The 102,825-nt window shown below is 44.3% G+C and overlaps 3 protein-coding genes and 1 long non-coding RNA gene across 10 annotated transcripts; 3 read left to right on the plus strand and 1 right to left on the minus strand.

Moving 5' to 3' along the window:
• Window positions 1-43,944: 43,944 nt before the first annotated feature.
• On the plus strand, window positions 43,945-58,758 carry LOC109459510 (membrane-spanning 4-domains subfamily A member 8). Of its 2 annotated transcripts, none has more exons than XM_074336444.1 (7): window positions 43,945-44,126; window positions 44,886-45,105; window positions 47,057-47,182; window positions 50,661-50,720; window positions 51,763-51,891; window positions 57,288-57,401; window positions 57,585-58,758. In XM_074336444.1, exons 2-7 carry the CDS (start codon window positions 44,890-44,892, stop codon window positions 57,690-57,692), a joined length of 753 nt encoding a protein of 250 aa, XP_074192545.1. In that variant the 5' UTR covers window positions 43,945-44,126; window positions 44,886-44,889; the 3' UTR covers window positions 57,693-58,758. The 2 variants fall into 2 exon arrangements, with proteins under 2 accessions (XP_074192545.1, XP_074192544.1); XM_074336443.1 differs by having other exon boundaries at window positions 44,889-45,105; window positions 57,217-57,401.
• A 10,675-nt stretch (window positions 58,759-69,433) lies between these two features.
• LOC109459505 (membrane-spanning 4-domains subfamily A member 15) lies at window positions 69,434-82,194 on the plus strand. 3 transcript variants are annotated; one of them, XM_074336445.1, is made up of 7 exons: window positions 69,434-69,592; window positions 74,305-74,557; window positions 76,438-76,560; window positions 78,873-78,929; window positions 79,632-79,724; window positions 80,079-80,192; window positions 81,178-82,194. In XM_074336445.1, exons 2-7 carry the CDS (start codon window positions 74,333-74,335, stop codon window positions 81,292-81,294), a joined length of 729 nt encoding a protein of 242 aa, XP_074192546.1. In that variant the 5' UTR covers window positions 69,434-69,592; window positions 74,305-74,332; the 3' UTR covers window positions 81,295-82,194. The 3 variants fall into 3 exon arrangements, with proteins under 3 accessions (XP_074192546.1, XP_019609565.2, XP_019609567.2); XM_019754006.2 differs by lacking the exon at window positions 69,434-69,592 and having other exon boundaries at window positions 73,325-74,557; XM_019754008.2 differs by lacking the exons at window positions 69,434-69,592; window positions 79,632-79,724 and having other exon boundaries at window positions 74,153-74,557; window positions 81,178-81,443.
• Window positions 82,195-84,753: 2,559 nt separating this feature from the next.
• Window positions 84,754-91,821, minus strand: LOC141572274 (uncharacterized). Its single transcript, XR_012497599.1, has 2 exons — window positions 91,579-91,821; window positions 84,754-88,333 (listed from the first exon to the last, which is right to left on the minus strand). It is a non-coding gene; the product is annotated as an uncharacterized LOC141572274 (long non-coding RNA).
• MS4A10 (membrane spanning 4-domains A10) lies at window positions 85,903-101,912 on the plus strand. 4 transcript variants are annotated; one of them, XM_074336446.1, is made up of 8 exons: window positions 85,903-88,315; window positions 92,090-92,169; window positions 92,520-92,702; window positions 93,172-93,291; window positions 94,342-94,398; window positions 96,046-96,177; window positions 97,232-97,342; window positions 99,578-101,905. In XM_074336446.1, exons 3-8 carry the CDS (start codon window positions 92,541-92,543, stop codon window positions 99,683-99,685), a joined length of 690 nt encoding a protein of 229 aa, XP_074192547.1. In that variant the 5' UTR covers window positions 85,903-88,315; window positions 92,090-92,169; window positions 92,520-92,540; the 3' UTR covers window positions 99,686-101,905. The 4 variants fall into 4 exon arrangements, with proteins under 4 accessions (XP_074192547.1, XP_019609650.2, XP_019609652.2 ...); XM_019754091.2 differs by lacking the exon at window positions 92,090-92,169 and having other exon boundaries at window positions 99,578-101,886; XM_019754093.2 differs by lacking the exons at window positions 92,090-92,169; window positions 93,172-93,291 and having other exon boundaries at window positions 99,578-101,912.
• Window positions 101,913-102,825: the final 913 nt, after the last annotated feature.

Consider the following 102,825-nt stretch of genomic DNA (forward strand, 5'->3'; position numbering starts at 1 on the left):
GGTCCTGGAGAAACACACTGTTCCCCAATAAAATTAAAAATTAAATCAAAACAAAAAGAATATCAGATGGCAGTAAATGAATGTAGTTCCTGCTGACTGCATTCTGAACTCCAGCCAGAAGCTGCCCAGGAGCTACTGGGAAAACTTCACCAGAGGATCCCCCAACCTGGCCTGCAGGTACCCCAGCACCTGAAGTGCTAAACCCACACTTATCCCACTCTGAGGCCTGTTCCTTGTGTGCCCAAGGGTAGTGAGAGATTGAGCTCCAGCAGACAGGGAATGCCAACAGAAAACAGGCCAGGATTTACAGCAAGGGAGAAACCACAAACCTGAGATGTAGTTTTGGTTAAAAGAAAAGAAAAGTTTCCAGCAGCTGGCCTGGAGAGTTGTAAGACCAAGAGAAGACATATAAGCTAAAGAATTCTGCTGCAAGAGAGAGCAAAAAGTATGGAATAACTGTATCCATACAAGGTAGGAGAAAACCCCAATGAAAAGAACCAATTAAATGTAAGCAGAACCAACGAAACGGATCTCCCACCTGAAGAAAACTAAAGATTGGAGAGGTGACTACTATTTCAAATGTGAAAACAGCAACAAAAAACTTCAAGGAATATGAAGAATCAAGGAAATATGACATCATTAAAAGATCACAATAACCTTCCAGCAACCTAACCAAAAGACATGGAATTCTGTGATTTACCTGATAAACAATTCAAAATAATTGTTTTAAGGAAACTTAATGAGCTACAAGAAAATACAGAAAGATAACTCAACAAAATCAGGAATATAATACTTGAACAAGATGAGAAATATAACAAATAAATAGAAATCAAATTAATTCAAAATGGATCAAAGACTTAAGCATACGACCTGAAACAATAAACTGCATAGAAGAAAACATAGGTACTAAACTTATGGACCTTGGGTTCAAAGAGCATTTTATGAATTTGACTCCAAAGGCAAGGGAAGTAAAAGCTTAAATAAATTATTGGGACTATATCAAACTTAAAAGCTTCTGCACAGCAAAAGAAACCAACAAAATAAAGAAGCAACCAACTGAATGGGAGAAGATTTTTGCGAACAGTGCCTCCGATAAGGAGCTAATATCCAAAATATACAAGGAACTCATGAAACTCAACAACAAAAAAACAAACAACCCAATTGAAAAATGGGCAGATGACCTGAAGAGACATTTCTCCAAAGAGGACATACAAATGGCAAATAGACACATGAAAAAATGCTCAACATCACTAATCATCAAAGAAATGCAAATAAAAACCACAATGAGATATCACCTCACACCAGTTAGAATGGCTATCATCAACAAGACAAATAGTAACAAGTGTTGGAGAGGCTGTGGAGAAAAAGGAACTCTCATACACTGTTGGTGGGAATGCAGACTGGTGCAGCCGCTATGGAAGGCAGTGTGGAGTTTCCTCAAAAAATTACAAATAGAACTACCATACGACCCAGCAATCCCTATCCTGGGTATCTACCTACAAAATCTGAAAACATTTATCCATAAAGACACGTGTGCTCCAATGTTCATTGCAGCTTTATTTACGATGGCCAAGACATGGAAACGACCAAAATGCCCTTCAATAGATGAATGGATAAAGAAGTTATGGTATATATACACAATGGAATGCTATTCGGCAGTAAGAAAAGATGAAATAGGAGCATTTGTGACAACATGGATGGATCTTGAGATTATAATGCTAAGCAAAATAAGTCAGACAGAAAAAGCAGGGAACCATATGATTTCATTGATATGTGGTATACAAACCAAAAACAACAAAAGAACAAGACAAACAATTGAGAAACAAAAACTCATAGACACAGACAATAGTTTAGTGGTTGCCAGAGGGTAAGGGGGGTGGGGGGTGGGGGTGGGAGATGAGGGTAAGGGGGATTGAATATATGGTGATGGAAGGAGAACTGACTCTGGGTGATGAACACACAATGGGATTTATAGATGATGTAATACAGAATTGTACACCTGAAATCTATGTAATTTTACTAACAATTGTCACCCCAATAAATTTAATAAAATAAAATAAAATAAAAATCTGAAAAAAAAAAAAATAGTTTAGTGGTTACCAGAGGGTAAGGGGGGAGAAGAGTGGTAGATGAGGGTAAAGGGGATCAAATATATGGTGATGGAAGGAGAACTGACTCTGGGTGGTGAACACACAATGAGATTTATAGATGATGTAATACAGAATTGTACACCTGAAATCTATGTAACTCTACTAACAATTGTCACCCCAGTAAACTTTAATTTAAAAAAATAATAAAAATAAAATATAATAGAAGAGTTATTGGGAGGACGAAATGAGCTAATGTAATCAAAATGCTTAGCACAATGTCTGGCAAGTCAATTTTCAATAAACAATAGCTATTGTTACTATTTTAAAAAAAGTCTGGAGCTGAAGAATTCACACAATGAAATGAAAAATACAATAGAGAGCATCAACAGCAGAATATACAAAACAGAAGATAGAATCAGTGAGTTAGATGATAGGAATTTTGAAATACCCAAGTCAGAAGAGAAAAAAGAAGAAAAGAATTAAAAAGAGCAAATTAAACCTATGTGATCAATGGGATATTATCAAAGAACAATATCAGAATTACTGGAATTTCAAAAGGAGAAGAGAGGGAGGAGACAGAAAGTTTAAAGGAGTAATAGCTGACAACTTCCCAAACCTGGGGACAAACTTGGACAGCCAAGTTCACAAAGCTAATAAATTTTCTCAGTTCAAAATGGTCTTCTCCAAGATTCATTATAATGAAACTGTCAAAAATCAAAGACACAGAGAGAATCCTAAACACACCAAGAGAAAAAAGATTATATAGAGCCTACAAAGTAGTCCCCATTCATCTACTAGCAGATTTCTCAGTAAAAATCTTACAGGCAGAAGAGAGTTCAATGATATATTCAAAGTATTGATAGAAAAAATGCCAGCCAAAAATACCCTATCCAGCAAAATTATCCTTCAGAAATAAAGGAGAAATAATTTCTCAGACAAAAGCTGAGGGAATTCATCAGCACTAGACCTGCCTTACAAGAAATGCTGAAAGGAAATCTGTGGGCCAAAATAAAAAAGCACTAATTAGTGACCTGAGAACATATGAAAAATTACGGTACACAGGTAAAGGTAAATATACAGTCAGACTTGGAAAACTAATTCTGTAATACAATGTTGAGTTTACCACTTAACTATAGTATAAAGGTTAAAGGAAAAGAATGTTAAAAATAACTACAGCTACTACAATTTGTTAACAAACAATATAAAAAGAGGTAAATTGTGACATCAAAAACATAAAAAGGTAAAGCTTTTACATGTGATTGAAGTTATTATCAGCTTAAAATGGACTATTTTATTTATAATATATTTTATGTTAGCCTACTGGTAAGCATAAAGCAAAACCTATAGCAGATTCAAAAAAGATAAAGAGAAGGGAATCAGAGTATGCCACCAAGAAAAATCACCAATTCACAAAGGTAAGCAGAAACAGATAAAAAGGAACAATGGAACTACAAAACAGCCAGGAAGCAGTTAATAAGATGGTATTGATAAGTCCTTACATTTCAATAATTACTCTAAATATAAATGTATTGAATTCTCCAATAAAAAGTTACACAGTGGCTGAATGGATTTAAAAAACAAAAACAAAACAAACAAACAAGAAAAAAACAAGAACCAACTATATATTACCAACAAGAAACTCGCTTCAGCTTTAAGGACACACACAGGTTCAAAGTAAAAGGATGGAAAAAGATATCCCATGCAAGTGGAAACCAATCAATGTAATTCAACATATTAGAGTAATTAAAGAGATTAAGAAAAAGCTCTTGAAATTGAAAAAAAGACTCTCATCAAATTAGTAGTAAAATGGAACTTCCCCAATACAATAGTAAGTAAGCCAAGATTTATTGCATACAGTATGAATAGTTAGAAGTAATACCTGTGTCATGCAGGGTGTCATGCAGGGTCTCTGGTCCCTCTCCCCACATAAGAACGCAGGATATGGTAAGGCCGAAAAGGAACACCAATGGAGCCATAGATAGGGGAGTCATATTATTATAGTCTCGCTGGCGGCTGGGTTGGAGACACCAGAAGCAGGAGCCACACGATCCGCAACCCACCGTCCACTTGTCTCTGCCAACCAACCTCACTTGCTAACTGCAATCCGCTCTTGCTAGCTTAGCCACCACCTTCTTGCTAGCCCCCATTTTCTGCTAGCGTAGCCCTGGCAGTTATTTTAGTGGCCAATGGCTCACTGGTTACAGCTGACAGCCAACTAGCCACAGCTGATGGCCATTTACTACCTGAGCCAGCACCTTTCCACGTGAGGCCGAGAGCCTGGAAACTGCTCTCCTGGTTCTGTCCCCACACTTGCTTTATTCACAAGCATTCTAAGACATCCTAAAACATCCTAAGAAGTCTACTAAAAAAATCTTCAACTAATAATTTCTCACCATTGCAGAATACAAGTCACTATGTAAAAATTTTAGTTGTATTTCTGTGTTTTGGAGATGAAATTTTTTAAAACACCAATTACAATTGCACTAAAAAATAAAACACTTAGAAAATATTTCCCCTAAGTATTTTACCCTAAGTTTTCTCTACATAGAAAACTACAAAATGTTGCAGAGAGAAATTGAACAAAATCTAAATAAACAGATATGTTCACAGTGGAAAGACAAACATTTTTAAGATGTCAGTTTTCCCTCAAATCACTTTATCACTTTAAACTCAATATGATCCCAATCAAAATACTGAAGGTATTTTTATTCTAGATGTTGATAAATATTCATTTCAAAATCCATATGGAAATAACCCAAAATAAAAATGTATAGAACTAACACTACTTGATTTCACATGTAGCTACCACAGTCAACACACATTAGGCAGAGAGATCCAAGAGGATGGAGCAAACAGGCCCCTCACATTGCTGTTGGAAGTGCAAAATTATACAACCACTTTTTAAAAATATGTAGTCGTTCCTTGTAAATTTAAATATACACCTGCCATATGAATCAACAAATCATTCCTAGGTAATTACTGTAGAGGCATAAAAACCTATGTCAAAAACAACAGTTCCACCTAAATGTTTACAGCAGTTTTATTCATAATAGCCAAAACGTGAAACTGGACTAAATGTCAGGAACCCTCATTTTAAATGTTTTAGTTCTCTTAGAAAAAAAGCCTGGAACTTTTAAATAAAGATTAATAGTTTATTATATAATTTTCAGTGGATTTAATAAAAATATAAAAGTGTTTCTTAAAATATTATTTATGTATTCCCTATTTTTAAACATTACTAAAAAAACAAACAAATAAAAACCACTTTGTAGTAAATGGCAGGGTCCCAGGGAGTAGCTGATCCCGTGCCTCACACTTTTTTACCACCATATCTGGAATTCACATAGTGCCCTTCATTTTTTTTCTTTTCTTTTTTTGTAATGGCCTTACGGCCTTATTGAAGTATAATTGATATACAATAAACAACAAACTTCACAAATTTCAAGTATACAATTTGCTAAGTCATTAATACAATCAAGTGAACATAATCGTCACCAGCAGTGAGATAACCATCACTCTCAAAAGTCTCCTTGTGTCCTCCCAACCCCTCCCCCCACACTTCCTCTTCTCCAGGCGACAACTGATCTGTTTCTGGTCACGTTAGATGAGTTTGCATTTTTTAGAATTTTAAAGAAATGGAAGCATATTTTTCCTGGAGTTTTATATCAATGGAATCATGCAGTACATACTCTTTCTTATCTGGCTTCTTTTACTCAGTATCATTATTTTTAGATTCATCCATGTATACCAATAAGTAATTCCTGCTTCTTTCTGAATCATATCCCAGTACATGGATATACCACAATTTGTTAATCCAGTCAGCTGTTGATTGAATTTGCACTGTTTCCAGTTTGGGGTTCTTATAAATAAAGCTACTATGAACACTCCTGTACAAGTCTTTGTATAGGCATATGCTTTCATCTTTCTTAGGTAAATACCTGAATCATATGGTATATATAAATGTTTCACTTTTTCAGAAACTGCCAAACTGTTTTCCAAAGTGGTTGTATCGTATTACTTTCCCACCCACAGGCTCTGAGTGTTCCAGGTCTTCCAAACCTTTGCTCTCTCACATTGCACGCCAACACCACCCCAACCTATACCACAACCAAAGCGTGTGCTCTGCTTGTCTTATTCCGACAAGCCTTTGCCAGTAAAACTCAACACTGCACAGAACACCTGCTCTGACTGGTCTTATCGATGCATTTCCTCAACAAAGGTGGCTCTTTTTCTAAATAAGAATTTATTATTGTGGCATAATTATTTGTTCATATAATTGAAAATTCATCAATACTTCATTTTAAAGATTGCGTTCCATTTATATACTACAATTTACTAAACAATAATGTTGGATGTTTAAGTTATATGAATTAATGAACATTTTTTAAAAATGTGATTATCTTCCTTTAAGGGAGATTTGTTCCAAAAGAATAAACTGTACAACAATGAATAGCAATTTAGATAAATATGATGTATCCAGTGAAATCGATTTCAGAATTCAGCAGTTGAAGTTTTCATATTTATTATCTAGTTCATATAAGATAGAAAGAATTCTACCAGTGCAAATGAGAACAAGGAAAAAGAGAGAAGGGTCTGTCCTATAGCAATCTCATATGGCTTATTACCTCTCTGACCTCATATATGGTCAAAATGTAATTATGCAGCAACATTATACATATGCATTGTCTGGAGTATATATACTGATAAGAGTGTGATCTGAAAACAGAGTAGGCACCTCCAGCAATGTAATTCACCACTGTCTCCAACGTAAACTCCTAAATATATTCTCTAGATAGTGTCTGTCTCTCCAACAAAGCACCCCACAACTCCCCTGCTTGCACTCTAAAATGAACCACAGCAAACTCCTGGAATCTTAGCTCTGTGGTAATCTGATCCTATATGGCACCATGAATTTGCCTATATGTTAACATATTTTTACATTCTATTTACATTTAATATTCATGTGTTTATCTTCCTCAATAATCTGAAAGCTCCTTGAGTGCAGAAGCCATTTCTTTTTGGCCTCTTTATCTACTAACACTGAGCCTAGTTTGCATCATACAGAATAAATATTCAATAATTCTTTGTCAGTGAAGGAATAGAGACATGCATGCTACACCAAACATTATATTTTCTCCAAAATTGTTCAGTCATATTAGGCTCCTGACAAGTTTGAAGATCTGACAGTCCTTTTAAGGATCTTACTGTTCTGAAAAGATCAGAATTTATATAAATTTTCTATGTGAATATACTTGCCAGTGATACATGTCGATAATTTTCAGTAACCAGGTGATTCTTTTTATCTATTTCAGCTGACCTGCACTATACTTGTGAATATCATAAGTGCCTGCATTTCAGTGATTGGTCTGATTGTAATATTACTTGAGTTTTTAGTATTTCGTTTAAGTTCTAAAGTTCCTATTTGGCCACAGGTAAATACCAGGTTTCTACGAGAATTTCATCCTAAATTTAGAATTGCATTTTAAATTCTTTGGTGAGTGATCAAAGTATTTAAGTACTATGCAAGATATGGCAGCAACCTTCATCATTAGTTTACTCTTTGGCACCTACTACAAATGTGGTTCAAACTACAGGTTATATTCCTAAACCTAGGATCGCCCAAAACCTCAAGTAACAACATAGAATGCATTATAAATGTTAATAGATGTGTTTTGAGTGATTTAGCATTATATTCGATTCTGGCCCCACCTGGTAGCCAAAATATTTTTATGCTAGCTCCATTATTTCCAAGCACCTGCATCTCTGAGGTCAGTTTTCCCAGGCCTTAAAAGACCAAGTTCATTTAGCAGGATTTGATCTTCAAAGAAGTATTTGTGATACCCAGGGATTTATGTTCAATGTCAGGGCTGTAGTCTCCAGTCTCTGCACATGTATGTAATGTGGAATACCCGGGTATTCAGTTCTCTATGCACATGACTGTGTGGACGTTTTTGCACGCCCTGCTTTGTGTCGGTCCACAGGTGAGTCTGTGTAAATGTGTTTGTGCGTCGGCATCTGTGTATATCTGTGTTTCTATGCATGTGGGACTATGGACATATGTGCACTTACCTATATAAGTTTGTTGGTATGGAGAAGAGGAGCTAGGAGGCCAAGGAGATGAGAGTCAGTGCTAAGCAAGCTGGGTAGGAATTGAAGCCATGGGTTCCAAAGCCTTCTCTATGGATTCCTCTTCTCATATCCCGTCTACCTAGGGTTTGACCGTGGTCAGAATAGGTAGGCCTTTGACAAGACCTAGAAACCAACTTTTCTGAATTGATCCCATTGGATGTTGCCTGTTTTTAAATTCCTAGGCTAAGTTAGTAAGCTCTCCTTACTTCAACATCCCAAACTATTGGTTAATTAGCTAGTTCCAAAGCATATGTTGGTTTGCATTTTGCTGAATTGTTCTTATTTCTTTGAAATAAGCTTTGAAAGGGATTCTACAGCAAGTGGGATTACAAATTTCCTTAGGCAATGATTTATGTCTCTGATTCAATTAAAGAAATAGGCTTAGAAACGTTAAGCTACTTGCTAAGGTCACAGGGATATTCACTTGCAGAACATTTATTCTAATCGAGGATGGTCTAAATTTCAAGTTATTTCACTACACAAAATTGAAACCTAACAGAAATCAATTAAATGGCACATCAAAGAACCATTTTATTGTTATAGGGGATGCTAATATTTTATGGTACCATGAAGGATACCTTTAACTGAAATCTTAAATAAATATGAACCTCCAGATATTACTACTTAAGATTATATTTGCATAATATGAATGTCTGATTTTACTGGACTGAAGTACAATTGTAGACTTAACTCTTTCATTTGTTCAATTCATCTCTTGAACCACCAATGTTCATATTAGCAAGAAATCCAAGATCTTCCTCTTAAGGCTGCTTCCAAGTTGACCCCCTCAAGTTATTCGGGAATGTTGGGAATCAAAGGTTCAATATTGATTCCAAACCTCTAGTTAACAGAACCCTGAAGCATCTCAGCATTCCACCAACATGCCCATAATTTCTACTGCCATGGCTTTAGTTACTATTAAATGATATCACTATTGAAAACTGATCCAAATAGCCCACGGTAGCCTTGTCACAAAAGTGGTTTGAGTCCTTCAAGCTTGGGTTTCCAATGTTACAGATTCTGTATTTTCATACCCAGCCCAACTAACCTGCAAGGATATTGGGGCTTACACTTAGAGGCACAATCCCAGCAGGAAACCACCTACCCCCAGAACACATAATCCCTTGTATTTAGCCTAGATCACAAATCCAAACCTCCTCTTCCTTCTCTGTGAGTTCCTCTTTGGGCTCTTTCCTAACAACAGGTCTAATTTTAAACATCTTTCTATTAAATAAGTTCTACAACACTGAACTTCAAGAGTGTCCCAATTCCATCTTCTCCAGAGGTTCAGTGGCTTCAAAGAAAAATTTGCTGACCTTATCCTCAACAACAAACAGGAAAACACAATCAATGATTCTCATTATCCATTTGGCAGAAATGCCTCAGCTTATAATCATCTTTAATAATTATCAGTTATCATTATGATCAAGAAAAATACATATAAATAACCATAGTTGTTTAGGGTGGGGGAGATATTGAGTAGTTTTTCTCTTCTATTTTTCATCTTTCTGAAATTTTATATACCTTTTTTTTTAAGTGTTAACATATAAAGATCTGTAAGGAATGTACATTTTCTTTTGGAAACAGAAAAGTGGTAAACTCCTTTCACAATATTTGTTCCTGTTCAACTTCTTGGAGTTGTCTGTGACATGTACAGTGGTCCACTGGGCCTGCAAAGCAAAATATAGAAGATAATAAAGATGTGGTGAGTATCTAATTTCTCCCTTGGTAAATCAGAAAGATGTTGGCTTCTGTTATGAACCCTATTTGAAGAACTAAGATTTTAATAAGAATGAAGTGTAAATAGTGTCTTCCATAAGCTGTAATTATAGGCAGCTGAAAACACTGCATTAACTATTGTGCATTACGTGGGTTTCTATACAATTGAAGGCAAATAACTTGCCCTAGACAAAGGTGTTTCTTATTACAGGAAATTTTTATGCTCATACCTTGTGAAAGAATAAGATGGAAGATATATGATTTTCTGGCTCAGGTCTGTTTAATTCAACACATACTCCCCCAGAAACAAACAAACAAACAAACAAACAAAAAACGTGGAAGTTGTTACCAGGCACAGGAATAAGAAAATACTGAATTCCCATGCCTTTAATTCTCAAAATTTGCCAAAAAAAAAAAGTTGAATATCAAATTGTAGGACATTTTGTATTTTCAGAAACCAAGTTAGAGTAAGTAGTTGGGAAAGTTGGTAAAAACCATTTTCACAAAAAGCTATTTTCCCTTCCTCCATACCTACTACTTCATGTCTAAAGAAACTTGATCTCCAATTGATCTCAACATCACTGAATCAGAGAACTTTGGTGATAGATACATCTGCCCTTTCCTCCCCAGCACCCATATGACAGGCCCAGCCTTACAGATCAATGTAATCATAAGAAGAACTTAGAGGGAGCAGAAAGTTAACATGAAAGAGAGAATGATTTGTCCATATATCCTAGACCAGATACACAGGGAGATTTAGGAAATAACAAGAAAAAGTCAGAATACCTAGGGCCTGGGAGTCTTAGAGCAAAAGAAGGAAAAGGAGAGTTGAGAGAAAAGAGGGAAGGAGATGTCAACAGATCCTGTTCTCTAATACTCCTGGTTCTAGGATTTCATGTGTAATTGAATGAAGCCATCGACACCCAGATGTTTTCCTATACTTCAAGCATCTTGAAACTCATTCATACTAAAGTACAAATGACTGAGATGAAGTCTAGCATTGCTCTGAGAGGAGAATGGGAATGAGAGCAAAATGCCCAAATAATGTGAAGAAATGGAAGAAGTCCAAGGAAACTTTGGGTATAAGCAATGAGATGGTGTAGGAATGATGTGGGTAAATCCCAGCATCTAAAAGTTACACCCAAGACTATTGGGTTTTATTTCTAGCAAAAGTGTCATTGTGTAGAATGTATGATGAAAGAAACTGTAAAATACCAGGATATGGGAAATTTTCCTCAAGTGACATGTTTCTTGGGATCTCAAAAACTAGCAATGGGGAGGAAAAACTTACAGAAAAATTGTTGAAAGGCAATCAGTGATCCAGATATCAGGCTTTTAATACCCTAATTTCTCTGGAGTGACATCTAAGGCACATATTTTTAATAGGAAAATGCCTTTTGTAGTACAAATGGAGATGCAGTCTCTGAGTATTAAGAGAAACTGCAAAATCTAAAGGAAACAAATTTTTGTGATAATTCCCTCTTATTCTTAATTTTATCAGATCAATTCAAAATAGAGATTATTTAAGCAAAGCAATCTGCAGATTAAGATGGTAAATTAAACAAGGCATATTTATGGAATAGTAAGGAAATTAATGAGGATGGAGCACATCCTCATTCTTTGTAGGGGTGAGTGGTGGGAAATGGGGGTCAGGCAACTAGATCGGGGCTAAATTATTACAGAAATGAATGTTATGCTGTCAGGCTGTCATGCTGTATACTGCCTATCTAAGCTTTAATTGTGGGAGATAACAAAAATGAGTACATAATTTAAATATATTTAGATCATATCAAAAGGAAGGTCAGATTTTTTTCCATTTAAGAGTGCTTCTCAGCTCCCTGGCCAGCTTTCGGGTAATGATGGTGCTCTTAAATGGAAAAAATAAAAATAAAAAAGACAAGGAAATGATGTCATGTGTCAGATGGAGTTGTTTGAGATATATTTAATTTGAGGTGTGGTGGGATCATCTGAGTTGAAACCTCTTGTAAGAAGTTGGGAATGTGAGTCTAGAGCTAGAGAAGTCTAGGATAAAATTCAGCATTAGGATGGTTGTAAATTTACATGTGGTTAACCAAGCTGTTGATATAAGTGGTATTGCCCATGGAGAGACTATAGATCTATAGTTGGAAGAGTCAAGGGACAGAATAGCAGCCTAAAGAGATTAAGGCCCACATAAAGATCCGGGTTAAAAGGTCAATTTGTGAGGTTTGTGAGATTAGAAAATGATGACCAAGTAGTAAAATGGAGAGCTGCAGTTCCATCTGAAGGCGTTTAAACTCAGAATTTAAAGAAGAAATGGCTTTAGCCAAAAGGAAACAGACACACACACACACACACACACACACACACAGTCTAATTCTTAATTCTCCTCTGAATAAAGTGAAAAGAGGGAAAAAAACATGAATTCAATATATAATATTGTGCAGTTTTCTATTCAGCTAGATATAATTTAAACAGATAGGTATTTAACATCATACAATATAATAATGCAATTCAGTTTAAGTAGAAAACTATATGTTCTTATATGGTCAATCTGTGTTTGGGGATCTGTTTATTCACATAGCATTGTCTTTGGCTGTCAACACAAAGAAACAAAAAGGAAGAAGGAAAGAAAAGGAAGGGAAGGAAAAAGGAAGGAAGGAAAGGAGAGGAAGAAGGGAAAAAACATCAAAAGCACGTGATTTAATTTAAAAATCTCAATATGAGAATATTCCTATTAGCATTCTTTCCAAAACTCCACCCAAAATCCTGTAGCTCCTTATTTTAGAGTGTATTAATGATCAATTTACTAACACCCAACTTACCTCAGGTACATGGCAGAATGGGACCCTTTTCCTACATATTAAAGAACCAGCAGGACCTCAATCAAGGAGGAAAGTTTAGTGGCGAAAAAGAACTTCACTTTGTTCAACAAACTTCTTCAAAAATGCATTTTAATTAAGTCCTTCTTAGTATTTCCTTTTCTCCATTTCATGAATAAAAATTTAAATTGATAAATATGATTATTATGTTTGTGTGTAGAGGTGATCGTAAATTTATCTCAAGTTAAATCTGGTCAGCCTAAGTTAAGGGATTCTTCCATACAAAAGAAATTCTAAGGATGGGTACATGTTTCCTGAGTAGGATTTAGATCTAACATTGATAGGGTAATATACTAAATGCTAACTCAAGGAAATCATTTCATTGTGAAAAGGAATATTAACAGAAGTTATAAACAGTCCCCTTGCCTGTGAAGGCCTCTGAGCAGATTAGCTCTAAACACAATTTCTAATATTTCTTTCTTACTGCATATTGCTACTGGTATTGCTTCATCAGGTAGCTGGCAGCTGCAATTTTTAAAAACTCACCTATCAGATTCCACAAACACCCTGGCATAGGGCTTTTCTCATTGACTGAGCTCTGAGTCAGGTCAATAAGTCTTTTCCAAGGAGCTACCATATTGGTCAAATAGTGACAGTTCTCTGGAAAGAGGACTTTTGGGGGAGTTCTAAATCTGTCAGACCTTGCCAGCTAGTCTGCTGTTTTTCAGTTTCTATCATTCTGAGGCTGTGGTTTCAGAGGCTACCAGGAAGATGGAGGGGGGTGTGGAAAAAGGGCAAGTTAAAACACCACAGAGCGTGTTGCCAAAAAAGTCAGCCATGTTTCTTGAATAAGCACTTCTCAGATTGTTGCAAGCCTTTGGTTAATTTCCAGAATTCTGAAAAGTTGACTTTCACAATGTTTTCCAATGTCCTCATTGCTTTCATTGGAGGTCCTTACTGTACTGTTCCAGAATGCCTTTGCCTTTCCTATGCAAACTATTTTTGGAGAATTAAATTCCTTGGGGGAAATTATTCTTTTCAGAAGAATATCAGACAATAAATTAAGAAGAAATAACAGCACTAAGAAAACCACAATTGTGGAATCCCCAGAGGTATGGATCTAAGTAAAGAGCACCAACAGATTCTAAAATTCATTAGAAGGAAAGGTCATGAGAAAATATGTAATGATAGCTCGAGACAAAACCTAAATGCACCATTCAATTTTAGTATCACTAAAATAGGCAAATCATTCATCAAGTGCCTCCAATATGATGCAAAAAGTAGACTCCACCATGAAGCATTCTGCCAGAAAATCTGAACCTAAATCTAATCACTCATCTATATATGACCACTAGTTTACAGGAAATATGGAAAAAAGAGAAACAAGTTAAATGATGTCACACAGGCGCAATTAGTAAATTCAGAATGTGGGAAATTATAAGGGACAAATGAACTACCAGTTTTCTCTGAATACATGGCATTTTTTAAAAGGAGGGAAACTGAAAGTTTTAAAAAGACCTACAACATAAAGCAACTAAATGTAGTAAGTGGATCTTATTTGAATAGTACTGATTCAAAGAAACCAACTACAAAAAGACATTTTTGAGACAATCAGGAAATTTGGATATGTGTGGCCACGCAGCAGCCTACCCATCTGTCTCCGTGTACCTGCCCCCAAAGAAAGGAGAGTCTGTGAGATGGATCCTTTCAGGGACTTTGCTTCACCTTATGTTTGCACCTTATGTCTCCCTGTTTGGTCCCAGAAAGATGGCTGGTCAGCCAATGACGAGTAAGATTCCCCACGTGGGGTAGGGGGAGGACAACTCAAGCCAGGCACAGTCGAGTGGAGACCAACAGTGTTATGGATACCAGAACTGGAAAGAACCCAAGCGGCACTCAGAGAGTTAGGAGAGTCAGCTTTATTACGCCGTCAGGCTCACTGGGATCTTTCCCAAAATACTGAGCCCCTAGCAAGGTTTTGAGCAGGTTTTTATGGGTTGGGGACTTCCTTGAGTTGGGGAAGGGGTAGGTGTCGTCTGGTGATTGGCTCGGGGTGTGGCTTGGAGGGGGTTATGGGGAAGTGGGCTGGGGCTTAGGCTGGGGACTTCTCTCTCCGCTGGGGCCACCATTTTATAACCCACTTTCCAACAATTCCTGAAATGGTCCCTTAACTGGATTATTATAGCAACAAAAAACTTTTCTGTGAAGCCTTTCTCCACAACCCTGAGCTATGGATTCCATAATGTTGTCATGGATTTAAGCTATGACGCCTCAAAACATCACAACTAGATTAACATTGATGCTGTCAGATTTGGGAAAACTGTCTAATTAATATTACACTGTAATGGAATTAAGCTTAAATTTGAATTAATCTGTGAGACATACAAACAAAGCCCAAGAACATAAATGTGAATTGTTAATGACAGTCTGGGAAGGTAAACTGTGAGTCTTCATTTCTAACATTGATCCAACTTTCCACATTGGATCAATATATTCAGGTGGTATTAAAAGTGGTAACCTACTTTGTTTAAATTTTAATTTTAAATTATGAGGTTTACCTCAAAACCATTTCACACATGCACTTTGAAGGCATAACAAGGGTCACTATTCTGGGCAGTGAAAATGGTTTCTTGGCACCCGGAATGCAAATCACAGATAATCCAGAGATGTGAACTTTATTGCTACATGGGGATTACATTTAAATTTGGGGGCATTTTATATAAAGCATATTAATTTGGGCATATTAAGTTATATTTAACATATTTTCTAGAAAGCAGGTGGATGTATCCATGATAAAAAAAGGTTTTATACAAAATCTGTTTCAATCTAGTTCCATCGAGAAAATTAGTTTTCGTTGTCTTACTAACTCAAATAAATTAACATCACTCTGAAAACTTGCCGATTTAACACTCCAGAAGTTTTTACTAAGGACTGTTTTTATAAAACTGCCATTGCTTCTCATTTAGAATTATGTTTAAAATAAAGAGACTGTACTTTCACTAATTGCACCTATTATGCCAACCGAAAGTCTTAAGAAAAGTAAATAAGCATCTTCATAATTGTGAGGTTGCTGAGGGAGGGAGTGTTCAGGATTTTCTATGCAGTCAGTGACTATAAAGAGATCTACAGTGTCAACAGTGTTGTAAACAGTTACTCAGTGCGATGTGTAGCCTGAGGCCATCCAGGATGGCTGTATCCGATTTGACATCATATTTTGGGTAAATATGCACTGGAAAATGAACCAAAGAACCACAGCGTGTCTTATACTTTTGTAAACCATGTTTTGTAGATAAATTTTCAGTTTTCCCAAAAGGCTGATATATTTCAATATTTTGATTACAGCGATGTTAATTTTGTGTTGACAGAGGTAATCTAACCAACTACCATTATGTTTTGGTACTAAATATACATTTCAACAAAGTTACTAAAATGCGAGAGAAAAAAATCAGTTTCTCTGGTTGTGTATTCCCTTTCCTAGCTGAGTTTGCAAGCATTGCTTGGGAGACTCTTTAACCATGATTTAAAAAAGCAAATTCTGCTGTTGCTCACGTTTCCCATGCAAGAGGTGGCTCTTCTGAGACTCACTTCCCGCAATTCAGTTCATCTCAATGTTTCTTTTTCCCCATTCTGTAAATAAAAATTAAAATGGATAACTCTGGTTTGTATTTTCTATATGGGACATGTTGAGTATAAAGTTTTCTCAGCTTAGATCTGGTTGTCTTGAATTACGGAATTATTTCACTCTAGAAAACCTCAGGGGCCGCTGCCACCACCATCATCACCCGCAGAGCACCCAGCACCTTCCTGCAAAAGAGGTCCCAGAGCAAAAAGCAGACCTCTTTTGATAACATGCATTTAGAAGACACCACCAGATTCTGTCCAAAGGAAGAAAGCGAAAGTGAATAAACATCTTTCAGCGATCAACACCCCAGGCAAGACCAGAAAAGGGGCTCCACGGTCTATTCATTCATTCATTCATTCATTCATTCATTCATTCATTCATTCATTCATAATATGTGCCAGACACAGTGGCTACACTGGTAACAGCTGATTTCCAGCAGCTAGGGAGAGTGAGAGGTGAATAGGGGTGGGGGCCACAGAGGTAAAGACGTCAGACAGGGTCTCTGCCCTCATGAAAATAGCCATGTAGGAGGATTCCAAATATTTGACTCGTGGTTTTTACTTAATCAGAATAAAATGATAGTAATTATAGTACTAGACTATATAATAGCTTTGGTCTTCAAAGTTCTGTAGCATGAGCCTGTGAGGTACCTGAGCAGGTGTTTTCTCCACTCTACATAGTAAACTGAGGACCCAAGAAGCTAATTATTCTTCCCAGTGTTGTACCCACCACAGCATTTGGAAGATCCTTGGTGACAGGGAGTTTCCATGAATACACTTCTTCAAAGGGGTGCCTCTGCAGAGTTATCAAGCACAGCTTCCTCCCCCTGGGACAGAGTAAGATGCAGACATAGCCCAGGGAAGGGTGGCATCTCTGTCATTCCACTACTCCGCCCTCATCCTGGGAGCTTGCAGGCTCAGTGGAGATGGGGAGGTTCCACAGCACCGCATGCGTCCACGCGGGTCTCCACGCGCAGTGCGCATGCGTCCTCGCGGGTCTCCACGCACAGTGCCCCATGCAGCGTTGCTCTTGATCACAACCGCGGCATTGTTACCGCATGAGGCGGGGTGAGGAGCTCATCCAAGGAAACAGACCCCACCAGGCTCTTCCGGCTGAGAGGCCCGGAACTCTCACGTGCGGGATCACGCGCGGGATCACATCCCGCTGGCCGTATGCTGAGGGCACGACTCAAGCGTAGCGAGCCTTGGCCGGGTTGCCACTAGAACTCAGACCCAGTTACCCTGAGATCAGAGGTTGCCAGGTCCTGGCACCTTGGGACTCTCTCATCCTGGGTTCTCCTATCTCCAGGAATGTTTTACTGGTACCAGTAGGTGAGTTGAGAAGATCCATGCTCATCCTACACTTTTCAGCACCATTAAGAAGGCTACGTGGCTTAACACGCATGGCCTGGGAGCATCTTCTATCATTTTAAGTAAGTAAACTGCTGCGGGAGAGTTGACCTTGTGAGTTGGTAGCACCATTATAAACCAAGGCCTACAGTTCTTAGCATCCACCCAATTTGGGTTCTTGTTTCAAACCACTGTTTGTTTTTTCTTTTTATCTTAATGCTTCGGATCTCCAGATGAGATCCTCTTGAGTCTGGGTTTCAGCTATTTTATGATTACTGTTTATCACCTTGAGGTGTGTCTCCAGGGTCCCTAAAGGGAATCTTGTATATTCACATAGGTTTGATTTAAGTCATTCCATTCCAGACATACCATCCAAATTTGATGAAATGTTATCTGAAGTTTCAGCTTGCTCTTTAGGATAGTAGTAATAATACAACGATGGCTACATTTGTTGCACATCTACTATATACCAAACACTTTTCTAATTTTATCTCTTTGATATTAATTTCATGAATGGTATGAGCCCATATACTAAAACCTATCACCTAAAATACCATGAAATGAAAGTCAGTTCAGTTGTTTGCAGGCTGCAGCAACACATAGAAATTTGTTTGTATTTATACGGTTATTCAACAGTCATTGAGCTCCAAAAATGTGCCATAAATAGTGCTTAAAACAGTTAAGAGATAAGTATGATAAATTTGGCCCATTGATGGAACTGAAACTCATCAGAAATGGCTGGAATGTGGTTTGAGAAATTGGGCTGGAAAAGAAACCAGAGGGCACATCATGAAAGGCTGTTGTATGTTTGGATGCTATTTTGAAGACAGTGGGGATCCTCTTAAGTGATATGATCAGATTTGAAAAATTGCTGACTGAGATGTGGGGAATGGGCTTAAGGGGCAAGGAAAGGAATAACGAGATGTTAGAGGAAAGGAGACCAAACTAGAGAACTTTGCAATAATCCAAGCATAAAATGAATCCCGTGTCAGCTCAGCTACTGATCTGTTAGCTTTTCTCCATTTTCTAGCTCTTCGCCTCCCCCTCCACATAGTAATAGATTTGGGTTTTGGCTTCTCCATGTTTTAGTCGGTTGGTTGATTTGTCAAGTTGGGCTGGTTTGAGGGAAGAAAGGTGAAGGGAAGGAAGGTGAAAAGGAGGCACAGGGCCAGAGGGTGTGATCCTACAGGGGGCGCTCTCAGTTCCGGGACTCTCAGCCGGAAGAGCCTGGTGGGGTCTATGTCCTCGGATGTGCTTCTCATCCTGCGTGGTGCGGTAACAACGCTGTGGTTGTGGTCACAATATGCCTGTGAGCATATCCAAGCTTAATGATACATCAGTCAAGTTTCTGGTCCTCATCTTAATTCCACTGAGCTCACAGAGATTAGAGGAAAGTTGCAATACAGTGAGCATGTGGGAACCCACAAGTCTCATTTCTGGATATGAGACTAATTTAAAAAGACATGGAGAGAGGTAACATAGTGAAAATGGCACAGTAGGGAACATCAAACAATGAATAAATTGGCAAAAGCTGTCAGAATCAACTGTCTCCCAACTCTGAAAATTAACTGAAACTTGCAAGAAGGGAATGAATGTTTAATCAAGGACACACAACTGAATCTTGGTAATAAAGTTTTGTGGAATTTTAGCTTATCTTAGTCTCATCTCCCACTCCCCAGCTCATCAATGATGGCTTTGAAAAAAAGAGTCTGCATTCCCAGTGCAAGTACCAAGTGCTAGAAGGAGCAAAACAAATCTTATCCTCAAAGAATTTTGGCTGTTTGTTTGACCTGTCCGGTGGTTTCCTGGAAGGCCTGCTCAAAAGACTCACCATTGTCTCACCTAACTCAGAACTATTCCAGTGCTAAGGTATCAATCCTAATCTAGCAGTGTATTAAAAGGATTATACACCATGACCAGATAGGAATAATCCAAGTAATACAAGGGTGGCTGAATAAATGAAAATCAGTCAATGTAATACACCATATTAAGAGAATGAAGGGGAAAATACATGATCATTTCAATTGATACAGAAAAGCATTTGGCAAAACCCAATATTCTTTAAATGATAAAAATATTCAACAAACCAGGAACAGAAAGACTTCCTCACCTGATAAATGACTTGTATGACAAACCACAGCTAACATCATACTTAATGGTGAAAGAGTAAAAGCTTTCCTCCTAAGATCAGGAGCAAGACAGATGTCTACTCTCTTCACTTCTATTTAACATTGTACTGGGAGTTCTACCCGGGCAAAAAAATAAAATGCATTTCCATAGAAAGTAAAAAGTAAAACAATATTAGCATGTGACATGATCTTGTATAGAGAAAACCCTAAAGAATTCATACACAAAAAAAATTAGTTAATAAATAAGTTCAAAAGGTCTCCAGGTATAAGAGCAATACACAATAATCAGTTGTATTTATATACACTAGCAATGAACAATCCAAAAATGAAATTAAGAAAATAATTCCATTTACAATAACAATCAAAAGAATAAAATACTTTGGAATAAATTTAATAAAGAAGATGCAAGACTTATACACTTAAAACAACAATACATTGTTGAAAAAAATTTAAGACCTACATAAATTAAAATATTTCTTGTGCTCAATGGGTTGGAAGATTTAACATAGTTAAGATGCAATACTCCCAGATTGACCTACAGAGTCAATGAAATCCCTATGAAAACCCCTATGAAGGACTCATACTTCCTAATTTCAAAACCTACTACGAAGCTATCAAAACAGAGTAGGATTGGCATAAAGGAAGACAAGTAGATCAATGGAATAGAATTAAGTCCAGAAATAAATCCAGGCATCTATGGTCAACTGATTTTAGATGAGTGACAAGACCATTTAGTGGGGCAAAAAAATAGTCTTTTCAACAAATGGTGCTGGGAATACTGGATATTCATAAGCAAAAGAATTTCAACCTGTACCACACACCCCATTTTGAAAACTAACATGAAATGGATCAATGTAAGAGCTAAAAATATGAAATGCTTAAAAGAAAACATATAAATCTTCACAACCTTGGATTAGGCATAGATTTCTTAAATATGACACCAAAAGTACAAACAACAAAAGAAAAAATAGATAAAGTTGCCTTCATAAAAACTAAAGACTTTTTCCCAGCATTATTGAGGTATAATTGACAAATAAAATTATAATATATTTAAAGTGTATAATATGATTTTATATATGTGTGCTTTGAGATAATTACCACAATCAAGTTAATTGATACATCTATGACCTCACATAGCTATATATATTTAAAAACACTTAAGATCTACTTTCTTAGCAAATTTCAAGTATATAATACAGTCTTATTAACTGTAGTCACCATGCTATACATTAGATCTAAAAACGTTTGTACCCCGTGCCCAACATCTCTCTATTTCCTCTACCCACACAGCCCCTGGCAACCACCATTTTACTCTGTTTCTGTGAATTTGATTTTGTTTTGTCTTTAGATTTCACATATAAGTGATACCATATAGTATTTGTCCTTCTCTCTCTGGCTTATTTAACTCAGCATAATGCCTTCCAGTTTCATCCATGTCAAAAATGACAAGATTTTCTTTTTTATGGCAAGTTTTGTTCAATGCTATAGGTAGGCTGTGAGTCTGCTCCATGTGTCTTCATTCTGGGATCCACACTAAAGTACAGAACAATAATATCCTGGGAAGTGCTATTCTCACAACAGAGGGAAATGAGCAAGAAAACTGATGGAAACTTACAATACCTCATAAAGTTTTGGCTCAGACGTGGCATGTGTCATGTCCCTCATATAGTATCAGTCTTAAGCATGTTACAAAGTCAAATCCAATACCAGAAATGTAGAGAACTACTCCTTTCCTGGAGTGGAGCGGTGGACACTGCAAGTCACAGGGCAACGTATGAAGGTGTATAATTCTCTAACAGAGAAAAGGGAAAAAAATAATTGGGGACAGTAATTCAATTGACCATAGCCACTTCTCTGAACCATCCCATTCCAACAAGTCTTTGGGGAAGCTACTAGCCATAATCTCTGGGGTTTTTATGAACTTAACATACAAAATATTGCCTTTTGGCCCAACCTTTAAGACTCAGTCATTATTCTGGAACACTATGAAAACTCTCACTTCATGTTCTTCCTCTTACATAAATTGTAACAAAATAAAGGGGACTTTATTTTAAAGATGCAAGAGTGTCTCATAGACAGGCCTAAAAAAGCGACTGAAATCAGGGAAGTGAGAATGAGCAGAATTTTGGGGAGTACTCTCCCTGCATCTCTGTACTCTGGGTGTTCCTCCACTCAGCACTGAATGTGTCAATGCTACCTCTTCTTGTTCAAGAGACAAGCCCAGATTGAGACTGGATGGTGTTCGTGCTAAATACAATTTCCTGGGAAGGGAATTATGATTGGCTCAGTCAGACAGTCAGGTGCCCATGACTTCTTCAATCAACTATGGCTAGATTGCGAGACATTTTTATGAAGACCAAACGTGGCAACCAGGAACCCAAACCTGGATGACCCTGGGGATCTAGGGGAGCAAGTAATTCCTAGAAAAGGTGAAAATAATGGTAGTGGGGAAACCTATATCAAAAGTTATCTACTCAGTCTCATTTTAAGACCATGATGGAAGCACAAAATCTGAGAAGTAGCTCTTGGTTTTTGACAGGAAGTTATTAGCTATGTTGCAGAGAGTAATATCAATAGGTTGATACAAAAAGCTTCTCAAGAGACTGTAATATTAAGTGTGTTATCTCAAAAATAATTAGTACTGCTTTTCTGTATATTTCTCCACAGGAAAGGAGTCCATTCATTCTCCATAATTTATGTATAATGTCCTAATTAAAATGCCAAGTAGATACCCTGAGAGAGGAGGTCAGAGCAATGAGGGTAAGGACTAAGTACTGCCTGGGTTAATAAATGAGTGTTGCATCTTGCTAATATAAAAGGGAAGAGACCACGTCTGCAATGAACTCCCCAAAGGAAGGAAAGTTGATGAAAGTGTTCTGAGGTGATGCCAGTCAGGCTAGAGTAAATTAAACCAATTATAAACCCACAATCCATAAGTAAATAGTTCAACATCATCACAACCTACCCAGGGTTCTAGCAAATACATTCTGAGATTGCTTATGCGTGGAAGGTCCATTTTATGCCTACGTAATCAGTTTGAAACAAGCTCATAGATCATAAATGAGGTGGTCAGGCAATGGACCCAAAACCAGACGGGGCTGTAGACACGGGGGCTAAGTGGCCAGTGGCCAACTTGATAACATCGTGCCCTCAATATGCTCCCCCTATATTTACCTCAAGAAAGTCATAATCTGCATCATTGAGCTTCCTCACCCGTCCTCAACCTTAGAATGCTGTCCCCTTTTGTATTATCCACGAATATTTATGGGGCCTTGACACACATTTTGATCTATGCTTGTACTAGGAAAATTCCCAACATATCCAATGAGTTGGTAACTACCTGGTCCACTGCCAGAATGGAGGGCACACCTTAATAGCAGCAAGGCCTCACACACAACAGGAGCAGGGGGCTGTTGGTTTCTCCACCCCATCTCCTAGTACCATGGTATTTTAGGTCTGGATTGTTTGCTCTTTGTTTCCTTATCTGGCCTGGAGGGTGGTGACAGCAATATGTGTGAAAAGGAATAGGCCTGTCACACTACGCACTGACCTACCCAGTAAGATCCACCACCTCAGAGAGGATAAAGCTTTTAGGATCAAACCCTCCTGGGTCCTTCACTGAACTCAGAGTACGTCAGTGGATTCATGGCCCAGAAAGGAACTGAAACTGGAGAGCGTGGCAGTAGTGTGGAAGTCCATACAATCTCATCCCAAACTGCCATCCCCCAGGTGCCAGATGGAGGCAGAAGTCACCAATACACGTATGGTTTTGTGTTGCTTCAAGGTCAGGGTAATCTCTAAGAGAGAGGAGTATTATCACCCAATAGCCACTTCTTGACTTTCTGTGATGGTTAATTGTATGTGTCAACTTACCTGGGCCATAGGGCACACAGATATTTGGTCACATTATTTGGGGTATTTCTGTGAGGGTGTTTTTGGATGAGGTTAACGTTTAAATCATTGAACCACGAGTACGGCAGATTGCCCTTCGTAATGTGAGGGGGCCTCATCCAATCAGTTGAAGGCCTGAGAAGAACAAAAGGCTGACCTTCCCTGCTTGCAGGCGTCCTGGTCACCAATGTGTTTATGTGGCTCTACTCCCGCTGGAGAAGAAGGCCCAGCTTCACGCATGGCCCCTGTGAACACTTCACAGAGTTATAGAAAACCAGTGCTGTTGTCCAGATTGTGGTTACAAATGTCAGCACTGGGTGTGGCAGTGGGTAGAGCAAACGGAAACCAAAGTCCAAGACCCAGGCAAGAGAAGATGAGAAAAGTAGGGAAAAGTCAAAAAGTACCTAGTTTGGGTGGGTAGAAGAGGGTGAGAACTGAATGTGCCAGCTGGAGTGAGCCTCACAGAACCAACCGTAGGAAGAAGAAGCGTGTCAAGGTCCCCAGACCCAGCAGCTCTCTTTTTAGCTGTGTGCTCCCCGAACCACAGACAGAGGCCTCTGCTTTTTAGTTAACTAGAACCAACCAGAAAATTAAATATTAATTATCTATGAAAATTGCTATGAAACAAAAACAAATACTTCGTATTTAAATAAACATGGAGACGCCACCACCCTATTTGGTGGCCCTTTCTTTCTTCACCTTGGGTCCTCCGTGACACATAATCCTTTCACCACTGCTTCAGAAACACCAGGGTAAGCTGGCATTCCCGTGATCTTTCAGTCACCCGAATTGTAATTGTCTGTGATAGATCTGGCTTGAGTAAGAATGATGGCTCTCTCTTCTCACAGGCTGTGCAAGTAATTATTGCCCTGATTCACTGTGCACTGGGGATTCTCTGTTTTCATTTGTTTTTTGAAGAGGAGAAAATAACAAATGCTGGTTATATCCCTGTAATTGTTAAACTAATTCATGTGTCTTGGTCATCACCATTTGTGAGTAAACCATGGTATTATTGATTTCAATTCTTTTTTTTTTTTCCACTGATGTTTCAAGTGAATTACTCAAGAGATCAGACCAAGGCTAAAGACTCTCAGGAGCTCATTTTACTACAGAAACAGCCTTTACAAAATGGTGAGTGAGAGTGAGGGGTTGGGGAGTGTGTATACTTAGGAAATTTTTTATGTTTCCTGCCTGGTTTGATAAGTTCCTTGAGAAGGTGGGGGGTACATGCAGAAAAGATATTGAAGAATAATGAAGAGTGACTATTTGGATAACTATACAGTTTTTCTTTGGCAGAGTGAAAGATCCAAAGGCCTGAGCTATAGCAGTGATTTTTAGAGATGTAACATAAAGAAAGATAAAAGAAGATACATGCGTGGCCCAAGAGGAATTTGGAGAAATTAGACAGAGATTTCTAAAGTGGATGTTTTGAGTAAGACTGTTTGTAATAATTCCATGGGCATAGTTGCCAAGGACCCTGCGAGGTACATGCCCAATTACAAGCCACCGCACTGGCGGAAGCCTTGGCTCCCCACAAGTTATTTTTGAATGACAGTTACAACCAATCCAGGGGCAATTTATCAACTAGGGATCATTTTATTAATAAGCAATTTGGCCTAATAACACTACTGATACTCCAATTGTTTCAAGTTTCCAACTGAACAGAGCTAGAAAGTTAACCAAAGGCCAAGTTTCTTTTTGGAGAAATTTTTCTTACCCACCCTTTTGCACTCCTCCACCAAAAAACAAAGCTTCAAGGGAGAGAAGATTTGAATGTAACCCAGTCCCTGCGCTTTGTGAAAAGGCCTGAGACATGCAACTACAGTTACTTCACCTAGAGAAGAGCCTGGTAATCCAGTGCCCTGGATGAGAGACATTTCCTCAGGCTTTCCTATAGCTCAAGTACTCAACTGGAAACCACTTACCAACATTGAGAATGTTCTGGAAAGGGCTTGTCATAAAGAGAAGCATGTCATAAAGAGAAATGCTTTAAACTGAAAGAATACAATGAATCACCCACTATAAGGCATCTAGAAAGAATCCTAAGTCCAAGATAGAAGAGAAGCTTCCAGCTGAAATTAGCCACAAACAGTAATTATCCCATTTTATGTTATTTTGTATCAGGTACCTTCCAAAAGTGCCTCAGGACTGTTTTATAAAATTGCCACAACAACCCCATGAGATAGCTATCATTGGTCCCCATTTTACAAATGAGGAAACCAAGACTTAGAAAATGTTAAGTCACTTTTACAGAGTGACCCAGTAATAAAGTGTCAGAGATTTTAAAATCAGGCTAAGGTACTTCTGCTTCCGTGATAGAATCTTATTTTCCTGGGATGCAGGAGTCTGAGTGCCCTTCAAATGAGCCATCTTTTGTTAATGCTGTCAGCAGATCGAAAGCAGTATAAGACATAACAGTGGGGGGAAATATTGAATTCTTGACATACCAGAAACAGCAATCCTTTCAACTGGTGCCAGGTGATAATACTTAGGATGTGATGTTTGTGGTCAACCTATAACTCTTCAGATGAAATGCTTTGTGAAACTATTTTCTATTGATGAAAAATTTTTTTCTACAAATTATGGGGGGAAATTTCTTGCAAGTGAGAGCCGCCCCACTAGTCACTAGGGATTACTTTCTAATAACTTAGGTCATCACTTTAATAAATGACAATCAAAACAAGTGTAGTGCCTATAGCTTGTCCCTAAAAATCACTGTGAGGTCCCCAAGTCTCATCACCAATACAAAGGTTTCATTAATGACGAGACACTTTAACTTTTCATCTCTGTAACCGAGAAATGGTGACTCCACCACAGAACTGCAATAGTTTTGTTGTTTTTTCCACCTCATTTTTTTAAATTAAATTTATTGGGGTTACAATGGTTAGTAAAATTACATAGGTTTCAAGTGTACAGTTCTGTAATACATCATCTATATATCACATTGTGTGTTCACCACCCAGAGTTAAGAACTGAAATAGTTAAAACCGTTTTCTTCAGAGAATTCACTGATAGTTCAGATCTGAAGAATAGCACTGGCATTAGGACAAGTACTTGTTTAGGGGACCATCAGTAGGAATCGGTGTTTACAAAGCCTGTTTCTATCCGCAGTTCATCACCTCAGGACCCATCAGTGCAAGGGCATAGAAGAAAGCTACACAATGTAAGTCATGGTGGAATGTTTGGAATAACGCCAAAGATAAAAAGATGACCTGACACAAACTGAGGAGAAGAGATGATTACTTCTGAGCTAACTTTTTTCTTTTTTGGAGGGGGGGCTTTTTCAATCATTCGGATGGGGAAAACAACATTTAATTTTTATAAGGATGCACTCCAGTGCATCTTTTGTGAACAGTGTTGAGGGTACAGTGTGAGGAATTGGTTTTATAAGGTGTCAGATGTGAGGGGTTTTTTTCTTCTTTAAATTAAACTTTATTGGGGCGACAGTTGTTAGTAAAGTTACATAGATTTCAGGTGTACAATTCTGTAATACATCATCTATATCTCACATTGTGTGTTCACCACCCAGAGTCAGTTCTCTTTCCATCACCATATATTAGACCCTGTTTACCCTCTTCTAGAGCCCCACTCCCCCATCCCCCTTTACCCTCTGGTAACCCCTAAACTATTGTCTATGTCTATGAGTTTTTGTTCTTTCAGTTGTTTGTCTTGTTCTTTTGTTGGTTTCGGTGTGAGGGTTTTGATGGAATAAGTCATTTCAACCTATCCAAAGGGGTATATGTAACCATACAAAACTCTGAGCTGGGAGTCAAAGCAGTGGGAAGGGAGGAAAAGTAGACAGGGTAGGCTTAGGATAACAGTGTTAAGTTAGAGAAAGGGATATGACAAAATAATGTTTGAAAAGAGAAGTGGCTTCAGCAAGTCTAGAGAACATCTTTAGAGTACAAATCAAATCTCATTAAAAATACATCCAACAATACATGACAGTCACTTTCTCCTTTAGAATTTCTCCTCTTATGGTTATAATGATAGCCCTTGAGGTAAATTGCCTGAATTCAGATTCTGAGTCCCCTACTATTGGCTATGTGAACCTGGGTAAATTACTTTACTCTGTCCTTCAATCGACTGATCTGAAAAAATGTGGCTAATAATAGTACCTACCTGAAAGGGTGTTGTGAGAATTAAATGAGTAAATAAGCATAAAGAACCACTCCTGGCACACAGTGAGCTCTCAATAAACATTAGCTCTGCTCATCAAAACCTACTGAGAAAAACAAGGTGCTTTCAGGGATTGGTGAAAGAAGAAACTGAAGAAATTTTGTTTAATAACTCAGCTAAAGTCTGCCTTTTTTTTTTCCTCAAAGGACAGGGTCAAAGAGACACAAAGGCTATTTTGCTCCACAGCAGCTTGGTGGCTATAATTATGAGCATTACATTTTTATACCGTCTTTTAAACTTGTACCATCACCTAGGTAGCTACTACTGACATCATTTTCCATTCTAGTCCTTTTCCCAAGTTTGTTTATAAATATTTACAAACATCAGGCACATGTGACCCAGACATTGCTTGGTGTTGCTTTCCCCCAGAAATATAAGTATAGTTGATCTCAAAGCCCATGAAGGCCTTTGTGATTTCACAAATTCCTGGAACTGAAATTCTCCTGGTTTAATTTCTGTATGTACTCATACTGTCCCAATTTTGCTTAACAACCTCCAAGAAAACAGGTGTAAATAAACTTCGCCCCTGTACTGGTTTTCACAAAAAGTGTTTGGTCTTTTACTTGAGGGATAGAGGGAGAAGATTATGATAGTAATTTCCATCTTCTAGTTATGATCTTGCTCCCCTAGTAATTCTCCCTCCAACCCCCAGCATCCCCTCTATCTTCTGCCCTCCCTTTTTCCTCTCCTCACACCACCTTAAGGAGAAAAAACTAAAGTCCTCTTCTTGTCTCATACGGAGAAATTCTATTTCCCTCTCTAGAAACACTTGACATCATTCCTCACACAGAGATTCATCTGCAGCAAGGATGCTTGTCTAGGAATTTTCCAGACCCGTGTGGTTCAGCTCCACAAGAGGAAATCAATTATAATCATTTACCAAGTCATGAAAAAAATGCTTTGGAAAAATTATTCTAGTGGCAGCATAATATTCCATTATATTTAGGTATCATAATGCACCTAATGTATCTAATGTACCTAAATTCCAATAAATGAACTCAGGAAGTATTTATTGAGTGTGAGGCGTGTTTTCGGTATGTAGGATGCTTCACTGAACAAACAGACACATATTTAGTGACCCTGTGGAGCTTATGTTCTAATAGGGGGGTAAAGACAATAAACATGACAGGTAAGGAAATAACATAGTGTGTTAGAAGGTGATAGCTGCAATGGAAAAAAAGACAACATTAAAGGGGCTGCCATTGGTAAGCTCTGTGTTTAAGTAAGGTGATCCAAATCAGTGTTACTGAGTAAAGCTTGAGGGAGAAAGACAGCCATGCAGATGTCAGAGGACACAGCATTCTGAGCAAAAGGATCAGCCATTGGAAAAGCCCTAAAGTGGGAACATGTCTGGAATTTCTGGTAAGGACACCAACGTGGCTATAGGAGTAGCTCCGGGAAAATAGCAAGAAATGAGGTCTGTGCATTATGGGACACATAACGGCTTTTGTCCTAGGGAAAATAGAGTCTTTTGAGGAGTGACATGATGAAGTGTGTGTTTTAAAAGGACCATTCTGACCTCCCTCTGGATTTCGTAGTAGAAGTTTGGTAAACTTCTTTTATATAGACTAAACCAATGAGGAAAGCTCCCAAAACAGGAAGGGAGCTGCCTGCTTGACAACCAAAAATTAATATGTCCACTTAAGACCTTTCCTTTGGTTAACCAATACCAAATCACATCCTTCTTCCTATTACAAAAAAAAAAAAATCCTCTTTAACATGTAACTATCCCTCACACATACACTTCTGAAAGGGGCACAGCCTCCTTTCACAGCTTGTGCAAGGCCATTCAAGAGTTTGGATACTGCCTTCGGGGAAGTTGGGAACTATGGAAAGGCCTGAAGTAGTAAAGTGACATTGCTGAAGTAGGAATGACACTGACAAATCCTAGACTTGAAGCTTATCCATATCATGAATATTTATTAAATTATATTAAATCAAATTTGTCACTTTGTCTCCCCCATTAGATTGTAAGATTCTTGGGTAGAACCCTTAGCTTCATCCCCAGTAAAATATTTAGCATGTTGTAGGCACTGTGTAATTATTTGTTGAATGAATAAATACTTCATCTGAGGTATTTTTTTTATCCCATTAGGTTTTAGGCAAAGTTGAAGTAGAATCCTGCTACCAACCACAGTAAGATTCCAGCTAATCAAATAAAAAATTTCAATTTGAATGTTCTAGCAAATACAACTGTTGAGCAAAACCTGTTGATGCCGTCCATGACCAGTCTTTTTGTATGTCTGTTACAGTTTATGACTACCATTGTTATGACAGCATAAGTGCCTGCTTTGCTCTACTTGGTACAATTATATTAAGCATTGCGTGTTTTACTTACCATTCAGAAAACGATGACTATGTTTGGTCACTTGTAAATACCAAGTTTAATAACAACTGGGTGAAATTTTTAGAAATAAATGAAAAACCATGGTGAGTGATGTATGTTGTCGTGAGCAAGGTATGGAAAAGGCAACCAAACTTGTAAACCATCTTTGGTATAGAAATATAAAAACAAACTGCATTTCCTCGAAAATTTGCCATGGGAATATTTTTTTAAAAATCACTTTTCTTCCAAAATTTAGAAACCTCTGGGAGATCAAACTTATGAATATTTGGAAAAAAAAGTGATAGGATGCCTCAAAAACCCCAAAGACTCACCTGAAAAACTATTGAAATAAGTAAAACAATTTAGTAAAACAGGCTGGATAAAAGAAAAACTTACAAAAATTAATAAATTTTCTTTACACTAGAAATGACCACTTGGATATTAAAGTAGGAAAAATAATAAATAATTCAATAAAAATAACAGCAAAACTGTAAAATTGTAATAAAGGGCATTAAAAAAGAACTGAATACTTTGAGAAACTGTGTTCTTGAATGCAAATTAGCAATATAATATTGCAAGATTCTGCAAATTAATACATAAGTGTGATACAATTCCATTTAGAATGTCAACAAAGTTTTGGGAGTGAATACAATAAAATTACTCTAAAATGCATATGGATATAAGAATGATTGTGTGAAAATTGCCAAGGAAGCCTAGAAGCCATATCATGATTGACAAGAGCTAAACAATTTGCTGTGCCGATATTAAAATGTGTTATTAGGCTATTATAATAAAAAAGGCATAATACTTACACACTATAAGAAAAAATTGATCAGAAAAACAGAATAAAGTTAAGAAATAAATCTAAGTGTGGGCAGAAACGTTATTTTGGGGAGTGATAACTTTACCAATCCATATGGAAAAGATGAGACTTAAATAAATAAAATTAAATCAATGAGCTATCCATTTCAAATAAAATAATAGTGAGCACCTACTTACCCAATGTATGCCAAGAAATCACACATTAAATAAACGGTCATAAAAAACACTAAAAAATAACATAGACTATAGAATTAGTATATTACTTATAAAAGCAAGAGACACAAACAAGAATTAAAGAGAAAAGGAGACATTTTATTTCACAAATATTTTCATTTTTGATATAATACAGGCTGAAACAATAGCCTAAAGAGTGAGGCCACTGCTCCAGTGGACTGAGACAGTGAGGTCACCACTCTGGTGAGCCAAAAGAGCAGGGCCACCTCAGTAGACACAGAGGACAGGGCATTGAGCCCCACAGGATTATTCTCAGGCCTTGAAATCTAAAGAAATGTTCCTTGTTGAGTTTTGGACTTGTCTGGGAACTATGACCCTTTTCTCCTTCTTATTTCTCCCTTTTAGAATGGGAATATCTATCCTTTGCCTGTCCCACCATTATATCTTAGAGGTAGATAACTTGTTTCCTGGTTTCAGAGGATTACAGATGGAAAGGAATTTTGTTCCAGGATGGACCATACTACAAGTCTCATCCATAACTAAATTAGATCATTTAGATGATGAGATTTGGAGCTTTTTAATTTCATGACATTCAGATCAGATTTTAGGCTTAGAGTTGATGTTGGAATGGGTCAAAACTTCTGGAGATGTTGAGATTGGGTAAATATAGCAGGGGTTGGGCAGAGACAGACAGTTATGGGTTGAACGGTTTCCCTAAAAAATATGTCGAAGTCCTAACCCACAGTACCTCAGAATGTGACATTGTTTGAGAATGGGGTCTTTGCAGATGTAATTGTTAAGATGAGGTCATACTGGAGTAGGGCCATTAATCCAATGTAACTTGTGTTCTTATAAGAGGGAAATTTGAACACAGACACAGAAGGAAGGTGGTCATGTAAAAACGGAGACAAAGGGCAGCCAGATGGCTCAGTTGGTTAGAGTGTGAGCTCTGAACAACAGGGTCACCAGTTCAATTCCCACATGGGCCAGTGAGCTGTGCCTTCCACAACTAGACTGAAGACAATGAGCAGCTGCTGAGCTTCCAGAGAGGTGGCCGGATGGCTCAGTTGGTTAGAGCGTGAGCTCTCAACAACAAGGTTGCCGGTTCAATTCCCACAGGGGATGGTGGGGTGCGCCCCCTGCAACTAAAGATTGAAAACAGCAACTGGACTTGGAGCTGAGCTGCGCCCTCCACAACTAGATTGAAGGACAATGACTTGGAGATGATAGGCCCTGGAGAAACACACTGTTTCCCAATATTCCCCAATAAAATGTATTTTTAAAATAAATAAATAAATAAATATAGAGGCAGAGATTGGAATTATGCTGCTACAAACCAAGGGACACTTGGAGCTACCAGCAGCTGGAAGAGGCAAGGAAGAATTCTCCTCTAAAGACTGCAGAAGGAGCATTTTCCTGCCAATGTATTCCTCCAGAACTGTCATACAATACATTTCAGTTGTGTTAAGCCACCCAATTGTAAGACTTTATTACGCAGCCCTAGAAAACTAGTACAGGAAGCCAATAAATAGCCGTCCGCTCTTCTCCTCGCATGTTCAGAAAGAACTGAGGGAAGCCGCAAGAATCAAGCAAATGTAGATAAAACTATCAGTTTTATTTTGATTATTATAGTTGGAGAATGAGTTTTAAATCTTTGACCAAATGAGCTTGATGGTTCCTCCCTTCATGAATTAATCTCACCCACCTAGTTACAGATAGACTATAGGCCTCCCTATGCTGAGATTAAACAATTATCAGATGTTAAGGAAAAGAATTTGTGGTAATAAAGCCAAACCATTCTGAACAAAAGAGAATCCAGAAGGTTCTGGGGTCCTTCTCTCAAAATCACCAATTAGGTGAATCTCTGCTTCTTACATGGAGATTTATATGTGAAGAGCATTGGAAAATACCAGAAGCCATTGTAAGAGAGCCATTTCTAAGAGATCAGTAACTCCTACTTTGGGCCGTGGTAGAAATGTGGAAAGAAGAAGACAGTGGTGCCATTTAATACGTGTAATAATGCTCATGATACATAAGTTAAAAGAAAACAAAACATGCAAATTATATGTGCATTGAATGGAAAAGCATAAAACACAGATCATTCAGTCAGTCTCACTAACAAAGAGAATATAAAGAGCAACAACAGATGGGCACTCAGTGCCAGACCTTGAAGAATTCCAACAGCCCATGGTATAACAGGTTATCTCTGTATTTTTCAGTCTTGAAAAACAGAAATAAAAGTATCCAACTTCTAGAGCTATTGCTAGAATTAAAGTGCTTGACATAGTACATGGTACATATATAAGAACTCAATAAATTTAAAACACATTTTGTTGTTATGGAAAATACTCGAAAATAACCATAGTTGGGCCAGCCCAGTGGCTCAGGCATTTAGAGCTCCATGTTCCTAACTCCGAAGGCTGCCGGTTCGATTCCCACATGAGCCAGTGGGCTCTCAACCACAAGGTTGCCAGTTCGATTCCTTGAGTCCCGCAAGGGATGGTGGGCTGCGCCCCCTGCAACTAACAACGGCGACTGGTCCTGGAGCTGAGCTGTGCCCTCCACAACTAACACTGAAAGGACAACAACTTGAAGCTGAACGGCACCCTCCACAACTAAGATTGAAATAAGATTGAAAGGACAATAACTTGACTTGGAAAAAATAGTTCTGGAAGTACACACTGTTCCCCAATAAAGTCCTGTTCCCCTTCCCCAATAAAATCTAAAAAAAAAAGGGAAAGAAAGAAAGAAAGAAAGAAAGAAAGAAAGAAAGAAAGAAAGAAAGAAAGAAAGAAAGAAAGAAAGAAAGAAAGAAAGATGAGACTGGAAGCCTCATGTCGCCTGGGAATTGCTGTAGTTTGGAGAGCAATGCATATCAAAGCACTTCAGCAAAATGCTGCCAGTCGAAGGTCAGTAGGAAGATGAGGCCAAGATGAGGCCAAATTACGAAGAGGCTACCGATGCCTAAGAGAACTGCTCAGAATCCAGGGGCTCCTTATTGTGTCTGATAGAGGCCTCCATGGCCCCATCTGATCTACAGGAAGAGGACCATATCCTGACCTGGGGTTACACACATAGAGAGTAACATCCTCAGCAAGCAAGCAAGACAGTCACCTCTCCATGAACAGTCATGTTTCAGGTATTGCCTTGGCACCCACACCACAAACAGAGGAGAGAGGTGAGAGGGTCCCATCCACAGCACTCGCATCAACCATCCCACTAAGCCATTGGAGCCAAAAGACGGGCCCACCCTCAGTAAGGGCATTAGGTAAACTTTGAACTCACACATGAAATTGAAGGCTTAAAATGGTCAGTCCTGAGCCTTAAGAGCCTAAATGAGAATGTTTTCATAACAAAAACTGAAACAACTGGAATGGAAGAACCATCCACTCACCTCCACTCACTATAAGAACTGAAATATCACCAGCTCCATTGCATGAACCTGAGCGCCCTTTCCCAGTCCGATTGCCCCGCCTTTCCACAGCAGGTAAGCACCACACTGAGTGGTTTTGATTCTCTGCTCCATTGTGTGTTCTCTTCTCACATAACCGGGTACTCCTGAGAAATTAGAATGCATTGGCAAACTTAACTAATACTTTGTGATACCTAACACAGCGTTTTCTAACACATGAATTCCTGCCCGTGGGTGGCCACCAGAGCAGTACCCAGCAGTCACACAGGCCTGCTCAGCATTTCCTGTGGGAAGATTCCCAGTGTTCTGTTTGCTGCAGAGCTCATGTTCATAAAAGTTAGGGCAGAGCCTCTCGACTCTCTAGCTCCCATTCTGCTTATATTCTGACTAGTTCAAAGTCCATTTGCATGCTTCCCTATCCTCACGGATCCCTGATGGTATGCACAGTTGAAGGCATTGATGAGTCAGTGGAGTTTTACAAATTTCCTTTAGCGTCTTCCTATAAAATGTGCACCTTGATTACTATTAACAGAAAAGGACAGTCCAAACCTAGGATGGTAATCTTTATAGAAGTATTTTGCTGCCTGTTGTGGCGTTAGTTCTTGCACATGGGTATGCTTCCAGCTCATCCAGAAAAGGCACAACTCAGCGCTTCTTCAACAAAGAAGGTACCATGCCACAGTGAGGTTTCTGGGGTTTTATGGACAGTTATTGTTGGTCACAGTGGGTAGAGGAGATGATGAATCACTAAGAGCATTTGGAGAATAGAGCCAAGGATGCTAGACTTTCTGAATGTTCAGTACAGTCCTAAACAAGGATGAATTGTTTCTCGTGACTTTGGAATGTTCCACCAGACATTCACGAAGACAATAAACCTATTTATAACTATCGGAGCCCAGAACTTAATGAATAATTTTCATGGCTTTATTCTACATCAAAGTTTCCAGGAACACGGTTGCCAACGTACTTTGCTTTACTTGGGAATTCACCAAGAGTGATTCACCATGTAAAACAATAGGAGAAAAGGCAATGCCACGTGTGGCATTTACGTTACCAATACAGCACAATCATATCAGTCTACGTTTATAACTAGCTCATGTGAACATGTAACAGAAAAGATCTAAGACACCTTCTACATAAAATCAATTATTATTAAATTGGAATAAACACATGAAATACAGGGAGCTCATTTAATTTAATTTAAAAAACCAATCACAAAGATTGTTTTAAAAATACTTCATATTATTGCCATTTGTGATGGTTAATTTTATGTGTCAACTTGAGTGGGCCACAGGATGGCCAGATAGCTAGTTGAACATAATTGCTTGGTGTGTTGTCAGGATGTTTCCAGAAGAAATTAGCATTTGAATTGATGAACTGAGTAAAGCAGATGGCCCTCCCCAGTATGGGAGGGCATCATCCAATTCATTGAGGGCCTGAATAGAACAAAAAGGCAAAGGAAGGTTGAATTTGCTCTCTGCCAGATTGAGCTGGAACATTGTACTTCTGCCCTCGGCACTCCTGGTTCTCAGGCCTTCAGACTCGGCCTGGTATCTACACCATCAGTTTTCTGGCGGTCAGGCCTTCAAAGTATTCCACCAGCTTTCCTGTTCCCAGGGTCTCCAGCATGCAAACAGCAAATCGTAGGACTTCTTAACCTCCACAGTGAGGTAAGCCAACACCTTGTAGAAATATGTGTGTGTGTTTCTCCAGAGAACCCTGACTAATACATCATCCTACATGCATATTTTAACATTTTATAATGATAGAATGATTTAAAATCTCTATTGTGAACATTACGTATTGAAGTTATATGTTTGGGTTGTCCCTGTTTTTCAGTGTTAGTCTGATGCTATTTCCAGGGGTCCACGTTCATCTTTTGCAAAACCTCTTTTATTACCATTTCTTCTTCCATCCTTGATACCCCATTGCCTTTTGAAGGTGATGGCAGCCAAAATTAATGTTAAGATCCTCAGATGAATATATGTCTCAACCCATGGTGGGCTCTCTCATAGTTCATACATTTTCTGGGATATTCTTCCCTTCACCATCCCATGTCATAACACAAGGGATTACACTGTATTTCCTTTGGTTAATTATGAAAATACTCATTTTCTCTACTTCAACATTCTGTAATTGGCTTTGAGCTACTCTTCCCCATGTAGATTGACATTTTATCCTTCTTTTCCCATCTTAGACTAATAAGTCTGTTCTTTATTACTTTTTTCTACTCATACCTCTGCTCTTTTGGTTTTTTTGCACAGATGGCTTCTGACTTCCTTCTCTTAAATCGAAACTTATTATTATAAAAATGTACAGACATCTAACTATTATGTCTTCTAATATATTTAGGCATAAAATTTTACACAATGAAATAGACGTTTTATTATAAACTCTTTTTTTTTTCCTTTTATATTACATTGAAGGCATTACTCTGGGCTGGAAGATAGCTGGACACGACCTAGCTGGAGGTGGTAAGCCAATCACTGCCCTTCTCTATGTGTCAGTTACTTCATGTGTAAAGTGAGAGGCCTAGACCAAACAATTGCTAGGTTTTTTCCCCAAATATGCCACTCAAAATTTTAATATAAAATAACATAATAGATAATGAATCTTACTGTCTAATTTCATGCTATCCTTTTGATCTTTTTGGAATGAATTACTTTTTTTTTTTAGTTTTGTGTACAGTGTTTGACCTTCTGTGGCCTTATCTAAGTACTGGTGGGCAGTCCTTGACTTTCAAAGAGGAGTTGCTCGTCGCATTAGCTATACCACAATTTCCCCCTCCATAATGTAAACACTGTTTCTTAGCGAGGAGTGAATCGTTCCAGAAACGATGTTAGCTTATAGAGAATTCAAGAAGGGATTAAGAAGCAGAAAGTGCCTGTTATGAAAACAGTCATGAGGATATAAATTACAGCACAGGGAATAGAGTCAATAATATTGTAACAACTATGTCAGGTGCCAGGTGGATACTAGACTAATTATGGTGATTACTTCAGACAGTATATAAATGTCTAATCACTATGTTGTATATCTGAAACTAATATAATATTGTATGCCGATTATAAAGGCAAAATAAACATTTTTTTAAAGAATTCAATAAATATAGGCTGAGCTGTTAGAAGCCACAGAAGCATCTGGATTCCCCTGAGACCACTGAGCATTTAACAGTATAAGTTTTTTGTGCATATATACAGGGAAAGAAGTAACCCACAGAAAGGAAAGTATTCTGAATTAAGAACATCTTTGGGAATTAACAGGTCAAGAGAAAGTCCACTGTTGTTTTCAAGAAAATGAAAAATTGAATTACCTATATAACCCAATATTTGAGATTTAACTTCATGTAATAAAACTGCATTCAATAACAACAACAACAAAAAGAATATGCTGCAGTCACCTATATATGTCTTTTTTTTAAATCTCATCTTTATGACTACTGATTGTGAGTTTGTTGTCAATTTTCAAGCTTTTGTTCTTTATAACTAGGCAGAGAAGCTAAGACCATCATACCCAATGTTAAATTGTCTTTTTTCTCATTAAAAAATTGTTAGGGATAAAAAAAAAGCCTTATGCTTTTAAAAACTAAACCCTGTTTAAACTTTTATTCCATACAGTATTTATACATTATTTCATTTTACAATTTCCAAGTGTAATCTTTACTTATAAACCACAGTTTTGTTATTTAGGTTTTCACTTGAGAGGTATCTTTTCCAGGTAGAAAATCATTACAAAATTCAGTCTGACAACCAATATTTTAACCTATTTAACATATTTGTACAAATCACAGAGTGTAATTCACTATCTGCCTTTCTTTGTAAACAGTGACTACAGAGCATATCATTTTATCCCAGAATGGAGAAATTTTCTTATATAATTTCTTATTATTTTTCTTCTTAGGAGTTTTTGAAAGCCTTTGCCTTATATTTGCATATAAGGGCTAAATAGTTTCCTGAAATCAATCAAACTGGAGCTCCACTGCTCTGAGAGACTTGACAACCTTTATTCTTTCATGCCATCCAAGGATGGACTATCAATCCAATTCAAAGGAAACCTTCTAAAGGAAATGTTTCCATCTCCATCCTTCATAAACCCATCTTAATCTTAGAACTAGAAATTAGAAACTCTTGCATTTATTTTGGGAACAGGAGAATCTAGGCATTCAAATTTAACAGTTCTAGAACTTAAACAGCTTTATCTCTGTACACCTTGGTCTCTCTTTGATGTTGTTTTCTTGAAAAACATGCAGTTCTTGCACATCTAATACTTTGAATCAAAAGACTATAGTCTCTACTGGCATCCTAACATCCTCGTAGATTCCTCACTCCCATCTCTCAATTCACAAGAATTTTCACCAAAGGAAAAAGAACTTGCTCTAACAGTGAAAAAAAAATGTTTAATTATTGGGCAAATTGGAGACTATATACACTTATTTTTATCCAAAGAGAAAGTAGAAAAATGTATCCACTCAATAAAAAAAAAAAAATCATATTCACACAGTTGCCTGGAGCTTTCTATGAGCCAAGCCTTCTCCAGGGAAGACAAGTAGTCATGTACTTACTGGAAGTCCTGTGTTACTAGGCCTCCAAGTTCTTCCTTTAAATAAAAAATTATAGAGTCATAGGTATCATGTTTGCCTCAATTTATGGCAAGGGAGGGGAGACCAAAGGGGTAAACAAGTCTCCACTTGCCCATCCAGATCCATTTTCTGCCCTTAGAGGAATCAGGTAACAGGTAAGACTGAGATGGAGCCTTCAAATGGGATAACTTGAGGGACATTTAATACAAAGCCTTTCTACAAGATGTAGGCAGAGTGTAGAGAAATCACAACTGATAGAATAATATCCCGAAGTTGTTCAGAGGAGAAGCAAATCATAATCCTCTAAGCATGAATATGCAAGTGAAAGGAGTGGTTCCCCAGACCTCAAAGAGAAGGCAGTCACACAGAGAGGACCGCTAACATGAGTGGTGACCTTTGCTCGAGGGACCCACCAGCCCTTGGCAACAGCACAGGGAGGAAACTGGGATAATAAATAATTTGCTCTTTCTCTCCTCCAGTCTCCTAATAGGGTGTCCAGTTGTTTGAAAACAATTGGAAGCCAGAGGCTAAGGGTGCCTGTTAATGAAATCCATATAAAGATTAGTCCCCAGGGACACAATAGACTGGAGAAGGATGGAGAGGAGATCAGGAGAAACAGGTGACAGAGAGCCAGCATAGCCCTGCCCTGCCCTGCTCCGTACTCTGTACTCTACAGCCTATGTGCACAGCATCATGTACACTCCATGGTTCCGATCCTTCTGGGGATGTCCAGCCAATAAAATTGGAAGTCGGGAGGAGAGAGAAGTCAGAGTTCACCCTCCCTTTTCTGGTCACAGTTTTGGCAGTAGCTGAGTTCCCCGTCTAAGGCCTCAGCTCCTATTAGGCAGCTCACGTCCTTGGTTACAGCTCTTCCTGCTATAGTAACATGGTTCATGCCCCTTGTCCCTTACGTCTTAGGGGAACAGCTTCCATCTATTATTGGTTCCCAAGCAAGCATGTCAACATCTTTTTCCGTCCCCATGACCCTGCCCACATTTCTATAAATAGTTCCTTCATTAATCCGCCTTCAATTAAACAGTTTAAGACTGACTTCTGTTTACTTCTGGGACCCCAAGTGATGCAAGAATGCGCAAAAGTATGCATAAGCTATCAGCATACTCAGGGTGGGTGTGATCAGTGTCAACTGACTGAATCTACAGGTCAATAGGGGAAGATAATCCATTCACCACCTTTCTGTAACAAGCTAATTTAAAGTAGCAACAAGTTCTCCACTCCTGGAAGCATTCAGCACTGGCAAGGAAGCCATAGAAGGGGCTTGAGCATCATTTGGGGGATGGGGAGGGTTAAACTAGATATACAGCCTCCATAATCTATTTTGGTCTTTAGAGTCTTATATTCTGTTATTCTTGGTAGTTATTTCAAAAACCAAGGCAGTAAGTGCCTTATTTTGGGTTTCTCAAAATAAAAGACCCAAAAGATTTGGATATCGTGAGAGAATGGAAAAGTGATATAAGAAGGAAAGAGAGTTGATGAAGTATGCATCGATGAATGGGTTCCTGTTATGAGGGAGTGGGGCTCAACCTTTTCAAGGACTTTCTAAGAGTTTGGATTCATTTCAGGATTATCCCTCTGGGGGGTAAAGAAGCTAGAGTAATTATCCAGCAATGCCCACCTTTCACTTCCCAGCATATTTGGCCTCACCATACCCAAGCATCCTCAGGAAAAGAGAGGTAAGAATTATCTGTAGGTATGGAAACTGATGATGACTTCCAGAGTGGGCCAAGAGAGTACGGATGAGGCATGAACAGCATTTGCTGTGGTAGGTTTAGACAACAATCCTCTTTTCTGTATGTCTTCCGTTTCTTCTAGGAAGTTGGTACCATTTCTGAGAACTCATTTAAAAGGTGGACAATTCTGTGCTCTAAAATATTAGTTCAGGCTGGTCCCCAAAGAACTCAGATTTAGTAACCTCTATGTCCCCATTTAGATGTCTCTTATTACTTTATTCAAGGCAGATTTGTTCATGTGACTCATCTTTTCAAAAAGTTATCAAGCTATTTTATGGAGGCATACAAATTAATACTAAAGTTTATATGGAAAAAGAAACATGCATGAATAGCCAGAAAAATAATGTAAAGGAAAAAGTTATGAGGGGAGACTAGCCCTATCTGACATTAAAACATACTACAAAGCCTCTATAATTAAAACATTATTGGAGATCCAAGATGGTGGAGTAGATACATACTGCGCCTTCTTCCTTCCATGAACACATTACAATTACAACTAAATTATAGAACAATAAACCTAGAGAACCATCTGAAGTCTAGCTGAACAGAAGTTTTATTACTAAGGATATAAAGAAGAAGCCACGTCAAGACTGATACAAGGGGTGGAGACAGGAAATGGGCTGGCCCCAAACCTCCGTGTGGTGGTTGAGAATCAGGAGGGATATCTTGGCAGCAGAGGTTCCCCCCCGAGGAGCAAGGGACCCCAGCCCCACACCAAGCTACCCAGCCCAGAGTACTAGTGCCAGGAAGAGGAACTTCCACAATATCTGGCTGTGAAAAACAATAGGGATTCCGACCACCCTGGAGAGATGGAAGGCTATGGGAAAACCAGATATCCACTAAAGGCCCATGCACAGATTCACTCACTTTCAGGCACTCACCCTGGGTTCCGGCAGAGGGACAGTGTTTCAGAGGTGTCGAAGGCATTTTGGAGCAGACTGAGGTATGTGGCTGTGAGGCAAGGGCTGAAAGACAGTCACCATTTTCCCTGTGTGGGGTCATTCTCCATGCAGCCAGCAGGCAGGCACCATCTTTCTTGTGTTGAGTCCTCACCTCACATAGCCAAAAATGAATCTGATTGGTCTGGTGAGCTCTGTTGTTCCACTTGGCTGACTCCCTGGGACCCAGTCCCACCCAACTCCCCCAATGCCAGAGCACTTTCTCGGGGAGCAGCCAGCCCCACCCACATTGCAATTTTTCTTGGAAAACTCAGTCTGTGGGCCCCAGGCTGACTGACCTCGGTGTACACTGAGACTTGTGCTGAGTAGCTCCAGGGTCAGCACTGGCACCAAATCATAATCTACATTAACCTGCTGACCACAACTCTTCCCACTCTAGTGATTCCCTGAGACCCTGCCTCACCCAAATTACATACTGCACAAGATTTTATCAGGGGCTGAAACTTAAGGGAGCTGGCTACTAATCAGTGGGGTCATTTCTTAAATTATATAAATGTCTAACCACTATGCTATACACTTGAAATTAATATAAAATAATATTGAATGTCATCTGTAATTAAAAGTTTTTAAAGTGGGGAAGAAAGATGAAGGGGAATAAGAGGTCCAAATTTCTAAGTACAAAACAAATAAGTCATGGGGATGTAATGTACAGCATAGGGAATATAGTCAACAATATTGTGATAGCATGGTACAATGTCAGATGGTTGCTGGATGTATCATGGTGATCACTTCTTTAGGAATACAAATATTAAATAACTATGGTGTACTCCTGAAACTAATATAATATTGTATATTAGCTATATTGTCAATAAAAATCTTTTAAAAAACATTATTAAACTAACACATGAATAGATAATAGATCAATGGAATAGAAAAGAAAGACCAGACTTAGAACCAAATAAACAATAGAAATTTAACATGTAATAAAGATGGCATTTCAAATCACTGAAGTAAAGATAGACTATTTAACAAATGGTGCTGGGACAACTAGGTAGCCTTGGGAAAAATATAAAATTACATCCAGTAGCAAAAGATTGATAAATTTTACTACATAATTTTTTTTTATTTTGCACGATAAAAGTAACACCAAAAACAAAATCAAAAGACATTGTCAAACTTGGAGAAAATATATCACAGATGAAGAGTTAATATCCTTAATATATAAAGAACTCTTAAAAATTGAGGGACAAAAGTCCAGAAATTGAACCAAAAAAGTAGTTATAGACATAAAGTTTGGCTCTATCTACCTTTTCATCCTTATTTATTTCAAAGTCCTTCACCCACAAAATGCTTCAACCACTATTCACCACACCCAAAATATATCCTACGCCTTCTCTTCTCCCTGCCTTTGCCCCCCTCCATACCCTCTACCTGTAAATATATTCTTTCTATCAACCCTTTCACAAAGTTCTGGCCATCTCATCAGCTTCATTTGTTCATACAGTAGGCATTTGTTTAGTGCCTATTATATGCCAATAGGAGTACAAAGGTGAATGTGTCATGAACTATTCCATCAAGAGACTTACTGCCTAGAGCAGCAGTGCTTGCACATTTTGTCTGTGCAGTTCACGTGGTGTACATCATAGGTACATTGGGTGCCCACCCACGGGTGTTTCCTGATTTTCTACAGGCTCTGACTTAGATAAAAATGGACTTAAGTTGATGGCAATTCTCATTTCACATGCTGTGACTCCCCTTTTCTCATGCAGTGTATTGACGTCAAAATTCCACCTTCTGTTTGAAGTCTTCCTTAATCTCTTCAAATCCAACAAATCAGTTTCTTCTCTGTTCTCCTGCAGGGGACTCTTGTTTCTCTCCTGTGGTGTTTCTGTCATTCTGTCTTGCAACGCAGCTATATACATAACCCCTGAGTGCCCAGTTTATCCCTGTGTCTCCCAGGGCACCAAGCACAACCCTTTCTTCTCCACACAGAGAGCTCTTAAGCACTGCCCCAATTGAATTTGCATTTAACTGGTTCCTTGGCCAATACAGGAAGCAAATATGGGTGGGGAAGCTGAGCTCTGAGCAGTTGGTGACCTGGCCTGCACCTAGGAGAAAGTGGAGAGGACTTTGGATCTTTTAAACGTATCACTCAACCAACCGAACCCAGTGCATTCATTCTCTCGGGAAAAATAAGTTGCCTACAGCGAAGCACTAGCAAGAGGGGCAAGAGAGACCTAGCCACTGGGAGAGCAAAGTGAGTATGCTTAATCAATGATTTCTATGGATAACTGAAGGATGCTGATAAGGTTTTTCTGCCAAATGAGACTTATGACGAATCTGGGTATTGAGTAGAGCCAATGGTAGGGTTGATTGTACTAGCTTTTTGGGGTCTGCTCCAGAAAAAGAGAAAGAAAAAGAAACAAAAAGTTGTTATAATAAAACCAAACAAAATGCACAAGAAACTTGAGCAGCATGGCAGACCCCATGAAAGTGTACTGCACTTTCATGGCAATGGGCTTCCTTTGAGGACAATGATCTACATTTAACAAATATTTATATGACTAGGACCTAGGGGAATTCACGCCCACTTTCCCAGCCTCAGTTTCCTTTTTCAGAAATTGAGAGAATTGGACTCAATGTTCTCCAGGAGACTTTCCAGCTCTGCAGTTTTGTTATCAGACAGTACTATTAGGGCAAAGCAGCATGCTAACTGGGCAAGAGGAGAGATACAAAAATGAAAAAGACACAGCCTTTGTGCTCCGTAGTGCTTACCTTGCTTGGGCCTTACTTTTCTCATCTGTGAAACTGGGCAAGTGTGAGGATTAAAGGAAGTGTATTTGTAAAGCACTGACTTCATAAGTGCCCTATAACTGGTACGTGATATCTCTAAAAGAGGATTAAGTAACTCCTAGGGGGTTGAGATGCTCAAACAAGTTAATGACAGCCAAAGTCCTTTATCAATGTAAACATTAGTGCCTATGTGAGTGACGACTCTAGCACATTTGTGTTTTAGCAGCATGAGTTCAACGTCAGCAGGCCCCATGGCCAATTCTGTGTTTGTGGTGGGGCCCCACCACGGGTATCCTGTGGCCCCGGGGGGCATGCCTCAGGTGCCCCTGTATCCACGCAGCCAGCCCCAAGTCCACCTAATTCCTGGGAACCCACCTGGTTTGGAGAGATCTGTGTGTGTGCAACCTGCCCAGAGAGTCTTGAAAGACGGCAAAACCTTAGGGGTAAGTGAGATTTCACATTGCAGACCGGGGGCCACGTGGCTGGAGTCAGAGGAGGGAGGAGGTCTGGAAATGCAGAAGTTCCAAACCCAGCAAGCAGGATAGAAGCTGAGCCGGCCTTGCCAAGCTCAGCTCTATTAGAAAGCTCAGCTGTGCCGCATCACCAGGGCCTCGGTGTGCGGCCTTATACTTTCTAACTTAGGCATTTTAGGAAAGACGAAGAAAAGCAACAAAAAAGTAATAAATGGGAACATGGGTCCCGTTGTCAGTATCCATGCTGACCTGTGTGGCCTCTGGAAGAAAATGGGTTCTGCAAGCCACAAGGGGGAGTCTAAACCCAATGTGCTTAAAAAGAATCTTTGCCGAAGAAGAACAAAAGCAGCAGGTTAGACAACCAACAAAGTAAGGGTTCATGATGACTTTCCCCCTGAAAGGCTGTCCTGGGTAGGGCAAAGGGAGGCCCGTTTCATTGCATAGCCTAATGAGGACGAGCGTGGATTCTGACCCAGGCTGCCCAAGCTCAAATCCTAGCTCCACCCTGTTTATACGTTGCTCGTGGGAGTGTCAATCAATATAGCCTGTATGGAGAGTGATTTGTACCTGCCAAATTTAAAAATACCCAATAAAATAAATACATAAATAAAACTAATATCATTTCTGAGACTTTGTCCTACAGATACGACTGTGTACGTGAGAAATGTGATGTGTATGAGCTTATTTATTGCAGCATGCTGTGTGATAGCAAAAGAATGAAAACAACCAAAATATCCATCAATACAATACTTGTTAAATCAGTGTATTGTATATCCAAAGAATGAAATGTGGAGCTATGAAACAACAGTTCCTTACGTAATGATATGGACATATCACCCAAGATACATCATTAATGGGAACATAAACAAAATAAGGGCAGACATTCTATATAATTTGCCACCATTTGTGTAAATTTAAGGAAATAATATAGTTGTATTCACTGCCATGTTTGTAGTATACCATTTGGGCAAGAATATATATATATATATTAGTTTCCTAGGGCTGCCATAACAAAGTACCACAAACTGGGTGGCTTAGAACAACAGAAATGTGTTGTCTCACAGTTCTGAAGGCCACTGTTTGTAATCAAGGTGTCCACAGGGCCATGCTCCCTCTGAAGATGCTGGACGGGGGGGAAAGGTGGGGATCTCTCCTAGCTCCTGGTAGGTCCCTGACTTGTGGCAGCAAAACTCCAGGCTCAGCGTTCTCCTGTGCACATGTGTGTCTCTTCACATGGCATTCTCTTGAAATGGACAGCAGTATATAGGATCAGGGACCACCCTACTCCAATATACCTCATGTTACCTAATTATTTCTGCAGCAACCCTATTCCAAATAAGGTCACTTCTGAGGGACTGGGGGCTAGAGTTTCAACATATTAATTTGATGGGGTAGAGGCAGACACAATCCATAACAATATCCCAAAGAAATAAGAGATGAGCACAAAGATTTATCATAAGGATGTTTATCCCAGTGTTGTTTTATAATATGAAAACATAGAAACAATCTTACCTACCTGATATCTCTGTTCCTACTAGTCCACAGAACATCCACACGACAGAATCTGGGCAACCTTTATAAAGCGTATGTTTGAAGAATACTTAATACCGTGGGGACGTCTTCATGATGAAATATTAAGTTAAATATGCAGAGTCATTTCATATTATCAAAGTATATATGCATATTTGAAAATAATAATGGAAGGTTAAACACCAAAATATAAGTGGTTGTTTCCTCCGGGGGTCAGGGGGAGGAATTATGGGAAGTTTTTATTTCATTTTTATGTTTTCCATTATTACTTTTTAGACCAAGAAGGCAAAAAATTCATTAAAATAAAAAAGAGGCAGAAAGGGGGTGAGGGGTGGCATGCAGGGTCCAGCCTCTGAAACAAAGGTCTCAGCTTGTGGCTCTGTCCTGACAGGCCATCCAGATCCTAATCGGCCTGATACACATCGGCCTCGGCAGTGTCATGGGAACCTTGCTTCACGGGTACTACTATGTAGCTGTCTCATTCTACGGAGGCTTTCCTTTCTGGGGAGGCATCTGGGTAAGTAATGCGAGTCACCCTGCCAGTGAGTTCCCAGAAATCACCAACACGCTCAGGACCGCCATGTTAAGTTGTATAGTTTGTTGCAGAAGTTTTCCAGCCCAGAGAGCGTGTGGGGTGTGAATCCAGCTCAGGCCTTGTTCTCCAGGCATATTAGTCTACTAGGGCCACCATAACAAATGCCACAGACAGGGTGACTGAACAACAGACATTTATTATCTCACAGTTCTGGAAGCTGGAAGTCCAAGGTCAAGGTGTCACCAGGGTTCTTTCTTCTGAGGCTGCTCTCCTTGGATTGCAGATAGCCACGTTCTTCCCTGTGTCTTCAAGATGGGGTCTGTGTGTCTGTGTCCTAATAGCTCTTCTTTTTTTCAACTTTTTTTTTTAATTGGGGAATATTGGGGAACAGTGTGTTTTTCCAGGACCCATCAGCTCCAAGTCAAGTCATTGTTTTCACTCTAGTTGTGGAGGGCGCAGCTCACTGGCCCATGTAGAAATCGAACTGGCGACCTTGGTGTTATGAGCACTGCACTCTAACAAACTGGACCAACCGGCCGCCCCCTAATATCTCTTCTTACAAGAGCCCCAGTTATATTGGATTAGGGCCCATCCATATGCCCTCATTTAACCTTAATCACCTCTTTAAAGGCCCTGTCTCCAAATACAGATACTCCTCAACTTACAATGGGGTTACATCCCAATAAACCCACTGTAAATTGAAAATACTTACGTCAAACATGCATTTAATACTACATCGTAGAGTATCAGTTGTTTACCCTTGTGATCACATGGCTGTCTGGGAGCTGTGGCTTGCTGCCACTGAACAACATATCACTTGCCCAGGAAAAGATCAAAATTCAAAGGACAGTGTCCACTAAATTGGACATTTTCATACCAGCAGAAAGAGGAAAAATCATAAGTCAAAACATAAGTCAGGGACCATCTGTACAGTTACATTCTGAAGTATTGGGGGTTAGGACTTCAAAAGATGAATTTTGAAAGGACACAATTCAGCTCATAACACCAAGCAACAACCCTGCAAAGTGCCAATTCCCAGAGTGGGCACCTTTTCTAATTGGCCTACCTCAGAAATCAGGGAACTTCTTTCTAGTTCATCAGCCTAGAGATGGCACCTTTTCTAATTTACACAAAAATAATGTGTAAAAGATGTATTGGGAATAGCCCTCGAGTGCTGTTCAACATAGGCCCACAGCCTGAGCTCCAGGAGAAAAACATTTCCACCAACGGTTAAGAGTGGCTGCCCAGCCATAGAACAGTCATTAAATAGTGGGGACTCACCCGAGAGTCACAGATGGGCTTCACAATCCCCATTATGGAAAACTATTTGGTATGTTAATTGTGGGGTTTTTTGTTTTTTTGTGTGTTTTTTCTGGAAAAGTCCGTAGCTTTTATCAGATTCTCAAGGTGATCTGTGACTCCATAAAGAGTTAAAAACCACAGGTCCTTTCTCTTCTCTAGTACATTGCTTTTAGGATTCTTTTGCATTCTCCTTAGTGTCCTCCCTCCTACACACACACACACACACACACACACACACACACACACAGGCGTGCACTCAATCCCTCCTTCTCCTCCCCTCTCCCCCATCTCCTTTTTCTCTTTGCTGTTCTATGGTCTGTCAGTTGACACACACCATGACTCAAAGGCAACTTTTCTCACACATAACAAAACTCCAGAGTCACCTGGATGTCAGCCAGGTCACCCTATCCCATGAGATTTAAATAAAATAGCCTAGAGTTATGCCCCACCCTCATACACACGCATGCACGCACATCGTCTGCAGGACTTATGTTCTTGGCAGCGTTTTTGTTTGAGTACCTGCTCTTTCTTGTTCCCATCTGTGTCTCATCTTTTGAGCTGAGGTGTTCTCTCTGTTCGGCCTCAGACTTGGAACTCAGCACCTGTTTTTCCCCTCAGCCACAGGCACCTGTGTCTGACTTTAGTGGAGTTTGTGGCAATGAAGAGACCTAACACCACAGCCGCAGAACAGCTGCCAGTGAGCGCTAGATGCTCTTACGTATTCTTAAGTGCCCCGTGGCTGCCCGGGCATCTCAAATGGCTCTTGGGCCATCTCGCCTTCCTCCAGGTCACTCAGCTCCCGTCAACCCTCATGATCCATCCCCTTTTTTTCTGCAGGGCAGTCTTGCTTTTTGTTGCCTTCTTGACTCTTTTTATTTCCGCAAGATCATTAATGTCTTCCTCCAACCAAAGGCCCATCTCCTTTGGCACCTCAAAAGGACCAGCAGGGACATCAGAAGTCCAGACTTTTGTTCCCTTCCTTCCCCATCAAGGCTCTCTAAACAGAAGGGTTTAAGATTGAGATTTATTTTTCCACTTACAGGAAAAATGGCATTCCCCTCAGAAAGCATAGGCAGCTAGAGTAAGTTTTCATTGTAAATACCCATTTCCACTCCATGGTACGTGCGTCTACTGTGAGAGGAAGGGGTTAGAGGATGAGGGGTAAGAATCTGGGACCTGGAGTCAATTATGTGGATTTGATTCCCAGCTCTGCTATTTGCTGGATGGTCTTAGGTGAGTTATTTGAAATCTCTAAGCCTCAGTCATCCATCTGTAAAATGGGAATAATAATAGTGCTTGATGGGCCATCACGCAGTTAAGTAAGGCAAGGTTAAAAAAGTACTTCACGTAGTGCTTAGCGAAGCTCTTATCAAACCCTAACTGACAGCCTCTCAGACCACTGTTTACATTGACGGCAGGTGCTCCCATCAGCCACTACGCCTGCTGAAGAGCTGCACTGAAATAAATGTGCACAGTCTACCCCACTGTCTTTATATTTAATGTGCAACATTGTAGAGATGCAGCATTTTTCTGATTAACTAAAGGGTGCTCACCGAGATGTACAGACAGGCAAGGACTGACGGTGGGCTTATACCTAAAAGCAGTGGAGATGGTGGCCCCTTCCCTCTTCCTTCCAGAGACCCTAGGCCTGACTGAATCCTGAGATAAAGATGGGAAGCCAACAAGATGTGCACGTGGAAAAATAAACAACAAAGAAAGAAGTAACTTATTGAGTATCTACTATGTACTTATTGAGTATCTACTATCTCCCATGTGCAAGATATACCAAATGCCAGATGCGAGGCACAAATTATCTCATGACAATGACATATAGTTTTTCCCATTTTCTAGGTGAGGAAATAGAGACCGAGAAATAAATAACTTACCAAGATTATATAAGTTTCAAGACAGGATTTAAACCAGTTCTGCTGGATCTTAAAACCTATATTTATCGCACTTCATTATCCTGTCATGTGGTGCAAAACAGCTCATTCATTCATTCATTCATTCACTCTTTTCCCCATATTGAGCTGGAGGTCCCAGCAGAGGAGCCTATGATGTGGAAGAGAATGTGTGTGTGACCAGATCACAGAAGCCTGAAGACGGGGCCCTGACCTAACCTCTGACCTCTTTCTAAACTCCCTCTCTTCTGTGCCAGTTTATTATTTCAGGATGCCTGTCAGTATCAGCAGAAAATCAACCAAGGTCTACCTGCCTGGTAAGTCACATCCTGAGACAGGCTCTCCCAGCTGGGGACCCATAGGAGAGACACACAAAGGGGAAAAGAAGGCCAACACGCAATCCCTCCCTCATCCTTGCACTGACACTCATTCTCACTCACACTCATTCTCACTCACACTCACGTACAGGACCACATAAATCTGGCCAGGGTCACAAGTCAGAAAGAGTCCAGAGGATTCGGGGAAAGAAGAGCAACATGGCCACACCTTAGTTAACACATCAGAGGGTGAAGACAGAAGAAGAACTTTCTTAAGAGGCCCTTACAGCAGGAGGCACAAAGCTGCCAGGGACCAGGGCCCCCAACCAGCAGAGCAGGAAATTGAGAGTACCTGCAGCTCACAGAGCCGGCCTCCTGCCATTTCTGCGGGCCCCAGCTTCTCTCAGGAATGCAGCCAACCAAGCTCTGCAAATCAACATGGATAAAACTCTGTGGTTCGCTAACCGTGGACCAAGAAAGTACCTTTGTTTCTCTCACAAGCAGGTTATCTAAGGCAAGGGGCCCCAGTGTGGCTAGGTCTCCACACCAGATGAGATCTATTTGAAAATCTCCAAAGGGAAGCTCAAAATTCTGGGCATATCTCTGTACATGGCCCAGAGTCATGGAGCATCAAAGTCTGCTGCATCCCAAGACACGGGCCAAGTCTTCTGCCTATCGCCTATGGGATAAATGGGTCGAGTGTTTCCCACTTTGGGGACCACTTTTCCCACGAGATACTCTAGGAAGATGGTTAGGTAAACTTGGGGAAAATCTCTATTTAGTAGTCCCCTCCCTGGAAGATCCATAATTCTTGTTAAAGACTCTCAGGAGTCTTGCACCAAAAGTTTTTTCAAAGTTAATTTACCGCCCCCCCCCAAAAAAAAAAAAAAAAAAAAGTAAACCTTTTTTGCACAGAACACCTCTTTACTTGCTGCAAACTAGGGTCCCAGGGATTCATATTAAGAAACACTAATGTGAGTCTCTGCTTATCTCAGCTGTAATAGTCTTCCTGTCTCACCCTGACCCTCTGTGTCTTCTGCAGCTGAATGGCAGCTTGGGGTTGAACATCGTCAGTGCGATCTGTTCTGTGGTTGGAATCGTACTGTTCATCACTGACATGAGTATCACCAACCAGTCTGTCTACCCCAACTACTATCCTTACTGGGAGGTGGTAAGTATTCTCCTCAACTAATGCTCCTCTGGCTTCCAGTTTTAGCTTTGCTAGAAAATCCTTGGGAAGAGCCGGACCACGGATCTTCTTTACCAAGCACTGTAGGCGGTGCTGTCAGAATCAGAACAGAGTTCTGACCTGGAGCTTTATTGCTGTGTTCCTCTAAGCACGTGACTTTTCAGAGTCTTAGCTTCTGCCTATATAAAACAGGACCTACCTGATGACATTGTTGAGAAAATTAAATGCAGTTCTACAGACAATGCTCATGTACTCACCAACCTGCACCTCCACTCACATGCTCACCTTCCTGCCCATTACTATAGATAAAGGTTTTCTGTAAAGGGCCAGAGAGAGCAACTATTTAAGGCTTTGCAGACCATCCAGTTTCTGTTATAACTATTGAACCTTATCCTATGGTGTGAAAGGAGCCAGAGAAAATATGTGAACGAATGAGCATGGCTGTGTTCTGATAAAACTTTATTTACAAAAATAGGCAGGATGGGAGATTTGGCCCACAGACCATAAGTTGCCATCCCGTGCGGTAGACCAGCACTGTCCAACAGAAATATAATGTGAGCCATGTATGTGATTTTAAATTTTCCAGTCGCTACATGAAAAAAAAAAACAAAACAACCAGTGAAATTAATTTTAGTAATACATTTTGTTTATAATAATAATCATCATGGGGATGTAAAGTAAAGCAGAGGGAATATAGTCAATGATATGGCAATAACTATGCATAGTGCCAGGTGGGTACTAGACTAGGCAGGGGGATCGCTTCTTAAATTATATAAATGTCTAATCACTAAGCCATATACCTGACATTAATATAAAATAATATTGAATGTCAACAGTAATAGAAAAATTAAAAGGGCAGGGGGAAGGTGAAGAGGAATAAGAGGTCCAAATTTCCGGGTATGAAGCAAATGAGTCACGGGGATGTAACGTACAGCATGGGGAATATAGTCAATAATATTGTGATAGCTTAGTACGTGTCAGATGGTTGCTGGGCTTATCATGGTGATCATTTCTTTATGTATATAAATGTTGAATAACTATGGTGTACTCCTGAAACTAATATAATATTATATGTTAGATATATTTTAATAAAAACCTTTAAAAATAATACATTTTATTTAACCAATATATCCAAAATGTCATTTCAATAAGTAATCCATATGAAAATTTATTAATTCAATATTTTGCCACACCTTTGAAATCCAGTGTGTATTTTGCATTTAACAGCATATCTCAATTTGGGACTAGCTACGTCTCAAGTCCTCAACAGCCACAGGGGACTCGTGGCTACTGGACTGAAAAGTGGAGCTATAGACGAGTCCCACATCAAATCAATTTCTCCATCTGCACAACAGAGCCTGTCCTCTCCCACCCACCCAACGTTATCACTCCAAGTTCTTCTCTCCACCCACTCTCCCTCCCACTGCCTCTCCTCTGCGTCAATTTTCCCCCTTTACTAGAGCTTTTCGATCAGCATCTAAACACTCTTTGTTTCTTTCATCTTAAAAAACAAACAAGCCTTCTCTGGGTCCTACTTAAGCTACCACACTATTTCTCTGGTCCTCTCGGCAGAAAAATCCCTAAAAGAGTTGTCTATACTCGCTGTCTCCAATTCTCTCCTCTCATAATCTCCCTTGAACCCACTGTAACCATACTTTCAGCCTCACCTCTCCAAAAACCTCCACTGCTCAAGGTCCCCAGTCATTCCTCCTCTTTGATGGACTGCCCATGTCTTCCTGGTTCCACTCTGTAATGGCGCCCTTCCATCCACACTGGCTGCTCTCTTCTTTGTCTCCTTTGCTGCTTGGTCTCTTTTCCCCAATCCCTCAGACTCAGTCCTCAGTCTTCTGTTCTCTGTACACTCACTGCCTTGACAATCTCATCCAGTCTGGTGACTTAAGACACCTTCTCTGTGACAGTGACTTCAAATGCACAGCTCCTGCCAAAACCTCTCCCCCAAACTCTAGTCTCTTGTATCCAATTGTCCACTCAACATCTTAAAATTAACATATCCAAATCTGATCTCCAGATTTTACTTCCCAAACCTTCTCTCGGTTTCCTTATCCTGGTTGATGGAAATCTCATCTTTCCATTTGCTTAGGACAAAACCTTGATGAAATCATTGACCCCACCCCACCAACCCCCTTCTCCCACACGACCCAGCCAACTCCTTGGGGAATCCTGCTGGTGTCATCTTTCAAATGCATCTAGAATCCAGCCATTTTCACCAGTTCCTCCATAACCACGCTGGCCCAAGCCACCACCACCTGTCAGCTCAGTCACTGAAACAACCCCCCAACTGCTCTCCCTGTTCCCACCCTTGTCTACTTTAAGCTGTTGATAGCACAGCAGCCAGTGATTCATTTTGATCATTTCTCTGCTCAAAACCTTCACTACGTCCATTTTACCACCACCCCACCCCACCCCCAAAAAAAAAACCAACATCCCTACAGTGGCCTCAAGACACTGGTCCTCTGGTACACTCTGGTTCTCCCCACTTGAGCCTTACATCCTTGATGTTTCCTCAAACACACTAGGCATGTTGCCACATTCAGGCCTGGAATGTTCCCTCTGCCTGGAATGCTCTTCCCTCCGATATCCCCAAGGCTCCCTCCCCTCCTTACTTCCATCAGGCCATTACTCAGTAATCACCTTCTCAGTGAGACTCCTGAACAACTGTACCTAAAGTCACAAGCATCCACCCACACTGTCCCAGGACCTCTCTCCTCCTCCCCCACCCCCCAATCTACTTTTCCATAGTCTGAAACATCTCCTAACAAATTCTATAATTTGCTGGTCTATTACATTTTATGCTTACTGTCTGTCTCCTCCCACTATAATATAAGCTTCATAAAGGCAGGCATATTTCAAATACCTAGAACCATGCCTGGCAGTATTTGACACGCCAGAAACATCTGTCAAATGAATAAATGAATGCACCGGGTGTGGTCTGTACTTGACAGATGGTAGCTGTTAACTACTATTTGTATTCAATCAGAAGGGCCTCCCCAGGACTTTCCTCTCCAAAATTCCTAAGAAAAGCCTCTCCCCAGAGAACCTATCCTCAACCACGCCCATGTCATTTACCAAAAGTACCTTGAAATCTTCCCTTCCCAAACATATTTTATGGCTACCAGTTGCTGTAGGGTTAAAGTCCAACTTCCTCAGCCAGCTCTTTCCTGTCCCCCAGAAATCTGGCTCCAATTCCCCATGTCCCTCAGCTCACGTCCGTTTGAATCCCTCAGTCACCCTGAACTCCAGCTACTCCAAGCCCCTGGGAGAGGCAGGCATCGATGAATACTTAGGTTTTTTTCCTGCTGGGAAAGAACCTACCAAGGAGGCACAGATTGCCCAGTGTAAGACATTAGGAAGCAAATTGTGAAGCAAAAGTAGAGGAAGATGGGGAAAGGTTCAAAAACAAACAAATACCAGAAGCATGGTCAGTGTCCTGATGTGGAGAGAGCAGTAATTTTTGAGTCAGAAAACTTGGCTTCTAATCTCAGTTCTGCCAATGTCTGATCTTGGAAAGAGAATTCCCCCATCCCAACCACCCACCCCATCTCTGGGCTCCGTCCTCCCATCTGAACAAGGAGGGCTGGACTTCATCACAGCTTTGCAAATGATGATCCCAGGGATGGGGCACTCCAGCGGCTCCACAAGCATGAATTAATGCCCTTCAAATAATAAATATCTATGTTGCTTGTGGGACCCCTTTTCCCTCATGGAAGATTTTCTTCTTTTTAATCTTTTAAATTTTTTTTAAATTTTTCAATTACAGTTGACATACAATATTATATTAGTCTCAGGTGTATAATGTAATGATTAGACATTTATATAACTTATGAAGTGATCACCCCAATAAGTCTAGTACCCGTCTGACACCATACATACTTATTACAATATTATTGACTATATTCCCTACGCTGTACTTTACATCCCCATGACTATTTTTGTTTGTACTCCTTAATCTCTTCACCTTTTCACCCAACCCCCCCCCCCAAACCCTTTACATTGGGAGGTTTTATTTATAAAGGAATTTTGTTGTTAAAAACACATTTGAAAAGGACTAGCATCACTTGTAAAGGCCCTTCCTCCCTATACTTCCGTGGTTCGTTGACTAAGACATCATCATCCTGTCTTTCCCTTTGCCCGGGACACCCTGTCCTATCCCCTCCCTCCCTAAATCTTCTAGTAAGAATGAATCTGTCTCTCCTTAGTGTCCCTGGGGCACTGTTTTGGCTGTGTTATAGCTTTTACCATGTCTGATGTGAATTATAATTATCCATATCTGTATCTGCCTCCCTCGCTAGATTGTGCCTCTCGGAATCCTTTCTCAGCCACATGTACCAAGCAGATGTTTAATAAATGTTTGCTAAGGTGAGAGGGAGAAGGAAAGTGCTAAGGTGGGGTCTCTCCAGAAGGGAAACTTCTCTGAGCAGCCAACCATCAACAATGCCATTTTAAAAATTAGAATTGACAAACATTTGGTACCTTTCATGTTTCACTTTTACTCTCGTATTTATTATCTCGTGTAATTGGAATCCAAATTGTTATTGGGGTTATTCATTCCTTGTCCTTTAAGATTAAATGGATTCTACCCAAACTCTCTCCACAGATACAATGGGAAACCCCACTCTCTTGGGTGTTCTTGGAGAATAGCAAAGGGAGGGCTTAGATGTCTCCTAGTCTTTAGATGAAATCTACTACTGCTGAAATAGTTCAAGTGGGGATCCTTTCACTAACTCTTCTTGCTAAGCTAAAGACAGTCCCAATTATTTCTCTCCACAAAATGCCACTCTCATAAGCCAGGAAGGTTCCCTCAGCAGCCAACTTTCTCTAAAGGTTCAGGGGGATGGTGGAGGTTTACATCCAAGCCCAGCAAACTCCTGATGACTGAAGATTAGTCATCCCCATTCTATAAGTCTTAATTTCTCCCAGGATGCCTTCTTCTGCAGCCTCCACCTTCCTGCCATGTTGGTCAGTCCCATCTTACCCCTCTAACCATCTCACTTTCCTCTCTGTGGCTTGTCCACACTCCCAAATTTCTATTCACTTCCTCCACAGAACAGTTTCACTGTTTCACTGACTCCAGACCACACCCTCAGATCCCATCCCCTATACCTGAAACAAGTTATCAAGGTGTTTCCCTAAACAACTATCCTTTCCCTTAGAGGAACACCGATAGTAAGTGTAAAATAACAATTCTCTTACAGACACACTTGACCCTTACAAAAATCTGGTGAGATATTTTCTCCATGAGGCTAAGGTGAAATTAGAGGACTTCCTCAAAGCCATGGTCCATTGCAGAGCCACACTGAGAGCCAGACCTTGGACTCTTGGAGCAGCACTCAGGACCTCCCAATTCCTTCTGGTTGCAGGCCCCTGGAATGGCTGTTTCTGGCGTGCTGTTCATCTTCTGCCTCCTGGAGTTCTGCATTGCATGCACATCTGCCCACTTTGGCTGCCAACTGGCCTGCTATTCACCCAACAGTGTGAGTCTTGGAGGCTCCTCCAGGGGTGGAAAGATTTCCCAAAGAGGGTGGAGACTAGAGTGGTCTTCACACTTCCCCTTCTTGCCAGGAACATGAGGAGTCCCAGAATGTCTAAAGTCCTCCATGCATGCCCACTCCTTCTTGCATCCTTACTAGCGCCCTTCATGGGCCTGTGTTTTCCAGGTGGACGTGGTCTACCCAAATGTCTATGTGGCAAACTCCATGGTCATCCCAGAACCGGCAAACCCGCCACCACCGATGTATTCCAGTGAGGTCCAGGGCTCCAGATAAGCAGAGCTAAAGGTTCTAGAAGCATCTTTCACTGGGACTAACAGAAAACCACCCTTTTCTGGGCTTCTGAAACTCAGTTTCTTCCTTCCCTGACAATTTAAGGGCAATGTCTCTCCAACTGCATGCATCCTGACTTCATTCAATTCAGCCTGAACGTTCGTGCTGTTCCTTTAGTAACTCTTTCACTGTGTTCATTGATTTCAAGGTTTTTTCCAAAATGTGTCAGAAATCCACACAAAAAAACCAAAAAGTTGATATTTTTACTGTTATGCACTTAATAATAACAATTTTAGCTGCTTTGTATATAAATGACATTATTTTTATGTATAAAAATTTCCTATTGTTATTCATTATTGAAAAACACAAAAATATAGAGAAATGTACATCTGCTTTCCTAAACTTCCTTTCTGGAAGTTTCTATCCACAGTCAGCAGATGGAAATATTTATTCAGATATATCCAACCATCGCAGCAACAGGAGGCAGGGATTTAAAGTGGATTTTAACAAAGAGGTCCTTCCTAGGGCATCTACCTGTGGAGTCTTTGTGTGCACATATGCATGTGCTTACCTGTGTGAGCTTGTGTGTTAGAGGAACAGATGTCTAGACAACCCAAGCTTCATTGTTTCAATCATTCACTCATTGAATAAACATGCACAGAGCATTTGATATGTTCAGGCTTCCATTCATGGCAGGAGGAGGGTGAACACACAAAACCCGTGACTTCCAGGCACTTCTGGCCTCACAGAGAGGACAACATGCAGACAGTTTCCTCTAACACAAAGCAGACTGTGGGGATACACAGAAAAGGATATGCTCTGTTCTGGCAGTGATGGGGAAAGCAGAGAACAAGCCTGGTTAAGGAAGCAACTTTTGAGTGGGTCATTAAAGGAGAGAGCATTTTGTTGTTGTTTTTAGTGCAATAAGAAACCACACTGTTGGGAAGACCTTTGGAAAGAGTGAGTCATCCAATAAAATGATCAGTTCTTTTGTATCTTTTATATACTCTTACCACTGATGCAATAGTTCTTATGAATAAACATTGTCTTAAGATAACTTCCAAAGTTATGAGGCTAGTATATCTATCTTTATAAAAGGTTGGGGACTAATTCAAAGAGAAATGGCTATGTCTCTAACTTCTAGATTTACACACATTAATTTAAATATTGTTATCCATTATGGCCAATTGGCTTCCAAAAAGTTACATGGCAACAGATTATAGCAATAATCTTTAAAGTCCAGGTGCCATCAGAAGCCTTGCAATGACTTATTGCTGTTGCTGCTACGGAACATGATTTTACTCTTGTAAATATTTTTAGGCTCTGACTTTATCTGAGAAGTTTCCTCTAAGCGGCTTTGCTATTATTCACGGTTCCTTCTCCTTCTGCGCCTGCTTCTTCTCTGACCAGGAAGGCTTCAGCTGCCCGTCAGCTCGTCAGGAATGGCTGAGGTTCCAAGGCCTCCAGGGGGTTTTCATTTGCTAGAACTGAGTGTGCCTTAGGAAATCACAGCCCATAAAAATGGAATATGGGCATGTAATATACTGGCTCTAGACCAGCACTTCACTTATCTGTTCTGTAAGCTGAGATGTTGGCACATTGGGCTCCCAAAAGGGGCTGGCCTGTTTGGATCATTCTCAGAGGGCTGGATGGTCAGAGTGAATCTGGCCGTCTCTCCATCTTCTTCTTTACTGTTGCCTCTCACTACCCCACCCGACTCCGTATCGTCTCACTCTACAGATCGCTAATCCTCAACCTTGATCCTCCACTCTGTTCTCAGAGGGTCCTTCCTGACTTGTCGGACCTGAGAGTCAACTCAGATGGTCCAGATGTGTGTCACCTCCTATAGTATGAGTCTTCTCAGAGGAAGCATCTACTCATACACCTGGTGCTTCTCCAGAGAGGTGACGCCTGCTATCTGCCACCTGCCCTGCTGAAATCACCATGGGGCTTGTTGGAACAGACCCCTCCATCTCCTATCACCTACCCTATTAGTCCTGTGTGCTAGGCCCCTCATCCCACAGGGCCCCTTCACCAACCTGGGGTGACAGTTCACTGTCTCCTGCGAGCGATAAAACTGTGTGCTTGCTCTGCAGCGTCCCACAAGCCACCTCTTTCTCTTTAAAGAGAAAGCCACTCTCCCCTTAAAACACTGTCTGCTGTTCTGCTCCAGCTTCTCCTACACCCGCTCCTCTTTCTCCTCTTGTGCCTCAAGCATGGCTCCCCGTGGCACTGCCCTTGGCCCTCTTCCCAGCTTGTGTACTCCAGCCTGTCTCCTGGTGGCTTGAGATTCGAATCTCAAGTGAGATTGTGAGATTCAAATGATCTAATTGGTGCACAAAAGCACTGCTCAGCGTACACACCGCTTTCCAATCTGGCCCTGCATCCCAGGACTCATCGTCGTCTAATTTGGTGTTTCTTATGAAAGGGACCACTCTAGTTCCTGCTCGATAGGCCTACCTCCATCTTCTCCACCTGGCAAGTTCAAAGGCCACTTCCACGAGGAAATTGTCTTTGTTTCCTACAGCCAGAAGCACCCAAGTGAAAAGCAGGCCTGTGGTGGGAGCAAGGAAGGAGGCACACAGTGTGACCTAGCAGTAATGACATTCAGAGTTTAACTTTGAGGAGTTTTTCTTACCTTGACTGAAAAAAATTCTGATTTTTGCATTGTAGCTAAAATAGAACTGTGACTTTATGTTTCACAGTAGCTAATTCACACTTGCAGCATTTAAAGCTCCCCCAACCCCCCTAAGAACTTTGGGACATTCCATTGTGAAAGTCTCTTCAGTCTTTGGAAGGTGCAATTATGACATCAGGAGGTATGTCACGTCTAGGAAAGGCATGTGCGCCCCAGGACCCACCCACCCCCACCCCAGTGCCAGGCTACGGCTCACACCACCCTGACTTTTCCTTCCCAGGACTCTCACTGCCCACAGTTTGTACCATTCGTATGGATTCAGTCTTCCTGGGTGCGCACACTGTCTTCAACAGCTCCAAGCTCTCCTGCCGGGCTCTGGATAAGGCTCAGCACAAAACAGCTGTTCACTGACTATTTCCTAGAATGAAAAGTGTCCTCTTACTTCCGGGAAAGAATCCCTTACATATCCATTCACTCAGTCGTTGAGCCATATGAAGTGCTGATTGCACGCCAGGTGCTGGATATACAGTGGTGAATGAAGCAGACCTATTTCCCATGCTCCGGGAGATGACATGCCAGCATGTGACACAGGGAAGTCACATCATCAGTTAAGTGGTAGAAAGTGATGGGGAAAACTAACAGGATGCTCATACAGACGTTATTGGGGAAGGGAAAAAGGGGCAGAGTTTCTGAATGGAAGGCCTCTCTAAAGAGGAAAGAAGTTAACTAACCACACAGGAAGTGCAGTAAAAACCTTTCCAGGAGGAGAGAACAACCTGTACTCAGAGTGTTCAGGGAACTGAAAAGAACTCCAGTGCAGATGGAACACAGTGACGCAGATGGAGAATGAGTCAAAAAGAGACCAGAAAAGCCAGGAGTGGCCACATGAAGAATTTGGGTTTGATTCCAGGACTAAAAGCCATTGGATGGCTTTAAACAGGAGAGTGATGTCGTCAGGTTTACAAGTGTGAAAGATCATTTATTCATTCTTCCTGCCTTATAGTCCAGGACAGGGGCTGGCAAACTAAAGCCTTTGGGCCAAATCTAGTCACCATCTGTTTTTGTAAACAAAGTTTTATTGGAACACAGCCACGCCCACTCGTTTTGTCCCTGGCTTTTTTGTGCTACAACAGCAGCGGTCAGCAGTGTGACAGAGACTGTACAACAGTAGAGAATGTAAATACTAACAGTAGAGACAAAGAGGCAGGTTTGGGACATGGTTCAGAGGTGACATCTCTAGCGCTCATGGACTGTGTGGGGTAGCAGAGGAAGGCAGCAAACTGAGGCAGATGTCAAGGTTTATGATTCAAGTAATGGAGTGACCAGCCACTTACTGACATGGGGAAAGCTGCAGTAGAAAAAGACTTGGGGAGAAAAACAAGATTTCAGCTCTATTGCCCTCAAGAACTTCTAGGAGCACAGAATCTCAGAGGTGGCCCAGCACTTACACATAACCTCTATTTGATGCTTGAATATCCTTTATAATTGCCCACTGGATTTATAATATCTCATCACCTGGGAGCCTGTAAGACATGCAAATTCTTTGACCCCACCCCAGACCTACTTAATTAGAAACTCCAAGGGTGGGGTCCAGCAATTCGTGTTTTAACAAACCTGCCAGGTGGTTCTGATGCTCACTCAAGTTTGAGAACCTATGCTCAGCAGTATCACCTCAAATTATTCTTCCTTCTATTTTGAGCACCTCACGTGCTGTTGTATATTATGATGGTGTCTCCAAAGGCAGCCTACGTCATCCTCAGATAGCTCTACTGAGACGCTCTTCCAAAGAAGGAACCAAGTCTAAGTGGAAATCCAAATAGGACACCCCCCAAGTGATCACCTGGGAGATAAAAAATGACCCTTCCCCCTTCAGAATTGAGCAACCTGAGTACCAGAAAGGACTCAGTCCCAGCACATCCATTTCCTGTCAGAGCCTCTCATAGGCCTTGGTCCCTCACCTTCCCTTTGGTCACTCTCTCACCTTCTGACCCAGGTGAGGTTAGTTATTGTCAAGTACACATTTTATGTTTCATAAAGTTAAATCACCAACCAGGCATCAATAGAAAGAGGCTATACAGATGCAGAGGGCAATGAAAGCAAGAGCAGCCAGGTTGGACTTCACCCAGAGAAGAGACCAATAAACCTCTCCCCCTGGGCTCTCCCCTACCCCCAGGCCAGTCCAAAGGCTGCCAAAAGTCATCCTGCCATCAAGGAATGCCTGCCACCCTTCACTACTGAACACCAAACAGGAGATGTAGGTGCTCAGTAAATATCTGTTGAATGGCCTCAATCTTCTGGGGGGGGAAAAAAGAAATTTACATTTATTGAGTCCTTCATATCTACCAAGTTGTTCTGCTCAATACTCTTCCATCTGCATTATCTCATTTCATATTCAAACAATGCAGAGTGATATTATGTTTGTCTTAAGAACAAGAAATATGAAAACTCTGGGGCTCAGAAAGTTGACGTGATTTACCCGAGTCCATGCCACTAGTAATTAGTGGACCTGGATTTGAATCCCCTGCCTCCAAATCCCATGCTCTTTGAGTACTTCATCCTGTCATGTCTGCAGTGCTGGCCCCAGGACAGACAGAAAGCAGGTGACGATGGCAATGACGATAAAATCAAAGTCCTTTATGTCCTAGAATCATAGTGTTCCAAGCTACTTGCTCATGGTGGCATGAGTTAGCTGTGATCCACCCACCCTCTCTCGCCCTTGACAATCAGAGGTTTCCCCTGGTGATGAAACGATAAACATATGACCATGAATAAGGGAAGGGCTCTGTTCACAGAAATAGAGCTTGACAGGCAATTAAAAAGGGTAGAGTAAATAAATGTCAACAGTGGTGCACCCATTAGTCTCTGATGGGGCTGGGTTACAGCTTTCAGCGAATATTACTCAACAAAACACAAACCAACAGGAAGTAAACCAGATGGAAACATACAATCAGGCCATAAAGAGCATTTTCTCCTACAACCATCAGCCCTACACAAATAGGAAAAAGGGAAAACACAAATAGGGCAGAGGCAGGCAGGGGAAAGGAGAACAGAAAAATGCTTGTGAAAGTCACCCTCTGCGACCTCCTTTTTCTCTGAGTATAAGGAAACTAGTCCTCCTCTCAAACAATACAGAGTGGCATTATCTATGTTTTAAGAATTTACAGGAGCGTAGAATTTCAGAGGTGGCCAAGAACTTAAAGATAACCTCCATTTGGTGCTTGAATATCCTCTAATAATTGCTCCCGAATTTATGATATCCCATCGCCTGGGAGCAATGACCCCTGCTTCCCGCCCCCCCAATCTCAATCACTTATTCCCATGATCACACCTTTACCTGGTCGTTTTCAAAACAGCACCCCCTCCCCAACCTCAGTTTCAACGCCCATCTCTCCAACTTCCACCTCCTATCTTTCTAGCTCACCCCCCCAAATCCTGTAGTTCTCAACTCCAACAGGACCTACAGCCCATCAATCTCCCACCTTTTCACTGACTGCTACAGCCTTCCCCCCATTACTCATCCTCGACTCCATGACTTATCATTACAATCACTCTCAACTCCCTTGACCCCCTCTCACCTCAGTGTACTGTCTGCCAGAATCCCAACCCTGGTTTAACCCAACCAAATGTCCTGAAATAACTGTCTAGCAGTTGTTTTTCATTTCCCTAGTCTATACTCTCTCCCAACCTCTAGACAACTATTTCATATCTCATCCCCTTTCTGCAAACCCCAATACCTGCTCCCCAATTCTCTTTCTCACATAACGAGCTTGCTTCCTGCTTCCCTAAAGAATTGGATGCATACGGAAGACTGATATTTCTGTACCCATGGCATCCCACCAGTTACTGCAGAGGAAGTTTTCAGGCTCCTTCCACCTGGCAGCAGACTCCACCCCTCTCCTCTACTCACCCTTTCCCACGTCATAGCTTTTCACAACCCACTGAATTATTCCCAGCAGCACCCAAACATGTTGTCATTCCTCCCTTTTGAAAAAGGAAACCCTCTTCTAACCCCAGAACCCCCTAGAGATGCCACCCTATTTCTCTATTCCCCTTTGCAGAAAAGATCTCCTCAGAACAATTTTTGCTTGCTGTCTCCAATTCCTCTCTTCCCAGCCCTCTTTAACTCTGCCTAGTCAGGCTTTTCTACCTGTTCACTAAAACCACTATTGTCAAAGTCCCAAAGGCTCCACCTTGCTAAATCCATTAGCAGGTTCTCGGTCCTCAGCTCACTTGATTTATCAGCAGTATTAATTCACTTGGTCCTGTCCTTCCCCTTTAAACCTCTCTGCACTTGTGGCGAGGGACCCACATTCACAAAACCTTCTGTGTTTTCCCTTACTTGGCCATCTGCTCCTCCTCAGAATCCTTCTCTTCTCCCTGACCTGCCACATATTGGAATTTCCCAGGACTCAGTCCTTGGGTCTCCTCTCTTTAGCTCTACTCACTCCCTCGTGGATGTTATCCAGTCTCCTGGCTTTAAGTCCCAATTTCACGTTGATGACTATATCTTGGTATAAATGCCACAGGTTTTTCCCTTGGGAAATTTTCTTTAGGCGATTCATCTGTGTTGCAAACAGCTGTAGTTCATTCATTTTCACGAATGCATAGTATCCAATATACAAATACACTACAATTTATTTGTTTATTCATTTTCCTGTTGAGGGACATTTAGGTTGTCTCCAGGTTTGTGTAATACAAACTATGTCACTGTGACCATGCTTGTGCGTGCCTCCTGGGAATGGTTCTGGGTATGTCCTGAGATGGTGCCCCACAGCCAGGTGTGGCGCGAGGAGACCGGACCTCCTGTTCAGATGCCTCTGACTGCAAGGAGACTTCCGCCGGGACTCCTCTGAGGGTGAAAGGAGATGGTGCCATTTGGTTGAAATAAAATTCAACCAACACTTGATTAATACTCAAATTCCAGTCCTTGGACCAGCAGCATCACCTGGGAGCTTGTAAGAAATGCAGAATCTTTCCTATTGAATCTGCATTTTAACAAGATCTCCAGGGTGTTTGTGTATACATTCAAGTTTGAGAAGTGCTACTTTAGATTATTATTAAGGGTGGAATGGCTGGGTATGATGTTTGAACTAAATTCAGCCTTGCTAGGTAGAGTCAATCTGCCCTCCAAACAAGTCATAACAATCAACATTTCCACCAGCAGTAAGAGTTCCAATGCCCCACAACCCCTCTCAAACCTATTATCCAACTTTGAAAGTACTGCCATTCTGGCAGATATCACACCATCCATCACTGTGATTTGATTTTTCATCTCTGATTACCAATGAATAGAGCATCTTTTCATGTGTTCATTAGCCATTCAGTTTTCTATCAAATGCCAGTTCATTTCTTTCGCCTGTTTTTTTGTTGGTTGCTTGTCTTTTTCTATTTGATTCTTTGGGATTCTTTGTATATTCTGCATGTTCCCCCTTTGTTAGTTATGTGTTGCAAATATCTTCTTCCAACTTTTTGGCTTCTCTTTTTACTTTCTTTATGGTAGTTTTTGATGAAGATCTTAATTTTAATGTGGTCTAATTTGTCAAAATTTTTATGGTTCATACTTTTTGTATTCTGCTTAAGAAATATTTTCCTACCCAAGGTCATAAAGAGATTCTTCTATATTTTCTTCTAATATTTTAGAAGTTTTCCTTTTACATTTAAATCCTTAGTCAATTTTATTTTTTCTCCGTGGATAATCAATTGTTCCAGCATCATTTACTTATCAGTCCGTCCTTTCTCCACTCACATGTCAGATATCTGTACACATGTGGGTCTGCTTCTGGGATTTCTAATCTGTTCCAGGTGTCTCCTTGTCTGCTCTTCACTGACACATTACACTGTATTAATTACTATTGTTTTACAGTAAATCTTGATACAGGTTTCCCCCACTTTTCAAAAGTTCGCTTTCTGCCCCTTCACTTTTACAAAAGACCTACATTCGTACCTGCTTTTGCGAACCGAAAGAAATCCAAAGAGAACTTTTGCTTTTACAATAAAAGGCAAAAAACAAAGATAGCAGTCAGTATTTGTTTTGCAATGAGCCTTACAGAGGCAGCGCTCACCAGAGCGGTGAGAGTGGGCCCCCAAGCTCCTTGTCCGGGAACCACACTCAGCATCCAGCATCAAGCCCCACAGCTTTGAATTGTGTCTGTGAGCACCTGTGCTTTATCTCGATTTATTTTGCATCTGTTAGCAAGCTGCGTCCTAAAGTAATTGCTTCTTCGCTTTTCACAATTTCAGCTCATGAAAGGTTTCGTAGAAGTGCTATGCTTTCAGATAGTGGGAGAAACCTGTATCTAGAACTTCCCTGAATTCCCTCTTTTCAGGAAAGGATGTCTTAACTAATATTAACTTTTGATCATCCATCTAAATTTCATATTCCATGAAAAACTCTGTTGAGGTTTTGATTTTACTTACTCTTACTCGATAGATCAATTTAGGAAGAACTCACATCTCTTTCTATTGAGCTTTCTGATGTGGCTACCACTCTATTCACTAAGGTCAACTGTAATATCTTTCCATAAGGTTTAACCAACTTCTCCATAAAATGTTATATCTTTCCTTAGATGTTTTTTCCTAAATGTCTTTTATTTTCCTTGTTTACATAGATATCATTTTTCTTGTGTAAATAAATTTTAAAGTTACGTTTTCAAACTGCTCATTCCTGGTGTGTGGATATGCAACTGCCTTTTGCATTTTGATCTTATATCTAGTTAAGTTGATAAACTTTCTTATTAGTTCTAGTGATTTGCATGTAGGAATTTTTAGAATTTCTGTGCAGACTATCATATCATCTACTAATAATGACAGTCTCTTCCTTTTCAATCCTCCTATGTTTTCATTTCTTTTCCATGTCTTATCATCCTGGCTAGTACCTCCTTCCTGCATTCTTAGATTTCAGCTACATTTTAGGTTTTAGTTCCTGAACTAAACCATCTGGAACTAGGTTATAATTTTCAAGATTTCAGATTAGCCAGTTCAAAGCCTCCCTCCAAATTTACAAGGCTTAGTCACAATAAATGTCTTCCGAGCACTTCAGTATTTACAAGTATTTCCCAGACAGCATCTCAATGATCCTTACAAAAAACAGTGTAAAGGTAGGAACTATTACAGTGGCTATTTTACAGAAGAGGAAACGGAAGTATTTAAACGGTAGTTCAGAGAGATCATCTGGCTAGAAAGCCTGGGAGCTGTCCCTGGGCCGGAGTGACTTTCTAGATGTCCCCCTTCCCCCCGCCAGCGGTATTATTCTTTCTGAGCTGGAAAGGGCCTCTGTGGCATGTATCTCCAGCACTGTCATGAGATCATCAGACATGTCAAAGAATTTCCTTAATCCATTGTGTGTGTTTCTTTTTAACTTGGCATTTTTGAAATTTATTTGACACACCTGAATTGATTGTTGCATACTGAGTTGATTAAAAATTAAATGGAAAAGATGTCAAATACCCTGCCCTCGAAAGATTTACATGTAAAAGACTAAATTCACAGTAAGAAAAATTCAGATTCAGTCAATATAATCTGCTTTTCCCTAACTACAAATTTAGAGTTTTCCACTTTGCCCTTGAAACGTAGCACAGGGTTTGCGGGATCTTAGGGTAGCTTATCGCTCTGATGACTTTGTTCCAGGCTTGTTTTCCTTCCGCACAAGTGACAGGAACAGCTGCCCCTTAGATCAACATAGATTAAACATAAACAAGTCCCATCTGTGAAGAATGTGGTCACAGCTGGAAAGCTGAGGGCCGCTTTCAGGAGGTGATGTTATAACCATGGCAGCCTTTGGGGAGGGCAATTACCCATCATGCTCCTGTCCTCTGAAAGTCCCACGGAGCCTTCCCAGCAAGCCCTAAATCTGCCCTTGGGGCTCCAACCCTCCTGCCTTATAGCCTCCCCAGTGGTAAAGGAAGTGACTTCCTTTGGGGGTTAACTTCAAGAGTGCTAGCAACGCCCCGTCCTCCCATTTGTAATTCCCACCTTTGTTCTCCCCTTCGATCTGCATGACCCACTTGTAGGTCCAGAGGATGGGGATTGTTATCTCACACCCATTTGCCTGATGAAAAGACTGAGGTTCAGAGAGGTTAGGTGAGATGACACATCCTCATAGCAGGAAGCATTGGAAGAAAGAGGACAGAAGCAGGAGAGGCTTCCTGAAGTCTCAGCCAGAACTGGAACATGGCCACTTTTGCCACATGCTATTGGCAAAGGAAGTCCCAAGACAGCCCAGATTCAAGAGTTTGGGAAACAGATTCCGGCTGTAGCTGCAAGAGGTGTGGATACATGGAGGGGGTCGAAACCAGGGCCATTTTTGCAATCAACCTGCTACACTGTTCAGCTGAGAGCTAGCCCAGGCCATTCCTAAGCATCTCCCACACCACCCTGTGCCCACAGATCCTGGGTCATCTCCCCGACTTTGCACAGAGGACTCAGGGGCTACTTTGATGAGAAACTGAATCCAGAGACTGGCGCACAAATTCTCTGTGCATATGCCACTTGAGTACCACTCTGTGTGCATACACACACACTCACACATGCTCAGATACTCAAACACACATACACACATACACAGTCCCATGTTCACACCCCCATACATGCACGCAATATACCCACATTCACATACAGTCACACATTTACACACTTACACGTGCTCACATGCTCACACTCACGTGCATGCACACTCACGCATGCTCATATGTGTTCACACACATGTGCCCTCTCACTGACACACCCTCACACACGTGTTCTCACACTCACTCACATTCATGCGCACACTCACTCTGCCCCTGCCCTGGGACCGCTGTGGACCGACCACCTGGCCTTTCTTATCTATCGTCGGACAAGTTCGTGGGGAAGAAAGTCAGGCCGCCTCCTGATTACACTGAGTTTCCCTCCTCAGCCGCAGGAAGGTGACAGCCAAGGTGGATCCCGCTCCCAGCGCTGAAACAAACAGTGAGACCCCAGCAGGCCGCCAGCTTCCCTGGGCCTCAGTTTCCCATTCTGTAGATTAAAGTAAGGAACTAGACCCTCTCACAGGGCTTGTGGCTGGAGGCCAATGATCCCAGCAGCAGCTTCCTCTGCTCCTCTGTGGGGTCAGTGGGTGGAGGCCTAGAGCAGGAGGGACTTGGGAAGTTCCCAGAGGCAGCAGCTCACAGCAGAGCAGAGTCCCAAGCCCCACGCGAATAGCAAGGTTTTCACATGAAAATGTGTGAAGTCAGGAGAGGCAGCTGCGGGAGCGCAGAGGAGCAAGGAGCAAGCGGCAGGTGCAGCAGCAGTGAGTACCCACGGCCCTTCCAGGAGCAGTGGCCCAGGCCACCAGGCCCTGCGCCCAAACAGGGGAAACGGGGCAGGGGCGCATCAGGTCCTAGTCAAGGCGAGAGGGAGAGACTGGGGGCAGAAGAGGTTGCGACCCGTGGGACTTACCCAGCCTGGCACCAAGAGGGCCAGGACAGCTCCCAGGGCCATCTGAACTACTGGCCTCCCACTGACAGGGACCCACCAGCTAAGGACCCTGAAGGGGTGAGGGGGTGGTAAAAGAGGGTTGTCTCTCCTCCAACCCAGTCACTGAGATGATTCAGGCATCCCCTGGAGACCTTGGGGCCCTAACCACCCTCCCAGGGAAGTGGAGTCTTCCTCTCCACCTACTCCCCCCGCCTCAGGTGTGCCGCCAACCCAGACGCAGGTGTCCCACCGTTTCCCTTCTCCAAGGGAAAGAGAAGGACCTAGCAGGAATTCTGAACTGGAAACGGGCATAGGGACCGTTATTTCACCCATCATTTATAGATGGGAATACGGAGGCCCAGCAAGGGGGGAAGGGGCTATCCCACCCCCAGTCAGTGGGAGGTGGGCAGCAGAGCTGAATGAAGCCCTGCTGAGGGGCTGGGTGACATGCACGATCCAATTTAGTGAGTGTCCGCATGGGGAGGCCTGCCCCCTCCTGTCATGTGTTTGCATCTGTTGGCATCTTTTCCAGGCCAGGGAAGCAGGTCTGGGCAGTCCTGGAAGGCTGGGATTGGAGGAGCTGGGATGGTCTGCCAGCCCACTGCCACAGAGTCAGATTTAGATAGGAACAAATTCCTGCCTGCTGACAATGTGGTAGGGCCAGAAGGTATGGCGTCCTAGAAAGCCTAGAGCACCTCTTCCCCCACACCAACATCAAAGCCACCCATTTGACAGATGGGGAAACTGAGACCCAGAGAAGTTAAGCAACTTGCCTGAGGTCATGCAGCTGATTGAGCTCGCAGAGTGGTGGGGTGGAGTCTTCCCAGGCTAACCCCAGGGCCTATGACCTCAACCACTAAGCACAGCTGCCTCCTCCCATACGTGCAGATGTGCAGCCCCTTCCTAGATGTGTTCCTGTGCTTTTCATCCAAGACACGCTCAGAGCCTTTCTCCTCCAGCTGGTAACACCTCCCCACGCTGCTCCAACTGTGAATGACCACAGCTGCTTCTGGCTGCCTGTGAATAAAGATGATGCCCAGAGGCTCACAGGACCACACAGCCTATGACTCTGGGTGGCCTGTGACAGGGCTCTGCCTGGCCAAAGGCAGTGAGGTTCATGAGTTAGCGCAGGACCCGGTGACCTCGGATCAGCTGAGGGAAGCCCGTGGAGTCAGCATCCTGGGCTGCAGCCCCTGTGTCCCAACTGTGTGGCCCCTGGATCAGAGGGGCCACAGGGAGCTAGGGAACAGCAGGGAGTCAGGGGACCAAGGTTTGCATCCGGCTCTATCCCTTATCTTGACCTTGTGACCCTGGGCAAGTCACCTTGCTCATCTTCAAGCTGACAGGTACTGAGCCGTCTGTCCCGGATGGAGTGGGCTGAGCCGTTGTGTCTCCGCCTGCCCAACAGGGTCCTAGACTAAAACTCCCAGGAAGAGCGAGTTCACCTCACCTGAAGTTCTAGAGGAGGGGATTTCAGGGACCCACCAGGACCATCCCCCTGCCCCATCTTACAGATGGGAAAACTGAGGCTCATGGAGAATAAGTGATTGGCCCGAGATCACACACCTCACTGAACGACTCTGAGCTCAATTTCCTCATCGGCAAAAGGGGAAGAATACTAATACCTACCTCCTACGGTTGTTAGCAACAGTAGAAGCTAAGAGGCAATGAAGGCCTCCTGCGTGCCAGGCACTGGTGGGCACTAGGTGGGCATTAAAAACTCCTTTAAACTTACAGAGACTATGCCGTGGTGAAATTAGGGCAGCTCCGTGGCTTTTCTGGCTGCTCTTGCCGAATGACACCTACCTCACAGGGCTGTTGTAAGGATATATGGTCTCATACAGATAACAACACTCTGTCGACTGTAAAAAGCAGGGCCATCCAGCCATTGATAACCTGCCCTATTGTGGGTGTCTGGGTATTTTCTGTGTCTCTGCTACAGACAGCTGTTCCTCTGGTGGGTACCTTATAAGCTCCTGGAGGCAGAGGACTATGAGTTTTCCTCTTTTTCACCTGCCTGTCTCTGGCACACATGTATTAGTGTTTAGGGTTGTCCCTGGCTGATTGGTTAGTAAGGAATAAAGTGTTCTCTTTCTGGTGGCATATAGCTGGGGTCAGGGTCCAGGTGGCCTCTGGAACAAAGGGGTGGTCCCTGGCCTGAGAGTACAGAGATGCTGGTGGTGGCTGCTGGGGTGGGGGGTTGTAGAAAGAAGAGATAAAGAGTCTCAGAAATTATGTGACACTTTCTTGCCCGGGATTGCCACTTAACCCACCTTATCAGCAGAGAGCCTATTTTTATAGGTGTTTTCTCTTCTCCTGAGGAGGGCAAGGTCTCAGCTCATGTCTCACCACCTCCCTGGGAGCGATGTTGTTAATTACACAAGTGCTCCCTTCCCGGGCTGTTCAGGCCCATTAGCCTGTTGGGGGGGGGTGGGGTGTCAGTCCAGCCATGGCGCCCGCCCTTGCGGCCCCAGAGAATGTTCACAGACATGCCCCAAACCACCACTGGGTCTCAGGCAGTTCTCACCCGTCCCTGGTGAAATGACAACTATACAGGCAAAAGAGTGAGGTTTTTGCCCAATTAAATTTGTTCTGCATAAAGCTTTTGTCCTTCTACTCTCAAAGTATGTCCTTCTTCCCTCTCTGGTGTTAAATATCCCATCTAGATGATGGTGAGAACATGGATGATGTCTTTACATGAACTTACTCAAGAAAGTGGAAAGTGGGCAGACTCATTCAGTCCCCATTTGTTTTTAATTTACTGCTCTGTGAACGCTGAGCATTTTAGAACTACTGCTCCAAGGAGCAAAGAACAAGCCTTGGTCTCACTCTGACAAAGGCAGGATTCTGACCCAGGAGTGGATGAATTCCATAAAGTCAACTATCCTACTGAGAGATGGGAGTCCAGGGCCTACCCCAGTTCTTTCACTGAGGTGCTGTGTGACCATGGGAGACACCCTCACCCTCTCTGAACCTCTGTTTCCTCATCTCTAAGCACAGCTAATTATCCATGCCTGTGTCTCCCTGAGAATGAGATGTGGGCTTAAGTGATCATTATTCGCACCCCAAGAAGCAAATACCCGTGGGGTAGGTGGGTCCTCCTCAGCCCAGACTCCATTGTTCTACCGCCTCACTCTCTCATCCCATTTTCTTGGACTGTCAGACCAGGCCATCTTCAGCACTGTCCTCAGCAAGTGTCTACTCTCCCCCAATATGTCGGGCAGGGAAGGAAGCAGCCGATAGGTGGGGAAGGGGAACAAGATGGAGGAGAGAAAGAGGAAAGCAAGGAACGTGGGGTGAGGGAGGTGAGAGGAGAAGCAGTCACTCTGAGGACCCCTGATTTAGGTCCATGTCCCCCTTGAAGATACCCCTGAGTTCCAGGCTCAAATCATTTCTCCCTCCCTCCACCGACCTCTCTCTCCTAGCAATGGCCCTGCTCTACCTTGGGTGAGGACAGGACATCTGGTCTTAATTCCTTATATCCCCAGCCCCTATGGTTGGTGCTCATAGTAAATATTCAATCATTTATTGGACTGAATTGCAAACCTCTTGCTTCTCCTACTAGACACGAGGCTCCTTGAATGCAGGGACTCTGTGTTTGATCCATAATTGTATACATTCTCCAAAGGAGGGCTTTTATCAGGTTTGTGTGTTATATAATCTAATTCACACCAAGTCCTATGCGATTGGTACCAGTGTTATCATCCCTACTTTACAGGGAAGGAAACTGAAGCAAGCGGTGGGGGCCATCTTGTCCCATGTCTCGCAGTAACTGGGGGGGCGGGGGGGGAGGAGGGTGCGGGGAAGTGGGCCAGGATTCAAATGCTGGCTTCTATTTCCAGATCTGTGTGCTGAATCAGTTAATGCCAATGAGAAGTATGCTTTTAATTTCACTGTATACTCTGGCAGATTCCTCACTCTGCTGTTTCCTAGTAAACTCATCTCCTGACAGCTGGGTGGTTTTCCCCAAAGTGTTTGCTCAGGCCCGCCACACATACATCAAGTTTCCGTAATCCATAATCCATGTATATCTTGGCTACATTAATGGTGAATGCTTCAGTGGCCAAAGAGAAAGCCTCCCGCAGCAGGAAATTCCCCAGGGAATTATTTACACAAACTCCTTAGCCAGGACCAAGGGTCAGGAAACGGCCACGAGTTCTGGTCAGATGAGGAGATGCATGCCACCTCAGCTCTGCCTGCGTCGCACTGGCTGTGTGTTCTTCAGCAAGTCACCTGCCCTCTCTGGGGAAAGGAGGGGGTTTAAATGCATGCTCTCTTTAAGGTCCTTTCCGTGTAACACAGCAGCGATTAAGAAGGTGGCTTCTCGGGTGAGTGGGACCAGAATTCAAGGCTCGGCCTTGCCTCACTCAGAGGCCCTGGACCTAGGATAGCCCTTCTCTGAGTGAACCTCCTCTATTGACGATCAGAGATTTTGGTGCCATCCTAAGGGGGCTGCAATAAGGGGAGTTGGCAGCATATTGTTTATCAACTAAACAGTTCTATGCAAATATGCAACCATCATCACTCTCACTGTTATCTCCCGAGCCTTTGTCTCCCAGGGTCTCTGAGCACGATGTCCACAGCTCCCACCAGCAATGGGGTGTTTGTCGTCATCCCGCCCAGCAATGCCAGTGGCCTCCGCCCTCCTCCAGCCATTCTGCCCACCTCCATGTGCCAGCCTCCTGGGATTATGCAGTTTGAGGAGCCACCGCTGAGGGCTCAGACACCAAGGGCCACCCAGGCGCCCGACCTGCAGCCCGTGGAGACCTTTCTGACGGGAGAGCCCAAAGCTTTAGGGGTAAGAACAGCCTCTCCAGATGACCTGAGGTGGGTGCTGGGCCGGGAGGGAGCACCCCAGCACTGAATATTCATGCACACCTTGGAGAGGAGGCAGAGAGTCGATAAATAGTGAGGACTTGAGGATTCAGCTGTGCTCCAGACAGCGACCCTTCTCCAGTGGAGCTCACAGAGATAAACCAGTAAAGTGATGACCGAGATAGGGTCATGGGGTTAAAATGGTGGGGGCAGGAGGGGAAACACTAGAGAGGCATCTCTGGGGAGAGGGCATTTAAGCTAAAACCGACCTGTTGAGCTGAAGCCAGCCAAGGGAAGACTGGGGGCAAGAGCTCCCAAAAAAGAGGGAACAGCAAGTGGCATACTGTACCCTGGGATGACCTGACTGTCAGGTTCTACTTTCAACCCTACAGCTCCATTGCATCCAGGAGCTTTGGTTTGAACATGCTGAAATGTAGGATTCTACACTAACGGCTGCACCAAGTCCACTGGTGCCTGAAGGGACTAGAGACCATGAACAGAGACACGGTCATCAGTGGCTGGAATCCTGAAACCTCGGGGCTGACCCTAGGAACCCATGACCTCCAAAGGAATTTGACGACACAAATACAAATTGCTGAAGAACATAGAAGTGGAAACCATAAACAGATGTCAGGGACTGTCACCCAGCGAGGAGAAAGCTGGCTTTAGATTAGAGTTAGCTGGCCTGCCACTGCCTGGCTGGGACACTTTGGGCAAGTTACTGAGCATCTCCGAGCCTCCGCTTCCCCATCTCCAAAATCAGGATAGGAATAATACCTATCTCATCACGGTAGGCTCAATGACATAATGCCTGTGAAACATTGCTTAGAGTAGACAGGCATTCGGTAAGTGGCAGCTGGTGTTTCATGAGGAGTAATCGCCAGAGCAGTGATGCTCTAGTGGCAGAAGGACCTGCAGAGAAGGAGAGCAGTGGTGGCTGCTGGGACACCGTGCTCCATAAGGAGGCTGAAAAGACGAAAGACATGCAGCCAAAGAGAAAAGTCAAGGGCTCATGCCGGTAAATATCCAGATTCTTGGCACTCATGTTAGAAAGACAGATATATAGTCCACATGATTATAGTGATTCAGTCAGAACTGCCCATATGTGGACCACGCTGGTTTGGAAGGTGCTGAGCACCTTGTCACTGAGGGCGCCGTTTAGAAGTCAGGGGCTGGAAAGTGTTGCTGGATTAAGCAGAAGTTGAATTCAGGGGCCTCCAACATTTCCACTCAGTTCTAGAATTCAATTGTTAGCGAAAAATTTAGGAAGACATGTGATAGAAGTTACTAGAATCCCACATGTCCCCATCTTTGGGGAAATCATCCCATTTCTGGGAATGGGTCAATGGGGTGCTAATAAACCACCTCTTTAAAAAAAAAAAAGTCCAGACTTCAGCTGGGTAGGGTTAGCTCCAACCCACAGCTGGATGGAGCAATGATACCCACTGAAATGAGAAATATGCTCAAGGAGATATTCAGTGCAGGCTGTAAGGGGATGAGGAAGGAAAAGGTGAGGCATTTGGCTTAGGGATGCAGTGTCACTGAAATGCCAGCAAAGAAAACCAGGGACAACACACAGCGATGCTTGAGAGCCATGTGTCAGAGCACAAAGCAGGATGTAAAGCTGTAGAGACATGGAAACAAGCATCTGGATCCCGTAGGCTGTGGGGAAACTGCCTTTCCTGCTTAACACTGCCCTTTATGGTTGTTATAATGGTATCTCCTCAAAAGAACAGAATCAGGCTTTGTTTCTCAGTTGCTAACAGTTGGCTGGGAGAGCAGGGCCCTCCCTGCACGCTCTCCTCCGGGGCCGGCAGGGGGCGGTGTGGAGCCCCCGGCTGAGCAGCCTCCCGCTTCCCGCAGACGGTCCAGATCCTCATCGGCCTCATCCACCTGGGCTTCGGCAGCGTGCTGCTCATGGTCCGCCGCGGCCGCGTGGGGATGCTCTTCATCGAAAGCGGCGTCCCCTTCTGGGGCGGAGCCTGCGTGAGTGCGGGGCCATCTGGGGCGCTGTGCTGAGGTGCACCTCTTTCCCCTGTGCCCACCCCCCACCACATTCTCCTGGGCACAGCCGCCCCTAGGTGGAGGCCTGAGCCTACATCTACCTCCTAACCACAGACCCCAATCCTAAAACGGAGCCAGACTCCACTCCTATGTACGCAAGGCTCCCAGCAAAGAGCCTGGCATAGAGAAGGTTCCCAAAAAGGATGGATGGAGGACGCTAAGCACCCGTTTTACCTGGATCCTGCGCTTCACCCCTAACCCCGTCCTGCAGACACCTGCCAGCTCCTCTGGTGGGTCCCAGCCCCCTGGGAGTGTGACCGGTCCTGAAGCCCCTGAGCCCATTCCTCTGCTCGGACCCTGGCCAGCTTGACCAGCCAGCCCTGCAGGAGAGTCAGGGACGGTGTCGTTATCACCTCCAGCCTGAAGAGAGCATTTCAGCGTTTGCACCGCCCTGTCCACACCCGGGCCTCCCAGCCCCCAGGAGAACACAGGCTCTGCGGTCAGGCCAGTGGGGTGTCCCACCGAGTCCCTTAGGCGAGGCGCTCAGGCTCAGGCCTCAGCCTCCTCATCTTAAAATCGGGTCCATAGTTCTGGCTCTGCCTCCCCCAGAGTTTGAGGAGATGAAGGATGTGGGAGCCAATTATCAAGCCTTGATTCGGCACCAAATAGTGACTGTCATTTGCAATGATTTCCCCTTTAGAGAGAGTCAGAGACTTGCATGAGAGGGCCCTCCCTGGAGTGAGTGAGGCTTTCTGAAGCCAGGGCACAGTGACTTCCTGTCCCCGGCTGCCTCCAGCAAGAGCTCAAAACCCTCAAAAGTGGGGGTCAGAGAGGCAAAAGCAAGTGACACGCAGAGCAGAATGGTCACCTGGCCATGCTCTGGGGACAGGCTGTGGCCCACAGGAAGTGGGGGCAAATGTCAGCTAATGGGAGAATCTAAGGGGGAAACCGCAACAGGGAGAAACGAAGGTGTCATTTTCTTCTCCGAGCTCCCTCCTGCCAAGCTGTATCACAAAATATGCCCCAGTAAAGATTTCAAAATTGGTGAGGGGTATAAGTGACAAATGTCTAACTATTACATTGTTTTGTATACCTGAAACTAATCAAAAACCCTGATTTTCAATCATAAAAGCCCTCAGGGTCAGGAGACCCAGGCAGGATGTGTGTGAGCCTGATATTTAATCATTCAGTTGGATCTTCACGTAGTTGACCTCCAGGGGCCCCTGAAGGTATACATGTATTGTGCACGTTTTTCTAGAGAGGGCTCATAGCTTTTGCAAGATGCTCCAAGGAGTCCTTAGCTGAAAAAGTCCCAAAAGCCCAGGAAGGAAGGATAACTTGGTACAGAAGGAGGGAGATGACATAGCTGGGATGCGGTTCCGGTGGGTCTCCTTCTAATTGACGGGCAGGTCACTGCCTCTCGCTGGGGCTCAGCTTCTTTGTCTATGAAACACCATGTCTGTCTCCAGCCCTGAGAGCTGGACTCTAAATCCAGTTTCCATCTTCACATCTCCTCTTAATGTCAAAGAGGCAATATATCAAAATTAAACTCTTGATTCTCCCTATTTTTCCACACCCTCTCCTCAGCTCAGCAAATGGCACCTCCATCCCTCCATCCCAAGTCATCCTAGACTCTTCTCTTTTCCCACTCCCTGTCCACCCCACCAGCAGGTGCCGTCAGCTCACCCTCCCAAGCAGAGCCTGTAATTGTCTTAGTGTCACCACCTCCACTGCCCCCACCCTGGTCCACACCATCTGGACAGTTGTAGTGGCTCCTTCCTGGTCCTCTCATTTGCAGTTTAGCACAGAGAGGCCTTCCCTGACCACCCAACCTCAGGTAACACCCCACCCCACCCCCAGTGGTTTCTTATGTCATGACAGCTCCTGTCATGACTACCACCCGTACTTCTTGGTTGTTTACTTGCTAAGTGTCATTCTTCCCCAATTAGAATAGAAGCCCCGTGAGAGCAGGGGTTTGCCTGGTCTTACTCAGCTCTGCTTTGTCTTTGGCACATACCTGCTGTTTCATGAGTGAATGTTTAAAGGAACACTGCCTTCTCTATGAGGCTCTGACGATATGATATCAATGAAAACAAGCTACGGCTAGTACCCTGGACAGGGGCCCCTAACCAGGGGACACGCTTGCAGAGAGAGCCCAAGGAGGCAGAGAAAGTGGCAGCCTAGAGGCTACTTCCCTCTCCCAAGTACCCACAGCTTCGACAGAGCCCAGGCACAGTGTGCCCTGCCCAGTGTCGCAGCCAAAGCCTCACCAGGGTCCCCTCTTCCCCACACAGTTCATCATCTCTGGGTCCCTGTCAGTGGCAGCCGAGAAGAGCCACACCAGTTGCCTGGTAAGTCTGATTGGGGACCTGGGATGAGGGTAGGGCCACGAGGATTCCACTCCATTAGGACCCCAAACTCATTCAGCTCCTTCAACAAGCATTTCCTGGGGGGCTGCTGAGTGCCAGGCATGGGACAGCATCCAGACAGTCCCTGCCCTACACTGGGGAGAGGAGGAGCCAAGACATACTTTCAAAATACACAGCAAAGCAGGAAGTGAGGGTCTGCAGGCAAAGTGCTCATGGTTGTTGAGAAAAAGGGAAGATGCAAGAAGGCCTCCTGGAAGAGGAAGGGGCTGAGCGGGGCACTGGGGGGTGGGAAGGGTGAGTAACACTGAAGGAAAAGCATGAGACCTCAAGGAGGGGCCATGGGCAGGGCTGCTGCAGAAACAAATGGAAGGGAAGAAATCAGATGGAGCGATGCGCTAGGTCCATCTCACCAAGGAAGGTTCTGGTGCCTTCTGCAGGCAACGGGGAGGCAACTGAGCTCTTGGACAGGAGACTGCTGAGCAGGGCCATTCTCCCATGGTCCAGGGGGAGGCTAGAAAGAAAGGGGGGGGGTCAAGAAGAACTCAAATCAGTGGGGCCACTGCCCCTGGCCATGGGAAGGCTGGGTTGGGAGGCTTGGGACAGGGAGAGCTGTTGCCTTTTGTCCTCTCTCCTCCTTTCCGCTTCTCTCTGCTCCTTTCCCTCCTGTCTCTGTCCATCCTGCAGGTGAGGAGCAGTCTGGGGACGAACATTCTCAGTGCCACGGCAGCCTTTGCTGGGACAGCCATTCTGCTCATGGATTTTGGTGTCACTAACTGGGTGTGTTTTCAGACACCCCCAGCAGTGGGGAGATGTGGAGAATGGTAGAGCCATATCAGGGGCCAGGTGAAGCAAGCGTTTGCAGCACCAGGCGGCCAGGGCCCTGGGCACGAGCAGTGCCTGCCAGTCCCAAGAGACTGCATGAGCACATGGACCCCCAGCATGGGTTTGGGGAGAACAGAGAGACAGCCTGGTGGAGTGAGGGGAGGGCACAGGATGGGCAGCAGGAGGACTGGTCCCCGTGCAGCTCTGCCACCAATGGCTGTGTGACTGGGCACGTTATTCTCGCTCTGGTCCCCCTTCTCGATTCTAGAATCCTCGGCTTGCCTTGACTGTGGGTTTTTTGGTCCCCAGGATGTGGGCAGGGGCTATCTGGCTGTGCTTACCATCTTCACCATCCTGGAGTTCTTTATCGCAGTCATTGCTACCCACTTCGCATGCCAGGCCACCCGCGCTCAAGCCAACACGGTGAGTATGTGCACGCCAACCTGGGCCTCTGAGGAAGGCTGGAGCTGGGGAGGGTCCCTGTTTCCAGCCCCTCCTGCTTCCCTCTGGGAAGCAGTCTAGGGGACTGTGCTGCACTGAGCTCCCCACTCATAAATCTGAGGACCCAAAGAAATCTCTGCTGAAAGATGGGACTATTTTCCTCATGGCCACAGAGGGGTGCCAGCACCAATGGACCCGCTGCTCTGTCAGCCTTGACCCTGAGCAGTCAAGGCCCTGGGCACAGGGGATGAGGCGGGGTTTTGAACACAGATGAGTAGAAGCCTCTAGAAGTTAGTTCGTGGGCCATGGAAGAGACAAGAGCCATCAGACAAGACAGCACGACAGGTGAGAATTGAGCTTAGTTTCCCAAACACTGGAGAATCGCGAAGCCAGAAAGGTAGTGAAGGAGGGCATTCGCGGCAGGAGAACCAGTCGGAGTAAAGGCTGAATTGCAGGCCACCGTGTGGGGGGCGTGGCTTTGCGCAGAATGGAAGGTGAGACTATTGACGTCTTTGAGCAGAGACAGATATGTCCAAAGGGAAGGGTGAGTAGAGCAGGGCCCAGGGAAATCAATGAAGAGGGTTTGTCCAATGCAGGGGGGTGGAGGGTTCAGAGAGGTGGGCGCTGGAGGCAGGCAAGCAACAGGAAGCCCCTGCTACTGTTATTTATGGAAGGCTTGAACCAGTGCAAGGCCGATCAGAGAGAAAGAACTTCAGCTTCTAGAGATGTGGGACTTCTATCTGTTTTGTTCACCGTTGTACTCCCCACACCTGGGTTATGGTTGGCCCCAGTAAATATTTTTTGAAATATCCGTTGAACAGATGACAGTTCAGAGTCGGCCTGAATATTCAAACCTGCAGATTAGTAGGGTGTTCTCAAAATACCCACAAGGGGGCACTATTACAACACCTCCCTGCAGGGAGAGAGCCCTCTAGAATTGTCATTGGATTTTCTTTTTTTTTTGCAGCCTGTGATTTTCCTGCCAAACGCCTTCAGCACAGACTTCGACATCCCCAGCCCCACAGCCTCCCCACCCCCTGCCTATGACAATGTGGCATATGTGCCCAAAGAGTCGTCAGAGTAGTTGGTCACACCCGCCTGTTGGAGTCCAGCTTTTCCCCTCTGGGCCCATCCTCTCCGGACCCCAACTTCATTCATCTAGGGCAGCCCCACTCCCACACCCTGCCAGTCTTCATAATTGTGACACCTGAGTGAAGTCTTCCCTGATGATGTCTGTCCCACACATTTCCCACAGTGATTTCTTTCCTAAGGGTGAGTGTCTCTCGGCAATTTGGGCACGCGCCATTAGCCTTCCAGAAATGCCCCCCTGTGAGGCTATGCATTTCTCTCTGCTCACTGGGGAAATCCTCACTGGGAGACAGGTTCAGGCCTGGGGAAGGTCATTAAGCTCAGAGAGCCCAGGAGGGAATGCTGAGCCCCAGCGGCTGAGGCCGCACAGCCAGCAGTGGCCTGACCTCAGGTCTCCAGGCCCCAGGACCAGCTCTGTCCTTGTAATCTGCTACTATGTCATTAGGCCTCAGTTTTCACACCTGGAAGCATTGAACCAAATGCCATAGCACGCCCTCCCAGCTCCCCTGGGCTCCCTGAAGTCCTGGTCTGAGTCAGGCACTGTCCCCCAGCTGCTCTGGAAACACTCATTTCCTTATCTGTAAACTGGAGTTGATATTGACCCTGGCCCTGCCCCCTCCCAGGGCTGGGGAGGTTGCAAGGAGGGCTGAAGCCAGCCCACTGTATCCCATCAGCATCCACAGGTGCACAGAGATGGCGGCCCCTCCCCAGGAGGCTCAAGACCTCCCCGTGCCTTTTAGTGCCCCCTTTTGCTCCCCCAGCCTGAGGAGCAAGGCTGCCCCTAAAGATTACAATGACTATGCTGGATCTGGGGCCACGGAGACACCTCCACCTGGTATCAGAGGCTCATCTCATCCACACCACAGGGGGAAATAAACAGTGTGACTTACATTTTAAGCTGGTCTCATCGCAATGACTTTTCAATTTCAAGAGCTTCTAAGGGTTGTCCTGTATTTATCAGAAGACCTGGGTTATTGTCCCACTGTCACAGCAAAGGAATATCTCTGGGTTCTGGGTTCTGTGTATGTGATCCTTACACTTGTTCTGTCCCCACCTAAGCCCAAATAAGCAGGCATTCGTATCCCCACTCTACAACTGAGGACATGGAAGCTTGAAGAAGTTAAATCAAATGCCCAAGGCCACCAAGCTAAAAAGAAACAATGCTGGGATTTGAACGCAGCTCCATCTGAGGTCAGAGTCCATGCTCTTACTACATGGCTCTCCAGAGTCCAAACACAAGTGCTCCCCACAAACCTCTTCCCCTTCCTCCTGTTTCTTCATCCCAAAGACTGGGACAGGGCTGCATTCCTCAGCACCCCAACTTCTTCCTTCTTCATCTAACAAACTCCTGCTTCTACTTCAAAACCCTATTTTAACGTTGCTTCTTCTGTGAGGTCTTCCCAAAGGAGGGGTAGTCAGCTAGGTAGCTATGTGCCATTCAGCCACAGGGGTGGGGCAAGCAAGGCCACATTTAAGGAGGCACTCTCTCCCAGAGCTGTGTATGTGCAGAGCTGGGGTAGGGGTTATAAAAAGCTTTGGCTTTCAGAGGAGACTGGAGGACATAGAGCTGAGAACTTACGACCATCAAGTGTAGAGTTGGAGGAAATATGTTGGCAGATTTGAGACCAGTTTTTCTCATAGAGGAGAACAGAGACATTTTTGAACAAGGGGAAGAAGTCTGGAGAGAGAGAGGGAGGAAGGGAGAAAAAAGAGGAAGAAAGGGCTTAGCCTCAGTTCACTGGGGATTATCGTCTCTGTCCCTGGTTGACTGAGCCCCTCAGGGAGTGGGGGAGCCACAACCACAGATCAAGTAGGAGGAATTACAGAGCTGGCTGCTTTTTCACATCCCAGGCTGTCATCTGGAAAGACTGCAAGGCCCTTGCAGATGTCCCATGTCTAGACAGCATGGAGCCAGGATGTGGAGCTGAGATGGCTGAGGGCCGTGCCTGGTGACACGACATGGAGTCCTACTCTCCCGTAGGGGTATAAGTAAAATCACCAGAAAGCTTTCTGTGTCCCCAAGAGGGAGTACAAAAGACTGAGAGGGCCGATGTGCAATGTGGATTGTATGAGACTGTAGCTTTATAACAAAGAAGAGTAGAGACAGCGGCCACCAGTAAGAGACCAGCAAGGACAGACCACGGCTTGAGGATTGGAAGGCACAGAAGCGATCACATTATCCTTACTCGGCAAAATTAAGTTTTCTACCACTGAGAGGAGATGGGAGCTAGAGAAGTAATTACCATGAAGAAGAATTCTGAAAACTACAAAACATTACTAAGAGACATTAATGAAGATCTAAATAAATGAAGAGATATACTATTTTCATGGATTAGAAACTTCAAAATTTTGTTAAAGTGCTATTTATCTCCAAAATTTATCTACAGATTCAAAATAATCCCATTTGAAATTCCAGAAGCTTTTTTGGGGGGCGGGGGAGGAGGGAGAATGACAAGTTAATTCTAAAATTCATGTGGAAATTCAAAGGATCTAAAATATCCAAGAAAACCTTAAAGGAAAACAAAGTTGGACTTAAACTACCAAATTTCAAAACTTACTATAAAGCAATAATAACCAAGACAGCATAGTTTTTAGTGCAAAAACAAACAGTTAAATCAATGGAATAGAGAGTCCAGAAATAGCCCCTCACGTACACAGTTCACTTGATTTGTGACAAAGACTCCATTGCAACTCAGGGGACAGAAGATATTCATTTCAATAAACGGTGCTTGAGAAATTGAACATTGGGATAGGGGAAAAAAAGGGCCTTAATTTCTACCTCACACCACACATAAAATTTAATTCAAGATGAGCCATGAACCTAAATTTGAAAATTAAAAACGAATTTTCTAAAAAAATAGGAAATATCTTTAGTACTTTGGGATAAGCCAAGAGTTCTCAAACGACACATGCACACAAACACTAGTCGTAAAAGAAAACATGATAAATGAGAGTTTATTAAAATTAAGGTTTTCTGTTTATCAAAAAAAACATCATAAGTGTGAAAATGCTCCACAGACTGGTAGAGGATTTTGAAATACATAATATCTGACAGAGGCTTCATGTGCGAAATACATAAATCACTCCTGAAAATAAATAAGGAAAAGAGAGACAACTCCTTTGAAAATGGGCAAAGAACTTGAACAGGAACTTCACAAAAAAAGGATATCAAAATGGCCAATCAGTGTGTTCAACATTATTAGTCATTAGAGAAATACAAATTAAAAACACAACGAGATACCACATCACATCCAAGTGGCTAAAATTAAAAAGGCAGGCTATGCAAGTGCTGATGAGTTTGGGAGCTCCTTTTCTTAAACATTGCTGGTGGGAGTATAATTTGATATAACCAGTTTGGAAAAAATGTTTGGCAGGGCCAACTAAAGCACACAATATAACCCACCAATTATATTCCTGGATATACACCCAAGAGAAATGAGTATGTCCACCAAAAGAAAGGCACAGAGTTTTTAATGGCAGCTTTATGCATAATAGGCAAAAACTTGAAACATCTCAAATGTTCAGCAACAATAGAACAGGTAAATAAATTGTGGTGTATTCATAAAATATGAACAAATAAACATGAACAAACTACCAGTACATCTAACATGCAGATACATCTCTGAGTGAAAGAACACATTGCATTATTCCATTGATACGAATTTCAAGAACAGGCAACATAAACCGATGGTAATAGAAGTCAGCAGAGTGGTTTTGCTCTAGAAAGCAGGGCATGAGGCAGCCTTCTGGGGCGTTGAAAATGCTCTATATCTTGATCTGGGTTACATGAGTGTATACATAGATAAAATTTCATTGGGCTGTACGTATTTGTGCACTTTATGTAATTACCTCACCAATTTGTAAAGTGGGGAAAAAAAGAAATGAAAAAAGTTACTATATTAGTTAACTGTTTCTATGTAACAAATTACCACAACCTTAATGGCCCAAAACAGCACACATTTATTATCTCACAGTTCTGTGCTCAGGGTCCAGGCACAGCTTAGTCCTCTGCGCAGAGTCTTGCAAGGACACCGTCAAGGTGGCAGCCAGGCTGCATGCTCATCCGGAGGCTCGACTGGGGAAGAGCCCACTTCCACGCTGATGCTGACGCAGGTTAATGACAGCACTCATTTCCTTGCAGCTATAGGCCTGAGGGCCCCAACTTCTTTTCTGTCAGCTGTCAACTTCCCTCAGCCCCAGAGGCTGCCCTCAGCACCTTGCCAGGTGGGCTCTGGCACATGACCATTTACTTCTTCACAGCCAGCCCGAGAGTGAGTGTCTCGAGCAAGTCTGCTAACAAGATGAAGTTTTAGGGAACAATGTAATCCTGGAAGTGACATCTCATCGCCTTTGCAATAGCCTGTGGGTTAGAAGCACATCACGGGTCCCACTCACACCTGAGGAGGAGGGTTATTGGGGGCCACCTTAGAATCTGTCCACCACAATACCTTTTGCCCAACTGAATTCTGCAAATGTGAAAATGCAATGTTTCATTCTCTCCCAGCTTAAAAAGTCCTATCTATACCCTCTAAAACCTTTCAGCCATGGGTTTTTAGGTTTGTTTGTTTTTTTCTCTTCTTACCAGAGTCCTCGTCCTCACCTCCCACTCACTCCACTGAAATTGTTCTCTCTCAGGCTGTTGTCATTGACCTCATTGTCACCAAAATCAATGGGCTTTTTAAAATCCATGTGATAATAATAATAATAACTCCATCCGTTCCTTAAGTGTTGCCTACCCTGGCTCTTCTCTATGCACTCTGCACATCCCCTAGGTGAGCTCATCTGCTGCTGCGGTTTCATTTAGTGTTTTATTTAGCAAGTGCTCCCACTGCGTGCTCTGAGGACACCAGATGTTAGCCAAAGTCCCTGCTCTCATGGAACTCATATGAGCCATCCATCACCATCCTGGCGACTCCCACATCTCTATCTCCCATTCCAGTCTCTTCTTGAGCCAGCTTCAGCATCTGCTTTCATGTCCCACTGAAAAGGAATTTACCTCTTCTCTTCCAACTCAAACCGTTTGTCAGTCATTGTCACTACAGACCTGGCTGCTGCCCAAGCCAGAATCTAAGCATCCTTCTTGGCTCAGCCCCATTTGTCATTATCCCTCACTGTTCTCCTTGCTCTCCTTTCTCAACTCAGTCCACCCTCCCCATCCTCCTTCCCAGCACCTGTGGACTACTGTCATCTTCCACCTGCATCATGGTATCAGCCTCCTGACCTAACCTGTGTCCCCAGCTCCAGTCTCGCCCAATCCATCTCTGGGTTACATAACAGCCAGCGGGAATTTTCTGAAGTACAAAAGCAAATGTTATTGCTCTGCCCAAAGTCACTCGGGGCTCTCCTTTGCCCTCAGGCTAAAGTCCAAATGCCCTGGCAACTTTATAAACCCCCAGAGGTGTAGCCTATTCACGTCTCCAGCTCCTCTCTCCCCAACCTCCTCTTACACTTGACCCAGCAGCCATACTGAACCTGTGAGACCCTTCTGCCTGGAATGGTGTCCCCTGCCTGCCCCCTCCACTCTCCTATTTGTCCCTCACTCCCAACCCTCCTTCAAACATTGGTATAGATGCCACTTCCTCCAGGAAGCCTCCCCTGGCCTCACCCCTCACTAGAGAGCTGCCCAACCCAGCAGGCCTGAGAGAAGGTAAGGGACCCCTCAGTGGGAGTGACAGCTAAGTGAGTGTGGAGACATTGCTCTCTGCCTCTGTGTGACATGTGTGACGTAAAACATGCATGTTTCTATGAGTGGCCCCTGAGAGTGTTCGGTGACTGTAGTACTGAGACACAGCACCCAACACATGTCAGGCACTGCTTTAAGCATCTTACATATTCTAACTCATTTAACCCTCTAGCAGCTCCATAGGTATTATTATTCCCATTTTGCAGACAAGAGAACTGAGGCCAAGAGGTCAGATATCTTGCCCTAGGTCTCACAGCTATGAAGCAAGGTATGAACTCAGGCAGCCCAGACCCAGAGCTGGCTCTGAAGGGCTGTGCTGTGCTCAGCAAGCTGAAGTCATATGTGCTGGCAGGAGTGATCCTCTGGGATCCCCTCACCCCCCAGCATAACGGGGGGCCAGATGGAAAAGGAGGATCTCAGGGTGGGAGCTGGGGGTGGTTCGAGCCCACCCACACCAGAACCGCCACATCAGGGACCCGCACACCTCCCATGGTGTGGGTGCCACGCTCAAGGGCCGAGTGGGGACAGGGTGCCAGGGCAAGCACGACCTCCACCAATCAGCCCTACGGAATTTGTGAGCATGCCGGGATCCTGATTCGAGCAAATCAAAGGTCACAGACTCTTATGAGACAACCAGAGAAATCTGAACACTGCCCAGATATTTGATATCTGGTAGGGAGCACAGACGGGACGAGAAAAGTTTTTCCTGCCCCCTGGTATTGAGCTTTTCTCCACACAAGCAGTGTCCCTGTGCAGCACAGAGCTGTGTAGAGCCACAGGCTTACTGCCTCGTGCAGAAACGTGCCTCCGTGAGCGCCAGGACTTAACTCGTTTTAATCTTTCAGTTGTGACATGGGTCACACTTTATTTTTTAAGAGTCCTTATCTTTGAGAGAGTAATACTAAAGAGTAGGATGTCAGTTTTGCTCACCGATGGGGGAGAAGACAGAACAAGATCCATGGAGAGCTGGGGGATGGTGGGGATGTACGTGAGGTTCCCTGGGCCGTTCTCCCCACTGACTCTATGAAGATTCACAATCGTCTTCACTCCATCGGTCCTATAAACACGTTAAATGGTCAGCCTTTGACTTGCCAAGGAGCTTTGCAACTATAAAGGAGGTGCTAAGTGTCAGCTGCCTGGGTTTGGGGCATGACCGAGACTTCAACAGCTCATAGGCAGCTGGGCATGAAGCAGGAGGTGGGGCCAGGAGGGAAAAGATCCAAAGTCTAGTGTCGTAAAGATATCCTGACCTTCTGGTGCGGCCTGAGTGTGGCTGAGGTGGAACAGAGGGCAGACGGTGCCTGGAAGCTCGGAGTGGAGGTCCCGGGGCCAGGTGAGTGGTCCGCTATGGCTGGAAGAGAAGGGCAGTGTCTTTGCTCAGATTTCTAGAAGCAGAGCCTGAGACAAGGATTTTGCACAACTGGTCTGTGAGGGTGTGCTTTTGGGAAAAGAAGAGGCAGGGAAGCAGGACAGGGCAGGTGAAACCAGCCAAGGGCCGATTTGGTCTGAGCTGCCCTCTGGCTTCAGCCTGATCCCACGCGGTGAGCTGATGAGAAGCACAGACTTGGTCCCACCTTGAGGCAAGGAGGCCGTGCTTTTATACGCTCTGGTGCAGGGTTGGAGGAAAGGTATAAGTGAACCTCCCAGGAGGGAGCAGCTGTGAGCCCTTAGCACCAACAATACACGGTGTCCACCCCATGAAGAGGCTCTGGGGCGTGGGGGGGAGGCACCGACAGCATGAATCCCCTGGCGGCACTAGGGCCTCGTCACTACCTAGGGCCTCGTTCTGGTGCTGCCGGTCACTGAGCTGGGTGGGGGCTGCTCAGCCGTTTCCATCCCAGTCCCAGGAACTCGTACACACACAGTCAATTCTGAGGAAACAGAGTCCCAAAGAGGAGATGGAACTTGTCCAGGACCACTCAGTCATGACTGGAATCCAGGCCTCCTGACATCCCAGGGTGGAGGCCCCAGCTCCTTGCCGGTGAACCTCTCTTTCCACCAGCACTCATCCTGAAGCTGTGGGGGAGGCTGGCTTTGGCACACGCACGGCTGTTTCCTAACTGGCATCTACTGAACCCAGACCCTCTAGAGGGGCTCCTGGTCCGCCACCAGCCCCTCTGTCACGTGGTATGACTCGAGCCCTCTCAATTGCTGCCTTCCTCTGCTCAACATGCATGCACACACATGTACACGCACACACATGTACATGCACACACGTGCACACACACACACACCCTCAGAAGTTCTCCATGTCCTCCAGGTCTCCACAGGACAGTCTGATTGGATGACAAGTTTTCTCTGCCTGCTCGACCCCAAAGCTCCCGTGGACACATCTTACTCACTGCTGCCCGAGTGCCTGCGGTGCTCAGCTCAGAACGCAGAGATAAATCTCAGACCACTAGTTCAATACACTCTGTGCTCTCCACACCCTTCCTCACCATCCCCGAGAGCCCAGAGGTCTCGTGCCCCTCTCCCCCTGTGGTCACCCCTCCAGATAATGACAGGATGTGCCAGGTCTTAACCAAGAACCAGACGAGAACCAGATGGAGGGTGGTTGGCAGGATTCCAGGCTGGTGGTAATGGCTAACACTTATTGAGCGTTTGTTATGCGCCAGGCCCCAAATGGTGCAGACCTAATCCTGTTTCATCCTTACAGCTCCTGCCCCCACCCAGCTCCCCCAGATGACAGATGAGGAGACTAAGATATAATCAGCCTGACCAAGGTCAGAGCTCTGGGGACAGAGCCAGGATGTGGCCCAGACTTGTCCACTTCCCATGCGCATGACCTGGTCCTCTCTCCTGGGGGCTGGAGGGTCCTGCCCTGCTCTGTCCCTGCTGCTCTGCCATCTTGGAGCTGAGGTAGCAAAGGGTATATGCGCAGGACACAGGGAGCACCCAGGTCCTGGCTGGTTTTCTGGGGGCTGTGGGTCCTGAGCTGCCTAAGGAGAGTGGGGAGGGGTGAAGGCTCCCCACCCCAGGTATAAGACTTCTAAGGGCTCAGAGTTCATGACCTTCATTACAACAGACTTTTGCCTCCGGTTATCTAAGCCCTGCCCTCTGCAACTCCTTCCCTCCTGGTTGGATAAAGTTCCTTGTAGCGGCTCTTTATCCCGTAAGAGAATTATTTGGAATTGGAAGTGACCCTAGAGGTCACAGTCAAGTCCCTGCCCCCACCCTGATATGCACCTGAGAAAACCAAGAGGAAGGGAAACAAAGCCCAAAAAACCCAGAAGCAGAAGGCTATACGTTTTAGGCCACTTTGCCCAAAAGTGTTCCTCACTGGAAACCAAATGAGAAAAAGTTTCCATGGCCAATTAAGTTTGGGGAACGCCCTTAAATTAAAATAGAATGTGCCACTGCAGGAATTCTCAGGGCCTTTAATACATAAAAGAAGGGGAAGATGATATTCAGGGTTTCCCAAACTTATCTGAACATGGAACCCTTTTGCTGCTGGTCTGTCAGGAACAGTATTCCGTGGGACATATTTTGAGAAAAGTTACTCTGGCCTCTTGACTCTAATTCCCTACTGGATATTTGAGCCACTCCTGCTGCCACAACTCTGGAAAGTGAATGCTGGGCAGAGTCACTCCTCAATGACTGAGTACGTACTGTCTCCCTGAACAACCTGTTCCGTCCAAGACCCCCCTCCAGCCCGGCCTCCTGACTTCCTTCTTTTGTGCTTCCCGGTGGCGTCCAGGCTCAGGTTCAGGCTCTGTCCTCCCAGGTGCCCAGGAGGAGTCTAGCTGCAGCCCGTGTCTGATTAGTACAGGCCTCTGCCACCAGGTACATCCCTCAGTCCAGCCACTAGCTATGTCAGAGAGGTTCTGAAGAGCTGGGAATTGAGAGAGGGATGAATTCCCAAGCATAACTGGGTCAGGTCACAGAAAAAAGTCACACAGCAATGTGTCTTTGGGCTCAGCTTCCAGACCCCAGGAAGGAGAGAGGCCCAGCCTGTCCTATAAACATTCTCTCCCCTAAATCAGGAGCCGTCCCTACAGGCCACTGGAGATATTGATCAGGGGTCCCAGCAGTCTGGTCACCGAGCGCTGGAGTCAGACCACACGCTTCCTTGCTGTGTGATTTTGGCCAAAGCACTTGATCCCCCTGGACCTTGGTTTCCTTCTCTATGGAATCGAGTCAAGCTCCTGGGGATTGAGGGGTGTCCGCACGCACAGCGCCTAGCACAGAGCTGGTGCTTACCAACCCTGGAGCCTGTTGGAGCTCCGACACTGTCCCTTCCTTTCCACCCTGTTCAGGATTTGGTCATCCAGATTACCTGTCCCGCCCAGCCTCCCAAGGCTCTCTCCCTCTCCCAACAACACCATCTCCATGGCAGGAAAACTGCAAAGTAGCGATGCTCAGACAGGACCTCCTGGATTCACACAGTCAGACTTAAAATCCAGGGGCATGTGCCCCCCACTTTCTTTTTACTAGAGTGAAAACAGCCCATTCCCTTTAAAGAGTTTTCTCATTAGCCCCGTCCCCATAGACAGCCATCTCCTGCTGTGATCCCCACAGCCAGTACCACTCCCCTCCCCTCCCAGCCCTCCCGGCTCCATTCTCCTGAGAAAGAACCTGGGGGCTGCCTTTTCTTACCAAGTGACCAGGCCGCGCCCAAGTCCTGACGCGCCCACAGCATCCACATACCACAAAATAAGCAGGGCCCTCAGCAAGTGGTGCTTTTAGCCTCCTGCAGTTTTCCCCAACCCTCTCTTTGTGCTCATTAAAACACCCAGAACATTCCTTTTCACTCATTGAGGCAATGGTATGTGAAGGATTTAAGCCCACAAGCTCTGGAGCCAGTCTGCCAGGCTTTGGGGCCCAGTCCAGTCATTCGCTGGCTCTGTGACCTTGGACAAGTGGCTTAATTCCTCAGAGCCCCATCTCCAAATGGGAGCAAGGACAGTATTTACCTCATAGGATTGGGATGAAGATAAAACCAGACAATGGTTATAAAATGCTTATCCCAGTGCCAGGAAAAGAGAAAGTACTTGTAGACGTGGACTTATTGTCTTCTTTAAATACTGACTTCCTAGCTCAACGTTGGCTCATAGCAGGTCCTCAAAGAAGGTTCCTTCCTTTCTCTTCCCCACCACCCCAAACCCAGGAGGCACTACCATGGCCACAAGTGGTGGGACGATTATTTGATTCTCACCTGGTCTCATTTGGCTCCTCCTGGGCCAGAAGGTAGGAACTGTTTACAAAGTTGCACACACCTGCCCAGGCCTCCTGTGCCTCCAGTTTGGGTGAGCTCTGTCTTTGGATGGTTGGGAAGTTTGTCTGGTCCTCGTTTTTCTGCCCCGGGAGGAGCTGTGTCTCTGTAAACCCCACAAAGGTTGTGAGTGGCAGTTTCTCCTCATCCCTGGGGGCCAGGTTATCCCAGGTTAAATCAAGTGCAGGGGCTGCTGGGCAGGGCAGCCACTATTCTGGGGAAGGCTCTGGCCCTGAGGGCAGAGGGGACAGGCACTGAGTCTCACGCAGGCACAAGCCCCAGAAACAAGACGGGTTCTGACTTGGCCTCTCTCCTTGGCCCACAGCCAGGCTCCTTGGCCTGAGTCATGGCCGCAGAAGCCACAGGAGAAGCCAGAGTGATTCCCAGATATGGAGCTGCGGGGCTCAAGCCGTGGCAGGTACTCAGTCCAGCCCAGCCTGGCCACCTGCCTCCAGACTGGCAGCAGGAGAAGTCCCAGAAGCTGAGTGGCCTTCTCAAGGAGCTGGGCGTGAGTGTCCACTTCCCGGGGCCCTGGAGGGACAGGGGAGGGGGATACCTGGAAAGGATGCTAAGGAGCCCTGAGGACAGAGAACAATGACAAGAAACCCTCCAGCTTCCCTCCTTAACACTCATCCTAAAATTGAAAAGGCCATGCGAGGTGGCAGAGGCGATCTACACCTGCACCTACACCAACACTGGCTCAGCTTCAGCTCATAGGAAATCCTCCACAGAAGACATTGTGTCCCCTTCCCTTCTCGCCCCCATCCCTCCAAATCTGGGTGGTACCAGCATGGCCACAGGTGGTAGGACAATTACGTACTTTATCCCCACCTGCTTTCCAGAAGCGTGGTCCTTGCTTACGGACCCACCAGGAGCCCTTAGGAGGGGGAAGCAGACTCATTTCAGGCAGTTGGTCCAGGCCACCCATGACCTCTTTCAGGGCCAGTCCCCTAACGGGTTCACTGTTCCCTGCCCAGGCCTTCCACATTGTCATCGCTCTGTTACACGTGTTCCTCGGGGGTTACCTGGCCTCTACAGTCAAGGGCCTTCACCTGGTGGTGCTGAAGTCCTGGTATCCATTCTGGGGGGCTGCCTCTGTGAGTAGGAGCCAAACATGGGCTGGGTGTGGAGGCCAGCAGGTGACCTGGGGGATCCTGGCATTTGGGACCTGATGCGGGTGAGGGCACAGAGAGAGCTCATAGGAGGGAAGCACCAGCCAGCACCTTCTCTAGTCTTCCTCTCTCTGCTTCTGTCCTCCAAGCACTCTGGGAATGGCTCTCTCCCAGGACGGCACTCCCAACCTCTGTGTTCTCCCCTAATTTAACATGTGCCTCCAGCAGAGAAAGGGGTGCGTGTGAGCTGGGGGCAGCTCTACCTTCCCCGGGCTTCTGGGCAGCCAGGCTGCCTTTGCCTGCAGCAATACATCCCCAGGGCCCTAAGTCTCTGTCGGGGTGGACCTGCCAGAGCACTAGGGTGGGAGGTGTGGCTCCTGTCCTCTCAAGGCCATCAGCCAGGATGGGAGATGACAGGAGACCAGTGCACGGTTCCCCAAGGCTCCCCGGGGTGTCCTCTCCAACCTGGGTCCCTGGTGGAGGCCTGCTCACACTCTGTCCCCGTTCCACAGCACCTCTCGGGCGGGTGTCCTGGCCCCCCGCCCCTCTGTCACTCAGTCCACTGCGCCAGCTCCAAGCTTTCAGTGCACAGGGATGGAACTGTCAGACATTTGAAAGAATTGCAGAAATACACCAGAGACTTTAGAACCGAGAGTTAATCTCCACATCGTAGGATTCAGGAAGGAGAAAGGGTCTGCGTGGAGGGGATAGTGCAGCCAATCCCAGATGGATGGCTTGGGCTAGTAAAGGGGGGAAGCGGGAGGGGCTGAGAGGCACAGCTTGATGCCAGGCATGGAGGTTCCTGTGCAGTGGGCACAGCACCCTGGCTAAGCGGGCCTGGGCTGGGCCACGTGCCGGGCAGGGTGAGCTCCCTTTGTTGTCGAAATGGTGTTCTCAACCCCAATTGCCACCAGAGGCGGGTTTTGGTTTTTTTGGTTTTTGTTTTTTTAAAGAGAAAAGCAGGAAGGGAAGGAATCTAGGGGTTTCAAGGAACCCCAGCTTCTCTCTTACAACTGTTTCAAATCTGGCCTGCAGTTCCTCATTTCAGGGCTCTTGGCGATAACAGTGGACACGGTTTTGAAAACTTACCTGGTAAGTGGGAACATTGAGATTATTCCCTTCCATCCCCAGCCTGGGGTGACCTTATGAAGGGCATCTGTGTGCGGTGGAGATTTGGGAGGCAGCTGTCCGGGATTTGCCAGAAGCGGGCACGAGTCTTCAAAACAGCAGGAAGGTGCCCACGCCCAGGACGTCTGCCCCTCACGTGCCTGACTCCAGGCCAGTCTCTCCACCCACTGCCTTCCCTCCACCCCAGTCCTGTCCACTGTCGTGTCTGGCCTTGGGGTGTCCTCCAACCTGTTCTCCACATGGCAGCCTAGAGACTGGTCTGACTGCAGGTCTGACTGCGTCACCCCACTGCTGTCAGCCTCGGTTCCCTGCTGCCCTTGGTTTGTCTCCAGCATCAGCAAGTCTGCAAGCCCCAGGCCCAGCCAGTTTTCCACATGCTTCTCATCTCTAAGTGCCAGCCAGACACAGCCGTTGTCTTCCCCTGTGCTGTTCTATCCCCTGCCCCAGCACCTCTGCCTCTTCCCACCCCCACTCCCCCACACCCCACACAGTTTCTCCCAGCTTTGACTTACTCCTGACCATTGTTTAAGACTCAGCTCACACACCTCGTCCTCCAGGAGGTTTCCCTGACCTGCCATGACTGGCTCCTGTGTCCCCACGGCTCTCGGGACCTGCCTGTCCCCTTGTCTCTCTCCCATACTCTAAGCTGTGTGGGCAGCAGGTGTCTGAGCATCTTTCTAGCCAGGGGGGGCCTGGGCAGGCACAGAGTAGACACCAGCACAGGACTGGCTGATGGCCATAGGTGCTGATGCAAGGACCATTGCTACCCTCTCATGTCATGGCCTCAGCCCTCCTTCTGCCCCGGAAGGCTTGACCTGCTCCACACTTGTGCCCTCAGCCTGGGCTGGGCTGTGGCTGTCCCCTGCCCTCACAGGGGACGTAGAGAACAGGAGGCGTTTGTGCAGTTTACCTGGCAGAGGCAGGAGATACATGGCAAAACCTGCCCAGTCCTCCTGGGCTGGGAACTTCAGACCCACAAGCCTCCCCCTTCCTATACCTGAGCATAGGGAGCTTCTTACCGTAGAGAAATCCATTCTAGTACAAGACATTGGTGATTCCCTATGTCCATACACTTCCCCTTTACAGGGGTTTGGACTTGGTAAGAGGCTCTTGGAATACTGCTTAACCCAAGATGATGACGCATGGAGGTCTTTCAGGGACCACGGTAGGCAGGGGAGGGGACAGGCCTGGAGTGCGTGAGGACAGGCCACGTCCAATGCTCCTCCCGCCCTTTCCTGTGGGAAATGGGCGGGGTGAGTGGCCAAGTGGGTGTCGAGTCCCTGATCAGCTGGCATATCTGATGCCAGGATGGTCAGGGTTGGCTTTGAGAGGAAGATGCAGTGGGGACATCCATCTTTGTCACAAAGCTTCTGGATTTGGAGGCAGCTCCTGGGTCCCGCAATCCTCTCCCGTAGAAGGTGAGGGCCACCAGAGCCTCCTCAGGGATCAGCTGGCTCAGAAATCATGTTCGGACGAGGCGCTTTTAGCCCAGAGACGGGCAGAGTCTTTCCTGAGATCACAAAGCAAGCTGTTGGTAGGCCTGTGTGGAGGACCTAGATCCGGAGCTCGAACCTTTGGACAATGGTTGTCACTTTTATTTTGTGCTTGTAGAAGGCGCTGTGCCTGATAGCAAACATCACCAGCTTCTTCTGCGTGCTGGCCGGCCTCTTTGTCATTGCCAAGGATCTCTTTCTGGAGAGTCCGTTTGGATCCTCGATCTGGAGACCATACCCCAACAGCGCCGTGAGTGCCCTGGTCCCCTGAGTCCTCTGACTCCCAGAAGGTGCAGCCTGGGGCTCGGCTGAGAGCAAGTTTCTGGCTCTCAGAAAACCTGTCCTGGAGCCCAGGTGGAGGTATTGGGGCCCTCAGCAATCTGTTCCCACCCCAACGCTCCCGAGGCGTGATGCAAAGGGGATGCTGGCCTTCTCTCTGGTCAACATCACTCACATCACTGAGTCCAATCCCAATTTTATAGATGGGGAAACTGAGGCCCAGGGAGGGGGAGGGGCCCATCTGAGGTTGAGCAGCAAGTTGGCAGCAAATTCAGACCCACAACCTGGAACTGCTCGTTCCCTGTTCAAAGCTCCTGAAATATCAGAGTCCCAGTCACCCCGTTATCTGTGAGCCTCTCAGCAGCCTTGCAGAGCTGGCTAAATCCACTTTGCTACCCCCATTCTATGGGAGTGAATACTGAGGTCCAGAGAGGCTAAATTAGTGGACCAAGGTCACACAACAAGGCAGGGGTGCAGGGAGGACTCAAAGCCAGATGTACGACTCCACGCCTGGTGCTCTTTTCAGCACAGCCACCTCTGAAGCAGCAGGTAGACCAGCCACTCCACGTGGGTGGCTGCGGGCCTCTGGGTCAGGTTTCAAAGGTGCTGACCACGCTGGCTCGCTATTCCTGATCGCTTTCCACCGAGCACATGCACATGTGAGCTGATGCAGACACACGTGCATGGACCCACACACACTCCCCCACCAAATGCTCTGGCCCCATAAGATGTCCCAGCTGCATGGTAGTCCGCAGCCCAGAATTCTGCCAGGGACCCACGAGGTTCTCCAGCCCTCAAACATTAGGCAAATCTCACTCAGGACACATGGGGACCAGGCGTTGGGTGTAGAGCAGTGAGAGACAAACCCAGTCCCAGCCCCAGACAGTCCCCCACCCGCCCCATGCACACCTGGGAGCAAAGCCCCCATTGCCCTCTGACCCCGCCTGTGCCACCCAATGTGTGCAGGCATCCAGCGAAGCCTCACCCTGTCTCCCCATCTTCCTCTCTCCCTCTGCCCCTCCTAGGTCCACATCCAGAGGCTAGAGCTGGCCCTGCTCTGCTTCACCTGCCTGGAGCTCTTCCTGCCCTGGCCCACGGCTCTCATAGCCTACAAGGATGACAGCCAGTCTGCAGAGGTGAGGGCCCTTAACACATGGGGACAGGAAGCAAGAGGAGGTTCTGAAAGGCGAGGTGCAGGCAGGGGGCACGTGAGGAGCACGTCTCTCATTGCTGAGCATTTATTTAGCGGGGCCACAGAGGCAGCCCACGGTCCAGGACAGACACAAGGCACAGGGGCGACAGAATGCCAGTTTGAGGTGACAAATGCGGAGCCACCAGGAGAAAATGCCATGGGTGCTCCGAACAACAGGCCACTGCTCTCTCAGCTCCGATGGCCCTGGGAGATCTGTGGAGGCCGGGCAGGATTCAGATCAGGATGGGAGAAGAGACCTCCAGCACAGGGGACAGCACGTACAATGGCTGGCAACAGGACAGGGAGGGCCTGGAAGAGCTGCAGCGTGTTGTGGGGTTTGGCTTGGTGGGAAAATCGGGAGGGGTCACTGGGGGCTGAGCACTTCGGGAGTACTGGGTGCTCTCTCTGTTAAGCCCTTTGATAAACGGTACCTTTATTTAACTGAATCTTCTCAACAACCCTCTGAGTTAGGTACTTACTTCCCCATGCTACAGGTAAGTAAACTGAGGCTTAGAGAGGTCACATCGTTTCTCAAAGTCAAACAGCCGGTAAGGAGATCCAGGCCTTACCTCGAGGTGTGTCTAACCCATGGCCAAGCCCTTGTCTACATGTGCAAATGGCAGAAAGGCAGGCTGGGAAATAGAATTCTATCTTTGCTCCAATGTCCCTGATTTTCTAGGCTTTTTTTTTTTTTTAAAGGAAAAAAGTGTATATTACAATCTTAACTTTAGAACACTGTAAAAACATATATTTTGAGTCCCCCATAATTATGCAAATGTAACGCTCTAATTGTTTTCATGTTAGTGTCATCCATCTACTGCATTTTCATATAACACAGATATGAGTTTGTGGCCCTTAGTTTTATTTAACACCAAGCAAATAAGTTGTCCTAGTTACTGCCTGGCCGTCACTAGGACTAATGTCCTTCTCATTAGGACATCAGAGAGCTGGAAGGGGGCCTGGAGCCATTGAGGCCAACCCCACTTTTAAGGACTGGGAGACCGAGCCCTACCTGGCTGCAGAAATTAACAGTCATTGTGCCCACTTAAGACACTTGCTGTGCCTGGCACTGTGTTGAATGCTGCAGTTGGCTGTATCCGCTTCCTACTGCTGTTGTAACAAATTATCACAAACTCGGCCGCTTAAAATGACACAGCTATATTACCTTACGTTTCTAGAGATCAGCAGTTTGAAATGGGGCTCACTGGGCTAAAATCAAGGTGTCGGCAGGGCTGCCTTCCCTTGGAGACTCTAGGGGAGAATCTGTTTCCTTGCCTTTTCCAGCTTCTGGAGGCCAGCTACCTTCCTGAGCCTGTGGCCCCTTCCTCCATCTTCAAAGCCAGCGGCCTAGCATCCTCAAACATCTCTCCTTTGTCCCCCTCTTCCTCCATTAAGGTCCCTTGTGATAACATTGGGCCCCGCCAGAGAATCCAGGATCATCTCCCCACCTCAAGGTCACCTGATTAGCAACGTTAACTCCCCTTTGTCATGTAACCTAAGACAGTCACAGGTTCGGGGATGAGTCCATGGATGTCCTTGACGGCCATCCTGCTGCCTCCCACCCTGGCTCAGACCTTGAACCTCGCAGCCCATCTTGGGAGGCAGGGTCTGCTTTCTCGTTGCAAAGAGGAGGAATGAGGCTCAGAAAGGTTAAGCGATTTCCCATGGTCACACAGCCAGTAAGTAGCCGAGCTGGGCCTCCTCCAAATCCCTTTGTGGCCTCTTCCAGCTGAGAGGACAGTGCCAGGGACTGGCTCTGCAGCCCGGGGTTGGTGCCACCCCCATCACAGATCAGCAGCAGTCACTGGGGACGCTGTCAGCATTAACAGGCCCCTAGAATATATTCGGCTAGAAGGAGCCTTGGCGTGTCAGCTGGCCCACCCCATCGGGGAAGCCAGCAGGATAAGGGACGTTGGTGGCCAGCACAGGTAGCCGGCCTGGCGTGAGGACCCAGTTAGCTGACTGCCCCATGAATCTCTCCCAGCTCCTTTCTCAAGAACAGGGAGGTGGACAGAGTCAGGCATCACCCTCATGGGAGTCCATCTGTCTCTCCAGCCTCAGTTTCCCCATCTTCATAGCGACCTTAAGACTTCAACAAATGAGCCAGTGGAAAAGTGCTTTGTAAATGGCCACTCACTCCCGTATGTGAGCAGTGGGGACAGTGGCTTTTCTTTTGCAGAAGGATGACTTGTTTCTTGTTCCTGACACAAACGTGCCCATGGGGCCTCCACCATCCTATGAAGAGGTGACTCAAGGTGACACACAAGAGGAACAAAAGCAAAGGTGAAGAGGCCCTGGGTCCCCCTCACACCTATCATCATATCATCAGAATTCACTCCGTGGTCCCATTCCCCAAGGGGCCATTACCTGAAAGGAGCAAATGGTGCTTTTGCAAGAACTGTCTGTCCAGTACTAGTGGGCAAGATGGAGTGGCCCCTATCCCCTCAGTTGCAGGAGGGGCCTCCAGGTCCCCACCCCCTAAGACCACAGCACCTGACAGGCTGGCCCGAGCTGCCTCAGCTGGACCAGAGCATGACCAGGTCCTCCCCACCTGCCCTGCCAGCTCAGGAGCAGACCTGGCACCCATCTCACACCCACTACCTTCCCTTGTCTATTTTCTCCAATCAGTGGTGGATGCTCAGGGAGCTTGTGAGGCGAGCCAGAGATGGGTCCTTGGAGCCCAGGCGGCCTGGCTTTCCCTAGACTCAACCTACTAAGAGTTTCTGGGGGAACTGTGGGTCTGAATCCATGGATTCGGGGTGGGGGCAGCAGAGGCATTGAGTTAGACAGAAACCATGGCTGGTTCCTACCCCTAAACTGGCAACAGGTGTCTCTGCCTCCCTGGGCCTCAGTGTCTCCATCTGCACGATGAGGGGTCGGGAGGGTGAAATGACCAGGACCTCCACACTGGAAAGCTCTCAGATCAGGAGTCAAATTCAGGATTCCGGTGGCGACATCCAAGGTTGCCAGTGAAACCAGAATTCCACACCTACTTGCGCTAAGTAAACACAGTGAGGGAGAGAGATCGGCCTCCCTCTTTTTCCAAATTTCAGTCATCTGGGACAATCTTCATGACTTTTGTTTATTTGTAAATTGTACTCTATTCCCTTTGTGTTTTCTTAGATTGATGTTTTTTTCATAATATTATTTTAGAAGGGTACTTTTGTATCAGCAGCAAACAGGAAGTCAATATCCTTCCATAAAAAGAAGCTAACCATAAAAATAATGTAAACACAATGAAAATAAACCAAAACTGACTTGCCACCCACCTCTGAGATCTCACCCTTTATTTCTCTGCCTCTTGGCTTGCTCTGCTCCAGCCACCCTGGCTTCCTTGAGGGTCCACAGACACCCCAGGCACAGCCCTGCCTCTGAGCCATCCTTTCGCCCTTCCTCTGCCTGGACGCTCTTCCTCCAGTTATTTACAGAGCCCACTTTTTGAATCTTTACTAAGTTACTGACTCTGGGCCAAGGCTGCTGTCATTTCATCTTCCCATCAATCTGTGAGGTAGGTTCTATTACTATTCCTATTTCACACAGGCTCAGAGAAGGTAAGCAAGTTGCCCAAAGGTACAGAGCTGGTAAGTGGCAGAGCCAAGATTTAGACCTAGGCAATCTGGTTCCAACCTGAAGTGCTGCCTCCTGACACCCCCAAACATGGCTGTAGTGTGGCCCTGCTCTCCAGGATCTGTTCAGATGAGACCTGCACATCGTACAAGAGGCTGCCACACTGGTCTACACAGCAAAGCCAGCCCTTGCAGCTCGTGGGAACCCTGGCCTCCCTGACAGGCCATTCCCCCTGCGGCAGCCCACGTTTTTCATTGTCTGGGACAGCAGTCCTCTCTACAGTGTCTTATGATGCACGCTATGTGTAGAGATACCCTCTGGATCACTTGCCTTGCACTGGAAATTCCCAGGGGTCAAGGTTCTCCTATTTACCTTGTCACCTCCCTTGCTGCCACTTCTGGCTGTCACCTCTGGTTCCAATCACCGGCTTGCCCGTAGCCTCTTTTCTCCACTTCTGTTCTGCTGCTTCTGTGGGTTGCAGCCAGCTTTAGAACAGAATGTAAAGTAAAGGTCATGGGCTCTGAGAAAGCATCAGAGAGAACCAAGAGCCGTGCAAAAGTTTAGGACCAATACAAGCTTTCAAAAGAGAAAAGTACAGGATGGACAGAACCTCAGCGAGGAGACCTGGGTGCAAAGTCCAGCCCTGCAGTGATTACCTTGTGATCTTGACTCAGCCCCTTCCCCTCCCTGGGCTTCAGTTTCCTCATCTGTGAAATGAGACGTTGTACTAGACTGGCGGTTTCCTTCCATAAAGGTAGAAATGGCACCTTCTTGATTTATATATTTTTTAAATCTACAAATAAAAGACTTGTGGAAACAACTTCCCTTTCAAAGGGCACGATGTCCTGACCTCCTCAGGCGGCTGGTGGGAGGTCACACTGGGTCAGCCGGCCTTGGCCCAGCGTGCTCACGGCCCAGTCCCTCCCTGGCCGGTCGACACCATGACCTGCTGGGTGACTTCCAGCGCTACACAGTTGACACCTTGAGCACAAAATACAGAATGTCTAACACCAGGTTAAAAACTGAAAGCAATCTTCGACTACTGTTGATGCTGTTGTTAGATTTTAATCAATATTTTGATATGTATTCCATCCTTAACCTAAACCTAATACTTTCCCCATTGTGAAAAAAATTCAAACATAAAGAAAAGTTTAAAGGATAGTATGATTGAAGTGTTAGCAATGTGCATATTTGCTTCCTGTCTTTCTCCATCTGTATCTATATCCCTCACACACATACATGTACACACATATACATACTTACATGTCTTATATGTAATTTTTTGTTAAACTATTTGAAAGTTGCAGATATCATAACCCCTTGTTCTCAAATTCTCCCACCTGCATTTTCCCTAAGAATATGGACATTCTACATAACCACATTATCACACTAAGAGAATTAACACCACAAAGAAGCTGAGCTGAGTCTCAAAGAGAGGAACAGTGTTCCTGGCAGAGGGAACAGCATGGGCAAATGCATGGGCTTAGAGAAGCAGGAGGCAATTCTGGTTTCCAAGTACAGGAAGCCCCCTCCACACGGGGGTTAGCATCCACAGTCAGCAGGTAAGATAAAAACCATTGCTGTGGACTGGATGTCTGTATCCCCCAAAATTTGTAGGTTGAAACCCTAATCCCATGAGGGTTGGCGGGGACCGACTGGAGGTGGGGACTTTGGGAGATGATTCGGTCATGATGGTGGAGTCCTCATGAATGGGGTTAGTGCCCTTAGAAGAGACAGGAGAGAGTTGCTTCCCTCTTGGCTCTCCACCGTGTAAAGACACAATGAGAAGGCAGCCGTCTGCAGGCCAGGAAGAGAGTCCTCACCAGAATCTGATCACGCTGGCACCAGAACTCGACTTTC

Source organism: Rhinolophus sinicus, linkage group LG06 (assembly GCF_036562045.2).
Source record: "Rhinolophus sinicus isolate RSC01 linkage group LG06, ASM3656204v1, whole genome shotgun sequence".
NCBI lineage: Eukaryota > Metazoa > Chordata > Mammalia > Chiroptera > Rhinolophidae > Rhinolophus > Rhinolophus sinicus.

What these genes read in the sequence shown, in the direction of transcription:
- LOC109459510 (XM_074336443.1), top strand. Translation starts at nt 44,890, where the DNA reads ATGAGTTCAACGTCAGCAGGCCCCATGGCCAATTCTGTGTTTGTGGTG. An exon ending in ACTATCCTTACTGGGAGGTG is followed by an intron (nt 51,892 to 57,216) that starts GTAAGTATTCTC and finishes GGTCCATTGCAG; the next exon opens with AGCCACACTGAGAGCCAGAC. An exon ending in CCTGCTATTCACCCAACAGT is followed by an intron (nt 57,402 to 57,584) that starts GTGAGTCTTGGA and finishes TGTGTTTTCCAG; the next exon opens with GTGGACGTGGTCTACCCAAA.
- LOC109459505 (XM_019754006.2), top strand. Translation starts at nt 74,261, where the DNA reads ATGCAAATATGCAACCATCATCACTCTCACTGTTATCTCCCGAGCCTT. An exon ending in GAGAGCCCAAAGCTTTAGGG is followed by an intron (nt 74,558 to 76,437) that starts GTAAGAACAGCC and finishes CGCTTCCCGCAG; the next exon opens with ACGGTCCAGATCCTCATCGG. An exon ending in AGAGCCACACCAGTTGCCTG is followed by an intron (nt 78,930 to 79,631) that starts GTAAGTCTGATT and finishes TCCATCCTGCAG; the next exon opens with GTGAGGAGCAGTCTGGGGAC.
- MS4A10 (XM_074336446.1), top strand. Translation starts at nt 92,541, where the DNA reads ATGGCCGCAGAAGCCACAGGAGAAGCCAGAGTGATTCCCAGATATGGA. An exon ending in CATTCTGGGGGGCTGCCTCT is followed by an intron (nt 93,292 to 94,341) that starts GTGAGTAGGAGC and finishes TCTGGCCTGCAG; the next exon opens with TTCCTCATTTCAGGGCTCTT. An exon ending in GACCATACCCCAACAGCGCC is followed by an intron (nt 96,178 to 97,231) that starts GTGAGTGCCCTG and finishes TGCCCCTCCTAG; the next exon opens with GTCCACATCCAGAGGCTAGA.